At 45.2% G+C, this 140,261-nt stretch overlaps 2 protein-coding genes across 2 annotated transcripts; both read right to left on the reverse strand.

Annotated features, from left to right (window-relative positions):
- Positions 1-28,941: 28,941 nt before the first annotated feature.
- Positions 28,942-53,829, reverse strand: LOC308164155 (FYVE, RhoGEF and PH domain-containing protein 4-like; the record flags this gene model as incomplete). Its single annotated transcript, XM_080538300.1, has 18 exons — positions 28,942-29,151; positions 29,347-29,484; positions 29,823-29,969; positions 30,376-30,501; positions 30,575-30,652; positions 30,751-30,781; positions 31,024-31,196; positions 31,306-31,452; positions 33,462-33,520; positions 36,079-36,217; positions 36,382-36,538; positions 36,731-36,876; positions 37,121-37,210; positions 37,322-37,518; positions 38,157-38,305; positions 38,569-38,591; positions 39,139-39,239; positions 53,712-53,829. The coding sequence occupies 18 exons, from the start codon at positions 53,827-53,829 to the stop codon at positions 28,942-28,944; spliced, it is 2,229 nt and encodes a 742-aa protein (XP_080394426.1).
- A 14,576-nt stretch (positions 53,830-68,405) lies between these two features.
- Positions 68,406-120,932, reverse strand: LOC308164156 (protein bicaudal D homolog 1-like; the record flags this gene model as incomplete). The annotated part of the gene is made up of 8 exons (XM_080538301.1): positions 68,406-69,678; positions 70,226-70,377; positions 72,141-72,335; positions 72,866-73,900; positions 76,159-76,632; positions 77,508-77,660; positions 78,540-78,752; positions 120,717-120,932. The coding sequence occupies 8 exons, from the start codon at positions 120,930-120,932 to the stop codon at positions 68,406-68,408; spliced, it is 3,711 nt and encodes a 1,236-aa protein (XP_080394427.1).
- Between the last annotated feature and the right edge of the window lie 19,329 nt (positions 120,933-140,261).

A 140,261-nucleotide genomic window follows, 5' to 3' on the forward strand; every position in this document is an offset into this window, starting at 1 on the left:
TCTCTGTCTCTCTGTCTCTCTGTCTCTCTGTCCTACCTGCATCTCAGAGATCTGGTCTCTCTGTCCTACCTGCATCTCAGAGATCTGGTCTCTCTGTCCTACCTGCATCTCAGAGATCTGGTCTCTCTGTCCTACCTGCATCTCAGAGATCTGGTCTCTCTGTCCTACCTGCATCTCAGAGATCTGGTCTCTCTGTCCTACCTGCATCTCAGAGATCAGATCTCTGAGATGCAGGTAGGACAGAGAGACAGAGAGACAGAGAGACAGAGAGACGAGACCGGTGGCCCAGCTGTATAAACAGTTAAAAACAAAGTTAAGACTGGTCTTGGGGCGGCTGGGGTTCAGGAGGTAGAGCCACTGTCTAATGATCGCAAGGTTGGCAGATCGGCAGTTCGAGCCCCGGCTGGCCACATGTCGAAGTGTCCTTGGGCAAGACACTGAACCACAAATTGCTCCCAGTGAGCGGGCCGGCCGGCGCCTTGCATGGTAGCTTGCTGCCATTGGTGTGTGAATGTGTGTGTGAACGGGTGAATGAGAGGCCGTTGTAAAGCGCTTTGGAATAAGGCGCTATATAAGTCAGTCCATTAGATGTCTAGGTATTCCATACAGTGGGGGGAATAAGTATTTACCATTTAGCATTAACAACAAGCTGTCACCACCTGACCCCTGACCTCTATGATGCTGTGGTTGTGTCTGCAGCTGGACTCTGAGAGCTCCTGCCCCTCCACCATGGACGTGTACGAGAGAGAGGCACGCATGGTCATCGACTACTCTGGCCTGCCAGAGGAACTGAAGGTAGGGGGAGGTGAAGGTGGTGGGTTACTGTTAACACGCATGGTCATCGACTACTCTGGCCTGCCAGAGGAACTGAAGGTAGGGGGAGGTGGAGGTGGTGGGTTACTGTTAAGCAGGTAGAGAAGAAGGTAGGGGGAGGTGGCTAAGACACACCTCTTCTCCCTGGCCTTTGACCTGAGGTGAGCCTGCCTCCCGACAACTGCACTTTTATTTCTGCACCTGTTGTTATTCTGTACTTGACTTGTGTCACGTGTGTTCAGGGTCTAGCAGGAGGGGAGGTGGAGGGCCAGCTGGAGAGGCTGGCAGCAGAGGCGTCCTGTGTGTTATAACAGTGTTGTGTAGTGTGTTATAACAGTGTTATAACAGTGTTGTAGTGTGTTATAACAGTGTTGTGTGTGTTATAACAGTGTAGTAGTGTGTTATAACAGTGATATGTGTTCAGGGTCTAGCAGGAGGGTGTCCTGTGTGTTATAACAGTGTTGTAACAGTGTTGTGTGTGTTATAACAGTGTTGTGTAGTGTGTTATAACAGTGTTGTAGTGTGTTATAACATTATTGTGTAGTGTGTTATAACAGTGTTGTGTAGTGTGTTATAACATTGTTGTGTAGTGTGTTATAACAGTGTTGTGTAGTTTGTTATAACAGTGTTGTAGTGTGTTATAACAGTGTTATAACAGTGTAGTAGTGTGTTATAACAGTGTTATAACAGTGTTGTAGTGTGTTATAACAGTGTTGTGTGTGTTATAACAGTGTTATGTGTTCAGGGTCTAGCAGGGGAGGAGGTGGAGGGCCAGCTGGAGAGTCTGGCAGCGGAGGCGTCCTGTGAGGACCTGGCTCTGCAGCGCTCCACGGTGCCCAACCTCAAAGCCCTGGACAGGATGAGGGAGGTCAGGGACCGCTTCCAGCTGGTGACGGACGGTACGGCTACTCTGGATGAAGCAGAGAGACGCCTGTTCACAAATTAAATGAGCATTTCTCTCCACGAGTACGCATACAGTGGAGAAAATAAGTATTTCACCCCCTGCTGATTTTGTGAGTTTAACCCCTTACAAAGAAATTAACAGTCTATCATTTACCAACATTTACCCATTTACTGACTGCTGTGCTTGCCGACAAGGGTTTCTCCACCAAGTACTGAGTCATGTTTTGCTAGGGGGTGAAATACTTATTTTACTCAATAAAACACTTTTTTTTCCCTTCAAAATTCATATTACGTGATTTTCTGGGAATTCTTTTGATATTCTGTCTCACTGTTGAAATGAACCTAACATTAAAATGATAGACTGTTCATTTCTTTGTAAGGGGGTAAACTCACAAAATCAGCAGGGGGTGAAATACTTATTTTAAGGTTGGCAGATCGGTGGTTCGAGCCCCGGCTGGCCACATGTCGAAGTGTCCTTGGGCAAGACACTGAACCCTAAATTGCTCCCAGTGAGCGGGGCCGGCGCCTTGCATGGCAGCTTGCCGCCATTGGTGTGTGAATGTGTGTGTGAATGGGTGAATGAGAGGCCGTTGTAAAGAGCTTTGGAATAAGGCGCTATATAAATCAGTCTGTATAAGTCAGTCTATATAAGTCAGTCTGTTTACCATTCTTGGTCCTGGTTCTCTCTACTACCCTCAGGCCATCCTGAGTGCTGAGAACCCAGAGGAGCCTTACCTGGACGGCATCAACTACCACTGCGTGGCTCCGGGGAAGAGGTTCATGGCCATGGACAACCTGTCTGGAGGGGAGAAGGCCATCGCTGCCCTGGCTCTGGTCTTCGCCATCCACAGGTTTGTTTGTTTGTTAGTTTGTTTATTAGGATCCCCGTTAGCTAACGCCACGACATTAGCTAGTCTTCCTGGGGTCTGACACAACAATCACATTTGGACAATTGTCAACATTCTATACATACAGACAATTGTCAACATTCTATACATACAGACAATTGTCAACATTCTATACATACAGACAATTGTCAACATTCTATACATACAGACAATTGTCAACATTCTATACATACAGACATCATAATAACAAAAGAAAGGAATAAAATAACAGGTAACATCAGGAAGGCAGACATTCACAGGTAACATGGGAGGCAGACACAACACCCATATGTATGTGTTGTGTATGTTGATGGCTTGTCTGTCAGGTGTGTCATGTGGAAAAGGACCACAGCGGAAATAAGTCTCTGACTTCTCTGTGTTTTAATGAGGATTAGTTATGGGTTAGGGTTACACTGTGATTTGATGTTTGTGTCTCTTTTTAACTTAAATAAATCTAATCAAATCAAACCCAAGACAAAATTGTCATTGTTGTATATATGTTACGGTACATGTGGGAAAACGGTTTATGCCGGCATTTTCCGGCACATGCTAGCATAAACCGTCGACTTGGTACATGCTAGCATGTCCCGGGAAATGCCACCATAAACCGTTTTCCCACATGTACCGTAACATATATATTTTGTCTGTCTGCCTTCAAGTTTGTTGTTGTTGTTGCTAATGACTTCTCTAATGACTTCTCTAATGACTTTCCTCTCAGCTTCCGTCCTGCTCCTTTCTTTGTTCTGGACGAGGTTGATGCTGCTCTGGACAACACCAACATCGGCAAGGCAAGACATGTTGATTATAACTAGGGTTAAGGCTTAGTGTTAGGGGTTAGGGGTTAAGGCTTAGTGTTAGGGGTTAGTGGTTAGTGTTAGGGGTTAGGGTTAAGGCTTAGTGTTAGGGGTTAGGGTTAGGGTTAAGGCTTAGTGTTAGGGGTTAGGGTTAAGGCTTAGTGTTAGGGGTTAGGGGTTAAGGCTTAGTGTTAGGGGTTAGGGGTTAAGGCTTAGTGTTAGGGTTAGGGGTTAGGGTTAAGGCTTAGTGTTAGGGGTTAGGGTTAAGGCTTAGTGTTAGTGGTTAGGGTTAAGGCTTAGTGTTAGGGGTTAGGGTTAGGGGTTAGGGTTAAGGCTTAGTGTTAGGGTTAGGGGTTAGGGTTAAGGCTTAGTGTTAGGGTTAAGGCTTAGTGTTAGGGGTTAGGGTTTAGGGTTAAGGCTTAGTGTTAGGGTTTAGGTTAGGGGTTAGGGTTTAGGGTTAGGGATTAGGGTTAGGGGTTAGGGTTAGGGTTAGGGATGCACCGAAATGAAAGTTATTGGCCGAAGCCCAAAACTTAAATTAAGGAAACACTTGGCTGAATACCGACTACTGAATGCGTATCGGCAGTTTTTAATTTCTTTAGCCACTTTTTGTTAATGCTTGTATGAGGTTGTTCGATCATGTCCATGCTGTTAAAAAAATAATCATTGGGTCATCTGGCATTCAGTGTTTTATTCTCATAATCTATAATGTCATGCGTGGAACAGTGGTGATTGATTCATGATGATGAGGAGGATGGTAGTGTAGTGATGATGAGGAGGGTAGTGTAGTGATGATGAGGAGGGTAGTGTAGTGATGATGAGGATGGTAGTACAGTGTTCATAACGTCCCTGGGGCTTCCCCCGTCTCTGCAGGTGACGTCCTTCATCAGGGATCTGTCCAGGGAGAACCTCCAGATCATCGTCATCTCCCTGAAGAAGGAGTTCTACTCCAGGTCCGACGCTCTGCTGGGGGTTTACTCTGAGGTACCGGTCCACTACGCCCATCCAGTGGGTCACTCTCTCTATAAGCCTTCTCTTTACACTTCCTTATGTTGGTGGCTCTTGTGGTGCTGGGAGTTTAGACAGCTGTTTGTTTCCAAAGTTAAGAGATCATAAAGTGTATGATGATAACTTAATCTGTTAATCTACCTATCCCTTCAATAAGTAATGTATGTCGTTGTTGTTTGTCTCATGTCTGTCTGTATTTTGTCATAATTATACTCTTTATTATTTTGACACTCTGTTGTTATGATTGTGATATTATGTTGGGACGCTGTCTAAAACAAGATGACACATCTCAAGGGGTTTATCCTAATAAAGACATTTAAATGTAAATGTTTTATCTCTATTCTCCCTCTCGCTCAGTTTAACGACTGCATGTTCAGCCGCATGCTGACCTTTGACCTGACTCCCTACCCTCTGAATGAAGACAACGAACAGGAGGGAGAGAAGGCCATGTGAGAGAGGGAGGAAGAGAAAGAGAGAAGAGGGAGGAAGAGAAGGAGAGGAGGCCATGTGAGAGAGGGAGGAAGAGAAAGAGAGGAGAGAGAGAGAGGGAGAGAAGTCAGATGCAAGAATTCAGCTTGTGCCTTTACACCTTTAGAGTTCATTCTGTTTCTCTTCTGGGAGACAGTTCTGTTGGTTAGTATATACTTATATATATACTTATACTTATAGTATATACTTCATATATACATGTTTACTTTTGGTTTGTTAGTTTCATGTCTCTCAGCTCAACTGTCGGTGCCATAAGTCACTTGACACAACCTCAGGTTTTGTTGCCAAAATGTGTGTGTGTGTGTGTGTCACCTTCACCTTTGTAGGTGGGTTGGATTTAACTTTTTGCGGCTTTCACTGTTAGTACTGTTGGTACTGTTAGTATTCAACATAAATGATTTCTTTCAACTATTGTGTGTGTGTGTGTGTGTGTGTACCCACCCACTCTACACATAATTGGCCTTTTTAACACAGCACCAACAGGCCAACACCTGACCATTACCCAAACACCTGATATTAACCAGCTACGCCATTAAAATACATTAATTAAAATGTTGTCTTGTCTTTCTTTTGTGAAATATTGATAGATAAATACCTTCTTTTATCTATTTTGTGGTTTCTTTTTATTTTACTACTTGATCTTTTGTAAAGCGTCTTTGAGTTAATTGGTTAATTGGCTGCCCTTCCAATGGTCTAAACATGACCATGTGCCCCCATAGTTGAAAACATCGCGCTAACGTGATCTACTGGGATTTTCTCACACAACCATCTCTAGTGTTTACAGAGAATGGTCAGAAAAAGTTTTTTTTTATTTTCTTGGCACAAATCTGCAGCAATTGTGTGATGCTAGAATGTCAATATGGACCAAAATCTCAGAGGAATGTTTCCAGCACCTTGTTGAATCTATGCCACGAAGAATGAAGGCAAACGAGGGGGTCCAACCCGGTAATAGCAAGGTGTACCGGTGCAAGTGGCTGGTGAGTGTATGTTAGTGCAAATAACTAATTTTACTACTATTGATTTGATAATGATGCATCATTTATATAAAAAGCCTTAATGTTGAGCCCTGGTATAAGTGTTCTCCAGTGACTTTTGTCCGCTATAAGGTGGTGGTAAGTTCAGGTTTGTGGTGTCGCAGCAAAAAAAGTGCCAGATTTTCCAGCGCGCCGTGCACGCATTTCATTACCCGTCTGGGCTAAGCCCCGGATCTCCTACAATCCTAAATCCGCCCCTGGTCTACACACCAACATTTAAGACCGCATATATGGCCACATACACATCGACACAGTTTTCACAGCGCCTTTATTGAAGACATCACAGATGACGGTGGGCTTATTGTATTTTGCCCCAAATTCCTGACTTGTGAATCAGTACAGCCTCCATACCACGACCTGACCAGCAGATGTCATTATGGAGCTGCTGTATCGAATGCATCAATTGATCGCCACTTTTTCCGACACAATTGTGTTGAATGCGTCAATGCGTCGAAAGCTTCGTTTCCCCCACCACTACTTGATGCTGTTCCCCCAGCGTACCACCGCGTACCACCTTCCTGGTACAGAGTTTCCTCAGCTCTCTCTTCACCTGAGCCACACTGATGAAGACACTGGAGCGGGGGACGGTTGGGGGGTCGTTGGCTGTGGCAGGGGGGGGGGGCAGAAGGATGGGGGTGCTGACTGTCACGACCCAAGAGCAATGTGCGTACATTGATAGTCAATGGGCTCGTTCCCACACAGCGCCGAGGCCGGACACAGGTAGATTAGCTCAGGGTTAGCTGACAGCACTCAGGTAGATGTTTAAGGGGAAATGGCTTACCTGGCTCCGATGTATCGTGGCGTGGTCCGCGGGGATACTGAACAGCCCGCACGTTCGTTCAGTGGGGTCTTCCTTCCCGTTCAGTATTGACATATAACAAAACAAACAAAACCGGACATGACACAACACGAACTCGGGGGTAATCCACTATTCCGCACGGTAATAGTCTTGATGATAATTGTCCAAGGGGTTCTCTTCTAGGTAAGGCGTCTCAATCAGTATTACTCTTCTCCACTCTCCCCTCTCTCCACTCCCCAGGTAGCTAATGAGCACCTGTCATATACCTTCCGGGAGACCCGCCAACAGGCAAGCCACTCCCCCATGTACCCTGGGTAACCAATCAACAACCCCCTGAGCTTACCATGACAACTAGGAACAGTTGGATCGTGACACTAACAAAACAGAATGAAACAGAATTACTCAAAATAGAATGAAACAAACATAACCTCACCCCTCTTCCCTCTAACCTACACACGTAACAAACAGCCACATATATAGGGAACAGGTAGACAGGTGATTGGTTGACAGGACAGGAACACAGGTGGACTTGATGATGGATGATTAACAGGGAGACAATCAAGGGATCACGAACACCTGGGAGAGAGAGAGAGACACAGACACAAACATGTGCTCCAGACAAAATGTGCTCCAGAAAGGCAGAAAACAACACTTTGATATAACTTGAGAACGAATGCAAAAAACAGTCCACTCTCAGAACAGGCCGCTTGGACACTTTCAGAACAGCTCTGTTAATGACTGAAATCAGCTCTTTAAGATATTGTCAAAAGAGACTCTGAAAACGAAACGTTGATAACTTTTGAGCAAAAGGCTGCACACACGTAATTCAAGTTGCTCTGATTGTCATTTAGAGTTACATTATAGGAGCATTCAACAACAAGTCAAAATGTGCTCCAGAAAAGCAGAAAACAACACAGATAGAACTTGAGAACGAACGCAAAAAAAGTCCAATTCCAGAACAGGCCTCTGAGACACTTTCAGAACACCTCTGTTAATGACTGAAATCAGCTCTTTAAGAGATTGTCAAAAGAGACTCTGAAAATGAAACGTTGATAACTTTTGAGCAAAAGGCTGCACACACGTAATTCAAGATACTCTGATTGTCATTTAGAGTTACATTATAGGAGCATTCAACAACAAGTCAAGATGTGCTCCAGAAAGGCAGAAAACAACACTTTGATATAACTTGAGAACGAATGCCAAAAACAGTCCAGTCTCAGAACAGGCCGCTAGGACACTTTCAGAACAGCTCTGTTAATGACTGAAACCAGCTCTTTAAGAGATTGTCAAAAGAGACTCTGAAAACGAAACGTTGATAACTTTTGAGCAAAAGGCTGCACACACGTAATTCAAGTTGCTCTGATTGTCATTTAGAGTTACATTATAGGAGCATTCAACAACAAGTCAAAATGTGCTCCAGAAAGGCAGAAAACAACACTTTGATATAACTTGAGAACGAATGCCAAAAACAGTCCAGTCTCAGAACAGGCCGCTAGGACACTTTCAGAACAGCTCTGTTAATGACTGAAACCAGCTCTTTAAGAGATTGTCAAAAGAGACTCTGAAAACGAAACGTTGATAACTTTTGAGCAAAAGGCTGCACACACGTAATTTAAGTTGCTCTGATTGTCATTTAGAGTTACATTATAGGAGCATTCAACAACAAGTCAAAATGTGCTCCAGAAATGCAGAAAACAACACTTTGATATAACTTGAGAACGAATGCAAAAAACAGTCCAGTCTCAGAACAGGCCGCTAGGACACTTTCAGAACAGCTCTGTTAATGAATGAAACCAGCTCTTTAAGAGATTGTCAAAAGAGACTCTGAAAACGAAACGTTGATAACTTTTGAGCAAAAGGCTGCACACACGTAATTCAAGTTGCTCTGATTGTCATTTAGAGTTACATTATAGGAGCATTCAACAACAAGTCAAAATGTGCTCCAGAAAGGCAGAAAACAACACTTTGATATAACTTGAGAACGAATGCAAAAAACAGTCCACTCTCAGAACAGGCCGCTTGGACACTTTCAGAACAGCTCTGTTAATTACTGAAATCAGCTCTTTAAGAGATTGTCAAAAGAGACTCTGAAAACTAAACGTTGATAACTTTTGAGCAAAAGGCTGCACACACGTAATTCAAGATACTCTGATTGTCATTTAGAGTTACATTATAGGAGCATTCAACAACAAGTCAAAATGTGCTCCAGAAAGGCAGAAAACAACACTTTGATATAACTTGAGAACGAATGCAAAAAACAGTCCACTCTCAGAACAGGCCGCTTGGACACTTTCAGAACAGCTCTGTTAATGACTGAAATCAGCTCTTTAAGAGATTGTCAAAAGAGACTCTGAAAACGAAACGTTGATAACTTTTGAGCAAAAGGCTGCACACACGTAATTCAAGTAGCTCTGATTGTCATTTAGAGTTACATTATAGGAGAATTCAACAACAAGTCAAAATGTGCTCCAGAAAGGCAGAAAACAACACTTTGATATAACTTGAGAACGAATGCAAAAAACAGTCCACTCTCAGAACAGGCCGCTTGGACACTTTCAGAACAGCTCTGTTAATGACTGAAATCAGCTCTTTAAGAGATTGTCAAAAGAGACTCTGAAAACGAAACGTTGATAACTTTTGAGCAAAAGGCTGCACACACGTAATTCAAGTAGCTCTGATTGTCATTTAGAGTTACATTATAGGAGCATTCAACAAGTCAAAATGTGCTCCAGAAAAGCAGAAAACAACACTGATAGAACTTGAGAACGAATGCAAAAAAAGTCCACTTCCAGAACAGGCCTCTGAGACACTTTCAGAACACCTCTGTTAATGACTGAAATCAGCTCTTTAAGAGATTGTCAAAAGAGACTCTGAAAATGAAACGTTGATAACTTTTGAGCAAAAGGCTGCACACACGTAATTCAAGATACTCTGATTGTCATTTAGAGTTACATTATAGGAGCATTCAACAACAAGTCAAAATGTGCTCCAGAAAGGCAGAAAACAACACTTTGATATAACTTGAGAACGAATGCAAAAAACAGTCCACTCTCAGAACAGGCCGCTAGGACACTTTCAGAACAGCTCTGTTAATGACTGAAATCAGCTCTTTAAGAGATTGTCAAAAGAGACTCTGAAAACGAAACATTGATAACTTTTGAGCAAAAGGCTGCACACACGTAATTCAAGTTGCTCTGATTGTCATTTAGAGTTACATTATAGGAGCATTCAACAACAAGTCAAAATGTGCTCCAGAAAAGCAGAAAACAACACTGATAGAACTTGAGAACGAATGCAAAAAAAGTCCACTTCCAGAACAGGCCTCTGAGACACTTTCAGAACACCTCTGTTAATGACTGAAATCAGCTCTTTAAGAGATTGTCAAAAGAGACTCTGAAAATGAAACGTTGATAACTTTTGAGCAAAAGGCTGCACACACGTAATTCAAGATACTCTGATTGTCATTTAGAGTTACATTATAGGAGCATTCAACAACAAGTCAAAATGTGCTCCAGAAAGGCAGAAAACAACACTTTGATATAACTTGAGAACGAATGCAAAAAACAGTCCAGTCTCAGAACAGGCCGCTAGGACACTTTCAGAACAGCTCTGTTAATGAATGAAACCAGCTCTTTAAGAGATTGCCAAAAGAGACTCTGAAAACGAAACGTTGATAACTTTTGAGCAAAAGGCTGCACACACGTAATTCAAGTTGCTCTGATTGTCATTTAGAGTTACATTATAGGAGCATTCAACAACAAGTCAAAATGTGCTCCAGAAAGGCAGAAAACAACACTTTGATATAACTTGAGAACGAATGCAAAAAACAGTCCACTCTCAGAACAGGCCGCTTGGACACTTTCAGAACAGCTCTGTTAATGACTGAAATCAGCTCTTTAAGAGATTGTCAAAAGAGACTCTGAAAACGAAACGTTGATAACTTTTGAGCAAAAGGCTGCACACACGTAATTCAAGATACTCTGATTGTCATTTAGAGTTACATTATAGGAGAATTCAACAACAAGTCAAAATGTGCTCCAGAAAGGCAGAAAACAACACTGATAGAACTTGAGAACGAATGCAAAAAAAGTCCACTTCCAGAACAGGCCTCTGAGACACTTTCAGAACACCTCTGTTAATGACTGAAATCAGCTCTTTAAGAGATTGTCAAAAGAGACTCTGAAAATGAAACGTTGATAACTTTTGAGCAAAAGGCTGCACACACGTAATTCAAGATACTCTGATTGTCATTTAGAGTTACATTATAGGAGCATTCAACAACAAGTCAAAATGTGCTCCAGAAAGGCAGAAAACAACACTTTGATATAACTTTAGAACGAACGCAAAAAACAGTCCAGTCTCAGAACAGGCCGCTAGGACACTTTCAGAACAGCTCTGTTAATGACTGAAACCAGCTCTTTAAGAGATTGTCATAAGAGACTCTGAAAATGAAACGTTGATAACTTTTGAGCAAAAGGCTGCACACACGTATTTCAAGTTGCTCTGATTGTCATTTAGAGTTACATTATAGGAGCATTCAACAACAAGTCAAAATGTGCTCCAGAAAGGCAGAAAACAACACTTTGATATAACTTGAGAACGAATGCAAAAAACAGTCCACTCTCAGAACAGGCCGCTTGGACACTTTCAGAACAGCTCTGTTAATGACTGAAACCAGCTCTTTAAGAGATTGTCAAAAGAGACTCTGAAAACGAAACGTTGATAACTTTTGAGCAAAAGGCTGCACACACGTAATTCAAGTAGCTCTGATTGTCATTTAGAGTTACATTATAGGAGCATTCAACAACAAGTCAAAATGTGCTCCAGAAAGGCAGAAAACAACACTTTGATATAACTTGAGAACGAATGCAAAAAACAGTCCACTCTCAGAACAGGCAGCTTGGACACTTTCAGAACAGCTCTGTTAATGACTGAAATCAGCTCTTTAAGAGATTGTCAAAAGAGACTCTGTGTTGTGAATCCCTCATCGGCTCCGCCCCCTCCTGCCTCGTTGGCGCTCGTTGAGCCTCATCAGGCTCAAGTGGAGACAGCTGGGTCCAGCTATCAACTCAGGAGGAGGCAGCCCTATAAGAAGCCCCAGAAACCTTCCTCCGACGCTTGATTATTTTGACCCATGTGGTTAGTTGTTTGGCTCTCCCTGTTGTCTATTCTCGTTCAAGTAGTTTCACTTCAGAGTTTTGTTTGTTTGTTATTTTGCTAACCTTAGTTGCTTTCTTTGTTGATCCCCCCTCCCCAAAGGAACCTGCCTCCCCCTGCCTAGACCCCCTGCCTGCCTATCGACTACGTCTCCTGCCTATGTCCCTGCCTGCCTAACGACCACCCCTCCTGCCTATGCCCCTGCCTGCCTGCCACCTACTCCTCCTGCCTAACCCCCTGCCTGCCTGCCGCCTACTCCTCCTGCCTAACCCCCCCGTCTGCCTGCCTGCCGACTATTCCCCCTCTCTGCTCTGGACTGGTTAGTACACGTACATATTTCAACACTTCACTCATCTACATATCTACACCACACTAGTTTTGCACGCTAGACACTCACACCCAGACACATAGAGTACAGTCCCACTCACACCTCATTTACATTATCCAGTTCTCTGGCATCCACACATTCCCCCCACTTAGGCCCCGTTAGAGTAGGTTTATTCTTTTGTCCATCATTTTAATAAATCCTTTTATTGTTAGTTTGCCTCTTGTGTCCGTCTGTTCTGGGGTTCTGCCACACTTGACTCTTTTGCTAGTGCTACCATAACAGAATAATCAAGCCATAATGAGTCAAGGCAGCACCTCGGGGCAGACGCCCGCAGTTTCCCATTCAGTTGACGAGCTTGTTTCCGCCCACGCGGCCGAGCTCGCGTCCCTCCAGGCGGAGTTGAGTAAGGCTTTCCCCTCCGTTCAGGGTAACATCGCTGAGCTCCAGAAGTCGTCCACCTCCGCCTCAGCTGCTCTCGCCTCCCTTGCTGTCCAGATGGGCACTCTTGCCTCTGCGGTGACTTCCATCCAGCTGAGGCTGAACACGCTCCCTGGAGGAGCTGCAGTCCCTGCTCCCCCTGCTGATTCACCGGGGGTTCCAGCCCCCCCAGGGCGAGCTCCCGCCCAACCCGAGCCCAACCTGGTTACCCCTCGACCCTTTGGAGGGAACTTTGATCTGGGCAGAGGGTTCCTGACCCAGTGTGAACTTTTTTTTGCTTTCCAACCGTCCAAGTATGGGTCAGAAGAGGCTAAAGTAGCCTTCGTTATGTCCCTCCTGGTGGACAAGGCTCTAGACTGGGCCATAGCCGTGGTGGGCAGAGACCCACATCTTGCCCAGGACTACGAGGCGTTCCGCCGGGAGTTTTCCTTTTTGTTTGACCACCCCTCTGACGGCGCGGACGCCGCCTCCAGGATGCTGGAACTCCGGCAAGGCTCCAGGACCGTCGCGGACTACACCCTAGAGTTCCGGATCCTCGCCGCCGACAGCGGGTGGGGAGACATAGCGCTCCTTTGCGCCTACCGGCGGGGTCTGAGTGAGGCGGTGAAGGACCTTATCGTCCGGGACCGCCCAGGCTCCCTTCAAGAACTGGTCACCTTGTCCCTACAAATGGATGAGCGCCTGCGGGAGCGCCGCCAGGAGCGCAGCCAACGCGCCGTGGGGCCCCCTCACTCGGTCCCCAGCCGCACGTCCTCTCTCCCCCGTTTTGCGGCCGCCCACTCGGCCCTGCCCCCTCGGGTTCCCATGCTCTCCCCAGCCCCGTCCACCTCTGAGTCAGCGGAGGAGCCCATGCAGGTCGGCCGGTCCCGCCTCTCTCAGGAAGAGAGAGAGCAGAGAATGCGGGGCGGGCTGTGCCTGTATTGCGGAAGACCCGGACACGTCCTCCGAACCTGCCCGGCGCGGCCAAAAGACCCGGCTCACTAAAGGAGGGGTTTTTGGTGAGCCGTGCCTCGATTCCCCAACCCATCAAGAACCACAACCGGCTGTTCCCAGCCACCCTCTCCTGGGGTGAGGAGTCCATTTCTGCCGGCGCCCTCATTGACTCCGGGGCCGACGAGTGCTTGATGGACATCACCCTCGCTCGTCAGGCCGGCATCCCGCTCGTTCCCCTCGACCATGCCTTGTTCCCCCAAGCCATCGATGGGAGGCCCTTAGGTAGGATCACGCATAGCACGGAAATCCCTCACCCCCACCATGTCCGGTAATCACGTCGAGACGGCACGTTTTCTTGTCCTCCACGCCCCCACTGCACCCCTAGTATTAGGTAGGCCGTGGTTGGAGAGACACGATCCCCACATCTCCTGGACCACTGGACGGATTTTGGGCTGGAGCATCCCCTGTCATGCCAACTGCCTACGCTCCGCCCTCTCTCCGTCCAGCGGTCCCAGGCCCTTAGTCTCTCCCCCGGACCTCACTGGTGTCCCCTCTACGTATCTTGACCTGGCCATGGTGTTTAGTAAGGACCGCGCCCTTTCACTTCCTCCTCACCGGCCGTATGATTGTCCCATCAACCTCCTTCCCGGGGCAGCCCTTCCCAAGGGTCGTCTCTACAACCTCTCGGTCCCGGAGAAGGAGGCAATGCGCAATTATATAGCCGAGTCCCTAGCCTCGGGTGTGATTCGACCATCGTCTTCCCCCCTCGCGGCGGGCTTCTTCTTTGTGGCGAAGAAGGATGGTGGCCTGAGGCCCTGTATAGATTTTCGTAGTTTAAACACCATCACTGTTAAGAATAAATACCCACTCCCCCTTATGAGTTCCACTTTCGAGCCACTCACTCACGCCCGGGTGTTCACTAAACTTGACCTCCGCAACGCCTACCATCTGGTTAGGGTCAAGGAGGGGGACGAGTGGAAGACCGGGTTCAACACCCACCTCGGTCACTTCGAGTACCTGGTCATGCCCTTTGGCCTGTCCAATGCCCCCGGAGTCTTCCAGGAGCTGGTCAATGACGTGCTGAGGGACATGATAAATGTTTTCGTGGTTGTTTACCTGGATGATATCCTGATCTTTTCCCCGACCATGGAGGAACACCACCAACACGTGCGCCTGGTCCTACAACGGCTCCTGGAGAATCGTCTCTTCGTCAAGGCGGAGAAATGCGTCTTCCACTCCTCCTCTGTGACGTACCTGGGTAACGTCGTGGAAGAAGGGCAAATGCGCGCCGACCCGGCTAAGATTAAGGCGGTGGCAGAGTGGCCACGACCCACCGACCGAACACAACTCCGGCGCTTCCTCGGGTTCGCCGGGTTTACCCGGCGGTTCATCAAGGGGTTTAGCCAGGTGGCGGCCCCTCTCACTGCTTGTACCTCCACTGTTCGCCCGTTCTCTTGGACCCCTGAGGCTGAGGCGGCCTTCTCCACCCTGAAGGGCCTCTTTACGACCGCGCCGGTGTTGGCCCACCCGGATCCAGCCAGGCAGTTCATCGTGGAGGTAGACGCTTCAGACACGGGCGTCGGGGCCGTTCTCACCCAGCGGTCGGAGGAGGACCAGAAGGTCCACCCGTGTGCCTACTACTCTCGCCGGTTTGACCCTGCCGAGAGGAACTACGATGTGGGCAACAAGGAGTTGCTGGCCATCCACGCTGCCCTCGGAGAGTGGAGGCACTGGCTGGAGGGGGCTAAGCTGCCGTTCCTTGTGTGGTCTGACCACAAGAACTTGACCTATATGAGGACGGCAAAAAGGCTTAACCCTAGACAGGCACGCTGGGCCCTGTTCTTCAGCCGATTCGACTTCACCCTCACCTACCGCCCGGGGTCAAAGAACGTCAGGGCGGACGCCCTCTCCCGGCTGTTCCCGGGGGAGTCCCCGGATATGCCGGTGACCCAAGACACCATCCTCCCCCCTACCCGGGTGGTAGGTGTCGTCACCTGGGCCATCGAGTCGGTGGTCAGACAGGCCCAGCGTGCCGAGCCGGACCCAGGTACCGGACCCCGGCACAGACTTTTTGTTCCCTCCACTGTCCGGCCGCAAGTGCTAGAGTGGGGGCACTCTAGTCACTTTGCCTGCCACCCTGGCTCCCACCGGACAGCGGAGTTTATCAGCCGACGTTTTTGGTGGCCCACACTCCGGGGGGACGTTAAGGAGTTTGTGGGTGCCTGCACCATCTGCTCCCGGAGTAAGGCCTCCCATCGTCCTCCTTCGGGCCTCCTATGTCCCCTCCCTATCCCCGGCCGTCCTTGGTCCCACATCGCTTTAGACTTCGTTACGGGGCTCCCCTTATCCAAGGGTAAGGACACCATCCTAACCATTGTGGACAGGTTTTCCAAGGCTGTCCACTTTGTCGCCCTTCCCAAGCTCCCCTCCGCGGCCGAGACTGCTGACCTCCTCACGCTCCATGTGGTGAGGCTTCACGGCATTCCCCACAACATTGTGTCCGACCGGGGCCCCCAGTTCATCTCCAAGGTGTGGCAGGCCTTCTGTAAGGGAATTGGGGCCTCGGTCAGCCTCACCTCTGGATACCATCCGCAGTCCAACGGACAGGCCGAGCGGACCAACCAGGCCCTGGAGGCAGCCCTGCGTTGTGTCACCACCAGCAACCCCGCCTCCTGGGCCAAGTACCTACCATGGGTGGAGTATGCCATCAACACCATGGAGAGCTCCGCCACGGGTATGTCCCCTTTTGAATGCTCCTTGGGCTATCAACCTCCTCTCTTTCCCCAACAGGAGCTGGAGGTGGCAGTCCCGTCCACCAGGGTCCACCTCCGCCGGTGTCGGCGCATCTGGAGGACCACCCGGACCGCTCTGCTGCGGGCCACTGAGCGGTCCCGTCGCTGTGCCGACCGGCGGAGGGTGCCAGCCCCGGCCTATCGTCCCGGCCAGAAGGTCTGGCTGTTGGCCCGGGACCTGCCCCTCCAGACCGCCCAGACCTCCTCCCGTAAGCTAAATCCCCGTTATGTTGGGCCCTACACTATTGACCGGATTATTAACCCTGCAGCGGTTCGATTAAACCTTCCCCCTGCTCTCAAGGTCCACCCAGTATTTCACGTGTCCCTCCTCAAGCCTGTTTCCACTAGCCCCCTGTCCCCCCCCGTTCCAGCCCCCCCACCTCCCCGGGTCCTGAAGGATGGCGACCAGGTGTGGACGGTTGACCGCCTACTGGCTGTCCGCCGTAGGGGACGGGGGTTCCAGTATCTGGTGGACTGGGTGGGTTACGGCCCCGAAGACCGGAGCTGGGTGCCCCCGTCCTACCTCGCCGACCCCACACTCCTGGAGGATTTCTATCAGGCCCACCCGGACGCTCCAGGACGGTCGTCAGGTGCCTCCCCTAAGGGGGGGGGTACTGTTGTGAATCCCTCATCGGCTCCGCCCCCTCCTGCCTCGTTGGCGCTCGTTGAGCCTCATCAGGCTCAAGTGGAGACAGCTGGGTCCAGCTATCAACTCAGGAGGAGGCAGCCCTATAAGAAGCCCCAGAAACCTTCCTCTGACGCTTGATTATTTTGACCCATGTGGTTAGTTGTTTGGCTCTCCCTGTTGTCTATTCTCGTTCAAGTAGTTTCACTTCAGAGTTTTGTTTGTTTGTTATTTTGCTAACCTTAGTTGCTTTCTTTGTTGATCCTCGCTCCCCAAAGGAACCTGCCTCCCCCTGCCTAGACCCCCTGCCTGCCTATCGACTACGTCTCCTGCCTATGTCCCTGCCTGCCTAACGACCACCCCTCCTGCCTATGCCCCTGCCTGCCTGCCACCTACTCCTCCTGCCTAACCCCCTGCCTGCCTGCCGCCTACTCCTCCTGCCTAACCCCCCCGTCTGCCTGCCTGCCGACTATTCCCCCTCTCTGCTCTGGACTGGTTAGTACACGTACATATTTCAACACTTCACTCATCTACATATCTACACCACACTAGTTTTGCACGCTAGACACTCACACCCAGACACATAGAGTACAGTCCCACTCACACCTCATTTACATTATCCAGTTCTCTGGCATCCACACATTCCCCCCACTTAGGCCCCGTTAGAGTAGGTTTATTCTTTTGTCCATCATTTTAATAAATCCTTTTATTGTTAGTTTGCCTCTTGTGTCCGTCTGTTCTGGGGTTCTGCCACACTTGACTCTTTTGCTAGTGCTACCATAACACTCTGAAAACGAAACGTTGATAACTTTTGAGCAAAAGGCTGCACACACGTAATTCAAGTAGCTCTGATTGTCATTTAGAGTTACATTATAGGAGCATTCAACAACAAGTCAAAATGTGCTCCAGAAAGGCAGAAAACAACACTTTGATATAACTTGAGAACGAATGCAAAAAACAGTCCACTCTCAGAACAGGGGGCCGTTCCACTAAAGGTGGCTTAGTATATTGGCGATTGAAATAAATGCGGCGATCAGGCAACTCGGGATTGGAATTCAAGCCTCAGGTGATTCCTCGAACGAGGATCAGCCTTGTGTCATCAGTGTTCACAGAAGACAGGCTTACAAATCCTCGATATGGGCGCGTGCACGCAGACATAAAGAGCCCCGAAGAGTCGATCTGTCGAAATGAAGATACTCCACTCTGCAGGGGTCCTACATTTGCGCAGCATTCCGAATTATTGATCTTTATGAGGACGGAAAAATAAGATGTAAAATAGTGCAATACTGCCGCAATTAACAAGGCGAGGGAAATGGTTTGGCAAGAAATTGCTGACCGATTAAATGCGTAGGTCATACTAGCCCCAGTTATTGTTATATGTTCATATTTTAATAAATGAATATTACTACTGTGGTGATATCAGCAGCAGGCTACAGCTCTACCGAGAGCACATTAGTCTGTTCATTGGAACGTGCACATCCAATCATATCGCCAAATGCTTTAGTGGTGTCCAATCATGTCGCCCAATGCTTTAGTGGTTGCTTTAGTGCAGCCAATCAATGCCTTAGAATGCTTTAGTGGTGCTTTAGTGGTGGCCAATCATGTCGCCCAAATGCTTTAGTGGTGGTGCACGTCATCACACACCAGCAAGTCGACGCTAAGCGCATGCGCAATGAGTGAAACGTTGGGAACTTATCGGCTGTCAATCACACTGGACTGGCTGTCATCACCTGTGGTAAGTACAGCTACCTTCATATAATGACTTGATCAACATTGTTCATATAGATTAATACGGTGTTATCTTATGAGTTCATAGCAAGACACTTGCAGCTCTCGTTGTTGACGAGAGACAGACGCGGTGATGCCCGCCGTTAGATAGCTAGCTAGTTCTACGTTTGTTGAAAACGCAACAGGGCATAAAGACAACGATAATGAATTATTAAATCAGAGCTATCTTGTATTAGTTGAATGACTAATATCTCATGATGAAATATGTGGTTGTCACTGGTTTGCTGGCGAAATATTCATAACTTGGCTGTCATTGAGCGCAGCTGTGCGAGCCTTCATGTGCGAGCCTTCATGTGCTGACGAGATCGGATATTAGAGATTTGATTGTATTAACAGTGCATATTAATGTGGAAAGATTTTGAACTGGCACATTTGTTGCGTGTGCCTGATGTGTAGTGGGTTATTGTCTATAAATAGTCTGTAAGTGTTACATTACGCATACTGTACTATGTCATACTGTATGTTGTGTGTAGATCCTCTAACTTTGAGTCATTTTGGTATTTGATTGATGACTTATTATTAATTATTATTATTATATTATTATTATTAATATTTTCCTACTCATCCAAACTTTATTATTTGCTCTTTAAAGCTCAGGCATAGAGGCATAGGTATAGATCAGTCCCAGGGTATAGCCTTCACTGTACTGTGTATTGTATATGGTTATAGTCAGGGCACGGGAAGGGATAGATATTAGATTAGATTAGATTCAACATTATTGTCATTGCAGAGTACAAGTACCAGACAATGAAATGCAGTTCAGCATCTAACCAGTAGTGCTGTAACAATTCTGGAGTATTGTATTTTGACTGTACATATCTGTGCTTGTGTGTATGTTTATACTAACAAGATTATTGCTTTCGTCAACAGGAGAGATGATTGGTGTGGACTACCTGTACAGGCAGACAGGGAGAACCCTGCAGGACATGGACCCTGAGGCAGAGGATATTGACCAGCTGCTGGAGGACCTGGCCACGAAGGAGGAACTAGAGGATGAGGACTTCCAAGACGACACCATTGACCCCACTTTCATTTTTTACTTTGCGTCCCACCACCAACCCCCCCCCCCCCCCTACCGCCCTTGTGTTTGCTGTCCCTCGTTTAGTCTCTGACTAAGGAGCACTAGTTGGATAAGATGAGGAAGTAGGAAGGCAAACGTCTGTCTCCCCCAAACCAACCCCACTGCATTAATAATATATATTATAACTAACTACATACTGCCTGATTACTTGAACACTACTTCTACTGAAACATATGTACTGCTCCATATCTGTACCATATTGCACAAGTTCAAGTAGTAGTCAGGTGGTGCATAAAATGCTGTGCAGGTAGCAGTGAGACATAGACGGTGTGTATGACAGTGTATTACATCTCACTGCTACCTGCACAGCATTTTATGCACCACCTGACTACTACTTGAACTTGTACTGTATCATATCTGAACTATATTATTGCATACTGTATGATATTACATCCCATGTCATTGGAATCAAGTGATTTAGAATGTACACAAAACAACACTTTTGGAGACATTTTTCCGGTGTTCTGTGAACACTCATGACACGAGCCTGATCCTCGTTCGAGGAATCACCTGAGGCTTGAATTCCAATCCCGAGTTGCCTGATCGCCTGATTTATTTTTAGCGCCGATATACTAATCAACGTTAGTGGAATAGCCTCCTGGGGGCCGGTCCGTGTAAATATTGTCAGTTCGATATTCCTTTTGAAAACGAAAACGGATTGACTTATCAGCTCGATATTCCTTTTGAAAACGAAGACGGCGTGAGTATAACAGCAGTTGATTTTCTATTTCCAGAACATAAAGAAGAACAGAGATGATCACGTGTATGTTTTGTCATTCCGATTTTCCTTTTGAAAACGAAAACGGATTGACTTGTCAGTGACGTAGGTGGGCGTTGACAAGGAGGGGGTTTGTTCGAGGTGTTAACGTTACTTTGGGTGTTTTGTTGTGGATTAATTTAGCTTTATTTCTGCTATGTAAACTACTTCCTTATGAATAAATACGTTAGATTATACGCTATAGTGTTATATGTATTCATAATAGAGGTGTTAACGTTACTTTGGGTGTTTTGGTGTGGATTAATTTAGCTTTAACAAGCACCATGGCTTGGACGCAATGATTAACAATGATAGCTAGAAACCGTATTAACCTTATGTAGGCTCAATATGCCAAGTCAATAACAATAATAATAATAATAATAATAATAATGCCAAGTCAATAACATTCCAGCTGAACCTTCTAATGTCTTAACGTCTGCCTCTGTGTGGTCTATATTTTCAGACAACCACCAATCTCTCCTCACTACACTGTCTGAGGCCCCATCTATCATAGGGGTTAGACTCCTAACCCTGTCTGCAAGTGGACTCTGAAGGTCCTGTGTAAAGGTGAGACATGGAGAAAGGCATGGACACACACAGGCAAACACACACACACACACACACACACACACACGCACACACACACTCACATGATTGCATACACAATGTTTACATTTGTAAAGCACTAATGTCTATTCCATGAAGATAAGAGTCTGAGGAGGGAATCATCATCAATGCTTCTCTCCTCTGCTTGTCTGACAGCTCCCAATAGCAGGTCATGTGGTGCAGAGGCAGGGCCTGTGAACCACCACACCTTCAGCTGGATTCAGGTGAAGAACAGTCACAAGCAGAGCTGTAGATCATCAGCAGCAGCCAAGGGAGATCCTTCTTCTTCCTCCATCTCTCGCAGAGCAGAGCAGAATGGCTACTCTTATTCCCAATAAGTCTTTGAAATAATAATAATAATAATAATAATAATAATAATAATAATATAATTAATAATAATAATAATAATAAGCCTTTGAAAGTAATCATGAAGTTCACATCCCACTGGGCAAACCATGTAATATTAAGAATTTCCATCGAGCTGTACTTCTCCATGTTATTGTTACTCATAAGGCCAAGCCCTGGGTATGACTGGTAAATACATGTGGCCAACACATCTCATACCAGATTACTTTTATTTGACTATTACTCACCACAAAAGCATTCTTACATCGTTTTTCATTTGAACTCAGCATTTACTTGAATATATTTTGTTTGCAATCTTATTTATTGCAATTTCATCTGTTGTAGTGTGGGAAATGTAGTTCATGTTTAAATCACATTACATGGGACCCCTCACCTTGGTCACAATCTCTTTGATTCTCCACCATTGAGATAAAGGAATTCAGAGTATGTATAAACTACCATGGCAATAAACTGATTCTGATTTAAGCTTGTAGGCTGCAATTTTTCAGACAACCTGCTACACTAGGCTATGGCTAGTGCACTCTTACGCTAAGTAGTGTGTAGTAATGTATGTAAATGTATAATAAATCCACTTTTTTTTTTACAGAGTAATGTATTTTATTTATTCCGTAATAGACCAGTTTGATTATTTCCTGCTCTGCAGTTACTGGGCTCTCAGAGGAGCCGGATGACCTCCAGCACCTCTGATAGCCCAGTAACTGTAACAATTTTGTCACTGGTTATGGCAGACCTGCATTTTATGCAGTGCGGGCTTGTTTCCATGGCCTGGTTCACACAGGCCTGGCAGCCAACCAGGCTGCGGCAGCACAATGCCATTGTTGGCACCTGCATCAGACCTGTAACAAGTAAAACAGACAACATAGTACATCTTAGTACATTCAGTCCAACTGACTACTACTGCACACTCTATCACCTGGGCCAACACCAGATAACACTTGAAGAACACCCTGTCAATATGATAGACGATGACAATTGACTCTTGCTTATATGATAACAGCTGACTCTGCACAACTGTATACTTCAATGTTATTTAATTGCACTGCCTATATCACACATACAGACACACTGTGATTGGATGGGAAGTAGAACAAGATCAAATTGAGAGACTGCTAGACTACAGATAATAAATCACCAGTTTGGATGTGCACCTTGGACTGGAAACTGGAAAGACGAACTCATTAGTGCTGATCAAAGCAGTGACAAGAATTCCAATTTACCTGTACCTGCACTAGTTATTGGCAAGAATAAACTTTTGATTTCTATTTATAAGCTGGGCAGATGTGTAGGAGTTTCAACCTTGAAGCCTATTCTAGGCCGGAATTCAAATCTCTTTATCACTTGCACTTTTTGCTTGATAGTACACCTGTTTGATGAAAATGCTCACAGACTCCACTCCCCTGCCCTGCTACAGCACTGCAGTTGGTTGGGATTGATCACCAGACTCCTCCCATTCACCATCAACAGTTTTTGGCTGTTCACTCTATTTTTGAGACCCTCATGACATGCACATGTGTGACTAACCGTGGCAGATGCAGCACTTGAATGCCTCTTTAAGGGCTGCTTCCTGCTGTGGGGCCAATGTATGACACAGCCCGGCCACCTGCTGGATCCTGTCCAGCACTGCAGGTAGGCAGTCTGCCGCCAGGACCACCTCCTCGATCTTTGCAGACACCCCATCCAGTGCAACCGCCTCCTCGTTCCTCCTGGCTGGCCTTGGTATATAATGGCCCAATGTGAATAATATTAACTACTGTATGCTTTCATCTGCATACAAAAAGTCACTTTCACCATTACAATAAAGAACACATTACAATGGTGGGTGGAGCAACCAAGTAGTATATTTTTGCTTTTTACTACTGTACAGTGTATTACTACTTGAGTGTTCTTATATCTAGCATGTTTTTTTTAAGTACTACACCATCAATGTATGGTGACTGAATGTACTAAGATGTACTATGTTGTCTGTTTTACTTGTTACAGGTCTGATGCAGGTGCCAACAATGGCATTGTGCTGCCGCAGCCTGGTTGGCTGCCAGGCCTGTGTGAACCAGGCCATGGAAACGAGCCCGCACTGCATAAAATGCAGGTCTGCCATAACCAGTGACAAAATTGTTACAGTTACTGGGCTATCAGAGGTGCTGGAGGTCATCCGGCTCCTCTGAGAGCCCAGTAACTGCAGAGCAGGAAATAATCAAACTGGTTTATTACGGAATAAATAAAGTACATAACTGTAAACACGTGGATTTATTATACATTTACATACATTACTACACTCTACTTAGCGTAAGAGTGCACTAGCCATAGCCTACTGTAGCAGGTTGTCTGAAAAACTGCAGCCTACAAGCTTAAATCAGAATCAGTTTATTGCCATGGTAGTTTATACATACTCTGAATTCCTTTATCTCAATGGTGGAGAATCAAAGAGATTGTGACCAAGGTGAGGGGTCCCATGTAATGTGAATTAAACATGAACTACATTTCCCACACTACAACAGATGAAATTGCAAGAAATAAGATTGCAAACAAAATATATTCAAGTAAATGCTGAGTTCAAATGAAAAACGATGTATGAATGCTTTTGTGGTGAGTAATAGTCAAATAAAAGTAATCTGGTGTGAGATGTGTTGGCCACATGTATTTACCAGTCATACCCAGGGCTTGGCCTTATGAGTAACAATAACATGGAGAAGTACAGCTCGATGGAAATTCTTAATATTACATGGTTTGCCCAGTGGGATGTGAACTTCATGATTACTTTCAAAGGCTTATTATTATTATTATTATTATTAATTATATTATTATTATAATTATAATTATTATTATTTCAAAGACTTATTGGGAATAAGAGTAGCCATTCTGCTCTGCTCTGCGAGAGATGGAGGAAGAAGAAGGCTCTCCCTTGGCTGCTGCTGATGATCTACAGCTCTGCTTGTGACTGTTCTTCACCTGAATCCAGCTGAAGGTGTGGTGGTTCACAGGCCCTGCCTCTGCACCACATGACCTGCTATTGGGAGCTGTCAGACAAGCAGAGGAGAGAAGCATTGATGATGATTCCCTCCTCAGACTCTTATCTTCATGGAATAGACATTAGTGCCTTACAAATGTAAACATTGTGTATGCAATCATGTGAGTGTGTGTGTGCGTGTGTGTGTGTGTGTGTGTGTGTGTGTGTGTGTGTTTGCCTGTGTGTGTCCATGCCTTTCTCCATGTCTCACCTTTACACAGGACCTTCAGAGTCCACTTGCAGACAGGGTTAGGAGTCTAACCCCTATGATAGATGGGGCCTCAGACAGTGTAGTGAGGAGAGATTGGTGGTTGTCTGAAAATATAGACCACACAGAGGCAGACGTTAAGACATTAGAAGGTTCAGCTGGAATGTTATTGACTTGGCATTATTATTATTATTATTATTATTATTATTATTATTATTATTATTGTTATTGACTTGGCATATTGAGCCTACATAAGGTTAATACGGTTTCTAGCTATCATTGTTAATCATTGCGTCCAAGCCATGGTGCTTGTTAAAGCTAAATTAATCCACACCAAAACACCCAAAGTAACGTTAACACCTCTATTATGAATACATATAACACTATAGCGTATAATCTAACGTATTTATTCATAAGGAAGTAGTTTACATAGCAGAAATAAAGCTAAATTAATCCACACCAAAACACCCAAAGTAACGTTAACACCTCGAACAAACCCCCTCCTTGTCAACGCCCACTGACGTCACTGACAAGTCAATCCGTTTTCGTTTTCAAAAGGAAAATCGAAATGACAAAACATACACGTGATCATCTATGTTCTTGATTATGTTCTGGAGATAGAAAATCAACTGCTGTTATACTCACGCCGTCTTCGGTTTCAAAAGGAATATCGAGCTGATAAGTCAATCCGTTTTCGTTTTCAAAAGGAATATCGAACTGACAATATTTACACGGACCGGGTCCGTTCCACTAAAGGTGGCTTAGTATATCGGCGATTGAAAGAAATCAGGCGATCAGGCAACTCGGGATTGGAATTCAAGCCTCAGGTGATTCCTCGAACGAGGATCAGCCTTGTGTCATCAGTGTTCACAGAAGACAGGCTTACAAATCCTCGATATGGGCGCGTGCACGCAGACATAAAGAGCCCCGAAGAGTCGATCTGTCGAAATGAAGATACTCCACTCTGCAGGGGTTCTACATTTGCGCAGCATTCCGAATTATTGATCTTTATGAAGACGGAAAAATAAGATGTAAAATAGTGCAATACTGCCGCAATAAACAAGGCGAGGGAAATGGTTTGGCAAGAAATTGCTGACCGATTAAATGCGTAGGTCATACTAGCCCCAGTTATTGTTATATGTTCATAGTTTAATAAATGAATATTACTACTGTGGTGATATGAGCAGCAAGGCTACTCAGAGCCATATCGCCACAATGGCCTAGTGGTATCGACCGCTGCCATAGGATTTATTTGTCATTTTTAGACGGTGGTTCGAATCCCTCTTCGGACACACTTTTTACTGCATTTCGTTGTCTGAATCTAATCTAAAATCTCATCTAAAAAAGTATGTAGGCTATACAATTATGGTGCAGGCTAATTTACTTAAAAAAAAACAAAAACAAAACACTTAGTCAAGTCTCTAACACGCAACCTTTGGAACTCTAGTTGGCTGCCTTAACCACTGCACCAGCCAGACCGCTGTGATGACAGCAATGCAAGTTGAGACAATATTTTTTTTTTTTTACACGCTTTTCTTTATTGATCTATCGATCTATCTATCACACTTTCAAAATATCAAGTTATCTATCACACAATCAAACTATCTATCGATCGATCACACTTTCAAAATATCAAATTATCTATCTATCACACAGTCAACCTATCCATCTATCTATCTCGTGTGAAGTGGGAACTAATATTTCCTAAAAGACACATGAGGAACTGTCGTTCGGGGTTTAGTTTCCGCCTGTGAGCCTTTTTTGACGCGCGTCTTACTATAGCCTGTGTTTTAGCCTGGTCGCGAGCAGGCTAATTATATCTGACTCAGAAGGAGCTCAACCAAGCAGCGAATTATTTGAGCCACATTGATGGCACCGAACGCAAGCTAACATTTTCGAGGCTTAGAACTTTATCGAGCTTCGTGGAATACCCCCCTGGTCGGTGACTGCTTGCACCACCACCACTAGTGAGCCCTTGAGTATACCTTGTTGATGAAATGTCCAGGTAGATCTGAGCTTTAAAATAGTGCTAAGTGGCCATGATTATTCTGTAGCCATCAAGAAATTAGATCACATGATTTATGTCAAGGACGAGCACCGACCATTATATACCTATTTCATGGTTTTGTTTGTTATACTGCATTTGGCATTATTAGATATAGTACATTTAAGTTTTCAAGCTTCTTAATGGCTAAAGAATGCCACAAGGTGCAAAACTACACACTGCACCTTTAACATTCCCATGTGTATTACAAGTGGAAGGTAAGTAAAGTGACAGAAACACATTGATATATCAAGAGGGCTCTTCAACACTTCAACTTTTGTAATATGCAAAAGAAAAAAAAAAAAAAAAAAAAGCTTTTTGGTCATTGGCGCAATTCAGAATCAGAATCAGAATCAGAATCAGAAGACTTTATTGCCATGACATGTAAACATGTTAGGAATTTGGTTTGGGACAATGGAGCACGGTTTACAGCAGGACAGGTGCAAGACAGGACAAGACAGTGCAAACCAACATCAAAGTGCAAGAGCCATAATTAATATAAATATAAAGTGCAGAGATCAAGTGTTCAAGTGTTCATGTCCAGACAGTCCAAAGCTCTCTGGGTGGGGGTGGAGGGAGGGTAGATAGATAGGGGTCAGATCGGGGGGGGGGGGGGGGCCCAGCGGCATTAAGGAGCCGGATGGCTGTGGGGAAAAAGCTGTGTGTATGCCGGGCCTTCACAGTTTTTAGGGGCCGCACCCTCCTGCCTGAGGGGAGCGGGGCGAAGAGACCGTGTCCTGGGTGTCCGGGGTCAGCCATGATCTTCCTGGCCCTCCCCAAAGCCCTACTTTTAAACAGGGCCTCAAGGGGGGGCAAAGGGCAGCTAATCACCCTCTCCGCCGAGCGTATCACCCGCTGCAGCTTGGCCTTATCCTTGGCCGCTGCAGCGGGGAACCAGATGATGATGGCGGAGGTGACGATGGACTCAATGATGGCCGTGTAGAAGTTCACCAGCGTGGTCTTTGGAAGGTGGAATTTCCTGAGCTGCCTCAGGAAAAACAGTCTCTTCTGGGCCTTTTTTGTGAATGCGTCGATGTTGGGCCCCCACTTCAAGTCCCGAGAGACTGTCACCCCAAGAAGCGGCATGACTCCACGGTGGTGACTGGAGTGCCTCCCAGTATGATTGGGGAGGGAGGGGGTGGGTTCCTCCTGAAGTCCACTATCAGCTCCACTGTCTTAAGAGCATTCAGCTCTAGGTTGTTCCGGGTGCACCAGGAGACCACCAAGTCAATCTCGCTCCTGTAAGCAGATTCATCCCCCCTGGAGATAAGCCCTACCAGGGTGGTATCGTCCAGACCTTTCCATCCAGACCTTTCCATCCGTGTCACATATATACAGTGCGCGCACACACACACACACACACACACACACACCTTATAGTAGACATGTACCTCTGTCATGGTCCAATCAAAAAGTAATGTTGACCAATTAGTTATCACGTTATCCAGTCTAATCAAACCACACGTCAACAAACGATTTTGTCTCCTATCAGCATGTTCACGTGTGAGTCTGATGGTGGACGACTGACAGTCAGAGTAATGGACAAAAATCCATCTCATTCGCCTACAAAAATATCTGCTTAAGACTGCAAAACTATTTCCCAATGTTTTCCACGACAGTTGGGGTAAAATCATGAATCCAGGCTACATTGTCAAAATGTTAAAACAGCTTCATTTAATTTTCACAAGGCAAATCATTCCAAACACAAACTATACAGTACACAGATTCAATCAAATTGTACCTTGATTGTTACACACGAATAACAGAAATATAGTATGTCCGATATATACACAATACAATATTGTTGGTACTATGACCACACACACTTCATATCCCACATATTAGTTTGTGTATCTGTGCTGAGGATGTTTTCCAACACTCTTAGGGAAAGAGGAAGTTCTGGAGGGGTTAAAGCAAGAGTGCAGACCAGAAGCCTGATGACTCAGCCACACACACACACACACTCAGCCACACACACACACTCAGCCACACACACACACTCACACACTCACACACTCACACACTCACACACTCCTTCTTTTGTTCCGTTGATGACACCCCCGTTGCCGTTGGTGACACTCCCATCGCTAGGCAGCGTCTTCTGGCATCTCTTCGTTGAGGGCAGCCTGTAACACGGAGATCCAGCGCTGGTTGAGCTCCTCACTCTCACAGGAGAAGGTGTGGACAGACTTGGACTGGTAGAGACGGAAACCTGGCCAGGTCTGGAGGTCCCGCTGCCGGGGGGCGTCCTCCACACTGTATCCCAGGAGGGAGACACTAGACTGGGCCTTCATATCCTGGGGAAGGGTGGGGTGGAGGGTTCAATGTAGGGTAAGGTTGGCGGGTGAGAGGATTGTGGGATTAGTTGCTGGACTTCAAGCTAGAGTACAGACTTGGCAAACAGTGTCAGACATCAGGTGCATGTGTGTGTGTGTGTGTGTGTGTGTGTGTGTGTGCGTGCGTGCGTGTGTGTGCGTGTGCGTAGTGCGTACCAGAGGAGCAGCATACAGGTAGAGCACCTGTGGTTCTGTCTGGGGGATGACACCCCACAATCTCTGGCAGGTCCTGGGGTTCTCACCGTACTGCAGGAAGCCACACATCGCACTCACACTGAACTGGGCCGCCTCGATCTAGAGGGGGGACACAAGGGAAGAGGGCTCTTAACAAACAAAAGTGGTCCCCCATTAAACTGAACTGAAGGGATGAGATGCAAGATATGTCAGCGGTTGGATTCGAACTAGGAACATTGGGGTTACGTGATATGGGCTTAGTGTGCTGCGCCACTAGGCACCCCAATAGGCTACAATTTGAGTGAGAAGTGTAAATGATCTGTGAAATGGCTAGCAGCTAGGAAGCTGTAAGATCTTCTGGACCATTGTGAAAGCTAACCTAGGCTCCCAGTTAACAAAGTTGAATGCCTAACACAGCCCTCTAGTGTTGATAACTTTAAGCAGTTACTCCGTTTTACCTCTAGAATACCCATCTTCTTGCCATCTGCTCCCTCCTCTTGGTCCCGACCATTGATGATGGAGAAACAGTCTTTGCATACTTTGTTCATCTTGTTGGCGTCGTACTCCAGAGCTGCCTTGTGGTCTGAACACCTCCAGCAGACCACCTGATAGGAACAGGAGCAACAAGTTACACACAGGACTGTTGTGCTCAGTCAGAGGGAAGTCTCATCTGTTCAGCTGTTGAAGCTTATTCAAATACCTTGAAAATATTTTCGTATTATTTAGGATACTCCTCACGTAGGCAAAGCCAGACAGATTTATTTATAGAGTACAAATTCATACAAATTAATGTAAACTCATTGCTTTACAAAACATGCAATAAAATATATTTTATATTATAATCCGTCATCATATACAACTCTATAAATTAAAAGCAGAATAAAAGAAGCCGAACATAGCTGAAGAAGGCAAATGTGAAACACGTTCATTTGACCACTGTTGACCAAGTTTGCATTCAAATAAACACTACAAACGAGTGTCGGTTCCTTTCTTTCTATTGTCCTCACTCACATAGCCACAGGCTCGACAGTGGTGTCTCCTCCGGATGAGGGGGTTGAAGGGTTCTTGGCAGCTCATACACGTGGTCACCTCATTGTCCCTGATCCAACGAGGGGCTTGCCTGCCCAGCTCTTCTGTCTACACACACACATTTACACAGAGTGGAGGAGACCATTTTGCTTTATGGAAATGGAAAGAGACTTACCGATACCTCCAGCTCTACTTCTTTAGAGGCTGACTTAAATGTCTCATTCTTCTGCTGGAAAACATCAATGGCCGCCTGGAACACCTGAGAATGCAAAGTACAGTTTGTCAGAAAGTGTGTAGGATTGATTTAGTAATGCATAGTCCTATGGGTTTCGGTATATCATAATAAAACATTGGTACCTTTATCCAGTCTTCTTTGTCTTGTTCTGATCTGAAAATAATAACAACAACAAACATTTCCCAATCGGTTAAAATGTGGGATTAGTACATCGATGTATTAGCCATTGTAATTAACGATGTATTAGCCATAGTAATTAATTATGTATTAGCCATTGATTCTTGAACAATATAACATATAAATGCCTTGCTGACTTCAACTCTCTTATCTGATCAGAACCCAATATATAAACCTGTTTACAATTGAGTTACACAACCCCCCCGCATCACACACACCTGGCCTGTAGCTCCAGGATCCTCTCCTTGCCGGACACCTGGAAGGTGTGGGGGTGGTCCTCATTGGTCGTGCTCACCACCGTCATGCCGTCCATGCCTACACGTGTGCGCACCGTGAAACGCTGCCCCACCAGGCTGAAGCGGGGAGTGCAGCACAGCAGCATGTTGTTGAACTGGAGATGATGAAAGCAGAGCAAAACCACAGATTATTACAGGCCTAGTCAATGCGTTGACTATCTATAATATATGGATAAAGAACTACAGTTAAGTATATAGACTGACCAGGAACAGGTATCTCTCCATGGCCGAGGTGTTCCTGGCTGCCAGTTTGAGGATCCGACCCTCCTTGATGAACTCATTAGAGGGGTTGACCACCTCCTCATCCTCCCCCAGCATCTCATAGATCTCCAACAGCTTCTTCAGGTTCTCCTATAGAATACAATAACTTTATTTTTTTCCTGTAAGAAAAGTGGAGTGGTAACCTACAAGAAGTGTCAGCACCAACCCACACGACCTGTCGCCATTAAAGGGCCAAGAAAACAGTAATAAACAAACAAATATAACAAGATAGTAGACTTGGCTATTAGATATACACTAGCGTTCAAAAGTTTGGGGTCACTTAGAAATGTCCTTATTTTTAAAAGAAAAGCACAGTTTTTTTCAATGAAGATAATATTAAATTAATCAGAAATACACTCTATACATTGTTAATGTGGAAAATGACTATTCTAGCTGCAAACATCTGGTTTTTAATGTAATATCTACATAGGTGTGTAGAGGCCCATTTCCAGCAACCGTCACTCCAGTGTTCGAATGGTACATTGTGTTTGAAAGTAAAAAAATGGATGATTAGAAAAACCTTGAAAACCCTTGTGCAATTACATAAGCATAGCTGAAAACGGTTTTGCTGGTTAGAGAAGCTATACAAATGGCCTTCCTTTGAGCTAGTTGAGTATCTGGAGCATCACATTTGTGGGTTCGTAAAACGCCAGTGTCAACGTCTACAGTGAAGAGGCGACTCCGGGATGCTGGCCTTCTAGGCAGAGTGGCAAAGAAAAACCCATACTGAGACTGGCCAATAAAAGGAAAAGATTAATATGGGCAAAAGAACACAGACATAGGAAGATTGGAAAAAAATGTTATGGACAGACAAATCGAAGTTTGAGGTGTTTTGATCACACAGATGAACATTTGTGAGACGCAGAACAAGTGAAAGGATGCTGGAAGAGTGCCTGACGCCATCTGTCAAGCATGGTGGAGGTAATGTGATGGTCTGGGGCTGCTTTGGTGCTGGTAATGTGGGAGATTTGTACATGGTAAAAGGGATTTTGAATAAGGAAGGCTATCACAACATTTTGCAACGCCATGCCATACCCTGTGGACAGCACATGATTGGAGCCAATTTCCTCCTACAACAGGACAATGACCCAAAGCACACCTCCAAATTATGCAAGAACTATTTAGGGAAGAAGCAGGCAGCTGGTATTCTGTCTGTAATGGAGTGGCCAGCGGAGTCACCAGATCTCAACCCCATTGAGCTGTTGTGGGAACAGCTTGACCGTATGGTACACAAGAAGTGCCCATCAAGCCAATCCAACTTGTGGGAGGTGCTTCAGGAAGCGTGGGGTGAAGTTTCTTCAGATTACCTCAACAAATGAACCGCTAGATGCCAAAGGTCTGCAATGCTGTAATTGCTGCAATTGGAGCATTCTTTGACGAAAGCAAAGTTTGAAGGACAAAATTATTATTTCAAATAAAAATCATTATTTCTATCCATGTCAATGTCTAGACTATATGTGTGGTGGCCTGGGAAAACCCTTCACATGGTGGCATTTTGACATTTTCATTTTTTATATTTCCATAAATTAGAAGTTCTCAGCTATTCATAACTGGTTGAATGACTGAGATAGCCCTTTATTTTAAAAAGTTATGAGCATTTTAATGTATCATGTCAAAAAAAGTGAAAGGTGAGAAATGCTGCCCCCATGCTGCCCCCGACCCCTTTCTCCTCCGGGTCGGGGGAGGAGCCTATGCAGATCGGCCGGTCTCGTTTGTCTGCTTGTGATGCGGTGTTAGTCTGCTCGCCTCGTCGGTAAAGTATAAGTACTTTCTCTTTTGTTTTCTTAAAATGTTTATTCACCATAATGTAGTATGGAGTTCAAAGTACTAGAATACCACATAATATCAAAATCGCCGAAATAGGACATTTCCATCTATTTTTGCTCTTTGCCACAAACGAACGCCAGCGACATCCGACGGGTTTTCCCAGGCCACCACACATATTTTCTATTCATTTTTCATGGAAAACACGAAATTGTCTGGGTGACCCCAAACTTATGAACTGTAGTGTAAATCAATACTAGGTATTCGACAACAGCACAGGTTGCAGCAAGTGTTGTTTAACATTGTAACGCTTTATCCTACAATACAGTACGTACCTCTTTGCGGATGGCACTGTTCGAGTGTATGGCTGCCATGGAGATGATCTGCAAGGATTCTGGAGACACAGAGTGTGATGAGAACTGTCGTTAATGGACTACTAGAACTTCATGGGCTGGTTTCCAGACACAGACTATAGCCCCCGCACAGGACTAGTATTATCTGACGTCTGTAATTTAGAAATTCCCCCCCGACGTCTGTGTTTTGTGTGGTGCATTTGAACGGGATAAGCAAAGTCTGTGTTTTACTGGAATTTATGGACATTCCCCCATTATGATGGTATGGCTCTGTGTAACATCCGCTTCATGAACAACAATTGCAACAGGCATTGGTTAGGTCTCGAACACGCAGCAAAAAAAAGGGGCAGAGAAAACAAACTGGGCCGACCTGAACCATACCGTGTGTGGGCTCAGATATGTTCCATTCACATTATCCTCTACAGCACTGTTTCAGCCACTACGGTGGACGGGGAACCAGGGCCCAGTTGTTCAACACTTTTAATCTGGATCAGAATGATGAGCAAAGAAAGAATCGTGATCATTCTGATCCAGATTAAAAATATTTGAAGAACTGGGCCCAGGACAGCCCAATACAGCTCAGCTCGGCTGTGTAGTAGTGTGAATCAGGACTAAAGCCTGGTACACACAAAGATAATCTGGACGATTTTGGGCCGATTTTCCCCCTTCCGACCAAGGACAGCAAACGCCCGATTATCGGATGGCTCTAAAGATTATCCTACAAGATTATCCTGTGGTGCGAGGTGTGTTAAGAGCCCATTTCTCCCGACAATCTGCTCGGAAAATGGTCGGGGCCGAAAATCGTAAATATTAAACGTGTTCAATATTTACGACCAAAAATCCTTACGTGTGTGGGCAACTCCCGACAACTCCCGAGCAGGGTTGCCAGATGGGCTAGTTTTTTTGGTGGAATTAGCGGTTTTAGACTGTGTTTAGGCTGGAAAGTGTCAATGCCATCTGGCAACCCTGCTCCCGAGTCGATTGTGACGTGCATAGAATGTAGCCAATCAAGAAGCGAGCTGACTTCTTTTCGTTCTTCGGCACTTTATTTGCCCTGTCGCACATGGCTGCCTCGTACAGGTCAGTCAGGGTACTACGTTAGATCACGCGACATTTCTGGCTTGGGGAACGAGACTCTAGACCAGGGGTCCCCAAACTTTTTTCTGTGAGGGCCACATCATTTTTCCTTTCTGTGATGGGGGGCCTGGGTCGGTCTCTAACATAAAATAATATGGAACGGAGTGAAATGGAGGCGGTTGCGCAAAGCAATTGCGCGCAGGAGAGCACTGGTGGATGCAAACAAAGTCTAAACAGTTGAATTTGGATGGAATTTATACCTATAGTGATATGTCAATGAAATATAATCAGTTTTACAGTCTGATACATGAGGGAGGACCCTCATCATACACGGGGGGACCCATGAAGCAGGGCTGTCTGGGGGTCCTTAAACGAGCATCAAACACTTAATTTCTACCATTCTGGTGAATTGATATGCACCAATTTGTGACCTTTCTGCATCAATTTATGGTGGAAATGTCATTATTTATGTAAAGGAAAACACAATATTCAGCCACCAGATGATCAAAATATAATGTAATATAATGCAATATAAGGCTCTCAGGCATTCTGTACTTTCAAATATGTATTCTCCTTGAGCAGTCAACATCAACTATCAGCTATTTCGCTAGCAAAAACGAAAGCTAACTTATTTGTGAAACAGCGCCCCCGCCACCACGTCGGCGCAGTGCCGCTATTGCAGTTAGAAATGACAGAAACGCTTGTAGAAAATACGACCGTCAGAGTTTTGTTGAGAGCTGAAGGCGGCTAAAATATGACGGAGGCAGCCGCCTCATAATTCTCTATGCAGGAAAAACCCTGCTTGACACAGATCATGAACAAATTATTTTGTTTTCTCCTGCAGCTGGGCATCTACATTATCTATCCCCCATTGTTTCAATTCATCTGGTGCCGCGGGACACACCTCCTCCGCGATCACATTCATACATTTATTGACAAACTTCTTTGCATTTAACAATAATAATCACTTGTGCACTGTTGGTTAAAAACCCTGCATTCTGAATCAACTTTTCTCTTTACCAACCGTTTGGCCATTTTTCATCTCTCTGAATTTTCGTTCTAGCTCGCGTGCACCTGCTATAGATCCGCATTCTGTGGGCGGGTGAAACTAACTAATAATGTTATTAATGAAAATAGTTTATAACTAAGGGAAATTTTAATTTGAAAGCCAACCTTTAATATCAAATACAGATATGATATGATTAAAACATATATTTAAAGTTTAATTTTCAAAATATGTTTCTGGCATTGTTGAGAGTGTGTGGGGGCGACGTTGTTCAAAGGGCCGGTCCAAGTGTGGGGGTGGGCCGTGTTCGGCCCGCGGGCCGTAGTTTGGGGACCCCTGCTCTAGACTGTCGTAACGACAGATCTTTATGTATGCGGTGTGCTGTATTGGGAATATCGGCGCACACCACACACAATACGATCAAGGCTGTTCAATCCATGCATTTTTATCTTCATGTGTGGGGTCTCTCTCAGAGAAAAAAATCTGTTATATGTGTACCAGGCTTTAGTCACTCACTCTCTGCATGGCCGCGGTCCGTGTCATCCTCTGGTAGTCTCCGTAGGTAGTCCCTGAGCAGCATCTCGTAGCGAGGAACTCTCTGTACCGGCTCCAACATGTGATGCTGCAGGGTCAGGCTGCCACACATCTCCTGACTCTGACGGACAACAACACACCATGCATTTAAAAACAAAATACAGCATTTAAACCAGGCGCGCGAACACACGCACACACACACACACACACACGCGCACACACGCGCACACACACACACCGCACACACACACGCACACCTTAGTCCAGCATTTAAACCGACCCTACCTGTATGTCCTGTATGACGTTCCTGAACGGGACAGACCTCTCAGTCCAGTGTCTGAGCAGCTCCATCGCGTTGTCGAAGTTCCTCACGTACTCAGCGTACATCCTCAGGAAGGGTGCGTGCTGCTGCATCACGTCACCCAGCTGCGGGGTCTCTGACCTGCGGGGGGGAGGGACGGGGAAGGGGGCAGGAGGTGAGAACACATGGTTGAAATGCTCCCAGAGTTTCAGAGAGGAACTGTACTGGGTTGGATGCTGCTGCCATCATTCCTTCATGTTACATCAGCAATCCTCGTTAAAGGGAACGGTGCATGTTCAACAGGGCCTAGGGAATGTTTTGCAGGCAACCTACCATTGGTTCATGCGTCTCTCCAGGTCTGGAAGGAGGAACTGGCTGTGGAAGGTGTGGATGCAGGAGACGTTGGAGAAGATGCTCTTCACCACGTCTACAGGGAACGAGCCCTTCCCTGCCTCCTCCGTCAGACGCACACAGAACACCTACACACACACACACACACACACACACACACACACAGCGAGATCAAGACCCTATGGGTAATGCTTGAAATGTAGACATGCCATGTTAAGCATTCAAATTCAAGTGAAGTGAGTTGAAACATGTTTTGAAATATTGCAACTCAAGTCACACAGCATGGGGTCATGCAGACACGCATGCATTAGGATTGACCGTATCAGATAACTGATCTTGGTGCCCCTCTGCCTCTCTGGTGCCCATACCGACCTGGTCCAGCAGGTGTAGGCGTGTGACGTAGGCCCTCTCTGTCTTCAGCAGCTCGTTGGCTATCTTATAGAGCTTCTGCTGCCCGGTTTCCTGCTCCTTCACCTCCTCCTCCTCACTCCCCATGCCCACCTCCCCTCCTCCATCTCCTCTGGTCCCGTTCACCACCGGGGCTGGTGGCTCTTTCCTCTCCGGGTGGGATACAGTCCAGTCTGTGATGTAACGGACTCCATTGGTATCCGGTCCTGTGACAGAGGTGGTTCCAGGGTCCAAACCCCTGGGTTCCTGCTCCTCCTCATCTCCAGATGAAGTCGTCTGTTTGGGGCTGCTGTCAGGTAATCTGAGGTGCTTCAAGGGGCTGAGGGAGAAGAATGGCAGAAGATTTGAGGGGTAGTGATGGCCTAGTGGACAGTGAATCAGTGGACAGAAGGTCATGAGCTCAAATCCCACCGGGGAACACCACCACTAGTGTGCCCCTGAGTAAGGCACTTCGCCCTAAATTACTCCAGGGAGTCGTTTTGGATTAAAGCTAAATGGTAAAAGCAAAATGGTAAAAACGTAATTGAGAGGATTATGATAGGATACATATTCATGATAAACGATAAAGAGCGCTTTGCAAAGGATTTAGGAGATTATTTGTATCTCAGTGATAATTTGAATAAAGTTTCAATGAAAGCCCTGTAGAAAGAGTGTGTGTGTGTGTGTGTGTGTATGTGTGCAGGAGTGAGCTGCAGATCTCTCACTGTGTAGTAAAAAGACGTGTTGGAGAGAGACGTTAAAAAACAAACCTGTTTTCCTCAAAGTGAGTGATAAGGTCACGGAATGTTCCTGTAATCAGCCCCTGTCCCTCCATCTCCATCCTGCTTCCTGGGCTTCTCTCCTGGCTAAGCCCAATCGTTGACACCTTCACTGGGCTGCAAATCTCCGATAGTGCCCCCCCTTTCACTTGGGTCTGGGCCCCCGCAGGTCCCACCTTGGCAGGACTACGCATCCCTATTCCTCCCATCTCAGGGCTATGAGTCTGGGGTCCCCCCCTCACTGGACTGGGGGTCCCTGTAGGTCCCCCCCTCACTGGACTGGCAGTCCCTGTAGGTCGTCCCCTCACTGGACTGGCAGTCCCTGTAGGTCGTCCCCTCACTGGACTGGGGGTCCCTGTAGGTTGTCCCCTCACTGGACTCTGGAGGTGGGCTGGTTTAGGAGGTACTGGAAACCCGGAAGGAAGGATCTCAAAAGTGTTTCCTTGATTCCTCACGTCCTCAGCTCCCTCTCAAAACACATTGAAGAAGGTCTGAGCGGAGGAACCCTGGACTCCCTCCTCCAATGTGTTTTGCGACGGAGTCAAAGATAGACGACACAAGGAATCAGGGAAAGACTTTTGAGATGTAGCCGTTGTGTGAGGGATTAACCCTACAGTTACATGCATCTGGCAGCAACAATAGAGCGTAACCCACAGTTTGGCAGCCATGCGCAGACCCTATACCACATAATTATAACCACTAGAGGGCACACTCCCTTAAATGAACTGTGATTGTCATGTAGTAAACTTTCCTCACTTCTGTGAGAGTGGGTGTTAATCAAGAATTGGTGATTGACTGCCACCTGCTGGGCTGTTGAGTGTAGCATCCACTCAGCTCTAGTGTCTTAGGTCAGTAATTTATAGGCACCAGTAGATGATATCATGCACCTGAAAGTCATTTACAATCTATTCATAAACCTATTGAATAAAACCATAATATGAATCCAATTGGCTGACACCTTCTCAACTCAAAGGTTGAATGTGAAAGATAGCATGCGCATAGTCTTTGCACCTCTACCGTATATACATACATAGCTCATAACGGTATATACCTCTAAACTACCGTACTTGCCATACAGTACTCATCACTTGTCATGAACATGATTGTCATGTTTTTATATCAGTATTTGCACTTCTGGTTAGATGCTAAACTGCATTTCGTTGTCTGGTACTTGTACTCTACAATGACAATAAAGTTGAATCTAATCTAATCTAAGCCCTGTACCTTGTGGTGGTTTGAGAGCAGACTTCCTGGGTGGGCTTTCCCTCTTGGGCTCTTCTCTATTTCTGTGGATTCTCCCTCCGTCGCCGTCTGGTCCACAGTAACTGTAAGAGCCACAGACACAGCTGCTCAACACTGGAAGAGAAAGGGAAAGACAACGTTTGCCTGGATGAAATGTAAAAGAACTTTGAACCTGTGTGAGAATGTGAGGGAGGGAATTTATGTATAACCAGAGAAGAGCGGTTTCTCCCAGTCATTGAACGGTTCCTCCTTTTCACTTCTCCCTTTCCTCCACCCTGTACCTCCAACCAGTGGTGTAGTTGGGGAACAAATCAAGTAAACTTTACCCTCCCTTTTATTTTGTGTGTGTTAGAAGATTTTTTAGTTTAGATTAAATCTGTTTGTCATTGAAAAGTACACTTTTTTTTCTGCTCTTGGCACAGGGTCAGCCATAGTCAGCACCCCTGGAGCAATTAGGGGTTAAATACCTTGCTCAAGGGCACAACCCTCCAGTCACCAGCTCACATGAGCCGGGGATTGAAACAGGGCCGGGGATTGAAGCCTGAGCTGGGGATTGAAACAGTGACCTTGCGATTGCTAGCCGGCCTCTCTAACCTCTAGGCTACCTGCCGTGTGTGTGTGTGTGTGTGTGTGTGCGCGCACGTACATATTTTGTGAGTAGTGCACCAACCTTTTCTGCTAGGTAAATGTTATCTGGATAAGGGTTAAACCGCCTATTCAATCCATGGTGTTCACTGGGGTTTTTATTTTTTCTTCTTAATTCTTTTTATTGATTTTTTAGACATACACGTTAGACATTACGCGTTACTTATGGGGTGGTCGGGTGAGCTGGTTCATATCAGGCATGTATAGCGGCATGTAGGCAGCATTACATGAAAAAATAAATAAGTAAATATACATACATATATATATATCTATACGGTAGCAAAGACATAGAAAACGGAGAGCCACATCGTGGCTCCATCAGCTCCTATACAGCCTAGTATGCCCCTAGATGTTTCCCACCCACAGTTCATCATTGATAAAAATAAATAATACGTAATACCCCTAAAAGAAATTAAATTAACACAAAACAAAAGCATAACCCCAAACGAACCATAACATAAAATTAAAATCATAATAGAACAATAAGGATAAGGAGGAGGGGGGGGAGGCATCTAGTCATCATCTGGTTGAATGGTGATCTTACTCAGGTGGTCGGCGAAAGGCTTCCAAGTCATGTCGAAGGTTGTATTGGACTTTCTAAGTGAAAATCTATTTTTTTCTAGTTTGATGTGGTTCAGGATCTCTTTGAGTCAGCTATTATGTGAGGGGGGAGGGTGTGCTTCCATTTAAATAGAATAAGTATTCTTGCCAGCAGAGTTGTAAAGGCAAGGACGCGTCTCTTTGTAAGCGAAAAAATGGGTGTTGTAGGCGGTGGGATACCAATTCCAAATAGGGCTGTGAGAGGTTCAGGTTCGAGGTTCCTGCCAAAAACTGTCCCGAGTGTGTCAAATACCTGGCGCCAGAAGTCTGTCAATTTCGGACAAGACCAAAACATGTGGGTGTGGTTAGCAGGTGATTGTTTGCATCTGTTACAAGTGTCGCTGGTGTCTGGATATATTTTTTGCCAGTTGAGCATTCGTAAAAGTCTGTAAAAATTCCGTCCTTGGAGAGATCTTTGACACTAGCTAAGCCTTTGTCACGCCAAATACGAAAGGTGGGGTCAAAAGAAGAGGGTGGGAATAAGTGATTTTCATAGATTGGGGCCAGGGTGGACGGTTTATCCATTCCGTAATATTTACGGAATTGTAGCCAGATCTTAGTCGAGTTGGTGACAACTGGGTTTTGGGAGATATCGTGAATTTTAAGAGGAAGTTGTGCCGTGAGGAGAGACTGAAGGGAGACCTTTGATGACTGTAGTTCTATCTGGGCCCATGAGGGAGGTGTTTCGGCCCTGTCTTTGAACCAATGACGAAGTTTATCAATATTGCACGCCCAGTAATATTGAATGAAGTTGGGTACGGCTAAACCGCCGGATTTTTTGGGAAGTTGTAGGATAGCTTTCTTAATTCGTGGGGGTTTATTAGCCCATAAGAACGAGGATATCAGCTGATCTAGTTGACGAAAAAGGACTTACTCATAAAGATCGGGATGTGCTGGAACAAGTATAGAAGTTTAGGGAGAATCACCATTTTAACCAGATTAACTCTGCCCGTCAGAGACAGGAAGAGAGAGGACCACGAGTCATGTCGAGCTTAACCTTATCAATGAGAGGACGGAAGTTTTTTGCAAAGAGGTCGTCAAATGAAGTGGTGACGAAAACTCCCATGTATTTAAAACCATCCAGGACAACTCTAAATGAGAAGGAGGACCGGGGTAATTTCTTAGCTGATTTGTTGATGGGGAGGAGCTCGCTTTTATTGAAATTTAGCTTGTAGCCGGAATATCTGCCGAATTGTATTAAGATGTCTTTGACGACTGGGAGGGATGACACAGGGTTGGAAACATATAATAGCAAGTCATCCGCGTATAATGACAGCTTGTGAGTAGTGCCCATCCTGGTGATGCCTTCAACTCTCTCCTCCCCCCGGAGCCAAATGGCCAAGGGTTCGATGGCCAGAGCAAATAGGAGAGGGGAGAGGGGGCATCCCTGTCTGGTGCCACGGTGGAGAGCAAAGGGAGGCGACCTCACACCGATGGTGAGAACACAAGCCATGGGAAATTTACTACAGCCTAATCCAAGCAATGAAGTCGGAGCTAAAGCCAAACCTATCCATAACATAGAACAGGTATTCCCATTCAACCCTGTCAAATGCTTTTTCAGCATCTAGGGATATTATTACCTCAGGGACGATTGGGCTGGGGGAGCTAATTATGTTGAGCAGCCACCTGGTGTTAAAAGAGGAATTCCTCCCAACCATGAAACCAGTCTGGTCCAATGAAATTAAGGTTGGTAGGGCTTGTTGTAGTCACGAAGCTAAGACCTTAGCCAGGATCTTTTGGTCCACATTGAGGAGGGAGATAGGCCTAAAATTGCCACAGTCAAGAGGGTCTTTGTCTTTCTTCAATATGAGACATATAGTGGCTTCAGATAAAGTTGGGGGCAGTCGACCATTAACAAAGGATTCGTTGTAAACTAGCTAATATAAGAGCGGGGAGATTAGATGTGAATATGACTTGTAAAATTCTACAATGTAACCGTCCGGGCCTGGGGATTTGCCGTTCTGTAGCTGTTTAATTGCCTCCTGTACCTCAGCAGTCGAAATTGATATTCCTAGTTCATTAGCCACATTAGCGCTAACCTTGGGAAACATCATCAGTTCCAGAGGGTTATGGTCTCTCCAGGCCTCAGGTGAGTATTCAGAGGAATAAAGGTCAGAGTAAAAGTTTAGGAAGACTTCGTTCACTGCTTTTGGGTCAGAGACAATAGTCCCCTCTGGTGACTTTATCCTGGGGATCACTCTAGACTCTAGAGAGAGCTGCAGATCTGGCCTGATGGGCGAGGAGTTTGCCAGCCTTCTCACCCATTTCAAAATAACGTTGTTTTGATTTCAGCAATTGTCTTTCGATTTTAGCTGTTGATAAAAGATCAAACTCTGCCTGAAGCTTAAGGCGTTGGCTATAAAGTATAGGAGTGGGGGAGATAGCGTACTGCGTGTCGACCCTTTGGAGTTCATCTGAAATCCCTACCATGCTGGCTGTATCTGCCTTCCTCATATGTGACGCAAGAGAAATAGCCTGTCCCCTCAAATAGGCCTTGCACACCTCCCACAGGGTGCCTTTCGTAATGCCGGGGGTAGCATTTATCTGGAAAAAGTTAGTGATCTCTTCCGAAAAGAACGTTCTGAAACGTGTATTGGTTAATAAAAGAGGAGAGAGTCTCCACAGTCTGGATGGGAGGTTATGGTTAGGGAAATGTATGTCGATTGAAGTGGGGGCATGATCTGAGATCACAATGCTGTGGTACGTACTGGAGTCAGTCCAATGTAAAATTCTATTGTCGACGAGAAAGAAATCAATTCGAGTATGAGCGATGTACGTGGGAAAAAAATGAAAAGGCTTTGGTGGATGGGTGGGAGGACCTCCAGGGGTCAGTTAGGCCAAGCCTATCTGTAAATGATCCCAGCGCCATGGCAGATTTAGACAGAGTGGAGGGCTTAGATGACTTGTCAAGATGGGGATCTCGGATAAGAGATAAGCCTCCCAAAATCGGATAATGGCTATCTATATCGGGGAGGGAAGAAAAAAGGTGAGCGATAAATCTGTCATCGTCCCAGACGGGGGCGTACAGGCTTACTAAAATCACTGGGATATCGAAAAATCTACCTGACACGGCCACAAATCTTCCATTAGGATCTACAGTTTGAGGGTTCAAATTACACGTTTTTGCCAATTATGATGGCCGTCCCTCTTGCCCTAGCGGAGAATTTGGAATGAAATACATAACTCATCCAGGGTCTTTTAATAAGTGAGACCTCCGAGGATGTGAGATGGGTTTCCTGGAGAAAATAAACATCCCCTCTGAGCTGTTGTAGGTGTGCTAACACCTTACCCCTTTTAGTGACTCCATTGACTCCCCTTACATTCCATGAGACAAACCTGCAGCCCTGACTCTGAGGTGTTATAGCGCTACACATTACTCACCCACTGTTGTAATGGTGTGTACCTGATGATGATGTGTCGATGCCGAGGGCGGAAGGGGGAGGAGGGGGTGCTAGCATAACTAGCGGGGGAGAAAAACAAATAAATAAAAACAAAAACAAAGCAAGTTATACAAAAACATAAATAAACACAAAAACCCACCCTGTTACTAATCCCAAAATCCTTATCAAGCTTCCTGTTTTTTTTCCATACTCACGACTCCCTTTCGGCCGCGGTTCCCATGATGAACTATGTAACCCTTGAACACGCAGACAGTAATAAATGAATGAAATAAAAACAAAAGAAAACTCCATAAATATCTGTCTGAAAGTATAGCTTGGGCAGAAAACTTCTGATAAACTCAGACAAGCCATAACAAATAATGGTAATAACAAAAATAGAGAAATGTTATTATATAATATACATCTTTCAGGAGAGTATACTTTTTGGTTTAGAAAAAAAATTATAAAATAATAATTATAATAATAATGAAAATAAGATTATATGTATATACATACTGTATGTGTGGTGGCCTGGGAAAACCCGTCGGATGTCGCTGGCGTTCGTTTGTGGCAAAGAGCAGAAATAGATGGAAATGTCCTATTTCGGCGATTTTGATATTATGTGGTATTCTAGTACTTTGAACTCCATACTACATTATGGTGAATAAACATTTTAAGAAAACAAAAGAGAAAGTACTTATTTTTATGTTTTTGTGGTGGGTAGTTTGCTAGCGAAACAACGTCACGTTGAACGTGTCTCATTCTCAGTTAAGCAACGCACGCACACATGAGAGAAAGGAGAGACGATACTTCCACCTGTGTTATTGCCAGTTTACTGATGCTCACAATATAAGCATAAAGTAATAAAATCTTAACTAGAAGACACACAAATGGATCTGTCCCTCGCATACCGACGAGGCGAGCAGACTAACACTGCATCACAAGCAGACAAACGAGACCGGCCGATCTGCATAGGCTCCTCCCCCGACCCGGAGGAGAAAGGGGTCGGGGGCAGCATGGGGGCAGCATTTCTCACCTTTCACTTTTTTTGACATGATACATTAAAATGCTCATAACTTTTTAAAATAAAGGGCTATCTCAGTCATTCAACCAGTTATGAATAGCTGAGAACTTCTAATTTATGGAAATATAAAAAATGTAAATGTCAAAATGCCACCATGTGAAGGGTTTTCCCAGGCCGCCACACATATATGTAAACAGGTTCAGTGCAGAAATATATTATGACGCATTGCTTCTATCTATCGGAAAAGTAGACGATAAAGCTGCAAAAATAAAGAGTTAGTGCGGCAGGGCAGTGTTCAGAGACAATCCTGTTGCCTGTGAGGCGTTTATAGGAGATGATGGGAATAATCAAGTCCTTCCCCCGCCACCGGGGCACAGGGGGTGCTGTGGTCTCCGCATACATAGAAAATGGCGGCGCCCTGAGTAATGTTTGTCGCTAACCAAGTTGCATAACTAAACACTGTTGCATCGCATCGATTACTTTCAATCCGATTATTACACAATGTTAACCAAAAGTATAAAAGTATGAAAAATATAAACCAAGAAAGCAGGCCCATTTAGGGACCAAGAAGTTCGCTAGCTGTAGACTGTAATATCAGTCAGGCCCATGGTGATACGGTTAGGCTAGGCGAACTAGACAGTAACACCACAAATAAACAGCCCTATTAAGTCCAGATAAGGTGATATAAAAACAATTAAGGGAGATCCCAGTGGACAAAAAAACGTATAATAAAACATTAACTGAGGTATCGGGTCTAGATAACTGGACATTGTCCCAATAACAACACAATTATCGGCTATTCAGGGCATTGTGAGGCCTAGGGTTGCCACCTTTCAGTCAGAGAAATAAGGGACACCCCTCGCAGTAGGGGCCCCGCTCCTCAGGACCACGACCACCACGGGCCCAAGGGCGGGGTGGGGGCGCCAGTGCTAGTAAATCACAAGTTAAACATCGTTTCAATAAAGCCTTAAGGGCTGCCAAGTTTCACCAAAAGTTTGGAGTGAGATTTTTTGGCGGTGGAGCGACCCAAAACTGTGCACATTTGGCAGCGGCGGCCCCTCTCTCCCACACAATTATTTGTGCTAGTTTCCTGCAATTTTACATGTTGTTCATAATAAACCAGCACAAGAAATAAAAATAATTGTAACATTTGATAAAACAAGACAAATTCAGACAATAGATCATATTTATGTAAGTCTTAATAAACAAATACAGTAGCCTACAAAGTCTAAAAGAAAATTGGGCCCCATCAACATGACTCAGCCCCTTGGTCAGCAGCAGAAAGACCCTTGGTCATCATCTTATATACAGTGCATTGCTCGTAGATGGCTATCATGTTATACAGGACATACCAGGGTTTTTCCCGGGTGATCTTTTTTTTGAGGGACCCCCAATTGTTGTATTTGTATTGTACATTGTATATAATAATAATAATAACAACAATGTTATATTATGTTACAGTAGAGAAACAAAAAACAGTTACCAAAACTGTAAAGTTGCAAAGTAGGCCTATCATCTCACCCAAATTAAGTGAATATTAAGTGAATTTTAGAAACGGTATGCCATAGTGTCTTTGAGATAAAGGATACAATCCGTTTTCACACTCGTGTTGAATAACAGAAGATTAATGGAGCGGGGAAAACATGAGTGTGAGGACGGAGAATGATGAGCAAAGTCCCATCATGGATATTTCACTGCCAATCTCTCCTCCATCACCCCGAAAAAGAGAACAGAGGATGAAACAACTTAAAAGTAAGTAAGAAAGTACCAGGCTACCAGATACGTATTCATAGCTTTCAGTCACGTGGTTTCTTCCCTAGCAACCACCAACCTGACGGGCAAAAAGTATCATAGCAACATCGCTCAACATGGCTGCCTACTATTTAGACCACCTCACTCATGAAGAACTATCAAGATACACGACGGTGATAGGAGTGGAGGATTGACACCATTCAAATAGTGTTGGATTCCCTGTCTTCTACTCTATCCGGACACGTTGGAATTATTTTCCTAACCCCCGGAGAATCAAAGTTATTGACCTGCAAAGGGTGCCTCCTTGACCGGCTTTTCCCGTGAATAACACCGGTTATGGAGGTGGTACAAACATAAGACTATTATTGCTAAATTCACCATCAGTATACGGTCATTTTGAGCCCTTAACCACCGCGCTGACACCCCGAGAAGATATACTTTTAATATGAAACTCGATCAACCGGGCGTTCACCGGCTGCTGGACGAAACTCCCAACTCCCGCTGTCAGCGAGGCGAGGGAATATTTATATCCGGGAATTCGCTCCTTGCTGTGTCCACGGTGATAGGAGTGGAGGATCGACTCCATTCAAATAGTGTTGGATTCCCTGTCTTCTACTCTATCCGGACACGTTGGAATTATTTTCCTAACCCACGGGAAATCAAAGTTATTAACCCGCAAAAAGTGGGTTTTGCCCGTGGGTTTTGCCCGCAAAAAGTGCCTTTTGCCCGTCAGGTGGGCGTTTCCACTATGCTGTGACGTCACATGAAAGCTATGAATACATGCACATATTTTGCTACCAGGGTTGCCAGACGGAATTGACCATTTCCAGCCCAACCAGTCTAAAAGCTGCCGAATCCACCCGTCCAGTGTGATCAAAAGTAGCCCAATCTGGCAACACTGCTTGCTAAGTTCTGAGACTTACGTGCAGCTCGAGTGAACACAGGTTCTTCCAGCAGCGCGCGCCTCCCGCTTCGATTGCAGACTCAAGTTAACGCGCGTGCTGAAAGATGCCACGAAACTCGTGTCCGGTAGCTTTATTTAAAGGAATTTCTAAAATAAAAGACTTGGCAGCTCTGTATGATATATTGGAGGAATCACGCAATGCGGGTGGATTGAAAATACGGAACAAACAGCGTTCCGTATTGGTTCAAAACCTTTTCTGCTAGGTAAATGTTATCTGGATAAGGGTTAAACCGCCTATTCAATCCATGGTGTTCACTGGGGTTTTTCACCACTACATCCCTGCCTCTAACCCTAGCACAGCTCTAACTATGGGACACTGCTTGACCCCAACCCCTGTCCTTACATCGCTGCAGTGAGCACATTTCATGTCCCACATTAGTCTGTGATACGTATATCTGTGCTGAGGAAAGTCTGTTTTCCAATGCTCTTAGGGAAAGAGGAAGTTCTGGAGGGGTTAAAGCAAGAGTGCAGACAACAAGCTTGATGACTCGGCATAAGAACACACACACACACACACACACACACACACACACACACAGAAAGTGTTTCCTGAGTGAAAAGAAGTGATGAAACAGTTCAGTTTGTAAACAGACCACTCAGAGAGATGCATTCAAGAGAGAAAGAGAACTGGGTGCCATCTGTTGGGAATTTGTATTAACATAACTAGAAGTCATAAATCATGTACTATGTGCTCATTTAAATAATATGTGACTGAGGTCAGTTTAGAACAATAGGAAGGTCTCGCAATAAGCCAAAAGAGAGTTTCTGTTTTTGAGCGACATGAAGAAAAGCTCCTGACTAAAAGAACGTTTTATGATTCAAACCGCCTGTAAATTACTTATTTTTACCTATGTGCTAACAACCATTTTATACCTGCTGTTATGATATTCTATTTTTCTGTACTGATTTTATACTTTCATAACTAATGATTAATGATAAGTCTATTCTTCTATACTATATTTTAACTTGTTAATCGAATCCTAAGTCATAGGACTGTGTAACTTCAACAGTTATGTTTTCACGAGCTATTCTGATAAATGACACACTGACCTAGTCATGAGGGAATGGGTTTGAAGATCAAATAACTGGCCAATTAGTGCTTTAGAACGCACGTAGAATTAACTGTATAAAAATGTCTGTTCATCCTAAAAATATAACTGTGTGCATATGTTTACTGATTTCTTAAAGCTTACTGTTTTCTTAATACTTAACAGAATGTGTGTGTGTCTAACGTTGCGCAAGACTAGGCTGCTCAGTGCTCACACAGGTGGATCACCATGACTAACGGCCGGGAGGCCAGAATGAATGAATGAATGAATGAATGAATGGTCTTTATTGTCATTGCTACAGTACAGGTACCAAACAACGACATTTAGGAGGGGTGGGTCCCCTGGTGTTAGGAAAGAAAAAAAACTTTAAAAAAACACTTTAAAAAAAACACAAGAAGGGAAGGAGCTGGTTTACATAAATAAAGGCTATGTACACTATCCACTATACTAGATAGACGACTAGGGTTGTCATATTGCACATAGTGTTATTGCACATTTATTTAAAGTGTCGCAGTTTGCAGGCTTGAAATGTACATATTTGTGCCTCAGCACTACACCTGATTTTTTCAGTCCAGCAGCTGCCATCAATCCGTCCAGACTGTCCAGGGCCCAGAACCTAGGTCTTTGCTGTGTTCAGGGCCTGGACGGCCCTGGGGTAGAAGCTGTTCTTCAGTCTGTTTGTCCTTGCGGCCATGGTCCTGAACCGCCTTTTCGAGGGCAGCCGGGTAAAGTGTTCGTACCCAGGGTGGGTTGGGTCCCTGGAGATCTTGGAGGCCTTCCTGAGACAGCGTGTGTTGTACAGCTCTTCCAGAGAGGGGAGGGGGGCGCCGGTGATCTTCTGGGCTGTTCTCAGCTCTCAGCAGCCTCACCCTCACAGAACATGAAGTGAGACGCGTGCTGAAGGCGGTGGACCCCAGGAAAGCCTCGGGGCCGGATGGCGTCCTGGGACGGGTGCTGAGGGACTGCGCCGACCAGCTGGCCGGGGTTGTCCCTGTCCCAGGCCACCATCCCACCCTGCCTGAAAACCTCAACTATCATCCCAGTCCCGAAGAACAGCACGGTGAGCTGCCTAAACGACTACCGCCCGGTGGCACTCACACCAATCATCATGAAGTGCTTCGAGAAACTAGTCCGGGCCCACATACTCACTCGCCTCCCGCCCAACCTGGATCCATACCAGTTCGCCTACAGAGCCCACAGGTCCACAGAGGACGCCATCGCGACGACTCTCCACGCCACTCTATCCCACCTGGAGAGGGGAAACAGCTACGCGAGACTGCTCTTTGTGGACTTCAGCTCCGCCTTCAACACCATCCTTCCAGACAGGCTAGTGACCAAACTACTAGACCTGGGTCTATCACACTCTATATGTGCATGGATCAAGGACTTCCTGACCGACCGCCCCCAGAGGGTGCGGGTGGGCCCCCACACCTCCACAGCCCTCAGACTCAGCACTGGGTCCCCCCAGGGCTGCGTGCTAAGCCCCATCCTCTACAACCTCTACACCTACGACTTCACCCCCGTCCACCCCAGCAACTCCATCGTAAAGTTTGCAGACGACACCACCGTGGTGGGATGCATCTCGGGGGGGGGACGAGGCGGCGTACAGGGATGAGGTAGAGCAACTGAGCAAGCTGTGCAAGGTTAACAACCTGCTGCTGAACAAGTCAAAGACTGTTCTCCCCTCCTGTTTTCCCTCTACACCAACTGCTGTACCTCCAGCCACCAGTCGGTCAAGCTCCTCAAGTTCGCGGACGATACCACCCTGGTAGGGCTCATCTCCAGGGGGGATGAATCTGCTTACAGGAGCGAGATTGACTTGGTGGTCTCCTGGTGCACCCGGAACAACCTAGAGCTAAATGCTCTTAAGACAGTGGAGCTGATAGTGGACTTCAGGAGGAACCCACCCCCTCCCTCTCCAATCATACTGGGAGGCACTCCAGTCACCACAGTGGAGTCATGCCTCTTCCTTGGGGTGACAGTCTCTCGGGACTTGAAGTGGGGGCCCCACATCGACGCCCTCACAAAAAAGGCCCAGAAGAGACTGTTTTTCCTGAGGCAGCTCAGGAAATTCCACCTTCCTAAGACCACGCTGGTGAACTTCTACACGGCCATCATTGAGTCCATCGTCACCTCCGCCATCATCATCTGGTTCCCCGCTGCAGCGGCCAAGGACAAGGCCAAGCTGCAGCGGGTGATACGCTCGGCGGAGAGGGTGATTGGCTGCCCTTTGCCCCCCCTTGAGGCCCTGTTTAAAAGTAGGGCTTTGGGGAGGGCCAGGAAGATCATGGCTGACCCCGCACACCCAGGACACGGTCTCTTCGCCCCGCTCCCCTCAGGCAGGAGGGTGCGGTCCATAAATACTGTGAAGGTCCGACATACAAACAGCTTTTTCCCCACAGCCATCCGGCTCCTAAATGCCGCTGCCCCCCCCCCCCCCCCCCCCCCTGACCTGACCCCTATCTATCTACCCTCCCTCCACCCCCACCCAGAGAGCTTTGCACTGTCTGGATATGAACACTTGAACACTTGATCTCTGCACTTTATATTTATATTAATTATGACTCTTGCACTTTGATGTTGGTTTGCACTGTCTTGTCCTGTCTTGCACCTGTCCTGCTGTAAACCGTGCTCCATGGTACCAAACCAAATTCCTAACATGTTTACATGTCATGGCAATAAAAGTCTTCTGATTCTGATTCTGAAAGACCCAGGAAATCATCGTAGACTTCAGGAGGAAAAAGTCCGAGATCCAGCCCCTGCTCATCGACGGAGAGAGCGTGGAGAGAGTCTCAACCCTCCGATTCCTGGGGGTGCACATGCAGGATGACCTGACCTGGAAGGACAACACAAAAGCCACCATCAAGAAGGCACAACAGCGGCTATACATCCTGAGAGTCCTCAGGAAGGAACACAGCAAGCAGGAGATACTGGTGACCTTCTACCGCGGCGCAGTGGAGAGCATCCTCACCTACGGCATCTGCAACTGGTTCTCCAGCTGCACAACCGCGGAGAGAAATGCGCTACAGAGAGTCGTGAGAACAGCCCAGAAGAAGAAGATAACAGTACACTCACACAGAGAGGAGTTGAAGGCCACATAACTAACTAAAACACTTGCTACAAATCAAATGGTCACAGCTGCAACAGATTTTATGCTGACAATTAAAAAACTACCAGATAGCAGGAGGAGGGACAGCCCAGCCCCAAATGTTAAATAAAATGTATAAAGTACTATGTACCAAGGCGAAAGGGGGTTCTTGTTTGGTGAAGCTTCTGCAGTTAACCTATTGACGGCTAGCTGATACTGGCCTGCGGAGGTGAAACTAGATGGGACCACTTTTCCATGGAAATGAACTATTATTGCTTGCTGATGTGCTTGAATAAATATTCTCTTAATGAACAGTTCAGTAGTGGTGCCTAATATTTGATTGGATCATTTTATCTTAAGAAGTTATATCAAGGACGTCTCGTTGAGATTAAACGAACTCGCTTGTAAGTGACGACTCAATTAAATCAATTCTGGAGAAGTTGATCGCCTTACACATCACAATATCAACGTGCCCAGGACTAAGGTGAAAAGATGCTCCCTCCCAAATTAACTTGTCCTGTGTCAGAGAGTAGCCATTCACCTTCAAAGGATGTTCATCACTGGGCATATCTCATTATAGGGAAATAAATATCCATAGCAATCCGCTTGTTAAGTCGTGACGTGTTTCCGGGTCCAACGTTGGCTGAGGCGCTGTCTTCGAAATGCCGAAATAATAATAATAATAAATTATATTTATATAGCGCTTTTCCGAGGCTCAAATACCCTGACAATATGGGGAAAACGGGAAAGTGCCGTGTCCCTTGTTGTATGAATAGATCCGAGTCTAAAAAACGATTTGTCATTCTACCGCTGTAGTTCACAGGTACTCTGGTGCGGGGAATTTCTGGTTTGGACTCGGAAATGGCTAAACGTCACTTTTGACGTCAGACTTAACAAGCGGATTAAGTCTCAACAGTGACTTTGCACATTGCATATTCTGACTGGAGCACCCACTGCCCCCTGCTGGCTGAATAGGGTAATGACATCAACACAAGCACATTATCACTTCACTTCCTATACAAACTAAAGACAATGAATGAATGAATGGTCTTTATTGTCATTGCTATAGTACAGGTACCAAACAACGAAATTTGGGAGGGGTGGCTCCCCTGGTGCTAGGAAAGAGAAAAAAAAACTAAAAAAAACAAGAAGGGAAAGGAGCTAGTTTACATAAATAAAGGCTATGTACACTATCCACTATACTATACTGTACAGATAAAACGACTAGGGTTGTCATATTGCACATTCATTTAAAGTGTCGCAGTTTGCAGGCTTGAAATGTACACATTTGTGCCTCAGCACTACACCTGATTTTTTCAATCCAGCAGCTGCCATCAATCCATCAATAATACCAATGCTGTACCATAGGAGTAAATGGGGTAGGAATTCACTGCAATACACAGCGCCAGTCAGTTCTGCTCAGCCCATGCCTTCGTAGGGCAACACAAACACTTATTGTTAGGGCTGCAGCACTGGGATAACAACACTCAGGCAAAGTCCAGTCAGGGGAATTAGATTTCAGTCCAGTAATCTCACAAGCAGTTTGTGTGTGTATGAGCTTGTTGCCATGAACATAACCAAAACAAAAAGTCACTAGCTCCTGATTCACATATAACTCCTACTGTGACATTGACTTTAAATGCACATGAAATTAAGAAAAACTCAAATCTGCTCTAATAGTTTAATGTGTGATGTGTGTCTGTACGATCTAGATATGTAGCTGACTGACACGTATGTACCATGTTATTAATAGTAGATCCATTTAAACAAAACACACAAAAGCATACAGCAGAAAACAGGAAGAGTCGTGCAAACACTTAACCCGTGCATTAAATTAGATTTCATCCACAGTATGATTGATTGGGTATTGTAATCGCCCTTCCTCAAGTAAAAACACTGTTTAGATAGATATCCAGAGAGAAGGTAAATGCTAGTGTCATCCTCCAATTGTTGTTAAACATCTTAACTCGAGATTACATGATGCGCTATTATCAACAGAGGCGACTTTGTGTATATTCACAAGGTGCCAAAAATGTTCAATCTCCACACTCACCTGCGTATTGGTGTTCACACTCCTGCGGTCCTCTCGGCTTTCTCCTCACCGCCGCCCGTCTGAACTCCTCCGTGTCGCGTGTAATCTCCACGCTGCCCCTCTTAACCAGGTCAAACATAGTAACAATGTGATTTAACCTTTAGTTATAAGACTCTTCGCGTGACTACGAATTAGGAAATAAGTGCCTTCGATGTTCTATCTGGCAAGTTGCCGTTGAAGTTTCCAGGGTATCACCTGCAATTTAAAAGGCAGTATTAAAAAATTCCAATGCTACAAAAAATGCTGTCGCTCATTGCCAAACGAATGATTGAATGCCATAAAGACAGCTCCCAATTTATAAGGCAGAAGCCTTCCCCTACAAGCCAATTGGAGCAGGGATGCACCTCGTAAGCTGACGTATACAACACACATTTTCTTAAGGTTTTGGCAGGGTATTCATGAGCATACGCATTTCTGTTATTTTATTATTGTGAAAAAATAATTGGTCACTCTAAACCTTATATTAACCATTATTTAGCTAATAGACAATGTATCCGCTTGTTAAGTCGTGACGTATTTCCGGTGCCAACGTTGGCTGAGGCGCTGTCTTCGAGATGCCGAAATAATAATAATAATTAATTATATTTATATAGCGCTTTTCCGAGGCTCAAATACCCTGACAATATGGAGAAAACGGTAAAGTGCTGTGTCCCTTGTTGTATGAATAGATCCGAGTCTAAAAAACGATTAAACTGTCATTCTACCGCTGTAGTTCACAGGTACTCCGGTGCGGAGAATTTCTGATTTGGACTCGGAAATGGCTAAACGTCACTTTTGACGTCAGACTTAACAAGCGGATAGGCTAGAAAAAAAGACTGACGTCAGAGCAGAGAGTATCAGCAGTCCCCCATTAATAAGGGGCAATTTATTCAAATGTTGAAAGGCAGGCTTTACATGGTATAATATTAAATAAAAATGATTTGAAAGATCCAATAACATTTATTATATTGCTATCCGATGGTTTGTTGTCTTTGTGATTACATTTATTGTCCCGCATTTATTAGTTGAGACATCCAACAGTAGAGAGTCGGAATTGTGCAAGCTGGGACACATACTTTTCACAGTACACACTGACCAGTGCTTCTCTGTATGCCTCTAAACACTCTTTAAAAACAGTAGCGGTCCGCTCAGTAATATCACAACTAATACATTACCCATGCTGTATTTCCAGCTTCAGTGATCTCCAATCAGCCACAACAAAACCCAAATCAGTATGGTAAAACATACCAGAGAAATGATACACAGATATACAGGAAGAAATGTACAACGCCACTACTCCACACCCTCATCACTTGTGAGCCAGTGACCGATAACTGTGTCAGAATAAGATGATCATAATCCTGCCACAAGGCTCTAACGCCAAAGTATCTGACTTTAGCTCAGTGGGCTAACACTGTTTTGATGAAATACCCCAATGGAGACACCCATACAACTCTACCGGTGACATGCTAAACCGAGGCCCTACCACAACCTAAGTTGTGTGTTGTGTTTGAAAAGCCTAATGGTATCTTTGGCAGTTTGTCACATCCAGCAGTTATTATAGGCCAAGGGAGTGGAGCAGATAGAAGGGCAGCTTTCAACATAATACAAAATAAAAGAGAACACATATGTTGTGACTGTATTGTAATATCGCTACCGTAGCTTCAGGCTAACATACAATTCAAACTGCCTAACTGCCTCTACTATAGGCCTGCTACAATGCTACAGCACAAGTACTGTGCCTCTAGCTCTACCTATAAACACCCTACATGGTTGCTCCTGTAAATAAAAGAAACGATATCAAAACAAAACAAGAGTCAATCTGGGATAGAGATCTCTACTACTTGCAGCATCTTTTTGTACATAGTGATATTAACAGTCAGTAACAGACAGAATTGGAATGCATCGTTCAGTTTGTGCTTGTAATACAGAGGAAGAACTGAAAAACATTTTTTTTTGGAAGAACTGAAGAGGAAGTAGATGGTGTACTGTTCAAACACAGCCTGTAATGCTGCCTGTAATGCTGGGGATCTCTAATTCTGCAACACACAGGTGCAATGGAAAGGTTTACAGCAAAGTGAATTGCTAAAGCAATTTCATAACTTTACATCCAGCTCATTTTGGTGATGATAATCTATCAGAGATATTGACTTTGTTTTTGAATCCAATCTGATGGGATTTACTTTATTTGAATTACTTGTGAAACTTGAAGCAAATAGACTATTCACTGACTAATAGCTTGACATTATAGAGCTTAAGAGTGTAACACAAATGCTGAATTACAAGTGTAAACAAATTCTTTGGTGAAAACTTGCTATTATGAAGCGTGTTCTAGCAAGCATAAAATCAGGCAATTTCAAATGATCCGTGTTCGTGACAGCGTCAAAGCTAATAATACCTTTTTACATGCTTTTCAAACACACACTCGTGACTTAGGCCTCTGCCTTGGGTATTAGCTACATATGGTGCCAGTAATGATTGTACAGCTATACATTCAGAAACAACACAAAGTGTGGGAGGCTTAATCCCAACAATACTCCAGTGAAAAACACTGGTAATGACATGAAAGTGTTATAATTCCAGAACCCAAAACACCATAAATAAATACATGGATAATGCATGGCTAAATAAGTAGTTGAGAAGGGTTGCATGTTGCTCTCGTCCCACACAGCCAACCAGTCAGTCCCTTAGTGAGCTTCTTTGTGGTTATGAGGTTGTTAGCCGACTGAGACGGTGAGGCACTGCCCTGTCTCTCTCTCCTGCAGAGGCCTGTGAGGAGGTTGGGGGTCAGGGGTTAAGGGGGTCAAGGGGGTTGTTGCTCCAGGGTTACGGAGGACCAGGGCGTCTAGGTGGCTGGGAGAACCAGAGGAGAGGCACTCGAGTTGGGTTGCGGTTGCTGCTGATGCTGCTGAGGGGACAATGGTCACGGAGCTCCTGGAGAGCTGACACAGGACTACGTCTGAGTGGCCAGTGACCAGAGAGCCAGAGAGAGCAGGAAGAGAAGAGAAGGAGAGGAAGAGAGGAGGAGAGGAGGAAAGGAGGAGAGAGGGACAGGAGATAGAGACTGTACCTGACTCTGATCTCACAGCTGTTACCCAGATCACTCACAGAACACAGAACGAAAGGGTGAGTTAATGAAAGGACAAAAATGATCATACAAACAGACAGATACAGATTTACAGTGCTATTGGTATGTCTAGAAACAGGAAGGCACAAGATATTCACACAAACACACACAGACACACACACACACACACACACACACACAGACACACACAGACACACACAATGCTCACTGGTGGTATAAGATATTTGAAAACATGACATTTGAGGGATGGAACTTTCAAACTATATGTATAATACTTGTTATAAAATCAACACATACAGTATACCGGTACTCCTGTAAAACATAGAGTTTTGGCTACATGTGGTGCTGTGAGCCTGGTGTAGGCCGTTACCTGTGGGCTAGAGAGACTCTCCCTTTCCTTAGCTGTGGGGGGAATGGCGGCACTGTGGCAGCAGACTGCTGACGATCTATGAGAGACTGACAGATTAGATGGATATACAGAGAGGTGACAGGATGGGTTAGTGGGACAGATGCACCAATCAGAAACAGGAATGACTTGTCAGAGAAAATCAAGGCTTTATACTCTACTTACCCAGAATGACAAAGACAAAACAGCAAATGGTGAGAATACACTTGAGAACATATATAGGCTGGTAGGTTGAAAATAGAGGGGATTATGGGACACAGTATTTTTGGATTGTCCCCTGATGGTTTTGTTAACAAAGGGACAACACCTTTTTCTGTGAGAATATGAAAAGTGAGAAATATATACTGTAGCTAGTGGGCTCAAGCTCACAATAGAAAAAAGGAATACACAAATGTAACTCATATTCCGGTTTTGTTTGAACATAATATTAGTTCTATATCGTGGAGCTCCGCCCCATAGGGGAGCTCTGCTCCTATTGGTTTACCCGCTACCTAAAGTAGCCAATGACTGAATTTTTCAATGCCTGCGCCCGCCTGGGGTGCTATATAAAGGGGCGTACTTCGCTCCATCATTCTCCCAAAAAGTTCAGCACAGGTTTATATCTGAAGACTGAGAAGGACGACTACTAAGACTGGAGAACCCGCCAGACTTTTCCCTTCAAGATATGGATCGTCCGCCGCCTATGGAGAAGTTCCTCCGGGACGCCCAGCGGAGGACACTTTTCAGCGGAGGAGACTTTTCCCTTCAGCGATGGATCGTCCGCCGCCGACCACGAAGAAGTTCCTCCGGGACACCTGCCGCTGCGATTTCCTAGCAGCGGAGGACAAGCACGACTTCTGCCACGTCTGCCTCGGCCCCGAACATGCCGAGGCGGCGTTGGTCGCCTCCCCCAGCTGCCTCCCCTTCCACCTCCTTTCCGTCGCGGAAAGGCGAAAGGGGATGGCCTGGTTCAAGGAGAGCGTTCCCCTGGCGGGCGCTATCTCGGGGATGCTATTCGACTCGAATAGCTCTGCCGATGATGCGTCCGGACAGGCCCCAGAGCGGCGTTCTGGGCAGGCACCTCCCCAAGTAGGGATGGTCCCGCCCGCTCAGCCGGCCCTGACATCACGCCGCCCTCACCCAGCTGAGTGGTCGGTGCCGGTGTCAGAATCAGAAAGCTCTGATGAGCTCGGTGCGCAGGCGGCGGCGGCGGCGTATAACATCGCCGTGTTTAACGCCGCCATTGCGAAAATCACCACAGACCGACCCAACGGTCTGTCTGCAGCGGAGGCGGAGTTTCTGAGCAAGCTCAGTGCCGCGACGATGTACCTGGTCCACCTCTTCTTCTTCCGCCGTGGTGACGACTAGGCCGTCAACGGCTGCGAAACGGAGTTTTTCGGCGTGATGCGGCACTGGCTCCACCTCTACCGACGGAGCCATGCCCCACTCGGCATCCCCAGCCCCCGACCACTGGGAGGGCCCGCTACGGCCCCCCAGCGTGACCCGGTTTCACTGGCGGAGGGGTCGGTAATGACCCCACCACCGGTTTCCTCTTCATGGCTGCTACATCATAAAGAGGCAAAGGAAGGAAAATCCCCACCTTACTTTTTCAGTAAAGGTGATTTTCCCATGTTACACATAACAAACACTCTTTACAGAGCGGCGTTCTGGGCAGGCACCTCCCCAAGTAGGGATGGTCCCGCCCGCTCAGCCGGCCCTGACATCACGCCGCCCTCACCCAGCTGAGTGGTCGGTGCCGGTGTCAGAATCAGAAAGCTCTGATGAGCTCGGTGCGCAGGCGGCGGCGGCGGCGAATAACATCGCCGTGTTTAACGCCGCCATTGCGAAAATCACCACAGACCGACCCAACGGTCTGTCTGCAGCGGAGGCGGAGTTTCTGAGCAAGCTCAGTGCCGCGACGATGTACCTGGTCCACCTCTTCTTCTTCCGCCGTGGTGACGACTAGGCCGTCAACGGCTGCGAAACGGAGTTTTTCGGCGTGATGCGGCACTGGCTCCACCTCTACCGACGGAGCCATGCCCCACTCGGCATCCCCAGCCCCCGCCGCTGACCACTGGGAGGGCCCGCTACGGCCCCCCACGGCAGCGTGACCCGGTTTCACTGGCGGAGGGGTCGGTAATGACCCCACCACCGGTTTCCTCTTCATGGCTGCTACCTCATAAAGAGGCAAAGGAAGGAAAATCCCCACCTTACTTTTTCAGTAAAGGTGATTTTCCCATGTTATCTACCAGAGCGGAGACCCGCCTGCCTTGTCAGGGCGTGGTCCAATCGCTACCGGTTAGAAACAAAGCGGAGACTAGCCCGGCTTACCAGCGTGTGGCCAGCTCTCTGCCTAGCGGACTATAATTAATTTAATTTATAATTTTGCCATTTAGCAGACGCTTTTATCCAAAGCGACTTACAATTATGAATTACAGGGACATTCCCCCTGGAGTAACTGAGGGCTAAGTGCCTTACCCAAGGGCACACTAGTAGTGGTGTGGCTTCAGGCGGGATTTGAACTCACAACCTTCCGATCCCAAGTCCAACTCACTATCCACTAGACCACCACTACCCCTATCACGACACAAAGGGGGTTAAACACCCCTGTCTGTAGCCGTATGGAGGGACCGTTATTTACATCAAAAACTCCTCCATGTCTATTAAGACCTGGCCCAGCTCATGAGCGTGCGGCCGGTTTTTTGGTTATCAGGCATAATAAACCTACGTCGATAAAGGGCATTGTTACTCAAAACAAACACTCTTTACAGACGGCAAACCATCCCTAAGGAGGATTTTCCATGGTATCTACCAGAGCGGAGACCCACCTGCCTTGTCAGAGTGTGGTCGAATCACTACCGGTTAGAAACAGAGCGGAGACTGGCCCAGCTTACGGGCGTGTGGCCAGCTCTCTGCCTAGCGGACTTACCCCTATCACGACACGAGGCGGGTTAAACACCCCTGTCTGTAGCCGTATAGAGGGACCGTTATCTACCAGAGCGGAGATCGACCTGCCTTGTCAGAGTGTGGTCGACTCGCTACCGGCTAGAAACAAACCGGAGACTGGCCCAGCTTACCGGCGTGTGGCCAGCTCTCTGCCTAACGGACTTACGGCTATCACGACACAATAGAGGTTAAACACCCCTGTCTGTAGCCGTATAGAGGGGTCGTTATGTACATCAAAAACCCCTCCATGTCTATCAGGACCTGGCCCAGCTCGTGAGCGTGCGGCCGGTTCTTTGATTATCAGGCATAATAAACCTGCGTCAATAAAGAGCATTGTTACACATAACAAACACTCTTTACAGACGGCAGCCCATCCCTTTCGAAATGACCCCACCTTGGGCTGTGCCACCTCCTCGGTGTGCAGCGGCGGCTGGGATCATACAGAAATTCAAGTTTTTTCTGTCGACTGCACCACAACAGACGGTCCAGCCGCTGTCGTTGCGTTATGCAGAATGACTAGAAGGGACAGGTATTCTGTCGGGCTGGCTAGACAGGACATTGAGGAGGGGATATGCACTACAGTTCATTCAGCCTCCTCCGCCCTTCAGGGGCGTGAGAGAGACTGTTTTTTGTCCTGCCCGATAAAGACACGTGCGCTCCAGGAGGAGATTACGAATCTCCTAACAAAGGGCGCAGTGACATTGGTTCCGAGGGACCAGAGAGACATGAGATGGTACTCCCCGCATTTCCTTGTCCCAAAGAATTCGGGAGACATGAGACCCATACTAGATTTCAGGGTCCTCAACGAGAGAGTGGCGAAACGCCCCTTTCGTAGATACCTGAGGGTCGCGTATTTCGTGTGCCAATCACAGAGTGGCACAGGAAATTCCTACGTTTTGCTTTCCAAGGGAAGGTTTACGAGTACACGCGCCTGCCCTTCGGGTACGCGCTTGCTCCTCGTTTTTTCTCCAAATGCGTGCAGACAGCACTCGAACCACTGAGGCGAAACGAGATACGCATATTAGCATATCTCGACGACCTACTGGTCTTGGCCCAATGCCCAAATCGAGCCATTCGGGACGCAACCTCACTGGTGCAGCACCTCACTCAGCTGGGGTTAGCTGTAAACTGGACAGAGAGTGCTCCGTGGCCGGCTCAACAGTTTTCCTATCTAGGCATTCAGTTGGATACTGCCGAGATGAGGGCCAGTTTATCGGCACCACGGAGAGCGACACTGACGTCAGCTCTCCGGGTGTGTCGAGTGACAAATACAATCACCGCTCTGTCAAGGATGTCCTTACTAGGACTGATGTCTGCAGCCCATGTAGTGGTCCCCTTAGGCCTGTTACACATGCGCAGACTGCAGAGGCGGTTCGCACGACTGCGACTGGTTCCAGTGAGACGCCGTCGCAAGTTGATTGTAATACAGGGATCGGTCAAAACCGACCTGAGCTACTGGAGAGACCCGCGCGTCTTCGCGCGCGGAGTCGCCTGAGTTCGCTGAAAGCTCTCCACATTCCAGCTCTGCTCAACGAAGGAGCAGATCTGTTATCACGGGGAGGCCCGAGGGACGACGACTGGAGGTTAGCACCCTCCATTGTGTCGCTGATTTGGGCACGGTTCGGGCAAGCAGAAGTGGTTCTGTTTGCGTCACGGACGAATGCGCAGTGTCACCTTTGGTTCTCCCTGCGCAAACAGGACAACCCGCCATTGGGAGTCGATACATTCGCACACCACCCATGGCCGAGGGTCCTGTTATACGCGTTCCCACCCCTGACATCTATCCTCCCACTGTTGGCACGAGTGAGGTCAGAGAGGCTAGAGTTAATTCTTGTAGCCCCGGACCGTCCCGGAGCCCCGTGGTTTCCGGAACTGATGGAGATGTTGGTAGAGGGCCCATGGCCCATACCTCATCGACAAGATGCACTCTCTCAAGCCGGAGGCTTGGTGAAGGGGCCGCCTATGAGGGGGGGCCCCTCATGGCCTGGTTACTGAGAGGGATTGTTAGAACGCAGGGGTCTGACAGACGCGGTCATTCAGACCATTCAGAGTGCGCGCGCGCCATCCACTGCAAGGGGATATGCGGCGCGCTGGCGAGTTTACACAGTGGTGTGAGGGACAGGACGTTGACCCTGTCTGTTGTCGGGTAGAAACGTTCTTGTGCTTCTTACAGTCGCTGTTGACAAGGGATTGGCGGCGAGAACTATGAAAGTTTACGCGGCTGCCATCTCAGCTTGTCATGAGGGTTTTGCGACAACGACACTGGTTTTTCAGTCATTCGCTGGTTAAGCGTTTTTTGACTGGAGTGTGTAGGCTTAGACGCCCTCATAGGACTCTAATGCCAAAATGGGACCTGTCGATTGTGCTAGAGGCGCTGTGCGTGCCCCCATTCGAACCCATTGTCACTGTGTCGTTGCGTTTTATTGTCTCTCAAGACGAGTCTACTCCTCGCCTTGACTACGGCTGAGCGAGTGAGTGATTTGTGCGCTCTCTCGTCACGGGCAGATTGTTTGATCATATCTGATGACGAAACAAAAGCTGTATTACGCCCTAACCCGGCTTTTATCCCTACGGTTAATCGTGGGTTTAGGGTTCAGAGCTGTGCTCTGAGCGCCTTTTTTTCCTCCTCCTCACGACGGAGAGAGGGAGAGGCGTTTTACATTGTATTGTCCGGTGCGCGCGTTGGCACAATATGTGAAGCGCACGGCAGGACTGAGATCTTCTCCCCGGCTTCTGATCTGCTATGGCGGACAGAAAGCCGGGATACCACTCTCGAAGCAGAGGCTGTCCCTTTGGATTTGCGAGGCTATTAGCCGAAGGGGCAGCCCGTGCCGACTGGCATTCGGGCTCATTCCACCAGGGGCATGGCCACATCAGTGGCCATTCTCAGGGGAGTGGGAGTAGAGGAGATATGTGTGGCGGTGTCTTGGTCGTCGCCATCACTTTTTATACGGTATTACTTGAAAGATATTTCTTCCTCATCCTTTTCTCATTCTGTCCTCAGTTTTGCTGATGACTGATGTAGTGGGGAAGGCACTTGGATTACCCTGGTCATGGGGATTCTATTCAAGTGCTGTCAGGTTGAATACGGATGTGCCTGGGGAAGGGACCCTCCTCCAGGACATGTTCCGTTAGATCAACAACCCTACGTGCTCACGTAAGGGTTAGGTCAGTGATATTCTTCCTCAATCCTTTCTCATTCTGTCCTCAGTTTTGCTGATGACTGATGTTGTGGGAAGGGCACTTGGATTACCCTGGTCATGGGGATTCTATTGAAGTGCTGTCAGGATGAATACGGATGTGCCTGGGGAGGGGACCCTCCTCCAGGACATGTTCTGTTAGATCAACAACCCAACGTAAGGGTTAGGTAAGTGATATTTCTTCCTCATCCTTTTCTCATTCTGTCCTCAGTTTGCTGAGGACTGATGTAGTGGGGATGGCACTTGGATTACCCTGGTCATGGGGATTCTATTCAAGTGCTGTCAGGTTGAATACGGATGTGCCTGGGGAAGGGACCCTCCTCCAGGACATGTTCCGTTAGATCAACAACCCTACGTGCTCACGTAAGGGTTAGGTCAGTGATATTCTTCCTCAATCCTTTCTCATTCTGTCCTCAGTTTTGCTGATGACTGATGTAGTGGGGATGGCACTTGGATTACCCTGGTTGGGGATGCTATTCAAGTGCTGTCAGGATGATTACGGATGTGCCTGGGGAGGGGACCCTCCTCCAGGACATGTTCCGTTGGATCTACAACCCTGCGTGCTCACGTAAGGGCTAGATCAGTGGAGCAGACTCGGTGTGGGTTGGGCCAACTTTTTAAGGTTGTCTTGAACCAACATCAGTGGTCAGCTCCGGGTGCCGCTGAGATTGTTTTCGGATTAATAGTCTCAGTGGGGGTACATTTGGCCTCGCTCGCTCCGCCTAAACCAATAGGAGCAGAGCTCCACTATGGGGCGGAGCTCCACGATATAGAACGATAGTTATGGAGATAGACTCCAGTTCTATGAGTGGAGCGGAGCCCCATAGGGCTGCTGGCCCACTTCGACTCGTTCAAACCCGGCTGTTTTGTATGTTTGGGAGAATGATGGAGCGAAGTACGCCCCTTTATATAGCACCCCAGGCGGGCGCAGGCATTGAAAAATTCAGTCATTGGCTACTTTAGGTAGCGGGTAAACCAATAGGAGCAGAGCTCCCCTATGGGGCTCCGCTCCACTCATAGAACTGGAGTCTATCTCCATAACTATCGTTTGTTTCCCCCAAAAAAGGAAGCACAGTCAAATAGTGGCCTCTTCCTTTTTCTCCTTCCCTCGTCACTCTCTTTTCCCCTCAATAAGAATAATTTATCCTTTCTTGCAAGTGCTCTTGACAGAATTAATTTATTAAGAATTATTCTATTGTAACGTGTAATATAATGTATCTTGTAATGTAATGTATATTACTTGTAACAAATCTTAGTGTAAACATTGACTACATCAAATATACTATGTATGTATGGGAATATGGAAAAGATCGAGCTACTTTAACAAACTCAGCTGACAAGGCATTCCACCCCATCCAACCCATGACAGGAGAACACATGTATGACACGTTTGAGACCACTCAAACACAAAAGACAAGGACACACAAAATACAGTTCATTTATACATGGTATTTACAGTATATAGGAAGAGCATTAACATCCGCACTGTACACAAGAGCGATACAGCTTTCCAATACTCAGTATATACACATGCATATAAAGTGCTCAGAAGCGGAACAGGCTGACACATTCGGTGGTAATTGGTAGCATTTAACAGTCTGCCCCAAAATGGATTCTAAACAGAATGGAGTTAGCACAGAGACATGGTTGGATTTTACACTGTGTAGAAGCATTCATGAAAGACATGGAGAGCAACGGGATATGACATTCACTGAATTCCCAAATGAGGGAAAATGAGAGGGGGAGGGGGACGACGACTCTACAGGGGCTGAAGCAGCATTTGACAGGTTTGAGATCCTCTCGCATGTGTGAGATCGACATATGGCGCAGTGGGCCCTACTGTACTTTGGACGGAGTTGGTGACAATTGATTGTGTGTGTGTGTGTGTGTGTGTCTGTGTATGTTTGTGTGTGTGTGTGTGTGTGTGTGTGTGTGTGTGTGTGTGTGTGTGAGTCTGTGAGTGTGTGTGTGTGTGTGATAGGAAGGAGTGAGAAGGAGGGTGTCACAGAGAGGAGATCACACTGGTTTCCTTCCAGCCTAGCCATAGCCTGGACCCTCACCAAAGAGACAACAACATTACTACTCAATACAACTCTACAACTCTACTCTGGTCTATCCTGACCACAATATCTGAGGTTCACTCAGAAAAAGAAAAAAAAAGCAGAAGAAACAAAGAGAAACAAGGACCAACATAAAAACTGCAAATGAATGCAAAACAAAGGACAAAGGCAGGCAATAGCGGTCGCCTCTTTCTGATCACCCTCTCCCTGAGAATGTTGAATGTCTGTTGGCAGGGTTTCAACGTTGTGAGAATTGATGTTTCTTTGTGCCAAATAACTTCTTAATTTTTTATTTGTTTTTATTACTAATTCCGAGTGTAATAAGTAGCAGAGAGGAGTCCTGTCAAATGCGTTTTTTTTGCTCCATATTACAAGTAGAGAACAATGGCCATCATGTGAACCAAATGAAAACATACACCAAATGAAAACATACACTAGAGGCTCAAATGGGGGCAGACGGGGGTCTGGACTGGGACAAAGCCGGCCAAGCCTGCTCACTGGATAGCACCCAGGAGCGGACCGCACCAGAAGCACTGTCTTCTGACGGTAATAACCACTATTTGGCAAGGCTCTGTTATTGTCCTTTCTAATGGATGGAATTAGGCCCAAACAATTTTTTAAAAAAGCAGACAAAAGAATACAATTAAAAAAAGGAGTGTGAATATACCAGGCAAGGCAATCCTGGTCTGACTTACAGTAGGCATTGAGCAGGTATTGTAGGTAAGGCACACACATACACAGGTAACACGGAATCAGTGTGTGCAGAGCTGTCATATCTAAGCTGTGCATTATCGTGGAATACTAGTACCTCATTGCCTTAATGTCATTTCAATCTATCTTCTATTGCCTATGTTTCTGTAATCAGCGAAAGACAAAAGTATCAACTCTGATTTGGTTAACAACAACACTCTCCTGTTGAACCCCAGCTAGAAGTGTTAGAGTGTGTCAGATTCCCTGAGTTTGGTGCTGTACTGTATGTGAGCTCTTGTTGAATCACCTGAATACATTCATCCATAGCTGCTGTTGCTGGGAGGGCTGAGGGTCAGGGGGCACTAGGCTACATAGACACAGCTAAACCTACTATCTGATACTGATCTGAGACACAAAGGGGGAGGGGGGGTGGCATTTCAATCTGGGTTGGGGTCAATTCCATTTCAACTGCAATTTTATGGTACGTCCATGTTATCATAGCACCTGCACTTTATCTTAGACACCACTTGAAGGGCCATGTGCAATATTCGAAAACACCACTTGAAGGGCCATGTGCAATATTCGAAAACACCACTTGAAGGGTTATGTGCAATATATATTTATACCAAATGATGCCATGTCCAGGTGGAAACTGCTGCCAATGTCACTCAATGTTTGTTGCTGTCCTGTTGTTTACTTTGTCTACTGTATGTTGTATGTATCGTCTCTGTTGCACTTGAAGCATGAAAGTACCATGCCCAAGACACATTTCCCCTCGGGGACAATAAAGTATAATCAATCAATCAATCAATCAATTAAAACGCATTTGAGGAAATATGTTTACTTCCTGGATTTGGCTGAAATTTAAATGAATTTGACCCCAGCCCTGATTTCAACAGTGGCATCTTCTCCTTGTCTCCTCTCTCTAATCTGCACTGATCTGAAAATACAGGATAGGTGAAAGTTATATGGCAGAGGTCTTACGCTCGTCTTTAAGGTTAGTGCAGATGACGGGAAGGAGCCAAGGAAAGGAAGCTTCTTTAGACCATTGAGATGAAACCTCTGCTATCATATTGCTAACATCAACTATACTGGGATGTTGACTGCAGGTCATTTATGCTAGGTCGGTTTGATCTTAAAAGGATAGGTCACCCAAAATACAAAAACACCTATTTGGTTCCTTACCCTGACAAGGACAGACTTCAATCCACAGTGTGGCTCTGTTTATATGGGCACGAACTGTTCAAACTACAGTATGTTTGAAATGCCATGCTCAGATAATCCCAAATTCTCTGAAAATACTCAGTGAAATGAATTAAACAACTGTGAGATGATTTGGGCATGTGATTTCAAACAACCTAATTTAGGGTCCATTCAGTTAAATGCTATCAGTTACCAGTTAGCGACAGTGTCCAGATAAACAGAAATAAAGTGTGGGTTGAATGTTCATCAACTTCTTCTAGTGTAATGAAGAAAATATGTAATTTTGTAATTTGGGTGAACAATCGGTTTAAACCTCACAATATGTCTTAAATCCCACAAATCCTGAATACATGGCAATGAGGATTAGAACCACTAGGTGATGCTAAAGTTATATAAATGATGACTGAAACGACATTGTGAGTACAGTGTGTTCAAGAGCAACAGTGAGGGTTGATAAGAAAACAAAGAAACAGTTTCTAACAAGATACAGTGTATCCAACTCAGAATACTTGAATGACATTTGGTTACAGTGCTGTATATATCATTCTTATGAAAAACAGTGAAAGAGAATAATACTGAGTATAGTAAAGTGGTTGAGCTGTGGTAGCCTCATCTCCACATGTGAAAAGAATGAATACTCCATAATGTCCAGTCAATCTAAAAGTCCATCTCATCTGTCCTTATGCGTTATTATATTAACTTCATGCACACATATGCTCATGTGTTTGTCGTCGGGCATTTTGAAGGGCAAGACAAAAGCTACTCTCTGTAAATAGTCTGTAAAGTGTCCTTTAGACCGATCAACAGTCTCTGGGTAAAAGGAAGGCGGGCCCACTTGTGCTCCTTGTGTTAAATCCCTGAGCAACGTCACGCAACATTCACGCCCTCAGGCCGAGGCTTAGGCACAGGAAACAGGAAACAGGAAACCAGTCTGTCCTCCTCTCTGTGAGCCCCACACCCACTCCCCTTGCCGAGGGGTCAGAGAGGGGGCTGATGGGAGCTGTGGTTTAGTGTCTGCAGCGAGGGGGCTGATGGGAACCGAAGTTTAGTGTTAGTGATTTAGGGGGGGGGGGGTTGGGGGGGTTAATGGAAATTGCAGTATTGTCAATGAGGGAGCAGATAGAAATGAAGTGTGGTTAGAGAGGTGGGCAGAGAGGAACTAGACTCAAGCATCAGTGGGGGGGGGGGGCGACTGGAACTGTAGTTCCGGGGGTAAAGAGGTCTGTAGTTGGAGCCGTGGGTGTAGGAGCTGGAGTAGGTATATGAAGAGGAGGGGGTGTAATGGGAGGAGGGGGTATAATGGGCAGAAGAGTGGGTGTATGAAACTGCAGGGGTATAGGAGGAGGAAGGGGTGTAGGAGGAGGAAGGGGTATAAGGGGAGGAAGGGGTATAGGAGGAGGAAGGGGTGTAGGGGGAGGAAGGGGTGTAGGGGGAGGAAGGGGTATAGGTGGAGGAAGGGGTGTAGGGGGAGGAAGGGGTATAGGGGGAGGAAGGTGTGTAGGGGGAGGAAGGGGTATAGGTGGAGGAAGGGGTGTAGGGGGAGGAAGGGGTGTAGGAGGCATGAGGGGTATAAGAAGGGCGGGTATAGGATGAGGGAGGGGTGTAGGAGGCGGCGGGGGTATAGAGGGCAGAGGTGCGCGTCAGGTTAGTGAGGGGCCGAGTTCGGGGCGATGAGCTCCACGTGGACCGCCGTGTCCCCAGGATGGGCGAGCGGTAGGGGGAGGAGGGGGCCGAGTCAGGCTGGGTACCCCTGGTAGAGGAGGAGGCTCGCGGGGAGGCCTCCGAGGCGTACTGCCTGGACGGGCCTGAGCTACGAGACAGCAGGGGGGTGATGTCTACACTGAATGTTTGGGAGTCCACCAATAACGTCTGCACGCCAAGGGACCACTGGGAATGAGCCAGCCTATAGGGGGTGGAGGGGAGGGTCCCGTGGAAGGGCGAGGAGGGCGCCTCCAGGGAGGGGGGGCTGCCCGGGGCCGAGGGGTCCACGGAGGGGGCCACGGAGGGTAACAAGGATTGGCTCAGGCCGGGTCTATGAGCTGTTGGGGAGGCCAGGGCAGAGCGAAAAGCCGCTATGGCAGAGGTTGGGCTAAGGGGGGCGCTGGGGGGACTGGAGGTGGGGCTGGGGGGGGAGGGGAGGCTGGGGGCCGAGGCTGAGTGACTTACTTTGGGGGTGCTGGTCTTGATGCGGGCCACCTTGCCCCCGCGGGTGCGGTGGGACTGCTCCTGGTCGAAGGCCAGGTCCTCCAGGCGCTGGGTGAGGGCCAGCTTCTGCTGGATGGCCATGCGCAGGAGGGAGTTGAGGGTCTTCTTCTCGTCCTCCGCCGCCGCCAGCTGCCTCTGCATCTCATCCAGCTGGTTCACATACTCGTCACACCTGAGAGAGAGAGAGAGAGACGTCAGTCTCGCACACGTCACATACTGCAGTAGGATCCATGGGACAGTAGAGTGAGACATTGGAGAGCGTTATGCTAAGGGCCTGATTTACTAAGAGCTCTGTTAAAGGGGCAATCTGGGATCCAAACAACAACAAAGTGGTTACCTCGCCACTTATGGGCGTAAACAGCTGGGGGACAGAGGCATTTATACGTTTTCATTCATTTATAAGCATTTTCCTCAGGAATCAGTATGCATAATTTATTTAAAAGTAAAAAATGTATGTACTAATCCCAGATCTTTAGATGAATGATTACAGGAAGATGAGGTCTTCTGGAAACAACAGGTGAAATGGTTTCATATGATCTTGCTATAACAGCAAGCCTTAGGGTCACTTGCATTACAATCCAGGAAGTAAGCGGAAATTCCATTTCCAATTCAACATTTTCCTCAAGCATACTTGGAATTGGAATTAGAATTTCAGTTAATTTCCTCAAAAATGGAACTGACTCCACCCTGATAAGGTGCCAGGTGCCTATCTCTCTCACCGGGTGGCGAACATGGCTCGTAGGGATGAGAAGGTGGCGGCGTCCTCCTTCAGGGCCTTTAGCTCATTGCGAAGCTTCATCATGGTGTCTGTTACCATGAACTTCTCATTCTCATACTTACTCTTCAGGTTGGCTAGAGCGCCCTCTGCAGTCTGGGAGGAGAAACAGCATCAAGAGCATCAAAACATTTTTTTTTTCAGTAGGAACATGATTTAACTTAAGTTATATAAATAACTTTGAGATGATTCTGGCAAGACATTTCGTACATGAGTATTTAGGGTACATAGACATACACAAAAAGGTTGTTAATCTGTTAACAGTTCGTGACAGTGCCTGGGTAAACAGAAGCGTGGATTCATGTGAAGTCTACTCTGCTCTTGTCCATAAACATCTTTTAGGGTAAGGAACCAAATGTTTGATTTTGTAATTTTGGGCGAACTATCCCTTTAAAGTGTGCCATCCCAACCCTCCATATGGGAGACACTACAACAGAAGGCTATTCTCATACTATACGAGTGACTAGTGAGGATAAACACTGTACTGTACTGTTTGTTCTGTGAGACGTGAATATGAGCACATAACTCAGCAGTTCTCTGGACAGGAGCAGGAGGAGCAGCTGTACTCAGCTCTGTGGTTTAACATGTGGCAGCAGGTGGTGAAAGCGGGAACAAGTTGCCAACTGACCAACTGTTTGGACTGAAAAATTTAAATAAATGTCAACGTTGTTGGAAATCAATGACACACTCGCTAGTCAAGCCAATGCAATGGATTCGGTGAGTAAAAGTCTGAACGGTCTGTCGGCTGCCGACTTGTTTCACCAGCTGCTGTCACAAATGATCTATGAAACACGTTGGCCTGATAATTGCCAAAGTTTATTACTCCTCAAAATACCCAGTAACTCACAGAGCTGCCTTGAATTGATTATGAAATTGTGACGAAGTTCACAAATCGCACAGACACAAACTAACACACAGTAGGCATCCCAGAGAGACCATTGAGAATACCTGGGGGTCCACTGTGTGTATGGATCCATTACAAAAGCACTAATTACAATGGGACAAATAAAACTGTTGTCGTTTCCTATAGAGGCAGAAATCTATAAACCGCCAGCTTCATGCTATAAATCACTTGAGCCACATGGGCACAGACGCCATGCTTTTAATCAAGAGGTAGGAGAGGGGCAGTGAGAGCTCTTCTGTGTGCAACTTAGTCTATAGATCACATTGCATTACTTTGATTAAAGGTGAGACACCTCTGTGTTATAAGTTATAGTTATATAGTTATATATATAGAGGTCATGCAAACAGTTCTTTCTCTTCTCTTGACCACACTCGTGATAAGTGAATAAACACAGGGATATTTTAAAGTAAGTGTGGCATGTAGAGTTTCTCTTTACAGTGTATAAGCAGAAACATATGTGGCAACCAGGTTATTTATCCCTAAATAATAAAAATAACACAATTCTCATTTTACAGATTCTGATTCAATATATACACACCCATGCTTTATGGGAAACACCAGTGGGACACAACTGACTAGCAAACCAATGCTGAATTTTCAAATTAAAATGTAACTCTATCTATATCTAAAATGTGTTTAAAGTCAGGGTTATAGTTAGGGTTAAGGTTGGGGTTAGGGTTAAGGTTGTGGTTAAGATTAGGGTTTAGGTTTTGACCTCGGGCTGTCAATGAGATACTGGTCAGGAAGGTCCCTTTTCGTCTCCCTCTCCCTCTCTCTCTCTCTCTCTCTCTCTCTCTCTCTCTCTCTCTCTCTCTCTCTCTCTCTCTCTCTCCCTGTCTCTCTCTCCCACTCTCTCTCTCCCACTCTCTCCCCCTCCCTCTCTCTCTTTCTCTCTCTCTCTCCCCCCCTTTCTCTCTCTCTCTCCCCCACTCTCACTCTCTCTCCCCCTCTCTACCTGTTTGTTAGCCTTGAGGACCAGTCTGAGTGTGGCTATCTGCTCTCTCTTGGTGCTCAGCAGGGACTTGAGCTTCAGGATCTCCTCCAGGCAGGCCTCCTTGTCCTTGTCCAGCAGCGGGGCCAGCTCTCTGGCTGCTGCCCTCTGTCTGGACAGCTGGAGGGAGCGGTCAACCACCCTCTGAAGGTGCTTCACCTAGGAGACAGGGAGGGGGGGAGAGGGAGAGAGAGAGAGAGACAGAGAGAGAGTGGGAGAGAGAGAGGGGGGAGAAAGAGAGAGAGAGACAGAGAGAGAGAGAGAGAGAGAGAGGGGGGGGGGGGGGGGAGGGGTGTCAAATACACACCACAGGGCAAACCTGAACCATACTGTGCTGGCTCAGATATTTTCTTTTTGCATTGTCCTTTCCAGCAGTGTTTCAGCAATTATGGTGGATGTGTAACCAGGCCTGGTACAGTACAGCCCAGTACAGCCCAGTACAGCCCAGTACAGCCCAGCCTGGCTCATCTCAGTTCGACTCTCTAGTGTAAATCAGGGTGAGGAGTGCTGTGGCGCAAACTGTTTGTACCATGTGACCAAGGGAAAGAACGCACAAACAGTCGCTCAACAACAACAACAACCAAATTAACAAAATGTGTTCTATTGAAGAAGAAAATTAGTGCAGTTTGCACGTTTAAATCAGTCTTCAAAGAGAAGGAAAGGTTATTGAAAGGACTGAACCAAGTCACCTGGTCTCTGATGATGGCGTTGAGGTTGTAGATGTTCATGGGTTCCCGGCGCAGGTCTCCGGCCGGCTCAACCGCAGGCGACGACGACGATGACGATGACGAAGAGGCACTGATGCTCGGGGATCCCGTGGAAGGGGTGCGGGGGGGTCCGGGGCTCTGCTGGGAGGGGGGGGGGGGTGTCCCTTCCCTAGCCACCCCCTCTTTAACCCCCTGTCCAGACAGGGGCTCTTTGGAGGGGGATTCCGAGGGGCTACGAGAGTCCCTCATGGAGGAGGTCGCCGCGGCCAGGCGTCGGGCCAGGCGGGGGGTCAGGAGGACCCGGCTGTCGTCCCCCTTAAGCCCGGCGCCGGCCCCCCGCAGGCCACGCCCGTGCCTGTAGTAGTCCAGCATCACCCGGTTGGGCGTCTCGTTGTTGCACAGACACACGTGGTGGTAGAGCTGGGCCAGCTCCTCGCTGAAGGTCACCAGCTCGTCCTGCGCCGCGTTCAGGGCCGTCTGGCTCTCTGTGGCCGCGGCCTGGGCCGCCCGGAGCTCCGTCTCCAGGCCCCCCGCCCTCTCCCGGCCCTCGCGGCAGCTCCTCTCCAGCCTCCCCACCTGCTCCTCCAGAGAGCGGAGCTGGGCGTCTCCGCGTGTCCTCTCCTCTGCCCCGCCCTCCATGCACTGGGCGTACCTCTCCCTCAGGCACTTGAGCTCCGCCTTCAGCTCCACCACCTCCGTGACCGCCACCCTGTACTTACACTGCAGGATCTCCAGGCCGGGGGTCTGGTGGAAGAATGCCTGGGCCCTGCCCTGCATCCCGTCCCTCTCTCCGTCCTCGCCCTCCTCGTCCTCCCCGTGCTCCATGAGGGCCTCCCCCTGGTCGCCGTGGGTCTCCTGGGAGAGGTGGGCCTCCCGGTTGAGGCGCCTGAGGGCGGTGACTCTCTCGCTGAGGCGGAGGGCCCTCTCGTGCTGCTCCGTCAGGGCACCCTGCGTGTGCTGCAGCTGCGTCTGGGACTCCTGCAGGCTGGTCAACAGCGCTGCCTTCTCACGCTCTACCTGTAGGGGACAGAAACACAGAGGAATCACTGAGAATCCCAATGGAACAGGACATTTGTTTGAAATGCTGTTTTACCATGTAAATGGTAAATGCTTAGTGGGATCCTAGACTCCGACATCACCCAATTGAAGTTGAAATTAGGTAAGGGTTATGGTTACGGTTAAGGTTAATGTTAGGGTAACGGTTTAGGGTAGGGTAAGGGTTTAAGGTAGGATTGTCCAAAGGATCCCACTATGCACCTACCCAATGTAAATGGTCACTGTCAACTAAATGAAATCCACACTTCGCCCAAACAACTTGTATGAAAAGCACTTCCATTCTATTTATCTATTCCACTATTACCTTCTCATCCATCAAAGATAAGTCAGCACTGTTCATTGTTAATCCCTGCTTTCCAACAAGCTCACTAGTGAGAGCCTTGGTCGATAGTCTAGTGTGTCCTAGAGGATATAAATAAGCCCTTCCTGCAGCCTAGCCAATGGGAGAGCCCAGAGGAAGACTGTGAGGGAGATGGGGTTTCAACCAGAGGGACTGCAGTATAACGTCCAGCTATACACAGATCAGTATCCTATATTCAACCCTAATGGAGCCTCAACCCCCACTGACTCACCGCAATGGAGATCCTAACGATTTGGGCTTGAACCAACCGGCTTGAAAACCGGCGGCCATTTTGTATTGTGCATGGCCTTGGCGTGGGCGATGGAGATAGAGATATACAGTAGAGAGAGTGGAGAGAGGGGGAGAGAGAGAGAGAGAGAGAGAGAGAGAGAGAGAGAGAGAGAGAGAGAGAGAGAGAGAGAGAGAGAGAGAGAGAGAGAGAGCTGCATGCCGCAAAGGTTATGTCAGCAGTCTTTCACTGTGAATAATTCAATACCCTCTCCCCTCATCTACAGTATGGGGCCGCTGAGTAGAGAGTCGTTTTCATGTGTACAAAATGGGTTGGTTATGTGCAGGGCTGGACTGGGACAAAAATTAGGCCCTGGCATTTTTGGCCCAGACAGGCCCACCCCAATCGGTCGGACCACACCCACCAGCACAAAAATACTTGCCTTATATACTTGTCTTATAAAATGTGCTGTACAGTCATATGACAAACTGTAGTATTCCCCCAAACCACTACAAAGACGACTACATACAATAAGCAATGGTACCAGTGCAAGTAGACCAGTGTACTCAGTGATCAGATTCCAGAGCGAATTTACGAACGCAGCCTTGTTGTTCTAGATTTATTTTTCCATTATCAACCTATCATTGCGCTTTAGAGTAAAACAAAGCACGCAACTGTCGCGTCTATCTTTTCATGGCAACTCTACATTGTGATTTACAAGGGATATTAACTAATATTAAGTAATATTATTACTTGGTTACATTTTGCAATTGATCCGCGGTACACATGCGTGCCGAACCGTGGGGGGCGATCCGTTACACCCCTACACAGCTACCTATATTTTCCTTACCGGGTCAACGGTTACAGGCTGACTCGGCCCCGCTTCTTCTGTATCCTCTCTATCCTCTGTATCTGTACCCTGCTCCCGCTCCTCCCTGCTAGCCTCCTCTTCAACCTGTTGCTGTTGCTGCTGTGGTAAACTTGAGGGTGCAGCAAACATGTCCCTAATGTTTACACATTTGGCAGGATCTGCCTCGAGTTTCTTCTTGTTTTTCTCCCTAAGTTTTTCCCAGCCTCCCTTCCGTTTTAGTGTGCTTTTGCGCTCCATCTCTCTCAGTATCTATCTAGTAACTATCCAGGCTAACTAAATGTATTTTGCTGGCCGGCTCGGCCCAAAACTACCGCGAAACTGAGACGCGGTCTGGTGCTGCGTGCGTGCGTGACCCCTGACCCCCCCCCCCCCCCCCCCTTCTCTCTGTTGATTGGGCCAGCCCAGTGTCTGTATCGAAAATTGACCAACGGGCCGCTGTCCCTGATTTATGGGCCGTTCAATGGTAGCTTTCGATTTATGGGCCATTCGATGGTAGCTTTCGGCCGGGCCGGCTGGTAAAAAAAAAAAAAAAACTTTTTTTTTGGGGGCCGGTCGGCTCGGCCCAAAACTACCGCGGCCCACCGGGCAAATGCCCGGTATGCCAGATGGCCAGTCCAGCCCTGGTTATGTGTGTGTCTATTGGAGTTTGAGTGGTATTGATTTCGGCTAACCTCCTGTGGATCCCTTAGCCTGACACACACAGATACACTCACATACACACAAACACACACATGCACACACACCCACACACACGCACACACACACTCTTTACAACCCACCTGCATCAGCTGCTGCTTGAGCTTCTGGATCTCCGTCAGGTTCATCTCGCTGAACAGATCCGAGACCACCACCTCGCCCTTCCTCCCCCCGCCCCGGCACTCTCCGTTCGCCCTGGGCAGAGACCCTGTGCCTGCCCCAGTGCCCCCGTGCCACTGCCCGTTACACCGGGACGACGGCTCTTCCGTGCTGGGTGACATGGAGGCGGTGGGCGTGGCAGTGCCACTGGGCGGGGCGGAGGTGAAGGCGAGGTGGGCACTGCCCGTGTAGGTGACGTCACACAGGCTGAGGTGGTGGACCAGCTCCTTGCGGAGGTGCTTCTTCTGCTCGCGCTCGCTCTTCAGGGCGTCCAGGGCCTCCTCCAGCTGGGCCTCGGAGATGTCCTTCAGACGCAGGGCGTCCTCCAGCTGGCTGTTCAACAGCTCCGTCTCCTCCTCCAGCACTTTGATCTCGTGCTTCAGACCCTCGTACTCCACCTGGGGGACAGAGAGAAGAGAGGGAAGGATGGTCATAAACACATGGGTTTAAAAACTGGGTGTTTATGTCATTATGGAGTGCGTGTGTGTGTGTGTTTTTCAAGTTTCAAGTTTCAAGTTTTATTCTTACGTCACATTACACACGTTTAACATTACGTTAATAAAATTAGTGTTAGGGTGAAATTCTTAGGCTTCGTTTCCTGACATTGCAGCACAAGATAAGGCAATAGGCATAAGATAAAAAAGTGACAATAGTACAGGACATAAGTGACAAATAAGACAGGATACAATTAGCAGTACAACTAGTAATAAAATAGGTAGTTCAAGTAGTAAAATGGCTTAAGTGAGCTTAAGGTTAAGGTAGTCCGTATGCATGGGGTGTGCTTGGGGATGATCAATTGTCTACAGTGGGCTTGTCCATGAGCCTGATCGCCTGGTGGAAGTAGCTGTTGGTTAGCCTCTGAGTTTTGGATGGATGGCATCGGTTCAAACAGACTGTGGTTGGGGTGGCTGGGATCTCTGATGATCCTCCGGGCTTTGCTGACACACCATTTTGTTCACATCCACTGATGAGCTTGGCTGTCCGCACCACCCTCTGTAGCGCTCTGCGGTTGAGGGCAGTGCAGTTGCCGTGCCAGGCAGTGATACACCCAGAATGCTCTCAGTTGTGCCTCTGTAGAACCCATGCTAAACTTCTTCAATAACCTGAGGTGAAAGAGTGTGTGTGTGTGTGTGTGTGTGTGTGTGTGTGTATGTGTATGCGTATGTGTGTGTGTGTGTGTGTGTGTGTGGATGTGTGTATGTGTGTATGTGTGTATGTGTGTGTGTATGCGTGTGTGCGTGCTTGTCTGCGTTTGTGTGTGTGTGTTACCCACCTGGTTCTGCTTGAGTGTGGACACTAGCTTCTGCATGCTGATGTTCTCCTCCTCCAGCTCGGTGTAGTCCTGCAGGAGTCGGGCCTCTCTGAACTTGTACTCTCTGATCTCCTCCCTCATACGGCTCCGCTGCAGCTCCAGCATCTCGTTACTCTGCAGAAACACACACACAGACACACACACAGACACACACACAGACACACACACAGACATACACACAGACACACACATAGACACACACATAACCGGTTGTTGCTATCAGAAATATGACCAGTATGTAAGAAAGTCTTCATTGTATACAAACTACTGATGCATTGTGCATTGGCCTAACACTGTCTGCTACTATGGCCTATGTTCTGACTTAGATTTAAACCATTTAGCAGACGCTTTTATTCGAAGTGGCTTACAATTAGAGATTACAGGGCACAGTCTCCCTGGAGTAAATTAGGCTAAATGCCTAAAGGGCACACTAGTGGTGGTGTTCCCAGATTGGATTTGAACTTCTGATCACCAGTCCAACTCACTATCCACTAGGCCACCACTACCCCACTTGAACCATAGATCAGTGTATTCAAGTCCACGGCCACCCTATAGTGCACACAGAAAAAAAGGCTTCCAACAGGGTTCTACGGCTGTTCTTGCGGGAGAACCCTTTGAAGAACCCTTTCTGCGTGTACTGTCCAACCATTTTTGGTTCTACTTGGAACCCAAAAGGGTTCTTCAAAGGGTTCTCCCATGGGAGAAGAGAGGGTGGGTTGCAACCAGTCCCTCTTGCGTCACGGCTTATGGCTATGGATGAGGTTTGACATTGTTTGTGTCTGTCTGTCTGTCTGTGTGTCTGTCTGTCTGTCTGTCCGTCTTGTCGTCAGTTATTCAGTCAGTCAGTCAGTCAGTCAATTAGTCAGCCAGCCAGTCAGCCGGCCGGTCGGTCGGTCTGTCTGTCTGTCTGTCTGTCTGTCTGTCTGTCTATCAAACCTAACCTAGCCTAATCACATCTAATCTAATCTATCCTGCGGTGTCCAGAGGCCTGACCTCTCGGAGCTCCTGCAGCAGGGTGCTGAGGTGTTCGTTGTCAGCCTGTGTGTTGGCCGTGACGCCGCGGCTCAGCTTAAGCTCCGCCTGCAGCTCCAGCAGCCGGGCCATGTAGTACGCCTCCTTGGTGGCCGACTCCTGGAGCAGCGTCTCCTCGTTGGTCTCCCCATCCGCCGCCACCTTACGCTGGGTAGAGTAGGCCTGGCTGAACGCCTGGGGGGTGGGTGGGGGGTGGGAGGGTGGGGGGCGGGAGGGTGGGGGGGTGGGAGGGTGGGGGGGTGAGGAGGGAGGAGAGAGAGAGAGAGGGGAGGGGAGTGAGAGAGAGAGGGAGAGAGAGAGTAAGAGTCACATCAGCAGAAATCTAAGAAATCTAATTTAATCCTCCTTAAATCAATAGGAGTTCATGCTACTCCTGAAATCACATACAGTAGGTTGTCTGATTTCTCTAATAACACACATACACACACACACACACACACACACACACCAGGATGCTATCCATCAACATGAGATACAGGCCGACAGAGCAACTGCGATCTGTAAAACACCCGTTCTGTCTGACAAGCATGAGGACACCCCCACAAGGCCAGAGGACAATGAGTTAAGAAAGGAGAAGGGCTTGTTTCTAGTGATCCCTGGCATGTGTGACTATGAATACGGAACTGAGCAGACCTCCCGTGTAAGAGAGAGAGGGGGGAGAGAGAGATCGATGCCCAGCTCAGCAGGATGCTACAGGAAGAATATTATAGAGTGGGAAAATCAATCTGAGGTGCTGAGCTCTGGTGAACTCAGGAGCAGAGGGGGATAACACCGTGGGAGGAATAGGAAGGGAGAGGAGGAGGATGAGGGAGGGAGGGAGGGAGGAGGTAAGGAGGTATAGTGTGTACTATATATATCCTGATTTTCTTCCAGTAAGCAGTTGGCTACAGAACAGACAAACACACCAGTCAGTGATGAGAAACCTTTTAATCCCTGGGCCTGATAGAAGTAAGGCCAGATAGGACCAGAGGGGGGGATGCTTCTTACAGTATTGATGCCTTAATACAGAGTTGTGTCTATTATTATTATTATTTCAACAATTTCATCTGGGTGGTCAACGGCATGGGAGAGGGGCCAACCTCTACCTTGAGACCTCTGAGGGAAGAGAAGAGGGGAGGAGAGGAGAGGAGAATAGAGGAAACGAGAGGGGAGAAGAGGAGAGGAGGGGAGGTGCATCTCTCTCATTCCCCCAGGGCTGGTGGTGGGGATGGGGAGGTTGAGGTCATGCTCGGTGACCTTGGTTGTGGTTAGCATTTTTAGATGTGTCATTGTACTGTATGCTGTGTACGTGGAAGAGGAAGCATGTTTGTTCTTTGTTTTGTTGATTAATACAATAAAGTTATGAATAAATAAATAAAAAAAACAGCCAATTAATCTAAGCAGGCATTTCTTTACATTTACATTAACATTTTACGGGATTTAGCAGATGCCTTTATTCAAAGTGACTTACAACAAATACATGAATAATCTATCCATCAGACATCATTAGAAATAGTAACCTATGCCAAAACCAGGGGCCATTGGCAGTCACAATGCTAGAAGATGGCAGAATTGATTAATTATTTATTTAGTACAGAAATTGTACAGGAGGGTAGTGGGGATGAGGAGGTCTTTAGGAGGGACAATTAAGATGTAGCCTGAAGAGAAATGTCTTTATTCAGTTGCTATCTCAGATTCAGCTAGGACTTAATTATAAAGACAAAGCTATTCCCGGCAGGAGCATGGCCTAAATACAGTTCAGTGGGTGGAGGCATCCAGGGAATACTTCCACCTTCCACCAGTAGAGGCTCTCCAAAAGGACTATTAATTCCACTTCACTGATGCGTTCAATAACTGATGGTTGTCAGCCATGTTTAATGAAGAGGTTAATGATCCTACAAGAGGATTTTTTCTGCGTGAACAAACACGTTAGCCTGTTCTAAACATAACAAAAAGGGATCATTTTTATTGAGGAAGCATTTTAATATCCCAGCATATCGCAGGGTATGTTCCACAGTTACAGTAAAAACATCTGTTTCTTATTTCCTCTACGTCTAAACTCTTCCCTTCCATGGGAAATTACAAAAGTTGCACTAGGGAATGTGTGCATTATGTTCAAGCTATATTAGGTCTTTCAATGTAATGTAATTGCTTGGATTTATATTGCGTCTTTCCACCTTACACAGCTGCTCGAAGCTCTTTGTATCGTGTATTGGGGAACTCAACTCATCCACTAGCCACGTAGAGTACCCAGCTGGCTGTTACCACGGCAGCCATTATGCGCCTGAAAGCTCACTGCACATCAGCTGTTAACGTAGAGGCAAGGAGAGAACCATGCCCACGTTTTGCTGCTGCCTCCCAGGCTTTGAAAGTGTAAAGATCGTCTGTGGTTTGAAGCTCAGACGTGTCAAATCTGTCACATCATCCACTTGTTACGCCTTATCTCTGACAGCAGGAACACACTCGTGCCAGATGTGTCTGTCCGCTGCCATTTTGAAATGTCTCCCTTGAAGAAGATATATTCATGGGTTCTCTGTAGGGTAAATACAGTAGATAGAAATAGAAAAACAACAAAGATTCCTTTTCCACACTACACTTTTAGTAGACTTAATCTGTCTCCAAAAATGATGAGTGTCTCCAGTTAGGTTTACATTCTGCAGTTTATGCATAAAGTGACTTTTAAAAAGTGATGCAGAGCAGTCATTCTGTCACAGTGTTGTACTTGGTGGGAGTCTCACTCAGTCTCTCTTGCCCACTGCCTGGCTGTGTGCCAAGGACCTCATAAAGTTATACTAGGTGAAATGGACATGCCAGAAATGTAATCAGTCTAGACAGAGTGTCTGTAAGGTGGTGCAGAAAGACATTGTATTGGTAAGTACACTGTCTGAAATTGTCCAGAAATTACAGGTATATTATAGATTATAGAGTATTTTCCAGCCAAATACATTATATTACACTATACATATATACATTTTATAGTATTATAGAACGTCTTCTCTCACAAATTGTGTTATTGATTAGACGGTATAACATGTGATATTGGTGAAGTATGTATAGTAGCCAGTGCATAGTACTGTAGTTTAGGTTAGGATGATAATGAATTCAAGCAAAAGGTGTTAAAATCAGCTTAAGCCTGGTTGTTATGGTTACACTGCATGATGTCACCGTGACATCATCAGAGGTTGCCATGGTTGTTATGGTTACACTGCATGATGTCACCGTGACATCATCAGAGGTTGCCATGGTTTTTATGGTTACACTGCATGATGTCACCGTGACATCATCAGAGGTTGCCATGGTTGTTATGGTTACACGGCATGATGTCACCGTGACATCATCAGAGGGTGCTGTTGGGAATTTGTATTAAAATAACTAAAAGTGATAAATCATGTACTATGTGCTCATTTAAATGATATGTGACTGAGGTCAGTTGAGAACAATAGGAAGGTCACGCAAAGCCAAAAGAGAGGTTCTGTTTTGACAAGAAGAAGACAAGCTCCTGACTAAAATAAAGTTTTATGATTCAAACCGCCTGTAAATTACTTATTTTTACCTATGTGCTAACAACCATTTTACACCTGCTGTTATGATATTCTATTTTTCTGTACTGATTTTATACTTTCATAACTAATGATTAATGATAAGTCTATTCTTCTATACTACATTTTAACTTGTAAATCGAATCCTAACTCTGTGTAACTTCAATAGTTATGTTTTCACAAGCTATTTTGATAAGAACATAGCCTACTGACCTAGTCATGACCCCAGGGAATGGGTTTGATGATCAAATAACTGGCCAATCAGTGCTTTAGAACGCAAGTAGAATATACCCAAGGTAACTGTATAAAAATGTCTGTACATCCTAAAAACATAACTGTGTGCATATGCTTACCTGTTTCTTAAATACATAGCTGTGTGTGCATATGTAATTAACGAGCCCCAGACAGGGGGTGTGACTGCAGAGGGACACAGAGGGAGGCCAGAAGAAGACGATAACACACAGTACACTCTCGCACCCACACAGAGAGGAGTTGAAGGCCACATAACTAACTAAAACACTTGCTCACAGCTGCAACAGATTTTATGCTGACAATTAAAAAACTACCAGATAGGGGGGGAGGGACAGCCCAGCCCCAAATGTTAAATAAAATGTATAAAGACTATGTACCAAGGCTAAACGGGGTTCTTGTTTGGTGAAGCTTCTGCAGTTAACCTGTTGACGGCTAGCTGATACTGGCCTGCGGGGGTGAAACTAGATGGGACCACTTTTCCATGGAAATGAACTATTATTGCTTGCTGATGTGCTTGAATAAATATTATCTTAATGAACAGTTCAGTAGTGGTGCCTAATATTTGATTGGATCATTTTATCTTAAGAAGTTATATCAAGGACGTCTCGTTGAGATTAAACGAACTCGCTTGTAAGTGACGACTCAATTAAATCGATTCTGGAGAAGTTGATCGCCTTACAGTGCCATGGTTGTTATGGTTACACTGCATGATGTTACCGTGACATCATCAGAGGTTGCCATGGTTGTTATGGTTACACTGCATGATGTCACCGTGACATCATCAGAGGGTGTCATGGTTGTTGTTACTTATAGATGTAAACATGTTTGGCATGACAACAACAGTAATAGGCTGCCTGGCTGTGTGCCAAGGACCTCATAAAGTTATACTAGGTGAAATGGACAGGCCAGAAATGTAATCTTAAGGCCAATGCACACGGCGTGCGTTTTTTGTCGCCGGACAAAATTCGATTTTGAAGTTTGAATGGAAGTCTATGAGAAAATCTCATCCCAATGCACACGGCCCCGATTTTAATCGCACCGCGAAAATTCAATTCCATTCGTTTTGAATGGGACAAAGCACACGGCGTGCAAGTTTGTGGTGCGACGGATTATTGCATCACAATGGGACAATTGGGAAAACTTCAACTGGTCTATCTAAATTAATTGAGTCACTCATAACGGGGAGAGAGACTGGAGCATACATTTTACACGCGTCTTTCGGTCATAGACAGCTAGCTTGCTGAGCATCAACTAATTTTCCATAACGTAAAAAGGAGGCGGTTGGTTGTGGGACTACGAGATTCTGCAGTCTCACAATGAAATGAGAGTTCAACTTGGTCAACAGTTGAGGCTGTAGTGTACAGGAGGACCGCTCCAGACAACTTACTTGTTGAACAGACAGGAGTTTGACGTGGATCTGGGAGAGATTGGAGGCGGAGCGGAGACATTTCGGAGCTAGCATCAAAACACTAGCCTATTAGGGTAATGTACTGTTATACACTGTTTAATAACAGCTTCCAATACAAACAGAACCAAATTAATTGTAACAGTTGTTTGTTTCTACCTGGCTGGCCCTGGCTCACAAACAAAGAGGTGGCTAGCTGGCTAGCTAACATTTCGGAGCTAGCATCAAAACACTAGTCTATTACGTTACTGTACTCTTATAAACTGTTTAATAACAGTTTCCAATACAAACGGAACCAAATTAATTGTAACAGTAGTTTGAAAAACATTAGTGTAACATACATAATACATACATGCAATTTCAAAGTACAAATATAGTGTTGTCAGGGCTTGACATTAAGCTTTTTCAGTGAATGTATCTATAACTTTGCATACCTGAATTCTTATGAATATGTTGTTTTTGTTTTTGATGAAATACGTGCTTTAGGGAAGGTATTAAGTTATTTAACATGATGGCATATATTTACATGTGAATAAAATATTACTAAAAAAGTATTATCATTGTTGTTATTTGTATTTTGTACTGTGCAGCCAAAAAGGCTATCGTAAATCTTTGAGCAAGTAACGTTATTTATACTTATAATATATACTATACTATATATATTATATTAGTTTACTCAAAGATCTACGATAGCACGGGGTTGCCAGATTTCTAATCTAGCACGACTGAATGACCAGCCAAATTGTACACACGTTGTATAGACACTGTCCACTGAAAACCGGACATCTGGCAACCCAAAATTAATATTTACTCTACTGTACGTGTATGTAATTTACCGGTAACCTGAATGGATGAAATGGATGACGAAAAGCTCATAACCTGTCAACCAGTCAACCTGACATCTTCAATTGTGGATGGAGCAATCATCTATTTTAAAGGTTTGACAGTCAAGGGCAAGATATGAACATCCCCATCAGCTGCCACTATACACATTACTAGCTCTACGAATTACTGCATTCATGATTTATTTCCGTGTCTTTCCACATAGCTACACGGCCCATCTCACATACAAGACGCCTATATTACATAATAATAACAATCGAGCATGTAGGCACAATTGTAGCGTGAACGCAGGAACAATCGTCAGCCAGACGGACTTACATATTGAGCCTCATCGGTTGGCAGTGCACCGCTCAGACCCCACGGGGGGGTCTCAAATACCCGGCGAGTTACGTGCCCTTTTAATTATTTACTATTCAGCCAATATGTCCAATGTTTGTCTTATTTATAGGCCTATGATTATTTGAATGAGATGAATTTGTACTACTGTATATTTATGATGATTAATTGAGATGCATAATCAGTTGTGGAAGTTGAGTCGTAGGGGCGAATAGCTAGATGTTGGACTGTCTCCGTCCTCCGAATCTATGTCTGCCTGATCATCGCCCATAATAATAAAGTGGCTTTTATAATACACCTTTCTGGCTGTGTGTTTTGTGCGCTCCCTCTCCTGACATTTTACCAATACCCCTAAATCAGGGGACCCACATATTTTATCACAATATGTCCAGTTGTATCTTGTAGAAATTGTGGAAGCAAGGCAAGCAATATTGGTAGAGCCTATTGTAATCAGCCTGCCTGGTCCGACTACGTAACACTAAAGTAACAATTGAGAATGGAATGTTGTGGTGCGACAAAATTGCATCGCACGCCGTGTGCATTGGGATGAGATTTTTTATGATTTTCTCATAGACTTCAATGGTGTGAGTTGAAAATGGAATTTTGCCGTGCAACAAAATTGCATCGCACGCCGTGTGCATTGCAATCGAATGTTGTCCGGCGACAAAAATTGCACGCCGTGTGCATTGGCCTATAGAGTGTCTGTAAGGTGTTTGGAGTGGCATGATTTCATAATGGATGACATCATAATCGGGTCGCCAAGGGGATAGAGTCTTGGTGGGAATGTTCTGGCAGAGACAGTTAAGTTGCAGAAAGACCATTGGTAAGTACACTCTCTGAAATTGTCCAGAAATTACAGGTATATTACAGATTATAGAATATTTTCCAGCCAAATATATTATATTACATTATACTAACATACATTAGTATTATAGAATGTCTTCTGATTAGTTTGAATGAAACTGATTTCAGGTTAATCAAAGACATCTACTATCAGGAAGCAAAGGTTACAGTCAAGGAACTTCTACGCACATTTAATAAAACTAGCCCCCATTTGCCAAAACCATAAACACATTTCACATGAAGACACAATTCACAAAACACAATCCTCCTTTTCTCATAAATCTAAACACATTTTGTCTTGCTAAAACACAAGTTGCAAAAAACTCTGCTCAAATTCTCAAATTAAAGCTCATGTGATGCAAAATGCTTGCCACAGTCAGCAAAATTTGAACACAATGAACACACCTGGCTTCATTCATTAAACATAACGACTCAAAATTTAAGACACTTGTTGCAAATGATTATGGTGTGTGTGTGTGGTATAGTTCCATAAATAAATAAAAAAACATCACACCCTGAACATTGTTTTCAGTGAGTATTGTTGTGTGTAATGGATCCTCTGTAGTGTTTGCATTGAGTTGTGATACAGTACAGTAGTGTACATGTTACAGTACATGTGGGAATACGGTACATGTGGGAAAACTAGGGTTAGGGTTAGGTGCTAGGGGTAGGGTTAGGGTTAGGGTTAAGGTTAGGGTTAGACATGCCAGCATGTACCAAGTCACCCTAGCACCTAACCCTAACCCTAGTTTTCCCACATGTACCGTATTCCCACATGTACCGTAACATACATACAGATTTACATACTGTTCATATGAAACACACAAATCTATAAATGCCCAAGACTCTACAGTGATATATTCTGGGAACAAATACTGTAAGGTTTCTAAAAATGTGCTTTGGCAGTTGTGAAAAAAAAGAACATTCTCACACACTGAACATTGTGTTTTCAGTTGTTTTGTTGTAGTCTGTAATGATGCGTATAGTGTTTAGATTTTTGCAGGCTTTGAGCAGCTGTTTTGGTGTGAAAGTTTGAGTTTTGAAGAGAGAAGGTGAGGTTTTGTTTATGTAGCTTTAGAAAAGTGTGTTGTGTTTAGAGTTTTGGGAAAATGGAGGAAAGTTTTGTGAAATGTGTTTTAGCAATTGAGAAAAACTGTAACATCAATAATATTATTATTATTATTAATAATAATAATAATAATATAAAAGGCGAAAAAGCATGGAACTTCGTCACTCTTTATGAGTAATATTTATCTATATCTATCTGTTTACTATATGGGATAGAATTTGATGAACTTTTCATTGTTGAATGTTTATGCACCGTGTGTGTTATTGTACCATGTTGTTATACTGTAGCATTGCACACCTTCAGTAGCAACACACAGGTTTGCTTACATGCAACAACTCTTCCTCTCCATACCAGTTAAGATGGAGGAATGGAGTAATGGCAGTTTGGACGACAAGGTGGGCCTGCTACAGCACAGAGACAGCAGGATGAAGAGAGCACGGAAACCGATGAGGAAAGTCCCAGTCAAGTTCCAGCGCTTTGTGAAACATATGAGGAGGTATGGAGAGAAAGAGGGGAGCTATGAGACACTGGAGGAAGAGGAGGAGGAAGAGGAGGAGGAGAGAGAGATGGAAGTGGAGAGAAAGATGGAAGGAGGAATTATGAAGATGGAGGTGGAGAGAGCGACAAAAGCAAAGGAGAAGAGAAGAGAAGAGAGAAGAGAAGAGACAGCATGAGAGAAGAGGAGGAGAGGAGGGAGTGTGAGGAGAGATGGGAGATAGAGAGAGAGGAGTTGATGATGGAGGAAGTGAGAGAGAGTGATGGAGACAGAAATCCGGAGGAGAGGAAGAGGATAGAGAAAAGGATGATCCAGAGGCAGGGGAAGGAGATATTTTGGGCCTGCTCCAGCACAAAGAGAGCAGGATGAAGAGAGCACAGAGATTGGTGATGAGGAAAGTGGAGGGCAGGTCGTCCCAAGGATCCCATGTAGCATCTACTGTAATACTTTACCTAGAAGAGGACTATGGTGGTTGATAGCAGTTTGATCTCACTGGATAGTAGAGTCATGAATTTGTAGATGATTGACTACCATAAACTTCCTCTCTCCCTCTCTTCCTCTCTCAGATATGAGACTGGTATGAAAGGCTACTGTAGGTCCTGTAGCCTGTTGTGGGTGAACAGTCATAAATATCCAAAGGTAAGAGTGGACTTCAGACATGCAGGGAAACCAGCTGAAAACTGACACTCACCTAATCACAGTGCTCTTATCTTTTTCAGATTCATCAATTTCCATGGCAGTGACAACTCCAACTTATATTTCACTTCAATCTTTGTATACTCTTCTGTACTTATTTATTCATTAATGCCTATGCATACAAAGGCAAATGCTGATGGGTACAGTTGATATGCCCCTTAGAAACACACACACACACACACACACACACACACACACAGCATTACTGTAGCATGTCCATTAACCCATTAAGACCGGATGCAGCATTTGTGCTGCATCCGGTCCCATATGCATGCATCCGGTCCCATATCTATCTGCTATGAAGATAGATATGGGACTTTATTCGTGAGGTTGTAGGTTCGTTTTGTGCACTTGTATCTTGAAATTTGCACTTGTAAAATAAATATTTGCACTTGTATCTTGAAAGTTGCACTTGTAAAATAAATATTTGCACTTGTATCTTGACATTTGCACTAGCAGATTCGGCATGCAATGATTGATTGACCAATCACAAGAGAGCATTTTCGAGTGGGCATTGAGTGATTGACTGCAGTGATTGACCAATCACAGAACATTTTCGAGAGGCTTTCCACGTAAAGATCAGTCCAGTGGTCTCACCTAGGAAGGCATGATCTCACACTCCTCAGGTAAGTGTAGCTCTAGCTATATATATATAAAAAAATAATAATATGTAACTCTCTAAACCTTATCAATATTATACTTCACTTGTTTTCTTTCATCGAAATACATGTGGAAGAGTCCCTCTGAATGGTCACTTACCTAGTTTATGCTAGCTAGTTCATGACCAGTAATGTAAGCTATCCATCTAGCAAGTAATGTGATTGAACAATCAAATGTAATTGTGTTTATTTATTACAATGTAAACTCATAAAACATTAGCTACATATTTTACTTCAATCAATGTTTGTGAGCGTTATAACATTTTGGTAGGGTCTTGTGATAGCATGTTTCAATATTTAAGTGGAGTGATTGTGCTGATTATGCTGCTAACATTTGCATTTTTGTATGAAGAAAGAATATCAAGGACTACCGTTGTCCAGTTTTTTAGTAACTCAAATTGTATTTTTCAGGAATGACTTGGAACCCATATAATACAAAGACTTGAAACACCAGGTTGGCTGGACCGTGTCCTATTGGATTTGGACTACCTGGAGTTTGTCTGCTCTCAGGAGCTGGTGGTCCTTAGTGCAGTGTCAGGCAAGCAGATATACATGAAGTATATGATGCACTTTTTCAAGTACATCAGATGGCCTGCACCCAAACTCTTTGAAATGTTTATACTGATTACAGCATTATACACTGTGGTAGAAGTCTAGGGTTAACCACTCTGGAGTTTTGGCTCTTTAGAGATGAGGTTCAAGAAATAATGTCTTGTTACACCACATGAATACAGACATTTATTGCTTGCAAGCAAGAGACATACAGAAACAGGACTCAGACTAATGGCGCTTTTCCATTTGCAGCCCAGCCCAGGTCGCTTCAGGTCGGTTCGGGTCACTTTAGCCCGCTTTTGATCAGTTCTGGTTTTCCATTATACACAACCGACCCGGACTAGTAGGAGGAGTAGACGATAGTAGGCGGAGTTACGCGTCATAACAGCGCGCCATGGTGGTGACGTATATTTTCACGAGACACAACACAACACAGCCACAACAATAGCAGCATGGAGGAAGTTGCAGCTATCCTATGCCTGTGGTATATTATTAACCATGGTTATTTGGAGAGAAAGAGAAAGAGAGAGAGGGAGAGAGAGGAAACGATTTGGCAATTGATTGAGTCGAAGAAGAAGAGAAAAGAGAGAAGACAGGAGAGAGAAGACAGAAGGAAGGATGCTCGAAAGAGGAATGCTGAAAAGAGAAAGAAACTTATGTGGGCTATCGTAAGGAGATGGCTACGACTTTAACTCACTGTAGCATCATTGTTATGTTCAGGAGATGGCTAGTGCCTGATTGTCTGCATGTTTGAATCATTTCTATTGGATTTTGTTCTGCACATATGTTGTTCTACACATAATAAAGTCATGTTTTTTGAACCCTTAAAACCACTGCCTTCACTTGTCTGCTTTATGAACTGTAGTATCATTGTGTGCCGTGTTATTCACGGACAAACACGGTGCCGTTTGCGGGTTATTAACTTCGGTTTACCGGGGGTTAGGATAACAATTCAAACGTGTCCGGATAGGGGAGAAGACAGGGAATCCAAAACCATTTGAATGGAGTCGATCCTCCACTCCTATCACCGTCGACACAGCGCGGAGCGAATTCCCTGTCAAAACGTTTCTCTGTCAACGGGCTGCACTCTCTCTATATATTTCGGGCTAAACTGTGCAGTGTAGCCGGCGTCCTGGTTCCTCCAGCAACCGGACACTTCCATAAATAACAACAAATATGTAATATGTAAATATGTATAATACCACGTTCATTGATAAAATGACGCCAGGGATGGAAAGGGGTGAATGGGGGATGATGAAGCTCTGGACTACGGAACGGCACAGAACAACGGGGGGAAATGCGATAAGAATTATGTAAAAATGCAGCACCATCATGCACAGATCAGCCTTAAAACATGTTACGTTAGATATATATATCGTTATACAGGGAGCGATGTATTTCTACGGAAAGGCTGATAGATTGTAGAATCTTCTTGTCGGTAAAACGATGGAATCAATCTATTGAGGATTGTGATCTTAAATGCGTTGTCATCTCATGATAGATTAGGTGCACACTGCACAGCATACACGATTTGACAAGGAAATAGGATGTTCAACACGGGTTGGAATCTCTGTACTTGATTTATTAAGACAGTCAGCGAATGGTTCATCAGCACAGTATCTCAGCATCGGCATTCAACGACATCATTATACAGACAGGCTGATAGATACGAGTGCAGCGCTGTCTTGCTGGTAGTCAAATATATGTATTTATACAGCATATGGATGTTACGTGTCTGTTACCTGCCGATTTCAGGTAGATTAGATTGCTTAGATTGTTTAATACATCAACGGGGGGAAAAGCGAGATGAACTCGCGAGTATCATGCGGTGCTTTATGAACTGTAGTATCATTGTGTGCCGTGTTATTCACGATGCGAGCAGCAGCAGCGGGTGAACTCCCGGTTCATTGAGTTTACGGTTAAAAGCATAACTTCTCGGGGTGTCAGCGCGGTGGTTAAGGGCTCAAAATGACCGTAGACCGATGGTGAAGTTAGCAAAGGAGTATTGTGTTTGTACCACCTCCACAGCCGGTGTTATTCACGGGCAAAGACGGTGCATAATACCGATTTTTGTGTTGTGCTTGTTGTAAATAAAAGTTCTATGATTCATTGAAATGACATTAAACTAAGATAATACGATGGTCAGCATAATTTTTCGAATCTTTATTAATAAGCTATTACAGAAACTGTAGTGACATTTTCCAAGAGCGAATGTGGTATTTCAAGATGGCGGTTAGTGAAGAAATCTAACATGGGATGACGATTTCCATTGACCAATCAACGGTGTGCAGCGTCACACGTCACACGCAGCCTGGCAAAAAGATCCGGATCTTAAAATTTAGACCCTGGTCTCGAAGGGGAGCTAAAGAAGCGAGCCGAACCGAGCTGACGTGACCTGGGCCGACAAATGGAAAAGGAAAAAGAAGCAGGCCGAAGCGGGCTGGCCCGGGTTGGCCCTGTAATGGAAAAGCGACTTTAGTCCAAAGATGCAGTTTTAAAGTGGGGAGAAAACATTTATTTTTATTAACACACATTGACATGTGAATATGATTAGGATTAAGAATAGGATATATTAGTACAGTTCAATTGTATTTAAATTCAACCATTGTGACAGTGGCTGGTGAAAGGGGGAACAAGTCGGCAACCAATCAAAATGTTCACTGTTATTTTACAACATGGAAATAGATTTCAACGTTGTTGAAAATCACACTCGCCAGTCAAGTCAAAATACTGCAATGCAATGGATTGGGTGTGTAATCCCCACTGCTACCTAGTTAATTATAACACTACTTTACAAACACACATTTGGAATGTGTTGTGGTATGGTTGTAGAATTGGTTGTAGCTAGTGTAATGAGCCAGCAAGCGGAGGATGCGGAAGCAAGTGAACGAAGTCGGATTCTCGGACTGCACCACCTCCACCTGCATCTCCTTCATGGGCAGCTCCCAGCCCACCCAAGATTTCACCAGCTGCTTTAGTAGATCCTGAGGTATTGCAATGGTTAAGAAATATTGAAAAAATGAAAGTAAACATTTAGACTGTTTCCAAAACCTATGCAAATACATACATCTAATAGGACTGCAACAATTCATGAACATGAGTATGTACAATTGAAGGTCCTTCCAAAGTTACTACCAATGTTGCTTTAAAAACACTCACAACATTGGTGTCAATATCCTCAATAATAAGCTAATAAACCTATAGGACTTAAATGAACACAATGGGGAGAGTATAAACATATACCTGTCTCCACAAACTGCCACAGGTAACATGCAATTCTGCATATAATTGCAACAGGTATTTCTCTCATCCTCGTCTCCCCCCTCTGTAGGCCACAATGTTGAATAGAATAACCTAAAATAGAACAATATGGCAATGATCATAATGATGATAAACATGTAGTATATAGTCAAATGAATGGGAGTTTGACTACACAATTACCTACCGTTGCATTTCTTGCTGCAGTGTTAGCTCTAACAGGCTGGCCAACCCCCAGGGCACCACTTGCCCCAGCTAGAGTGCCCATGGGCTGACGTACTGTGGGAGAACTGTGTAAACCACTGCTAGTTTGTGTGGTTTTGTGGGCAGCTTTGTCTGACGCAGCTGAGGAGATCTCAGTTTCAATATCAGTTTTCTACCTGAAAAAGATAAATGTAGCCACTTGCATTACCATAGATTGCACATTTTCAGAAATTGACATATCATTAGCTAACATAAGCATACAAGTATTTGTTTTTAAAAACGCTGGTAGGGTTAGTTAAACAACAGTAGCTCTACACTAGCTAAGTTAGCGCAATCACAATCAAACCACTACTATCAACAATCCTAGCTAGCTAGCTAGCTTACATGAGCTTCCACATGTATTTCGATGAAAGAAAAAAAACAAGCGAGGCACAATACTGATATGGTTTAGAGAGTTACATTTAAAAGAAAACAATTATAATAAAAAAATATATATAGCTAGCTAGAGCTACACTTACCTGAGGAGTGTGAGATCATGCCTTCCTAGGTGAGACCACTGGACTGAGCTTTACATCGAAAGCCTCTCGAAAATGTTCTGTGATTGGTCAATCACTGCAGTCAATCACTCAATGCCCACTCGAAAATGCTCTCTTGTGATTGGTCAATCAATCATTGCATGCCCGCCCTTCCCTGCGCTCTCACATACAGCTTTACAAGTTACAGATTTGTTTTGTCCCAAGCCGACTGCAAGAAATGGGACTTAACTCGAGCAGCGAAAGTTGCGAATCTGCCAGTGCAACTTTCAAGATACAACTGCAAATATTTATTGTACAAGTTCTCAAATCGAATCTGCAAGTGCAACTTTCAAGATACAACTGCGATACAACTGCAAATATTTATTGTACAAGTTCTCAAATCGAATCTGCAAGTGCAAATGTCAAGATACAAGTGCAAATATTTATTTTACAAGTGTAACTTTCAAGATACAAGTGCAAATATTTATTTTACAAGTGCAAATTTCAAGATACAAGTGCACAAAACAAACCTACAACCTCACGAATTCAGTCCCATATCTATCTTCATAGTATGCAATGCCTATTAAACATGCTCTCACCTGATTCAGCAATCTGTAGCCAGAGAGGTGGGTAGCAGTGGCTGTACAGTGCTGTCAGGATTGCAGAGTCACTACCTATCTTCCTCCACAGATTGAAGACCCATCTCTTCATGCTACAACTTAACTTTCCCTCCTAAAGTCCCCCTTACCCCCACTACCCCCCTGTACAGTTTCTCTACTATAAAAAAAAATAAAAATAAAAATAAAAATAATAATAATAATAATAATTCTTCCTTCGAACATTGTAACTGCCAATGGCCCCTGGTTTTGGCAAGGATTACTATTTCCTATGACGACTGATGGATAGATGATTCACTTACTTAGACAAATGTATTTGTAGTAAGTCGCTTTGGATAAAGGCATCTGCTAAATGGCAAACATTGTAATAACTGCAACGTGGACATTATAGAACTAGGATCACTAGGCCATTACACCATACTCGTGTTTTGAGATTTGTGTTGACAGGAAAATGGACCCGGGTGCTGATGAGGCACTGTCAGCTCCAAATAGCACCTAGAGCAGTACTGGAACCGGTACAAGGGTGTACCAGGACCACCATCAGGTTGTATTGCTGTCATCTTTATTGTCTTTATTGTGTTGTTGCATCATAACTGTGCTTAAGATTCTCTTTTGGCAGGACCTGTGACCATGCTGGATGCAGAACGATGCAAATATAACACTAAATTTATGGACAGTGTGTACCCCGATAATATGCAAGGAATTTTTCCTGGATACATGGTGTACAGGTTTTTGCCCTTGCTTGCTTGCTTTGTGCCGGTGGTCCTTGGCCTCCCCTTGGGGACCGCTGGGTACTGGTAGGCAAACTGGCTAGTAGTCGCTCTATTGGTAGAGGGCTGCAAGGGAATTTTTCCTGGCTACATAGTGTACAGGTTTTTACTTTTGCCTGCTCGCGGCTCTGTCAGTATTGATTGATTGATTGACTGATTGACTGAACATTTTCATTGTGTGAAGCGCATAGAGTTGCATCTTGTAAGAAATGCGCTATACAAATAAAATTTGATTTGATTTGATTTGAACGTAAATGTAACACACTGGGCTGTAAGGCGGAGGTGGAGCTTACATTAAGATACCATACGTCTTTGTAAAAGCTAGGGGTAAATCCCAGTAATGCAGCACTGATCCTTGACTAAATGTCATCCTAAATGAAACAACACTCCCACTACAGGCCCATTAAGACCAGTGGAGTATCATGACCACTTCGTTTAAGTGGAGGCAGGGCCCAGTCATTCAATTTCCTCGGTGAGGTGGGGGTTGAAGAGTAGCACGTTGTGTTGCTGTTTTATTGCCACTAAATCCCATTACAACCCCCTTCTCCTGAGGTGTCCGGGGTCGGGATATGACAGACAGTCTCCCAAGCAGAATACAGCCTGTCAGATTCCATACACAGCCACACACGTCACACTGCCTGAAGGTGGAAGGACACAGTGGTCTTTAATAAAGGACCTTGGGGAGGTGCGACACTGAATCTAGTCCAGACAGGGTGTATTGTCTGAATGACAGACCAACAGTAAGCTGCATCACTGTACAGGGTGAGAGTGTGTGTGTGTGTGTGTGTGTATGCGTGAGTGTGTGTGTGTGTGTGTGTGTGTATATGTGTGCGTGTGTGTGTGTGTGTACGCGTGTGCGTGTGTGTGCATGTGTGTGTGTGTGCGTGCATGTGTGTGTGTGTGTGTGTGTATGATAGCATTATTTCAGCACCACGGACAGCGACACTGACAGTACTTACTGTAGGGAGATCACCTGCTCATACAGTAGCAATGCTTCACCATGCTGTGAGATAAAGCCTGGTTGAGTGAGTGAGTGTGTGTGTGTGTGTGTGTGTGTGTGTGTGTGTGTGTGTGTATGTGTGTGTGTGTGTATGTGTGTGTGTGTATAGTGGATAGTGAGAAAGACTGGTGATCAGAAGGTTACTCCAGGGAGACTGTCCTTGTAATCTTTATTGTATTGTAAGTCACTTTGGATAAAAGCATCTACTAAATGGTAAAAGAGTGTGTGTGTGTGTGTGTTTATTTGGGTACTTTATAGGTATATAAACTGTATATGACAGAGAAGGCTAGAGACGGGGTCGTGTTTGAGTGTTTGAGTGTGTGATGTTATCGCTAGAGGGCCGTACAAGACCCACTCTGCGCTCACCCTTCCTTCCTAAGATAAATAAATGACTTCATTCATAGCCGGGGTGAGTCAGCGGTATGGTTAAGATGCTCTGGAGAGGAGGCGTAGGAAGGGTCATTCCCACATAGCAACACGGAAGCCCTAAGCAACACATTGTCGTGCAGTAAATGTCCATTGTTTTCAACCCCTTTGCAGAGAGTCAGAGTTCAGCAGCCAAGCAGAACGTGGTTTAATCACGGTCAAATCAACATGGCTGCCAGCGCCAACATCCACCACGATACAAGGCCTACTGGGTTGTAAACAAACAGATTTAAGCAGATTGCTTGACCAAGCAGTGCTAGGGGGCTCTGCCTCTCTCTATGGGAATGAATGAGGCCCTTGTAAAAGTGTGTGTGTTTGTCTGTGTGTGTGTGTGTGTGTGTGTGTTCCTAAAAGCACTAGGAACGTGAGTGCCCCAGCTGGACTTTGGCAGATAACACAATGGAGGCAGCCTCCGTAGACCACTGTCTGAGAGGAGGAGCAGGAGGATGACATCATCCTCTTCATCCCCACTACCCCCCTGTACAATAAGTCCTTCTTCTCCTTCTCCTTCTCCTTCTTCTCCTCCTCCTCCTCATCCTCCTCCTTCTCCTTCTCCTTCTCCTTTTCCTTCTCCTCCTCCTCCTCCTCCTTCTTCTTCTTCTTCTTCTTCTTCTTCTTGTTCTTGTTCTTGTTCTTCTTGTTCTTCTTCTTCTTCTTCTTCTAGCATTGTAACTGCCAATGGCCCCTGGTCCTAGCATAGATTTATTTTTCTTATGTTGACTGTTAACCCTAACCCTAAATGTAAATGTGATCAAACAACATCACATTTCACAACAACATGTTACTGACATTAGCCGCTCGATATATTGATTCACATCTACCGATGGCCTTCCCGGAATCTTCAATATGGCAGTGTGTGTGTGTGTGTGTGTGGATATGTGTGTGTGTGTGCGTGTGTGTGTGTGTGTGGATATGTGTGTGTGTGTGGATATGTAAGTGTGTGTGTGTGTGTGTGTGAGTGTGTAGCAGAGTGGAGGGCAGGTTAAGACACAGAGACACACCTTTATTCTTGTCATCATCAGTCATGGTCTGTGGTACGAGCGGTGACACACCCTGTGAAATGCAGTGAGGCACCTACTTCAGCTCTCATTGTGTCCGAGTGTCCTGCCAGGAATACCCACACTGCATCACACAGACAGGCACTGCACTGTAACAGGAGGAGAGCTGCTAAAGATCGCTACTGCTGCTTCAGTGCAGCCGAGTGCAGTCTCCAGTCATCCAGGGCTCACACACACACACACACAAACACACACACACACACAGCACACACACACACACACTCACATACGCGTGCGCACACACACACACACACACACACACACACACACACACACGCACACACACACACACACACACACACACACACACACACACACACATCCCTCAGGTGTGAGCTCGGTTCGTTCAGAAATGTGTAATACTCATGTCTCTTAAGAAATACAGTATGTGCCTTCCTTTGTAGAAACAGTGGCGTGGCAAACTGCCTCTGCTTGCTTAAATAGAGGGGGATTCAGATAGAGAGAGATAGAGAGAGAGAGAGATAAATAGAAAGAGAGAGAGATAGAGAAAGGCAGATGGAGGGAGAGAAAAATAGAAAGAGAGAGAGAAGGGGAGAGAGAGAAATAGAAGGAGAGAGATGAAGAAAGGCAGATGGAGAGAGAGAGATTGATAGAGAGAGATGGAGAGAGAGAGAGATAGAGAGAGAGAAATAGAAATAGGAATAGAGAGATGGAGAAAGGCAGATAGAGGGAGAGAGAAATAGAAAGAGAGAGAAAGAGAGAGAGAGAGAGAGAGAGAGAGAGAGAGAGAGAGAGAGAGAGAGAGAGAGAGAGAGAGAGAGAGAGAGAGAGGGGACCACACCCTGCGGTGGCACCAGGCGGTGACAGGGAGACAGCCTATCTGCTCCTGTTAAAGAGTAGTCTCACAGGACACCACCAGCCCCACACAGAGGAACGGAGAGGATATTAGCTTTCCAGACTACACACACACACACACACACACACTTTCTCACAGTTCTTCTCTACCCCGGTCTCTTCCCTCTTCCCTCCTCCCATTCTTACTCTCCATCTAACTCTCTCCTTTTCACTTCATCTACTTCCCCCCCTGTGTCTTTTGGCAGCGACTATAATTGAATACTAATAGGCCTCACAGCTCCTGTGAGTTTCACACATAGTCAAAGCGAGAGACTAGCGTTGTGAATTGGCAGGGTAGTTTTCAATGGACACACATAGTTTTAAGAGGTGATATGACAGTTAAGATGTTCTATAGACTTTACACACACTCACACACACACACACACACACACACACACACGCACACACACACACACACACACACACACACACACACACACACACAGAAATCAGTATTCAGCCACACACAAACCCTTTCTTAGACAATGGACTGATTCACTGCATTGGTCTCACTCTTCTCCTCTCCCTCCCTGCCTCTCCATCCCTCTGACAGTCACAGCCTGCCCCTATTCTCACACACACACACACACACACACACACACACACACATACACACACACATACACACACATACACATGCACATGCACATGCACATACACATACACATACACATACACATATACACATACACATACACATACACATACACATACACATACACATACACATACACACACTCACACACACACACACACACACACACACACACACACACACACACACACACACTCAGAAAGGTGCAACTCACACTCATCATTAGCAACTCTTTTTGCCACACACAGGAATGCTCTGGCACAGTGAAGCCCTTTTAAACCCTCCACTTCACGCCATTTTTGATCTGTCAAAGCCAGTCCCATCCTTCCCACAGGATTACACACCAACAATATGAAACTGGCCCCGGGGGAGAAATCACTGGGAGGAATAGGCTTCTAGAAACCGGTGCAGTGAACTCCAACCTGCAACTACTGAAAATAATGTTAGAACATATTACAGTACGTCTGACTTTACAGCCTACAGAACTTACCTACAGAAGCCTTTAAGTCGGCAACCAATCCAAATTGTTCAGACTTGTAAAATGCAAAAATGTTTTAACGTTGTTGAAAATCAATGACACACTCGCTACGTCAAGCCAAAATATTTAATTGCAATGGATTCAGTGAGTAATCCCTACTACTCTACACTAACTAGGTAGTGGGAATTACTCACCGAATCCATTGCAATGCAATATTTTGGCATGACTAGCGAGTGTGTCATTGGTTTTCAACAGCTCTGAAATTTACATCACACACACACACACACACACACACACACACACTCACACACACACACACACACACACACACACACACACACACACACACACACACACACACACACACACACACAATGACCTTTACATTATTCACAGTATCCATCTCTGTGGGGTCCTAATGAGAAACAGCTGGAATCCCCCCGTCCTTCCTCCTCAGCAGGTGCCTGTACACACTGACACACTGTACCTGCCTCCAGAAGCTACATAACACCCTCCATAGGCCCTAAATGTTAAAGTTCCATAAGTATAAGCAAAATAAAGTAAAGTAACAGTTTGTAAATAAATAGTAGCATTTAAAATAAAAAAACACGTACCGAAACCGAACCGTGAACCGTGACCCAAAAACCGAGGTTCATACCGAATCGTGGGCCAACTGAACCGTTGCACACCCCTACCCCTAACTAACACCCCTCTGCAGCCCCACAGCAGCTCTGAACACCCCTAACTAACACCCCTCTCTGTAAAAAGGCTGACTCCATCCCCTAGCCCAGGAGTAGGATGATGTGGAGGCTTACGTCTGTCACTTAGCCACGTAGCATAGCGAGCTAGCATCCAAGGGCTCTCCTGCCCTTTGTTTTGCCTCCCTTTCCAGCCTCCACCTCAGCCGGTGCATCATGCCCTTTCTCCCAGTTTTTGCCTGTGTGTGTGTGTGTGTGTGTGTGTGTGTGTGTGTTTGTCTGTGCATGTGTGTGTCTGTGTGTGTGTGTGTGTGTGTGTGTGTGTATGTGCGTCTGCTGGGAAATGGTATCCCTATCATATATGGATAGTATTATTCATGGGGGACACAGAGACAGGGAATTGAGACCAGTAATGCCTCCCTCTCTCCCACTCTCTCTCCCCCCTCCCCTCCCTCTCTCTCCCTCTTTCTCCCTCCCTCTCTCTCTATCCCTCTCTCTCCCTCTCCCCCTCTCTCTCTCTCCCTTTCTCCCTCACTCTCTCTATCCCTCTCTCCCTCTCCCTCTCTCTCCCTCCCCCTCACTCTCTCTCCCCCTCTCTCTCCCTCTCCCTCTCTCTCCCTCGCTCTCTCTCTGGCCAGAGCAGACTGGAGGCTGACCTCCACTGTCTTCTACAGCAGCCGTCTCCTCTGTGGTCCCATTACACACTCATGAAGAAAGGGATTAGCTCAGGGACAAACAGAGGGGTGGAGGGATGAAGAGAAGAGAGGGAGGGGGATGGAGGGATGAAGAGAAGAGCGGGAGAGAGATGGAGGGATGAAGAGCAGGGAGGGAGGGGGATGGAGGGATGAAGAGAAGGGAGGGAGAGGGATGAAGAGAAGAGAGGGAGAGGGGTGGAGGGATGAAGAGAAGAGAGGGAGAGGGATGAAGGGAAAAGAGGGAGAGGGATGGAGGGGTGAAATGAAGGGAGGGAGAGGGATGGGAGGGATGAAGAGAAGGGAGGGAGAGGGAGTGGGGTGATGATGATCACATTTACCAACCCTTCAAAGCCTACTACATCATATTCTTGGCTCGCTTCCTTCGTTTTACTTTCATCCCATCCTTTCATCCGACTTCCCTCCCATCCTCCCGTGTCTCCGTCCGTCATACTTACCTACCACCTAACCCTTTCCGTTCGACCACAACACACACACACACACACACGCACACATTAAAAGCACTAATGAGATGCCCTTTTGAATGAATGAATGAATGGATGGATGAATGAATGAATCGTTTAATGACCACACGACCTAGGTCGGTGGAATTTGTTTTCGGTACAGGTGGAAGCTCAATACAGCAGTGTCAAAAAAACACACACATTGCACATAACTATCACATGGACATGTACACACATAGCCACAAGACAAGAACATATTAACAATTTATAAAGTGCAGTACATCTGGCAGGGTTAGTGCAGTGAGTCAGGTGTTGAGAGTCCTTATAGCAGAGGGGAAAAAACTGTTTTTGAACGGGATGTTTTGGTGGCCAGCGATCGGTAGCGCCGTCCAGAGGGCAACAGTTGGAACAGGTGGTGAGCAGGGTGGGAGGGGTCAGAGATAATTTTATGTGCTCTATTTGTGGTGCGTTTGAGATATAGTGATTCAACTGATGGGAGAGGGGTGCCGATGATCTTGGATGATTTTTTTTACTATTCGCTGTAGTTTTCTTTTTGATTTACTGTCCGAGCTGCCGTACCAGACTGTAATGGATGAGGTGAGTATGCTCTCAATGATGGCGGTGTAGAACTGAAGGAGGAGGTTTTGTTTTACTTTGAATTTTTTGAGCTGTCTGAGAAAGAATAGTCGGGGGCTTAGTTGGTGGGCTTTTTGTAGTTGGTGGGCTTTTTTGGTGATGAAGTCTGTGTTGGTGTTCCATTTGAGGGAGTTACTGATGTGAGTACCAAGGAATTTGAAAGAGTCCGTTATGGTTATGGGTTCTCCAAAGATGTTGATGTTTTTTTTTTGGGGGGGGGGCTGTGCCTGAAGTCTACGATGAGTTCCTGTGTCTTTGATGAGTTGAGCTGGAGGTTGTTGTTGAGGCACCAAGTGACTGCTTGGGCTATCTGCTCGCGATAACAGTCTTCATTATTATTGTTTGTTTATTTGTTCTCCATTCTCCTCATAAGGGTTAACCAGAGTTGGGGGAAACCATGACCTCACATCTTTGAATAATTGAATAATTCAGCATTCCACTCAGCTGTATGTGGGTGATCCAGACTGACATCCCCAGATTTTACCTCCTAAAGTGCATGTTGAACATGCGACTCCCTCCCGAAAGATCCATAATTCAGTGAAGAAGGCTAGGGCAGACGTTTAGCAACACAGCCACTGGCTCTGTTATGTCTTTGAGAAGGTCAGTGAGTTTACCTGTCTACACTCCTAGTCCTAGTCAGGGCCGCTTTAAGGGGGGGCTAAATGGGGCGGTGGCACAGGGCCTCGCGCTTTGGAGGGCCTCGCGTGAGGCAGGGTAAAAAAAAAGAATTTTTTTATTTTTTATTTTTTACCCTGGCTGGCGAGGCCCTCCAAAGCGCCAGGCAAGGGACCATATTATTATTTTTGCCTTTAATACATTTCTAAGTGTTCACACATGTGATAATCATAGACAATAATATATCTAAAATCTAGCATACCTGTAGACTGTGAGGACAGGGAGATTCTTAGCAACAGTCCTTATAAAAAAAAGTAATTTCCCCCTATGACACCTTACGTGAAACGTGAATTTTGGGCGCGCGTTGACACTTGTTGTGCATAGTGACTGCTTAGTGCAACGGACAAAATGCAGAGGGAACGAGACCGAGGAAGAACATTTGAATCGGGTGCTGAAAAAATAAATAAAAATAAAAGAAAGGAAGGCTTCAGGGCCTCGCTTAGAGGTTCGTTCGAAAAATTTAGAAAAACAAGTGAGGCTCCCGTTAGCACCGAAGAAGCTAACGTTACTGCTAGCACTAGCAATGCTAGTAGTAGCACGGCACAGCCCCCCCTGAGAGGCAAAGATGATGTCTCGGAGGTGGAGGAGGACAACAGCTACACCGGCAGCAGTGGGGCTGCCCAGCCCCAGGTGATGATGGTCAGGAGTGGCGAAGTAGAGGATACGGAGGCGGAAGATGGAGCTACTCAGAGCAGCAGCAGCAGGGCTGAGAGTGAAATTGACATGGACGCAGCCACAGGTGATGGAACGCAAGACGAGCCTACGGTGTCAGATGTCATGTATGATGATCCTGGTAATTGGCAGGTACATATGGACTCTACAGTTACAGATGTGATCATTAGAAGAGGTCCCCCAAAGATGAAACCTGGATTTAGTTATCCTAAAAATAATGAGAACAGAAACTTTAGTGAAACTTTATTTCTCCGAAAACTACCAAATGGGGAAAAAATAGAAAGAAAGTGGCTTGTGTACTCTCAAAAACGGGACATGTCTTTTTGCTTTTGCTGTAAGCTTTTCAACATAAAGGATAGGCCTACATCACAACTAGTTGATAAAGGGAGCAACGATTGGCGTCATTTAAGTGACAAGTTGAAATCCCACGAAACTTCCCCAGAGCATCTTTCAAATGCGTGCAAATGGAGAGAAGCAACGAAAAGACTTGAGACTAATACGGGCATAGATGCGCTGCAACAGAAGGAAATGGAGAGGGAGAAAGCGCATTGGCAGGCCGTGTTAACCCGTATTGTCGCAGCCGTTCAATATCTGGCAGAACATAATCTGGCATTTAGAGGAACCAGTAATAAGATCAACGAGGAAAACAATGGTAACTTTTTAGGCCTTATAGAAATGATAGCGAAACTTGACCCAACCATGCAAGAGCATCTCAGACGGATACAAAGTAAAGACACCCATCAACATTATCTGGGGAATAATATTCAGAACGAAATCATTGGTATCCTGGCTTCAAACGTGAAAAACTCCATCCTAAATGACACGAAGACTGCGAAGTATTTTTTGATTATTCTCGACTGCACTCCAGATATGAGCCATCAAGAGCAGATGTCGCTTGTACTGCGTTTTGTGAATATGAACTCCCTAGAGGTGAGCATCGAGGAACATTTTGTTGGTTTTATTGAGACAAGTGATCAGACTGGAAAAGGACTGACAGATTCTGTTCTCGCTGAACTGGTGCGGCTTGGTCTCGATATAAGCGACTGTAGAGGACAAGGGTACGATAATGGTTCGAATATGAAAGGACAGCAGCAAGGCGTGCAGGCTCGCATACTCCGTCTGAATCCCCGTGCCTACTTCATGCCATGCGGTTGTCACAGCCTGAATCTGATGTTGGGAGACATGGCAAAATGTTGCCCAAAAGCAATGACTTTCTTTGGTGTTGTACAACGTATATACACACTATTTGCCGCTTCAATTAAACGTTGGGAAATATTGAAAGCAAATTCTCCATCTCTCACTGTTAAACCGCTATCTGAGACGAGGTGGGAATGCCGGATAGAGAGTGTGAAAGCAATCCGCTACCAAACAAATAATATTAAGGATGCTTTGCTTGAAGTGGCAGAGAGCAGTAATGACCCTAAAGTTTAAAGTGAGGCCCTGTCCCTGGTCAACTATGAGCTGCAAAACTTTGAATTCATTCTTGCTATTGTCATATGGTATGATATGTTGTTCGCCATGAACACTGTGAGTAAGAGTCTTCAGTCTAAGGATATGCAGCTGGATGTAGCCCTGTCTCAGATTAAGGGACTAATTCAGTTCATGGAGAAATACAGAGAGACCGGATTTACCTCTGCAAAAATAACAGCAATTGAGATTGCTTCAGAGATGGATGTTGATGCAGTATTCAGGGAATCACGCGTGAAACGGAGAAGAGTAGATGCTCAAAATACCCCACTAACCCCAGAGCGGGTATTTGAAACAGAATCTTTTATTGCAATTGTGGACCAGGCCCTCACAGCACTAAGCTCCAGATTTAAACAATTGCAACAATTCGAGGACACATTTGGATTTCTTTTTGAACTGTCAAAACTTTGCGCACTAGATGACACTGAACTGCAAAGAAAGTGTGAGGCCCTGAGCGCGTCTTTGAGTCACGGAGGATCTGCGGACATAAACGGAGAGGACCTGTTCTCCGAGCTGTGCGTCCTGCGTGAAATGGTCCCAGGGGAAACCAAGACATCACTGGAAACACTGCGCTTCCTCAAAAGGATTGATGGAACCTTCCCGAACTGTGATGTTGCTCCAAGGATTTTACTGACCATCCCTGTCCCAGTTGCGTCTGGAGAGCGCAGTTTTTCAAAGTTAGCTAATTAAGAACTACTTACGGACCACCATGTCCCAGGAGAGACTGTGTGACTTGCTATCCTTGCAATTGAAAAGAACGTCTTATCAAAGCTGGATTACACAGACATTATTTCGGAGTTTGCGGGAAGGAAATCGAGGAGAAGATTCTGACATAACTCTGCTGGTGGTGAGTAACATCTCTATTCATGTCAATAATGGCTTGTGCGTATTTAATGTTGGGTATGATGACTGCTTTATCCTAAATCCTAATCCTTTACGAGTATAAAAGGTTTGAAATGAAACAAACATGGTTGTAAACTATCTAAATAAGTATATATTCTATTGTCTATCAGCACAGCATGTGAGCGCATTTCTTGCAATATATCGATGCGTGCGTGTCGCGCGGTTATAATAGTAGCCTACATCATTATAAAAGGCCTCGCAAATCTGACTTCGCACAGGGCCTCGCATATCTCCCAAGCGGCCCTGGTCCTAGTTAGCAGTAGCACCAACAAAAGGGTTCTTTATTTGCTGTAGGTCGAGGAGAACCGTTTCTGATGCCACGTACAGAAGAACCCTTCTACAGAGAGTTCTAAATAGAACCAACAATGGTTCTTCAAAGGGTTCTCGTAAAGGGACAAATTAAGAAAACCTTTAGGAACCCATTATTTTTTTAAAAGAGAGTAGTTAAAGTAGAATACACATATTCACTCTTTGGCACGCATAAGGTACTGTATCTGTGTTTCTGACCACTGAGAGAGGATAATACAGTGTTCATCATGTACTGAACTTGTGCCTCTCACTCATTCATTTACATAACATTTACATTTACATAACATTTACATTCACATTACATTTACGTTCACATTTACATTTTAGACATTTAACAGACGCCTTTATCCAGTACGTGAATTAGGGATGTCCCGATCCCATTTTTTCACTACCGATACCGATACCGATACCTGGGCTTCAGGTGTCTGCGATACCGATACCGATCCGATATTTGTATTTATTGTTTTACTCCTGAATAATAACAAATACTTCCCCAGTATAGTCCACAACAACAGTTGGCTATTAAAGACTGCCAGCCTTTATTCAAGCAACAAAAACAGTACTCTGCAGTACTCAGTGACCAACTGGTTTACAGTTAAAACAATTTAAACAGCAGCATTCAGCATTGTAGAAAAAATAGAGTTACTGTCTGATTTCTAGTTTTAGTGCCTTCAGGTTTTTATTCTATTTATCTTCTCTTACAAATGGCAAATCAATTATAGGACCCTTTTTAAAAGTTTAGCCTAGAGACGCCCGCTGGTGAGACCAGAAACCAGTCGCAGAATCGAAGGGGTGTCAACAATATCTGGTTTTAGTTTTTTTTCATAACAGGCAACTTGAAGTTTTAAAGTACCGAGTCGATATAATAAAAAACAGTTTAACGATCACTAAATACTTATAATCTGTGGATTGGATTAACTGTTCTCGTTTGCTGCAGGCTACCGGTAAGTGATAATGACATACCTTCGTTTTAGGACGTGTTCAAAAGCAAGGACTGTGTGTTCATCTAATTATGTGTAGTTATGTGTTTTTAGCATGTCCATGTTCTCTCAGCATGCTGTGATGATATAAAAACACAGTTAGATGTTCCTAGCGATGTACCACTGTTAGCCGCTAGCTGTTAGCAGCGTTTGTTGTTGTTGTTTGATCAGTCACTTTTCTCCTGTCGTATTGCCATTCGGTGCACCAACATTCAAATACTCGTGTCGTCTTTAATTTTTTCAGATTTCAATGTATGACGCATCATTTGAAAGCTTACCATCTGTAGTTTCAGACTATGTAAATAACCGAAAAATGACTTAAGTAAATGGTTTATGATTTCACCAGCTGGCATCATGACATTGTCAGACTCATTACACACAGGTAGCTACTAGCCAACTCTCATGCTCGTGACCACTGACTACTACTGTTGTCATCACGTGAGTGACACGCCAGATCGGGCACGTAGATCGCAGGCAATTTTTTTTCTGGTGCGATCTGCGATCCAGCATTCAGGACCAATATCGCAGTGATATGCGATATCAATATCGGATCGGGACATCCCTAACGTGAATCATCTATCCATCAGTCATCATTAAAAAAATAAATCTATGCTAGGACCAGGGGCCATTGGCAGTCACAATGCTAGAAAAAGGAAGAAATCGTTTAGAGAGGGAACAATGAACACGGCAATTCACACGGTTAAACACCATTCTCACAGACTAATAGCAATACAACAACATTTGGTGAACAAATTCATATAGCGCTTTTCACACACATTTTCAGACTAACCATGAGGTTAGTCACACATCTGACTTCAGCATCTAGAGTCAATGTTCTTCCTACTCTTGACAAGTTCAGGGAGGCGGCCGGCATCCCATTGGTTGTCTGCGTATGACATCACAAAGTAGTCGCCCAGTCGGAGCGGCCCTTGGGGCAGGTCCGGGAGCTGTTTTTAGCACTGACGGCATTGCTGATGCACACTCTGCATTTTTCATCACCGTCCCCAACTCCTGTACCTACTCGCAACCACCAAACCCTTCCCCCCTCCTCACAGCCTTGTCTTCTACACGCATCCACCAAATCCTTCCCCCCTCCTCACAGCCTTGTCTTCTACGCGCAACCACAAAATCCTTACCCCCTCACAGCCTTGTCTTCTACGAGCAACCACAAAACCCTTCCCCTATCCTCACAGTCTTGCCTTCGATGTGCAACCACAAAACCCTTCCCCTCTCCTCACAGCCTTGTCTTCTACAGTACAGTATACATACAGTATACAGTACACATAATATGTCTGTGTGTATGTCTATAGAGTGAGGAGGGAGGTTTAGATAGCAAGGTAATGCATCAGCTGAGTTAAAGAAAACCAACTCTTACCTTTGATGGCACCGACATGAGCCCTGTTTACCCGTACCTCCGCCGTTCTGTTCGTGGTGATTTTAGAGGCTATAGATTATTTTTGCCCCGCGCGCATATTGCCCTGTAATTAGACCATGCGACCACAGCTCCCTTGTGTCTCTTATTGTCCAAATGTTCCCTGAATTTTAGCTGCATGTTTTTCCAGCATGTAAATCCGTTGTCAATAAAAATTCGACTCCCCTTCTTTTCCCCTGCCAATACTGTGTCGTTTATGACATTTACCAACGTTTATGCTATGAACAGTTCGAAGCTAGCGTTAGGTGCGAGGCTGCTCGGTTAGCCCATTTGCGGGAACATTATTTGTTTCACAAAATAGCCTGATTTAGTTGACCATGAACATCAGAGACATACATTACGAATGTTCATTTAAAATACTTGTATACTGAGCACTGGTATAAGAACATGAACCAGAGAACAGCAGTAAATGCAATAACCCACAGTCGTCGCTGATGATGTTCCATTTTCGATTAGGATACAGGATTAAAGGGACCGGCGATGGGCGAAGAGAGAGTGAAAGGAGATAGATTTCCTGAAATCCAAATGTCCCGCTAAATTCGGACCAATCACAAAACTGTTTTGCAAGCGTGTCGCCTCGCGCCACGGCGTGTTGAGAGCGATTCAGTCTTGATTGCAGTGCGAACACAGGTTAATTGCAACATTGTAACATATTGTAACTTACTACTCCCTAAATCGGAACGAAATGTGTTGCGCAGCCTGAATCAAAGTGGACTGAATCAATTAGTGGCAGAGAAAATGTATTTGTGGCGGCCCGCCACGAATCAATGCATATAGAGGAAACACTGGGCACTTTTTTTGTGACGCCAGCTGGTGAAACCGTAAACCACTCGCGTGAAACGCCTAAATGTATACTTTGTGGAATGGATTCATTGTTATTGTTTGAGGCTAACGTTAAGTGATACATGGCTTGTAAACATACTTTTAGGACGTGTTCAAAAGCAAGGACTGTGTGATCATCTAATTATGTGTAGCTATGTGTTTTTAGCATGTTGATGTTCTATCAGGATGTTGTGATGTTATTAAAATACAGTTAGACCTTTGTAGCGATGTGCTTTGTTAGCCGCTAGCTGTTAGCAGCGTTTGCTTCCAGTTTCAATGACAGCCAGTTTAACCCTATATGTGCCTGACGTCTAACAACATTCAAATGACTCTAACTTCGTCATCTTTTTTCGGATTTCAATGTATGACACATCATTTGAAATCTTATGTAGTTCCAATTAACAACAAGTCACATTTGAAAGTGTTTATGTCATTTTTTTTACATTTTAAAGTGTTTTTTGTGTATACTGTATATATTTATATTATACAATATACCAGTCATATTCTGGAATGTGTCTAAATGTTAAAGTTCCATAAGCAAAATAAAGTAAAGTAACAGTTTGTAAATAAATAGTAGCATTAAAAAAAAAAAACGTACTGAAACCGAACCGTGAACCGTGACCCAAAAACTGAGGTTCGTACCGAACCGTGGGCCAACTGAACCGTTGCACCCCTAGTACACACACACACCCACACACACACAGACATACACACAGGTACACACGCATACACTCATGTACAAACACACACACACACACACACACACACACACACACACACCAGCTGTCCCCAGCAGGTCATTATCACAGGGGATGTGGGAGACATTAACCCCAATTGCTGACCTCTCTCTTCCAGACAAGCAGCTGACTGATGACAGGCTGTCACTCACAGATGCCAAGCTCACGGATGCCAGTAAGACAAGCAAGGAAGGGGAACTGGAGGCCAACCGCTGAACCTTACCTTTCATAGTCCAACCACTCTATCACAGTACTTTCTTCGGCTGTCCCTGTGGGAAAACCCTTTGAAGAACCCTTTTGGGTTCCATGTACAGTAGAACCCTCTGTAGAAAGGGTTTAATATGGAACCCAAAAGGGTTCTATTATAAGGGTTCTCCCACTGGTACAGCCGAATAACCTAGAACATTTTGGTTCTAGGTAGCATACATGTGAAACTATATGTACTATGTACTATGTACTATGTACTATGTACTATGTATGTATGTATGTATGTATGTATGTATGTATGTATGTATGTATGTATGTATGTATACTATGTATGTATGTTTGTATGTATGTCCACTACCGTTCAAAAGTTTGGGGTCACCCAGACAATTTTGTGTTTTCCATGAAAACTCACACTTTTATTTATCAAATGAGTTGCAAAATGAAATGAATAGTCAATATTCGTCAAAGAATGCTCCCTTTGCAGCAATTACAGCATTGCAGACCTTTGGCATTCTAGCTGTTAATTTGTTGAGGTAATTTGAAGAAATTTCACCCCACGCTTCCTGAAGCACCTCCCACAAGTTGGATTGGCTTGATGGGCACTTCTTGCGTACCATACGGTCAAGCTGCTCCCACAACAGCTCAATGGGGTTGAGATCTGGTGACTCCGCTGGCCACTCCATTACAGACAGAATACTAGCTGCCTGCTTCTTCCCTAAATAGTTGTTGCATAATTTGGAGGTGTGCTTTGGGTCATTGTCCTGTTGTAGGAGGAAATTGGCTCCAATCAAGCGCTGTCCACAGGGTATGGCATGGCGTTGCAAAATTGAGTGATAGCCTTCCTTATTCAAAATCCCTTTTACCGTGTACAAATCTCCCACGTTACCAGCACCAAAGCAGCCCCAGACCATCACATTACCTCCACCATGCTTGACAGATGGCGTCAGGCACTCTTCCAGCATCTTTTCACTTGTTCTGCGTCTCACAAATGTTCTTCTGTGTGATCCAAACACCTCAAACTTCGATTTGTCTGTCCATAACACTATTTTCCAATCTTCCTCTGTCCAATGTCTGTGTTCTTTTGCCCATATTAATCCTTTTATTAATAAGTCTCAGATATGGCTTTTTCTTTGCCAGTCTGCCTAGAAGGCCAGCATCCCGGAGTCGCCTCTTCACTGCAGACGTTGACACTGGCGTTTTGCGGGTACCATTAAATGAAGCTGCCAGTTCAGGACCTGTGACGCGTCTATTTCTCAAACTAGAGACTCTAATGTACTTGTCTTCTTGCTCAGTTGTGCACCGGGGCCTCCCACTTCTCTTTCTACTCTGGTTAGAGCCTGTTTGTGCTGTTCTCTGAAGGGAGTAGTACACACCGTTGTAGGAAATGTTCAGTTTCTTGGCAATTTCTCACATGGAATAGCCTTCATTTCTAAGAACAAGAATAGACTGTCGAGTTTCATATGAAAGTTTTCTTTTTCTGGCCATTTTGAGAGTATAATCGAACCCACAAATGTGATGCTCCAGATACTAGCTCAAAGGAAGGCCATTTGTATAGCTTCTCTAACCAGCAAAACCGTTTTCAGCTGTGCTAACGTAATTGCACAAGGGTTTTCAAGGTTTTTCTAATCATCCATTAGCTTTTTAACGCGATTAGCAAACACAATGTACCATTAGAACACTGGAGTGACGATTGCTGGAAATGGGCCTCTATACACCTATGTAGATATTCCATTAAAAACCAGATGTTTGCAGCTAGAATAGTCATTTGCCACATTAACAATGTGTATTTCTGATTAATTTAATGTCATCTTCATTGAAAAAAATAGTGCTTTTCTTTCAAAATAAGGAAATTTCTAAGTGACCCCAAACTTTTGAACGGTAGTGTATGTATTAGAGGTGGGACACGATAAAAAAAATCGAATTAATTAGAGGCTTTGTAATTAATTAATCTAAATGAATCGCATTCAATATTTGACACGAGAAGCAACAGTTTTCAATTCAAATGGATTTGGTATAGGAGTGAATCAATGAATAGACATGCATAAGTTTAAAGCAGCAAAATCCAGTTTATTTTAGCTACACAGACCAACAGATCACACTTTAACTGCCATAAATGTTCCTTATGGCATTTTGTTGTTATTATTCATTTTATTTCAAATTCCAATTTTAGTTGATGTTACATGCATTTTATTTCATAGATACTGATTTACGGTGTTTAATACGTAAGAAAGTTTTTTTACACTCAGTGTTGCACAGGTGCCTCTTGGCCTCCAAGATTGATACAATAGAAGATTGAAGATTTCTGTTTTGGTTTGAAGTTTTTACTTTCAAGTGGACTTATAATAATTAATAATAATAATAATTCATTGGATTTATATAGCGCTTTTCCGAGGCTCAAAGACGCTGACAATATAGGAGATACGGAAAACACAAAAACAACAAGTAACATGGAACACAGAGTCAGCGAACGGGGGAGGGGGGGGGGTGGTAGGGACAGGGGAGGTGGTTAGGGGTAGGGGAGGCTGTATGCATATCAGGGGGGTGGCAGGGTTAGGGGAGATGGGTAGGGGTAGGGGAGGTTGTATGCGTGTCCAGGGGGGGGGGGCGGGGGTGGCCGGGTTAGGGGAGATGGGTAGGGGTAGGGGAGGTTGTATGCGTGTCCAGGGGGGGGGGGGGGGGGCGGGGGTGGCCGGGATGGGGGGGATGGCTAGGGGTAGGGGAGGCTGAAGGCATGGGAGAACAGGTAGGTTTTGAGGTGGGATTTAAAAGTGAGGAGTGAGGGTGAGTCTCTGAGTGGTTGAGGGAGAGAGTTCCAGAGGCGGGGTGCAGCTCGTGAAAAGGCACGGTGACCGAAGCCTTTGAGTTTTGAGGGTGGGACAGTGAGGGGAACAATGGATGAGGATCGGAGGGTACGGGTAGGGCGGTGGGGGAGAAGGAGGTCAGTCAGGTAAGGGGGGGCCAGGCTATGGAGGGCTTTGTATGTGAGGGTGAGGACTTTGAATTGGATGCGTTCTTTGATGGGGAGCCAGTGGAGAGAGTGGAGGAAAGGAGTGATGTGGTCATGGGAGCGGGTGTTTGAAAGGAGGCGTGCAGCAGAGTTTTGGACCATCTGGAGTCTATGGAGGGAGCGGGAGGTGATGCCGGTGAGTAGGGAGTTGCAGTAGTCAAGGCGGGAGGAGATGAAGGCGTGGATGAGGGATTCAGCAGCGGGCGGGGAGAGGCAGTGTCTGATTTTTGCAATGTTGCGGAGGTGGAAGTAGGAGGTCTTGACAATAGAGCTGACATGGGGATCAAATGAGAGGGTGGGGTCCAGAATGAAGCCGAGGTTGCGAGCCAGGGGGGAGGGGCTGATGGTAGTGTCGTCAATGGTGAGTGTGATGGGTCCGGTTTTATTGAGGGTGGATTTGGTGCCGATGAGGATGACTTCGGTCTTTTCACTGTTGAGTTTGAGGAAGTTGTGTGTGAGCCAGGTTTTTATTGCTGAAATGCAGTTTTCGATGTGAGTGAGGGGTGGGTTCTGGGTGGAGTTTGTGGTGATGTAAATCTGGGTGTCATCGGCGTAGCAGTGGAAGTCCAGGTTGAATTGGCGGATGATGTGACCGAGGGGGAGTGTGTAGCAGAGGAAGAGCAGGGGGCCGAGGACTGAGCCTTGTGGGACCCCCTGTGTGACAGAGGAGGAGGAGGAGGTGTGACCGGAGAGGGAGATGAACTGTTGTCTGTTGGTGAGGTAGGAGGTGAGCCAGTCCAGGGCGGTGCCCTCAACACCCAGTTGGCGCAGCCTTTGAAGGAGGATGGAGTGGGACACTGTGTCGAAGGCTGCGCTAAGGTCTAGTAGAACTAGGATGTTGAGGGCACCTGAGTCTGCGGAGGTGAGGAGATCGTTGATAACTTTGACCAGGGCTGTTTCAGTGCTGTGATGTGGGCGGAAGCCAAATTGAAGGGGTTCATATAGTTTGTTGGATTGGAGGTGGGAGTGAAGTTGGGCAGCGACAGCGCGCTCTAGGGTTTTGGAAAAGAATGGTAAGTTGGAGATGGGGCGGTAGTTGGAGAGGTTGGCTGGGTCAAGAGTGGGCTTTTTGAGAATGGGGGTGACAGCGGCAAGTTGGTAGCTTGAGGGAACGTGGCCTTGGGATAGTGACTGATTGAAGAGGGCAGTGAGGTGGGGGATGAGGGCAGGGAGGCAGGCCTTGGTCAGGGTGGTAGGGAGGGGGTCGAGGAGCAGGTGGTTGTTTTGGAGGCGGTGATGATAGTAGTGATGAGGGAGGAGTCAACAGGGGAGAAAGTAGTGAGAGGAGTAGGGGGAGGGTAATCAGGAGGGGGGAAGATGACAGCAGGGTGGTGGAGTTGGAGATGGAGGCAGTCAGTGAGCTGTTGATGTGGGAGATCTTGCTGTTGAAGGCGTGGAGAAAGGAGTTGCAGAGATCAGGGGAGGAAGTTGTGTTGTTGTCCGGGGGCTGGAGTAGTGTCTTGACAGTGGAGAAGAGGGTGCGGGGGTTTCGATTGGTGGTGTTGATGAGGTTGGAGTAGTAGGCAGATTTGGCAGCTTGGAGTGCGTCACGGTAGGAGGAGATAATATCTCTGGTGCTTGTAGGCTTCGGCATGGACAGTGAGGTGGGTTTTATTGTGGAGTCTTTCTAGTTGGCGGCCGGTCTGTTTCATGGTGCGTAGTTCAGGGGTGAACCAGGGGGAGGAGGTGGTGAAGGAGACAGTGATGGTTTTCAAGGGGGCCAGTGAGTCAAGGGAGTCAGAGAGAATGGAGTTGAGCATGGTGGCATAGTCTTCCGGGTTGGTGGGAGTGGAGTCAGTGGTCCTGTGCAGCCAGTGAGGTATGTTAACTAGCCTAGCGTCATGTGATGTATCTTGTCGTGCACATTAAAGTTGTACTCTGTATGAAGCTAATGCATGTTTGTTGTGATATTTGTCTGATATAACAGTTTGAGGGTGAATGATGATGGTGAATTGGTGGATTTGAGACCAGAGAATAAATTAATCTGTAATTAAAGAATCGTGTCGTATGTTTCCTGGAGGGAGTAAAACACACAGTCCCTAACCTAATGTTACACTAACCCTCCCCACCCTCCCCTCCCCACCCAAATATATCCTTGGTCAAAATAATAAACATACCAACACTTTACATAAAGTCATAAATGCCATGAATTAATTCATCTAGATTAACGCTAGACCCAGCCCTAGTATGGATGGATGGATGGATGTTTGTATACAAGAAGGCACAACAGCGGCTATACATCCTGAGAGTCCTCAGGAAGGAACACAGCAAGCAGGAGATACTGGTGACCTTCTACCGCGGCGCAGTGGAGAGCATCCTCACCTACGGCATCTGCAACTGGTTCTCCAGCTGCACAACCGCGGAGAGAAATGCGCTACAGAGAGTCATGAGAACAGCCCAGAAGATCACCGGCGCCCCCTCCCCTCTCTGGAAGAGCTGTACAACACACGCTGTCTCAGGAAGGCCTCCAAGATCTCCAGGGACCCAACCCACCCTGGGTACGAACACTTTACCCGGCTGCCCTCGAAAAGGCGGTTCAGGACCATGGCCGCAAGGACAAACAGACTGAAGAACAGCTTCTACCACAGGGCCGTCCAGGCCCTGAACACAGCAAAGACCTAGGTTCTGGGCCCTGGACAGTCTGGACGGATTGATGGCAGCTGCTGGACTGAAAAAATCAGGTGTAGTGCTGAGGCACAAATATGTACATTTCAAGCCTGCAAACTGCGACACTTTAAATAGATGTGAAATAACACTATTGTGCAATATGACAACCCTAGTCGTCTATCTGTACAGTATAGTATAGTGGATAGTGTACATAGCCTTTATTTATGTAAACCAGCTCCTTCGCTTCTTGTGCTTTTTAAAAAAAGGTTTTTCTTTCTTTTTTTTTTTTTTTTCTTTCCTAACACCAGGGGAGCCACCCCTCCTAAATTTCGTTGTTTGGTACCTGTACTGTAGCAATGACAATAAAGACCATTCATTCATTCATTCATTCATTCATTCATGTATTTATGTACAGTACCAGTGAAAGGTTTGGACGCACTTTCCCATTCAGTTAAATGATTAAAGGAATTAAAGGAATACTATTTATACATTCATGTCCCAGGTGACCAGAAAAAGATGGATCATGTTCTATTTATTCTGTTCCCTCTCATTCTGTTTCTCCCTCTTTTTTCAATACTAGATAACACAGACAAGACAAAGCTGAACACTTAATTTGTTTTTTATTTACATTTCTCCTTCTCTCTCTCTCTCTCTCTCTCTCTCTCTCTCTCTCTCTCTCTCTCTCTCTCTCTCTCTCTCTCTCTCTCTCTCTCTCTCTCTCTCTCTCTCTCTCTCTCTCTCTCTCTCTCTCCAGCCTGCAGTAAGAGTCCATCTTCGCATCCACAGGCTGTAATTTTGTTCATTCTAAAACATTAGCTAATTGATTCCCTCAGAATGACAGGTTGAATCCAATAAGCCATGGTTAACAGCAGGAAATGCCCCACATGGACTCTGGCACTGCACAATAAAGAGCTATGGCTAGCTCAATGCTAATTAGTTTGCTCTACAGTCGGCCATTACATTACATCTCCATTCAATTCATTTATGATAAGCCTATGTCATATTGCTTGTGGAACATAAATTAAGGATGGATCACTGTCACATTCAAATGTTTCATAATATTGTGTACAGTAGATGTTTGGAGATCTGCCCATGCTTGGAAATGCTGCCTTGTGCTGCTGAGCACTGGTGAGTGTGGGGTCTTTTTGTGACTTAGTCAAGTTGGTAAATAACTATCAAGCATGTATGCACACATTAAGTAATCATGACTGTCTAGCTCTCCTCGGGAAGAAAGCATGCTACACTGAATGATTAATGAAAAGTTATTTGTGAACGTAGAGCATCTCTCTGAGTAGAGGCGTTGTCTTAGGATCTTGAAACGTTGGGGGCTTAGCCCAGCCCACGTTTCATGGACGGGAGGGGGTGGTTGTGGCTTGTAGAGTTTTCGGTTGAGCAGTGGGGGCTTGCGCTAAATCGACGGCGAGGTGCTAAATCGATGGCCATGCGGTAGATGGCGACATTTAAAAGAAATCAAAAAATAATCAGGATCCGGAGATCCGGGGTTATTCAAAAAACATTCGCCCAGGCCTAATGACGTCACTGTCTCTGAGTCTGTTGCTCTCTCAACCGGCAAGGTTCACAAAGCTGGACTGGCAGGGCTGATCCGAACCATACTGATATGTTTTTCTCACGTTGTCCTTTCTAGCACTGTTTCAACAGCTATATTGGATGTGTCATAAGGCCAGCCCAGTACAGCCTAGCTCAGCTCAGCTCAGCTGGGCTATGTTGTGAATTAGGGTTTAGTGTGTGCCTGTGTGCTTGTGCTCGTTAGCTTTCTACCTTCCTTAAGTGCTACAGAAGAGAAGGATTTCAGAGAAACAAATGGACCCATTTAGAGAAATAATTCTCACATCAGTGTTACTGGACTTTCCTAGCAGCACGCCTGAGAAATGTTGGGGTCGATAGGAGTTGATTCAAAAGAAATGAGGTATTGAGTTTGGCACAGATGAAATGGAAACTAGATGAAGAATCTCTCTCTATGGCTCAGTGGTAATGGCCTAACACAGAGAGAGAGAGAGAGAGAGAGAGAGAGAGAGAGAGAGAGAGAGAGAGAGAGAGAGAGAGAGAGAGAGAGAGAGAGAGAGAGAGAGAGAGAGAGATAACTGTTAGTTTCCCCAAATATCATTAGGACTACTGTACACTGACTAATGCATGTTGTGGCCCAATAAACGTCATCAATGGCGAGAGAGGGCTCCTGTTTGCATTATGCTTGTCGTGTGGGGGCAGACTGGCCCTCTCTAAAGGACAGATACAGTCGACACGTCATGTGTAACTGGTGTAACTGGCTGCCAACTCAGTGTCCCAGCCAATCTAATAGCCCTTCAGAGTTTATGCCAGGGCTGGGACACACACACACACACACACACACACACACACACACACACACACAGACACACACACCACACACACACTGACCTTCAACTAAATGCAGAGTCAGCTGCCTGTCTGTATTGTACCTAACAAACTAGTGAATTAATACTGCCAAACATTAGCATACCATAGGAAGGAAAAGCACTGTTTGTGATGTAGATTGACTGAGATGTTTTATTGTATTATTACACCTCTGCACAGCACTGCTCATCAGTGAGAATCGATTATGGATATGAACAAGAGTGACATGTCAACCGTTGCCATGGTGATATATGATTATGGTAACTAGGGCTGCAACGATTAGTCGACTAGTCACGACTAACCGATTACGAAAATTCGTCGACGTGAAATGTTGTTGTCGACTAATCGCATAAAAAGATATATGTAAAAAAAACGGGATTTTTTTTTTTTTTTTTAAACGGGAGCCATGCAAGAATCAGCTGGGTAAGTTTTAGCTAACGTTGTTAGCCAACTGGCTAACGTTATATTGTTAGGGTCGTAATGTTTATGTTAGCTTTACTGTTACATGTTGGAAAACAACGTCTCATGGACAGGGCTGTACATGCTATGAGCGTTTGTGCTATTAATTTATTTGCCCTGTGGCACGCATGTGACAGACAGAGGCGCTTGTATGTAACGTTACGTAGCAGGGGTTTTCCATGTTGAAGCCAGGAGAACGCGAGATGAAATGAAGTGAGGGGTGGTCGCTATTAAAATACCAGGTAGTCATGGTGGATGATCATGAATGATGCTTGATAAGTGAATGCTATTTCAATTATGTTGAGTCCACCAGCGAGCTGTCTGTAAGATAAACAGCGCCAAGCGTAGCCTACTAACGTGAGCTGTCTGTAGTCTAGCCAGCAATGCTAGCTAGCCAATCAACTAGCTCTGTGAGCAGCTGTAGCTTGGCGTAACGTTAGGTTAGATAGCTAGTTAAGCCGGATTTATGCTTCTGCGTCGCCATTTACGCGCAGCGAAAAGCCACACGACTAATCGCGACTAATCGAAAAAATAATCGACAGATTAGTCGACTACCAAAATAATCGTTAGTTGCAGCCCTAATGGTAACTAATAACCCAGTGGGGTCAGGTCAGGTTCTTGTTGATGCACTTGACTTGGTCCACTTGGTCTATATTTTGTGTGTAGATTTATCTTGCCATAAATGTATAGAATTCTATCATTTCTATCTCATTTTAATTTTTTTTTTCCTCTTATATTTGGTTATTATATTCTATGTCTTTTTATATGTACCCTCAATGGAGCCCCCCCCCCCCAGCGAAAGTATCACACACGATTGTACTTGTATAACCCGGAATGACAAATAAACACCTTGTATCTTGTATCTTACAGTAGTTTAATGGCATCACAGTATGGCACTGTCCACTACTGAAAGAGACAGAATGTGGAAAGTCAGTCATCCCCATTGCCATAATGTTAAACAAAACTAAGGACCACCACTGCCTTTACATCTCTGACTGACAATGTTCGTGGTTTATTGTGTGTATTATGTCCTTTCAGTCAATCAATGTCTCCAGATCCAGTTTTTATGATTGGTTTCAAATCCGGTTTCCCCATGAAGGATAATAAGGTTTTCTACTACCGCTGTTTAACCCAGATGCCCAGACAGTGGCCTGTTAGATTGAGTCTCCTGAGAGCTCACAGCCTCAGGGGGGCGATGGCAGAGGATGACCGTGATATTCACATCCTGTGATGCTCTGAAAGAATTCTATTTCCTTACAGTATGTGTGACTTATTGCGCTACATGCTCATTGTGGACAAGGAGAGAGAGAGAGAGGGAGAGGGAGAGTGAAAGAGAGACATACCCACTAGCAATGTCAGTAGGATGACACAGACAATGACAATGTTCAAGGAAATAGCTCAGACACGTGCGCCCACACACAAAAGTGTGCGCGTACACACACACACACACACACAAAAGCGTGTGCACGCACAGACACTTACATACATACAGACAGACAGACAGACAAACAGACACACACACACACACACACACACACACACACACACAGACAGACACACAGACACACAGACAGACAGACACACACACACACACACACACACACACACACACACACAGACTAGAGAGAACAGAAGTAGTCTAACTGTGTGAAGAGTGCTGAAGAGAAAACAAAGGAGGGAGAGAGAGAGAATGTTGTGGGCTATGATAGTTGTAAAGACCTGCGGGGTATGACTCCCCAGTGGTGGCCTGGAGCATGTACAGTACCTCCCAAAACTTTGGGTGTGCCACCTGACGTGCCTGCAACTCCATCTCTGTTATTGTCCGCTGTCTGCCATATACAATTACGCCAAGTTATTCCCAGCATATCACTAGGCGCTGCATATTCACCTTTTGTTATGTTCAATGTACTTCCCCCATAATGTGGGCTACGCGTTGTCCTATTGTGGAAATCATCACATCTAGACTAAGCAGAACAATTATGTTCATAATAGGGACATTAAAAACCCTATCTCGCTCGTGTCAAAAGCGTACCTCAACATAGAAGCGATATTACATTGCATTGCACCAAAATGAATGCGCATTCAGTAGCACACCTTTGGGCAGCCTACCTGCGCCTGTGACTTGCGCATAGCATCAAGTTACTTCACGGCCCTACCTACCCCTCCCTAATAGTGCCTGCTCACTGCCAGCGGTCTGTGGGGCCTATGTCTCCGTCTGCATCATGCACACCCGCTGGGATGGTACCGGGATGGTACCGGGATGGTACACTGATGGCAACTTGTGAAGATGATGCGGGGGGCCCTGCCCAAATCTGACATCATCCTCTGAACGGGATGTAGCCTACCCGGCGAGCGAAATTAAGTTGTAGCCTACGAAGACCAGGATGTGTAACACACTAACACATTCGTGTTTACAACTACAATTCCTGGAATGACTTCATACACATGAGCGGCTGTAAGCCTATGGTATAGATTCGGAATTATAGCAGGGGTTTAATAGGCTGTTTTCCAGCCGGTAATACTAGGTTGTCGTACCTCTTGTAGCTGCTCCAACTCCTGTCTGAGCGCCTCTTGCTCGGCCTCCAGATCCGAGTATTGCTGCTTCAGTGTTTGGTTCTCCTCCAGAACAACCAGTCCGCACTCCGCTGCCCGAATCTTCTCCCGGTTCGCCTCCGCTAGCTCCCGGGTTAGCCGCTCCACCTCCACCCGGCATTGCTCCACTGTCTCCCCGCATCCTCCTCCAGCAGCCATCGCCCTCCCTCTCCCCTCTCCCTCTCCTCTCGTCCCTGCGTCGGAGGAAGAAACAGCTGTAGCGTGGACAACAATCCTCACACCTCCCGTGGAATCAACCAAGGAGTTTAAAAACGCATGAGAAACGCGTTAACAATCCCTAATGCAAAAATGAAATGATTAAGAAACAAGAGGTTAAACTTTCCTCAGCTGATGCATTGAATTGAATGGCTATGCGTTTTCGCATCCTTTTTTCTTTTTCTTTTTTTGCTTATTCATCGGGATACGGACGCCATCTCTTCCTATTGCCATGAAGCAAGGTGCACACAACTCTGCCTCATCCTCCTGTGTGACGTCGGCCGGGCCGCCACCAGCGCATCTCTGCTCCTCCCGCCGTATCAACATGGGGGGGGGGGGGGGGGGGGCGACCAAATGGTCCACTGAGCAATGTTTACGTTTATGATGCCAATAACACAATTATAATACGTTGTGTGGTTGATTTGTTTCCTAATGTTGGGAAAAGGTTGGTAGGACATTAGGGAATTCATTTATTCTGTGATCTGACTGTAGTCGGTCATTAATACAAACAATGACCACAGGAGCGTCTGCTACATGTGTATTTTGAGCCACCAGATTAAGTCACTTGCTAAACTCCTACAGCCTACATGTATGTGAATGTACGTATGAGACACATGTTTGTATATATTCATTTCTAAGAGCGTTTTGTTGCTTTTCCCGTCATAGTTCTCGAACACAAATCGATAGGCTACAGTTTAGTAGACGTGTCTCTGCAGTCAATGGTCTCTTCTAAGACTATAGCACCATCACCTGTCCAAGCTCAATGACTACGTCTGTATGAGCACAATGACTGTACTGTCATTTCTAACCAGAGGAGAGCGCCAATACTATACTTCAAACTCTCACCTTTACCACTATTGGAATTGCGCAGATCAATTAATGCAATATCCTCATTCTGCCACAAGAGGGAATACAGTGCATGTGAAAGTAATAGAACACAAATCAACACATTATGCCCAACAGTCTGCCTCAAAATACTATATACTGTAGGGTATACACTTAAAGGTGAAATCCGTAATTCAAACAACAACAAAGCGGCTCCCCGCCACTTTTTTTGGTAAACAGCTGAAGGATGGGGCTGAACAAATGATTAAAACCCTAACCACTCTCAATTTCATAGACAGAGCTATGGATGCAAGGACTGACTGTCCAAGAGATCAAAATTATGTTTTGTAACCATAATTGTATTGTTTACAAAGAACATAGTAAAACAAGCATATAACTAATTATCTTCAAAAATCAAAGGCTATATATCATATAGAAAAAAAGCGCAGGAGGTAAAACCGGCGTCTAATGATTGCAAGGTCGGCAGATCAGCGGTTCGATCCCCGGCTGGCCACATGTTGAGGTGTCCTTGGGTAAGACACTGAACCCCAAAATGCTCCCAATAAGCGGGCCGGCGCCTTGCATGGTAGCTTGCCGCCATTGGTGTGTGAATGTGTCTGTGAACGGGTGAATGAGAGGCCATTGTAAAGCACTGTGGAATAAGGCGCTATACAAATGCATCCATATATCATTGACCATTTACAGATTGCCCCATTAAATCAGGTGTTGACAAAAGTACATTCAAAAAAGACTCCTGTGTCAAAGATATTCATGAGTGATCAATACAAGTATGGACACTCAGAAAATTAAATCAATGAAATGTCCATCTATCAACAGACAAACATCCTATAGCAGCCTTTGACCAATAAAAAAAAAAGATTCGGAGAGTTTATCTAAAGTTTAGCTGATAAGAGAAGAGTCAAGAGTTCAGTGTTCAATAGAGTTCAGAAGTGTTGTAGTGTCAAGGCAAGGCTGCTGTCGTAAACATAACCATCAGAGAAGTTGAGCCATCAGAGAAGTTGATACGAATGGACTGACTCATGTAGTCGCCTTATTCCAAAGCGCTTTACAATAGCCTCTCATTCACCCGTTCACAGACACATTCACACACCAATGGAGGCAAGCTACCATGCAAGGCGCCGGCCCGCTCATTGGGAGCACTTTGGGGTTCAGTGTGTTGCCCAAGGACACCTCGACATGCCGACCTTGCCACCATTAGATGCTGGCTCTACCTCCTGCGCCATAGCCGCCTCGACATAGATTGTCGCCGTGAGACATGTATGAAATGTACCTATCCTCTCAGATCTACAGTATGTGTATGTGTATAGGGCAGGGGAGGCTGGTGGAGGTAGAAATCGGGGAGACGGGCTCATTGTAATGCATGGAGTGGAATGAGGAACGGTATCGTACACGATAGGGGCCATTGCCTGCAGAATTCGGGTGCCTCTCAATAGTTGGCCTCCTCTCCTCCATCAAGGTTCCTTCCTTCCTACTACTACCATTGTTTTGCCTTCAACATTGGTCCCGTAAGCTGTAGCTGAGTAAACAAATCAATATCTGGTCTCTGACTCTCAGGGTCCATAGGCCGACCACAAGTCTATACAATTTATCTTACATTGTAGATTAGGGTTATTAAAGCAACGCACTGTATCTCTCTCATCCTTAAACGTTACTGGTGATACAGCCTCATTGATGATAACAGAAGTGAGTTCTAGTAGTTTTCCAGGCCAGGTTTCGGACGCTGGTCTACCAGTGTTAAAGACCCACACCGCTACACGGACATACTGTAGAGTGTTCCACATGTACAGTACGTGACCCAGACTCTTCGCTAGTCCACCTGTCAGGAGGGCTGTTATCGATGTGACATAACAGGATTACTGAGGTCACTGATTCACTGAGGTCACTGAGTCACCAGAACTCTAGGCATTCCGAATCAACGAAGGAAGAAATCAGTGACTGAGTTAACTGGTTTGATAAAAACAAAAAACGGTGTAATATTTATAGTCATTTCTAATAAACATGTTTCAAACAGTGTCAGTCTGCGTCTGTGTTTTCTCGAACCTGCTGCTGACTCCACCTCCATCGCTACCTCAAATTCACCCCTGTCAAATTAAGATAAGGGAGAAACATATCTTTATGGTACAATAAAACAATTGAGGAGAAATTAGAAATCTCAAAATAAAGTAATTCATTTACCGGCACCTGTACTAGATAATTACCCATATCTCTGATAAGAGGTGATAAAGCCAGTTAAAACGTCATTCTTAGGAATGATTTTCAAAGGAATTACATTTGAACGTCATTGTCAGCATGGAGGGCAAATCATCAACACACACACACACACCACAGGACAGAATTGAATTGAATTGAATTGAATTGAATTGAAAACCTTTATTGTCCCCAATGGGGAAATTTTGTTGTCAAACAGCTCAGTATTTCTCTTCTTGTACTTCAGGTGACCCAGACTCTTCTCTTGTTCCCCTATCAGGAGGGCTGTTATCGATGTAACATAACAGGATTACTGAGGTCACTGTTTCTTTCTCAGAGTCACCAGAACCCTAGGCATTGTCCTAATCAGTGAAGGAAGGTATCAGTGACAGGGTTAACTGGTTTAAAAAATATATATTCTATCACCACTAAATCGCAAAGGCACCATAAATAGCAGTTTTCTGTATGCATAAATACTTTTATATTTATATACAGTGTGTCATATTTGCAGGGATAGACATTTCTAATAAACATGTTTCATGAGCACCATTGAAATGACATGTTTGTAATGTGATCTCTACATTGGTATGTTTAACTTGAGCAGCTTCTGCTGAGGTTATCATCAGTCTTCATTATCATCAGACAACAGTTGCACTGTGTGTTAAAGACAGTAAGAAAAAATCATTGCAGAAAATTCACTAGAGAATATGATTGAATTCCTGTCTGTCTGTCTGTCTGTCTGTCTGTCTGTCTGTCTGTCAGCTCAGTGTTCGTCATGGCATGGACTGGGTGGTTGGGATGAACCAGGACTGGCCAGCCGACAACGGACACAAGTAAGAATCCAGGTAGGGCTTCCGGAAGGGGTGGGGCTTAGGCAGGAAGTGCTGGTGCTTGTGAACACCAATGGGAAGGTAGGAAGGCCTTGAGAGGAGGAGTCTTTGCTGGAACGGGAGTAGCTGGGTCTGGAGGAATCCAATGATGGGAGGGATAATTCCTGTCCTGTCAGGCTGAACGGATAAACACACAATTTAGCAATTAAAGAATTTGAAAAAGGTAGGGTCTGGGTTTAGTAGGTACAGGAAGATAAAATATGTTTGTGTGTGTGTACAGTATGTGTATATGTAGAGCAGTGCCCTCACCTTGCAGGCCAGGTGACCAGGTGTGAATTCATCTATATCAGAGAGATCTTGCCATCCTCTTGTCTCTCCAGAAGCTCTGATCTTCCTCCACTTGGCCCTGCGGTTCTGGAACCAGATCTGGATCAGAAGAACAACAAACCATCAGAACAATAAATACATTAAATAGTGTTTGAAAAGGATGTTTGTGCTTGAAGATCTATGCTTGATTGTGTTTGCCTGGTGCAATTGAGGCAATGGAATAGTCCCAAAAGTAGTTTGGTCAAATGCTCAAAAGCGTTTGAAAGGATTTCCTTTACAGTTACATTTTACATTTTTGGCATTTAGCAGACGCCTTTATCCAAAGCGACTTACAACAAATACATTTGACTAAGTAAGTGAATCATCTATCCATCAGTCATAGCAGGAAAAAGTAATCTATGCTCAGGCCAGGGGCCAGTCCTAATGCTAGAAGAAGGAAGAATTATTAGTATTTTCTTTATTTTTTACATTTTATATTAACAGCAGAGAAACTGTACAGGTGGGTAGAGGGGATTTAGATGTCTCAGGAGGGACAGTTAAGTTGTAGCCTGAAGAGATGGGTCTTCAGTCTACAGAGGAAGATTAAGATTTCAAAATACTATATGTGACAGCGTCTGTTGTTAGCTGTCTATAAGAAACGCTAGAGCTCTGGTACCTGTATGGTACCTGTATGGACCCCTGGTACCTGTATGGACCACTGGTACTTGTATGGACCCCTGGTATGTACCTGTATGCGTGACTCAGTGAGCTGGGTGCGAGAGGCCAGTTGTTCCCTGGTGAGGATGTCAGGGTAGTGGGTGTCCTGGAACACTGCCTCTAGTTCTTCTAACTGGGCCGGGGTGAAGGTAGTTCTGACCCGCCGATGGCTGTGCTGCACCACTGCAAAACACACAGAGATGATTGATTATTAACCTTGTCTTTATGTACAACAATATTGTATGTTGTATTATTTGAGTATATAATAATAATAATAATAATAATAATAATAATAATTATTATTATTATTATATTATATGATTATTATATATTATATCATATAAAACATTATATATATAAACATAATAGAGATAGGTACAGTATGGCAAGTACGGTAGTAATTATGAGTTGTACAGATAAGGTATAAAGGTATTAAGATATGTACAGATAAGGTAGCTACAGTGCCTTTCAAAAGTATTCACCCCCCTTGGCTTTTTACCTATTTTATTACATTACAACCTGTAATTTAAACATTTTTTTAATCAGAATTTTATTTGATGAATCTGCACAAAATAGTGTTGGTTTTTAAATGAAATGAGAAATATATATATAAAAAAAGAATTTAAAAAAATAAAGAACTGAAAATTGGCATGTGCATAATTATGTATTCACCCCCTTTGTTATGAAGCCCCTAAAAACTTCTGGTGCAACCAATTACCTTCAGAAGTCACATAATTAGTGTCACATAATCTAAGTGTCACATGATCTGTCAGTATATACACACCTTTTCTGAAAGGCCCCAGAAGCTGCAACACCTAAGCAAGAGGCACCACCAACCAAACACTGCCATGAAGACCAAGGAACTCTCCAAACAAGTCTGAGACAAAGTTCTTGAGAAGTACAAGTCAGGGTTGGGTTATAAAAAAATCTTTGATGATCCCCAGGAGCACCATCAAATCCATCATAATCAAATGGAAAGAACATGGCACCACAACAAACCTGCCAAGAGAGGGCCGCCCACCAAAACTCACGGACGGGGCAAGGGGGGCATTAATCAGAGAGGCAGCACAGAGACCAAAGGTAACCCTGGAGGAGCTGCAGAGTTCCACAGCAGAGACTGGAGTATCTGTCCATAGGACCACAATTAGCCGTACACTCCATAGAGCTGGGCTTTATCGAAGAGTGGCCAGAAGAAAGCCATTACTTTCAGCTAAAAATAAGAAGGCACGTTTTGAGTTTGCAAAAAGGCATGTCGGAGACTCCCAAAATGTATGGAGGAAGGTGCTCTTGTCAGATGAGACTAAAATGTAACTTTTTGGCCATCAAGGAAAACGCTATGTCTGGCGCACACCCAACACATCCCATCACCCCAAGAACACCATCAGGCTGTTTTTCAGCAACAGGGACTGGGAAACTGGTCCGAGTCGAGGGAAAGATGGATGGTGCTTAATACAGGGATATTCTTGAGCAAAACCTGTACCAGTCTATAAGTGATTTGAGACTAGGATGGAGGTTCACCTTCCAGCAGGACAACGACCCCAAGCATACTGCTAAAGCATTTTTTTTTATATAACCCAACCCTGACTTGTACTTCTCAACAACTTTGTCTCGGACTTGTTTGGAGAGTTCCTTGGTCTTCATGGCAGTGTTTGGTTGGTGGTGCCTCTTGCTTAGGTGTTGCAGCCTCTGGGGCCTTTCAGAAAAGGTGTGTATATACTGACAGATCATGTGACACTTAGATTGCATACAAGTGGACTTAATTTCACTAATTATGTGACTTCTGAAGGTAATTGGTTGCACCAGAAGTTTTTAGGGGCTTCATAACAAAGGGGGTGAATACATACATGCCAATTTTCAGTTCTTTATTTTTTTTAATTCTTTTTTTATATATATATTTCTCATTTCATTTAAAAACTAACACTATTTTGTGCAGATTCATCAAATAAAATTCTGATTAAAAAAATGTTTAAATTACAGGTTGTAATGTAATAAAATAGGTAAAAAGCCAAGGGGGGTGAATACTTTTGCAAGGCACTGTATGTACAGCATGGTCTATACAGATGTATAAGTAGTGGCTATATCAAAGGAGGTATGTGCAATGTGCAAATAATATGGTATGTGCAAAGGTAGTATTTGTAAACAGCAGTAATAATGATAATAATATTTTTTTTATTATTATAGACACTGCATTCCAAGGAGAGAACAAGAATAGATAGATGGGGGGAAAAAGCACAGTAGGTAAAAACAGCATTACAAATAGTTAAACATTAAAAGCATGTTTGGTTTCATGGGATCGTTTGAATACATGTGGATGATTCCATAAAGGTCATATACACTTAAATACAATTACATGAATTCATTTATGTATCAATTACTATTTCTATTATAATGGGAAGAAGTACTGTTGTAGTGTCTGTCTTTTTTTAATGTAGATATCATTATGTAATTAGAATTATATTACAGTTTGTATTGTCATCCTCATTATTATCCCCATCCTCCTGTTCAGTTTCTCTACTATATATATATATATATAAAACATTTTTTTTTTTTTTTTTATTATTAAAATAAACCCCTCAAAAAAAGTTCGGAAACGTTATTTTGGTTGATTATTCCTCCCCTTCAATAATACCTATTGGTATTGTATTTTATATCGTTGGAAAGCCTGATTAGTCACCTTTACAACGCGGTACGGGTAAGGATCATGCATTCGGGGAATGAGCAACACAGCTAAACGTGTGGGTAGCGGCCCAAAAATATTTGCCAAAATCCCCTATATTCTTCTGTTGGTATTCACTCTCGTTTTGAGTTGTTTGGTGGATTGGATGATTGCACTCTCCCACAGTAATAAGGAAAAAACAACACATACAGTATATCTCAAAAGTGAGTACACCCTTTAGATTTTTGCAAATAGTCTGTTATATCCTTTCAGGGGATAACATTATCCTACTGAAACTTTGATATAACTTAAAGTAGTCAGTGTGCTGCTTGAATAACAGTATAGATGTATTGTCCTTTGAAAATTACTCAGTACACAGCTGTTAATGTCTAAACAGCTGGCAACAAAAGTGAGTACACCCCATAGTGAACATGTCCTTATTGTGCCCAATGATGTTGTTTTCCCGCCCTGGTGTCATGTGACTCGTTAGTGTTACAAGGATTCAGGTATAAATGATAAGCAGGGCTGTTAAATTTGGTGTTTTGGGCACAATTCTCTCTGAATGCTGGACAACATGGCACCTCATGGCAAGGAACTCTCTGGGCAGCTGAAAAAAAGGATTATTGCGCTTCACAAAGATGGCCTTGGCTATAAGAAGATTGCCAACACCCTGAAAATGAGTTGCAGCACAGTGGCTAAGATCATACAGCGGTTTTCCAGGACAGATTCCACTCGGAACAGGCCTCGCCAGGGTCGACCAAAGAAGTTGAGTCCACGTGCTCAGCGTCATATCCAGAGGTTGGTTTCCAAAAATAGACGTGCGAGTGCTTCCAGCATTGCTGCAGAGGTTGCAGAAGTGGGATGTCAGCCTGTCAGTGCCCAGACCATACGCCGCACACTGCATCAAATCGGTTTGTATGGCCGTCGCCCCAGACAGAAGCCTCTTCTGAAACCGATGCATAAGAAAGCCCGCAAACAGTTTGCTGAAGACAATGAATCCAAGAACATGAGTTACTGGAACCATGTCCTGTGGTCTGATGAGACCAAAATAAACCTGTTTGGGTCAGATGGTGTCCGGCGTGTGTGGCGGCACCCTGGTGAGGAGTACCAAGACAAATGTGTTTTGCCTACAGTCAAGCATGGTGGTGGCAGCATCATGGTCTGGGGCTGCATGAGTGCTGCCGGCACTGGGGAGCTGCATTTCATTGAGGGACACATGAATTCCAATATATACTGTGACATCCTGCAGCAGAGCATGATCCCCTCTCTTCGGAAACTGGGCCGTTTTTTAGGGCAGTTTTCCAACATGATAATGACCCTAAACACACCTCCAAGATGACAACGGCCTTGCTGAAGAAGCTGAAGGTTAAGGTGATGGACTGGCCAAGTATGTCTCCAAGACCTAAACCCAATTGAGCACATGTGGGGCATCCTCAAGAGGAACCCAGCTAGCAGGGAATGTTCCCACAACATTGGCTAACATTCCCTACAAGTTCTGCTAATGTTTTAAAGAAAACGTTTTCATCTAATGTTCAAAGAGCATTTTAAGGATGTTTACCATTTCAAATAATGTTCCTATAACGTTAAATGTTAACAAAGTAAGAACGTTTTAGGTGCAACATTCTGAGGATGTTTTGGGGACATTGTTTAGGTAACAGATTATAGAATGTTCTTTTATAAAAATGTTCCCACAATGTTACATGATAACAAAGGAAGGACATTTTCAAAGCAACATTCGGATAATGTTTTCAGGATGTTATTGATGCCTCAGATCACAAAACGTTTTTTCTAGAATGTTCCTGTAATGTGATATGTAAACAAAGGAAGAACGTTTTACCTGCAACATTCCAAGGATGTTTTGGGGACATTGTTTAGGTAACAGATTATAGAATATTATTTTGTAAAATGTTCCCACAATGTTACACGATAACAAAGTAAGGACATTTTCAAAGCAACATTCGGATAATGTTTTCAGGATGTTATTGATGCCTCAGATCACAAAACGTTTTTTCTAGAATGTTCCTGTAATGTGATATGTAAACAAAGGAAGAATGTTTTACCTGCAACATTCCAAGGATGTTTTGGGGACATTGTTTAGGTAAAAGATTATAGAATATTATTTTATAAAATGTTCCCACAATGTTACACGATAACAAAGGAAGGACATTTTCAAAGCAACATTCGGATAATGTTTTTGGGATGTTATTAAAAATTCAAGTTTCAGACTTGCACCAATAACCGAGGAGGCTGAGGACGTGGCAGACCAATCAAACGACTCTGATTAGATTTCAGACCAATCAAACGACTCTGATTAGATTTCACGCCTGACTAAGATGTTCAGTTCACCTCCGTGGTCGGGCACAGGTAGACGGTTTTAGTTGAAGACAGCACAAGGGAACGGGACACTGTGGATTAAACGGTAAGGTTACAATAACTGTTTTTAATTGATTAACGTTACTTTGTATGGATAAATGTACTTTCTTGACCACAAACTAACCGTTAACGCGAATAACGTCGAGAAAATTGGTGAACGTTCAGATTTTACCAGCCACTCAATAGATTAACGTCATTGTTGTTGGTTTTTTGGCTGGTGAGTGAAGCAAATCTACCAGCCCAAAAGTTTGGGTATAGCAATAGCAATATAATATAGCTATAGCAATCTAGCTAGCACACTTACTAGCATTCTACATGTCTATTTTACATGGATATTACTTGGTTATTTCCAGTAATTACTGCATAATTAACGGCCTGTAATTTAAAGGGCTACCAAAAAGACTTCTGATGAATCAGAAACTATTCTGATTTTAAATACTTTTTTGTTATAATGCAGGTGGATAATACAGGTGGACCATCCATGACTGAGGACAGTGATACAGGTGGACCATCTGTGACTGAGGACAGAGTTCAGAGTAAGGATGTGTCCAGGGATGATGTTTAAGAATGTGTCCAGGTGCAGCAGCAGCACTTGAGGGGAGCAGAAGCCCCACACTGTTCGAGGACTAAGGCTATGTCCACACCAATACGTTTTTTTGATAAACGTTTTTCGTATATAAAAATATGACCGTCCACACCAGCATGTTATAAAGCAATATAAATGCTGTCATTGAGCATTCCATAATTTTAACCTCATAGCCCCGCTGGCCAATCAAGACGCCTCTGTCTCTCAATGTTCTCGATCATTAACCGTGCATTTATATGTAAACAGGTTAAAAGTCCAGTTAACAGTGAAAGAACTAGAAGCACTTTGTACACATGCATTTTCCTCGCTTGTGTAGCCTCGACCACCGTTGCCTGTTGTAAACAAAGTAGTTACTGGTGCCAGGATATGACATTGGAGGGAACAGCAAACAGCTGTAGTGCGCATGATCATAGAAATCTACGCGCATGATGACGTGACGAATACAAAAAACTCTGTCTATCTCGTCCACACGTCAAAAATATACAGCGTTTTTTAAATTCTTCACTCTGGCAGGCGTTTTTTTAAATCTTCGTTTTCATGGGGCAAAAACTCGTTTGCGTCTGGACGAACCCCCCAAAACGAATATATAAATCCACGTTTATCAAAAAAACGTATTGGTGTGGACAGGGCCTTAAGAACTACAACACTTTGGGAATGCCTGTCTGTCATGAGGATATGTACTGTCAGAGATACGTGTATGTACTGTTGCAGTGATGATAGGTTCTGACTTCCATGTTTTCAGTATGTTCTCAAATGAAGCTGTGGCTGCCTCTCCCTGTCTCACCTCTGTTGTTAATGTTAATAAATAATGATACATTATGTTGAAAGACTTGAATATTGATGTTATCAAACTTTTACATGTGTTAATACGTTTAGCTAAAAACATTTTAAGAATGTTTGGGCATAATGTTTTAACAGGGTTTTCAGTAAACATTTTAAGAAGGTTATAAGCAAACGTTTTTAGAATGGTTTTTAGAGCACGTTATCCTAAAACATTCTGGGAACAAACAAAAAACCTAAGCTGAAAATGTTTTGAGAACATAAGGTGTAATGTTCTAGCAATATTGTCAACTCACATTTTAAGAAGGTTATTACCAAACATTTGTAGAATGTTTTTTGAGAACATTATCCTAAAACATTCTGGGAACTTAAAGAAAACTTCCCGCTGAAAACGTTTTCAAGAACATTAGGGCATAATGTTCTAGCAATGTTGTCACTTAACATTTTAAGAAGGTTATCACACAACATTTTAAAAATGTTTTTAGAGAACATTATCCTAGAACATTCTGGGAACTTAAAGAAAACTTCCCGCTGAAAACATTACGAGAACATTCTAGGTAACATTCTTTGAACATTTTTAGAACAAAAAATTGCTAGCTGGGAAGGTGGAGGAGTGCAAGGTGTCCAACATCCGTGGGCTCCGTGATGTCGTCATGGAGGAGTGGAAGAAGATTCCAGAAGTAACCTGGGCCCTATTCCACGAAGCTCGATAAAGTTCTAAGCCTCGATAAAGTTTTAAGCCTCGAAAATGTTAGCTTGCGTTCGGTGCCATCAATGTGGCTCAAATAATTCGCTGCTTGGTTGAGCTCCTTCTGAGTCAGATATAATTAGCCTGCTCGCGACCAGGCTAAAACAGAGGCTATGGTAAGACGCGAGTCAAAAAAGGCTCACAGGCGGAAACTAAACCCCGAACGACAGTTCCTCATGTGTCTTTTAGGAAATATTAGTTCCCACTTCACACGAGATAGATAGATTAGATAGTTTGACTGTGTGATAGATAGATAATTTGATATTTTGAAAGTGTGATCGATCGATAGATAGTTTGATTGTGTGATAGATAACTTGATATTTTGAAAGTGTGATAGATAGATCGATAGATCAATAAAGAAAAGAGTGTAAAAAAAAGTAATTGTGTCAACTTGCATTGCTGTCATCACAGCGGTCTGACTGGCGTAGTGGTTAAGGCAGCCGACTGGAGTTCCAAAGGTTGCGTGTTCGAGACTTGACTAAGTCATTTATTATTTTTATTTTTTTACATTTAACCAAAGATTTCATGCAAAGGCTTCAAACACCATTGTAATCGTGTCAGTTCTTGTAAATTAGCCTGCACCATAATTTTATAGCCTACATACTTTTTTAGATTAGATTTTAGATTCAGATAGATTCAGACAACGAAATGCAGTAAAAAGTGCGTCTGAAGAGGGATTTGAACCACCGATATAAAATGACGAATAAATCCTATGGCAGCGGTCGATACCACTAGGCCATTGTGGCGTTATGACAGTTTGTAGCCTGCTGCTGATATCACCACAGTAGTAAATATTCATTTATTAAAATATGAACATATAACAATAACTGGGGCTAGTATGACCTACGCATTTAATCGGTCAGCAATTTCTTGCCAAACCATTTCCCTCGCCTTGTTAATTGCGGCAGTATTGCACTATTTTACATCTTATTTTTCCGTCTTCATAAAAATCAATAATTCGGAATGCTGCGCAAATGTAGAACCCCTGCAGAGTGGAGTATCTTCATTTCGACAGATCGACTCTTCTGGGCTTTTTATGTCTGCGTGCACGCACCCATATCGAAGATATGTAAGCCTGTCTTCTGTGAACACTGATGACACAAGGCTGATCCTCGTTCGAGGAATCACCTGAGGCTTGAATTCCAATCTCGAGTTGCCTGAGCGCCGCATTTATTTATATCGCCGCTATACTGATCCACCTTTAGTGGAATGACCCCCTGTGCAGCTCTGGTGAATTCCATGCCCAGGAGGGTTAAAGCAGTGCTAGATAACAATGGTGGTCACACAAAATATTGACACTTTGGGCACAATTTAGACATGTTCACTATGGGGTGTACTCACTTTTGTTGCCAGCTGTTTAGACATTAACAGCTGTGTACTGAGTAATTTTCAATGGACAATAAATCTATACTGTTATTCAAGCAGCACACTGACTACTTTAAGTTATATCAAAGTTTCATTAAGATAGTGTTATCCCCTGAAAGGATATGACAGAATATTTGCAAAAAATCTAAAGGGTGTACTCACTTTTGAGATTATTGGCCATTTTTACACTTTATTAATTTGACACTGTCAGGGACCTCAGCAGCGTGTGTAAGATCCATACGCAGTCACAACAGCTTGGCACCTCCTCATGCTGGTCACCAGCCTGGTCACACACTGCTGTGGGACGGCATCCCATTTCTCAACCAGGATTTGCCGCAAGTCAGCCAACATGGTTGCGTTGGTCACTCTGGCACGTACAGCACGCCCAAGCTGATCCCACAAGTGTTCAATTGGGTTGAGGTCTGGACTCACGGCAGGCAATTCCACCCTCTCCACTCCCAAATTCTGGAGGTGCTCTGTGATGATCCTGGCTCTATGGGGGCGAGCGTTGTCATCCTGGAGGATGGAGTTAGGTCCCAGATTCGCCACTGGCCCCAGAATATCATTCCTGTCAATTAGGTGCCATTCAGGTGCCAGTCACACACCTGTGACTGACATACACCTGCCAGCACTTGAAGCTCAAAACAAGAGTGAATACCAACAGAAGAATATTGCAGGGGATTTTGGCCCAAAAAATTGTAAAGGGGACTAATCAGGCTTTCCAACGATATAAAATACAATACCAATTGGTATTCTTAAAGGGGAGGAAGAATCGACTGAAATAACGTTTCCAAACTTTTTTTGAGGAGTTTATAATAAATAAAGGTGTCTGCTAAATGCCGTAAATGTAATATAAAATGTAAATAACTGTAAACACTGCACTGTGTAAAGTGAATGACTAATTACTGCCTAAATCTCTAAATCGTCTATTTTTCGATCATAATTGGTTTTCTGTAATAATTCTGTAATATCTCTCAATATCCTGAAAATAGAGTCGAATGCAATACTTTAATTAGTGTTTAGAAAAGACCGAGCGTTTGGTGTACAGATGAATCGCTTTGAAATCAACATCAGAGAACACCGTCAAGAGGCGCCGACGAGAAACAAACAGTGTCTGCCACCTTTGCTTAAGGACACCTGTAGGATCAACACGTGGTGGCAGCTAAGTAATCCCTTTTAAAAGCAATGGGATCCACCTTCTGTCTACCTGGTCTCAGGGCCTGGTTCACTTAGGGCCGGTTTCACAGACAAGGCTTCAGCCTAATCCTAGACTAAAAAGCATCATAAGTCTGTCTGTGAAACCGGCCCTAAGTGTTTTTCACCAGGTGAAATGTACTGAATGTTGTTTTCAATACTAGATAACACAGACAAAACAGAGCTGAACGCTTAATTTGTGTTTTATTTCAATGTCTCCTTCTCTCTCTCTCTCTCTCTCTCTCTCTCTCTCTCTCTCTCTCTCTCTCTCTCTCTCTCTCTCTCTCTCTCTCTCTCCCTCTCTCTCTCTCTCTCTCTCTCTCTCTCTGTCTCTCTCTCTCTCTCTCTCTCTCTCTCTCCTTTTTCCCCTTTATACTCAGATTTCTATGTTAAATATCCTTTGGAGAAAAAAAACTGCTGCACTTCAAACCCAATTGTTAAGTGGCGTCCAGAAGCCCTGTGCAACCTATTCAACATGTCCAACAACAATTCCCACAGTTACCAAGGAGTTGCTCATTAAATACTGAATGAACGCAGGACCGGCTGAAACAGGGCTGTAAAATAAATGGTCACTGTGAATTACATACAATACACACCTGGGGATCGGATGACCTTAGGCTCTTCATCTGTGGTGGTCTCTGTACACCCAGATCCTGTCTCTGGCAAACGCCTCCCCCTCACCCTCTCCCTCTCCTCCCCCAGAGAGCCAGACCTGAACAGGATCTTCTCAATGGAGTGGGTCAGCACCTTGGGGGAGGCAGCAGCAGCAGCAGCAGTAGACTCTGGTACCTGCAGCTGTGGAACTCCCAGGTGTGCTGAAACATCTGGCAACACCAGCATCTTTGGTTCAATCCCTTGGATGAGCAGATGGAGAGTTTCGTGAGCGTGCCAGTCACAGTCAGTGTACTGTTAGCCTGTTAGGGTAATCAGTGTCCTGGGTCCACCTCCAGGTCACTGGGGTGTCAGTGCTCTTGTCCTCTGTTCACTCTGCTTTCTCTCTCTCTCTCTCTCTCTCTCTCTCTCTCTCTCTCTCTCTCTCTCTCTCTCTCTCTCTCTCTCTCTCTCTCTCTCTCTCTCTCTCTCTCTCTCTCTCTCTCTATAACTAAGCTTTTTTCTGTCTTCTCCGTCTCTCTCTGCTTCTCTCTCTCTCTCTCTCTCTCTCTGCCTCCCTTTTTCTGTCACCCTATCTCTATAACTCTCTGTCAGTCCCTGTGAGTCGCCGTAGAGACAGATAAGGTGTGAGTCAACACGGGGAGATCGCTAAGTTCATTAAAGAGAGGAGGAGAAGACTTACTGTGTAGTCTCGCGGGGCCAGACGGTGTTGCCTCCCACATTAATGCTACATGCTCCAGGCATTCAGACTGAGTCAATGGATGGAGAGAGAGATATATGCATGCGCATGTCGTTATCCATCTTCCGCATTTATCGTCAACCTCTCCCTGACACAAAATGAGTCAGGAAACTTTTACAAGCTTGTCAATGACGACAGTTGCTGTCTGCATTAGCTACTGCGATTCATTTAGATTCATAGAGAGAATGAGCAATGTTCAACTTTATTCAGAGCCACCTACCTTGCGTAGATCTACGCAAACTTGGGATTTGTCGGTAGAGGTGTCTGTAGAAGTTGGATTTTTCTCCCTTTTCGAAGTTGTCAAAAGCTGGGTCCATTATCCACATGAGCCGGGAGGGATGGTTTGAGAATACTTACTGTGTAACTCACACAGCTATAAACCACCTCAGCAGCTGACTAGGCCAACACACACACAATGTAAATGTAAAAAAAAATCTATAATGTATCATAAGTGTATGTATGTATCATAATGTGAATATGGCTGAACAGGAGGGAACAGAGCAATGTGCATCACGAGTGTCATTTTGGCTCATGTGTGTTTACAACCACTACGAGCAGCCACGTGATAAGACTATCTACTGTGTGTGTGGCCCTTCTGTGAACCCTTACACTCTGGTTCACCGCCACTGTTTACCAATAGGATTAAGATGAACTAAACTCTAAGGTCAGTTTTGACTCGCTGCTGCCTGATGACTGAAGGTTAGGTAGAATTTTTAAACTGATTCTAGATCTGCGGTTAGGGGGACCCTCTACCTTGAGTGCAATATACTGTAGAGCTGAAGGTAATGGCCTGACTCAGATGGGGTTTTATAGCGCCCCCATGTGGCTGTTAAGCAGTAAATGAATGAATGAATGAATGAATGAATGGTCTTTATTGTCATTGATATAGTACAGGTACCAAACAACGAAATTTGGGAGGGGGGGCTCCCCTGGTGCTAGGAAAGAAAAAAAAACAAGAAGGGAAAGGAGCTGGTTTACATAAATAAAGGCTATGTACACTATCCACTATACTATACTGTACAAATAAAACACTGTGCTGTACTCTATGCTATGCTATACCTATTCTAACATTTCCTATTCTCTGCAACCTTATGTACCCTAGGGTTGTCATATTGCACATAGTGTTATTGCACATTCATTTAAAGTGTCGCAGTTTGCAGGCTTGAAATGTGCACATTTGTGCCTCAGCACTACACCTGATTTTCAATCCAGCAGCTGCCATCAATCCGTCCAGACTGTCCAGGGCCCAGAACCTAGGTCTTTGCTGTGTTCAGGGCCTGGATGGCCCTGGGGTAGAAGCTGAGCTTCAGTCTGTTTGTCCTTGCGAACATGGTCCTGTACCGCCTGTTCGAGGGCAGCCGAGCAAAGATAGATAGATAGACTTTATTTGTCATTGCTACAGTACAGGTACCAAACAACGAAATTTAGGACCAAACAACGAAATTTAGGAAATGTGTTCGTACCCAGGGTGGGATGGGTCTCTGGAGATCTTGGAGGCCTTCCTGAGGCAGCGTGTGTTGTACAGCTCTTCCAGAGAGGGGTGGGGGGCGCCGGTGATCTTCTGGGTCGTTCTCACGACTCTCTGTAGCGCATTCCTCTCTGCGGCTGTGCAGCTGGAGAACCAGTTGCAGATGCAGTAGGTGAGGATGCTCTCCACTGCGCAGCGGTAGAAGGCCACCAGTATCTCCTGTCTGGTGTGGTCCTTCCTGAGGACTCTCAGGAAGAAGAGCCGCTGTTGTGCCTTCTTGATGATGGCTGCTGTGTTGTTCTTCCAGGACAGGTCATCCTGTATGTGCACCCCCAGGAATCGGAGGGTTGAGACTCTCTCCACGCTCCCTCCGCCGATGAGCAGGGGCTGGACCTCAGATTTTTTCCTCCTGAAGTCCACGATGATTTCCTGGGTCTTTGACTGGTTCAGCAGCAGGTTGTTAATCTTGCACAGCTTGCTCAGCTGCTCTACCTCATCCCTGTACGCCGCCTCGTCCCCCCCCCGAGATGCAGCCCACCATGGTGGTGTCGTCTGCAAACTTTACGATGGAGTTGCTGGGGTGGACGGGGGTGAAGTCGTAGGTGTAGAGGTTGTAGAGGATGGGGCTTAGCACGCAGCCCTGGGGGGACCCAGTGCTGAGTCTGAGGGCTGTGGAGGTGTGGGAGCCCACCCGCACCCTCTGGGGGCGGTCAGACAGGAAGTCCTTGATCCATGCACATATAGAGTGTGATAGTCCCAGGTCTAGTAGTTTGGTCACTAGCCTGTCTGGAAGGATGGTGTTGAAGGCAGAGCTGAAGTCCACAAAGAGCAGTCTCGCGTAGCTGTTTCCCCTCTCCAGGTGGGATAGAGTGGAGTGGAGAGTCGTCGCGATGGCGTCCTCTGTGGACCTGTGGGCTCTGTAGGCGAACTGACCCCAGTGCTAGTTTTAAGATGGGGTCTATCACAGAGGGATGCCTCTCTGAGTTCCACTATAGTGCTTTGAAAGAAAAACACAAGACAGAGTGGAAGAAAAATCTAAACTAATGTTCGGACCAAGCAACCTGGGAGGGGTATTCATTCATATTTCAGAGAGACTAATGTTTTTCCTGTGGATGGTGGTGTTTTATGGGGTACAGTGTGTGGTTTGTGTGGGTACAGTACAAGTAGAATATTAATGTTTTAGCTTGAGTGAAGCATGAAGTTCGATATTCCGGCTGGATAATTTTGGGAACATAATCGCAATATCAAAACAATTAAAGTTCTTCAACTGGCCACTAGATGACAGGCTTTGCACATCAAAACCACAGCCACTCACTGCAACTCCATTCAGATCAGTGGGAGGAGATGTTGCCTGTATACGCAAGAATCAGCCTACCCCCCCACCCACCCAACCCTTACCTTAACCATAAGTCTCTGAGGGCATCAGAGCCAGAACCAATGAGAAGACATGCGCGTCTAACATCATTAGTGGAAGCTGATGGGGGGGAGGAATCAGAGGACGGGCTCAACGTAATGCATGGAATGGAATTAGGAACGGTAGGACACACAGATCAGACAAGTGTTTGGTGCTGTTCCTCATTCCACTCCACGCATTATACAATGAGCCTGTGAGCCTGTGAGCCTGCCTCCACCAGATTCTTGCCATAATGGTAACTAGCCATTTCTTCATTGCTTCAGCTGTAATCATCAGTGGGGACGTTTACACACACAGCCCAGAGCTAGCAGATAGCTGCCCCTCTATCAGAGTTTGGGGGGATTTAAATCAGAAAACCCCCTTAGACAGATTGACAATTACTGTAAAAGGGGAAAGAACCAGAAAGAGAGAGGATGAGACAAAGAGAGAAAGAAAATACGAGAGACACAGA

This window comes from Nansenia antarctica, assembly GCF_963989245.1.
Source record: "Nansenia antarctica genome assembly, chromosome: 8".
Lineage (NCBI taxonomy): Eukaryota > Metazoa > Chordata > Actinopteri > Argentiniformes > Microstomatidae > Nansenia > Nansenia antarctica.